Source organism: Leopardus geoffroyi, chromosome B3 (genome assembly GCF_018350155.1).
Source record: "Leopardus geoffroyi isolate Oge1 chromosome B3, O.geoffroyi_Oge1_pat1.0, whole genome shotgun sequence".
Lineage (NCBI taxonomy): Eukaryota > Metazoa > Chordata > Mammalia > Carnivora > Felidae > Leopardus > Leopardus geoffroyi.
This window is the reverse complement of record NC_059337.1, coordinates 33,720,133-33,835,993: the sequence shown is the minus strand read 5'-3', so window position 1 is coordinate 33,835,993 and position 115,861 is coordinate 33,720,133. Positions and strand designations below refer to the sequence as shown.

At 47.1% G+C, this 115,861-nt stretch overlaps 2 protein-coding genes and 4 long non-coding RNA genes across 35 annotated transcripts; 4 read left to right on the top strand and 2 right to left on the bottom strand.

Moving 5' to 3' along the window:
• Positions 1-11,505: 11,505 nt before the first annotated feature.
• Positions 11,506-45,168, bottom strand: GRAMD2A (GRAM domain containing 2A). 15 transcript variants are annotated; one of them, XM_045449198.1, is made up of 13 exons: positions 21,438-26,959; positions 20,602-20,743; positions 20,413-20,505; positions 19,100-19,157; positions 18,665-18,761; positions 17,897-18,000; positions 17,228-17,326; positions 17,031-17,102; positions 16,433-16,495; positions 15,295-15,439; positions 14,926-15,025; positions 13,994-14,098; positions 11,506-13,740 (listed from the first exon to the last, which is right to left on the bottom strand). In XM_045449198.1, the coding sequence occupies exons 3-13, from the start codon at positions 20,493-20,495 to the stop codon at positions 13,737-13,739; spliced, it is 930 nt and encodes a 309-aa protein (XP_045305154.1). In that variant the 5' UTR covers positions 20,496-20,505; positions 20,602-20,743; positions 21,438-26,959; the 3' UTR covers positions 11,506-13,736. The 15 variants fall into 15 exon arrangements, with proteins under 15 accessions (XP_045305154.1, XP_045305161.1, XP_045305160.1 ...); XM_045449205.1 differs by adding an exon at positions 19,575-19,687 and having other exon boundaries at positions 19,100-19,284; positions 20,413-20,743; positions 21,438-23,157; XM_045449204.1 differs by adding an exon at positions 19,575-19,687 and having other exon boundaries at positions 19,100-19,251; positions 20,413-20,743; positions 21,438-23,157.
• LOC123582760 lies at positions 14,058-14,895 on the top strand. Its single transcript, XR_006704537.1, has 3 exons — positions 14,058-14,489; positions 14,564-14,607; positions 14,789-14,895. It is a non-coding gene; the product is annotated as an uncharacterized LOC123582760 (long non-coding RNA).
• Positions 34,585-36,325, top strand: LOC123582757. Its single transcript, XR_006704534.1, has 2 exons — positions 34,585-35,114; positions 35,211-36,325. It is a non-coding gene; the product is annotated as an uncharacterized LOC123582757 (long non-coding RNA).
• Positions 45,169-46,301: 1,133 nt separating the features above from the next.
• On the bottom strand, positions 46,302-108,290 carry LOC123582754 (protein mono-ADP-ribosyltransferase PARP6). 16 transcript variants are annotated; one of them, XM_045449179.1, is made up of 34 exons: positions 108,087-108,290; positions 106,578-106,841; positions 104,278-104,475; positions 103,581-103,658; positions 102,728-102,822; positions 102,240-102,300; positions 101,909-101,999; positions 101,391-101,457; positions 98,682-98,831; positions 97,335-97,545; positions 96,762-96,815; positions 95,065-95,160; positions 94,091-94,183; positions 93,328-93,453; positions 91,989-92,054; positions 91,011-91,078; positions 89,468-89,516; positions 89,106-89,218; positions 88,279-88,351; positions 87,503-87,572; positions 82,268-82,347; positions 81,808-81,871; positions 81,560-81,644; positions 64,845-64,961; positions 62,142-62,323; positions 61,259-61,350; positions 56,824-56,955; positions 56,197-56,383; positions 55,134-55,404; positions 53,251-53,401; positions 52,899-53,051; positions 49,672-49,838; positions 47,725-47,906; positions 46,302-47,023 (listed from the first exon to the last, which is right to left on the bottom strand). In XM_045449179.1, exons 3-34 carry the CDS (start codon positions 104,278-104,280, stop codon positions 46,917-46,919), a joined length of 3,534 nt encoding a protein of 1,177 aa, XP_045305135.1. In that variant the 5' UTR covers positions 104,281-104,475; positions 106,578-106,841; positions 108,087-108,290; the 3' UTR covers positions 46,302-46,916. The 16 variants fall into 16 exon arrangements, with proteins under 16 accessions (XP_045305135.1, XP_045305134.1, XP_045305133.1 ...); XM_045449178.1 differs by having other exon boundaries at positions 106,578-106,844; positions 108,087-108,222; XM_045449177.1 differs by lacking the exons at positions 49,672-49,838; positions 108,087-108,290 and adding an exon at positions 50,216-50,382 and having other exon boundaries at positions 106,578-107,455.
• On the top strand, positions 71,681-101,144 carry LOC123582759. The gene is made up of 4 exons (XR_006704536.1): positions 71,681-71,775; positions 71,878-71,930; positions 97,961-98,023; positions 101,040-101,144. It is a non-coding gene; the product is annotated as an uncharacterized LOC123582759 (long non-coding RNA).
• LOC123582758 lies at positions 73,971-74,957 on the top strand. The gene is made up of 2 exons (XR_006704535.1): positions 73,971-74,478; positions 74,817-74,957. It is a non-coding gene; the product is annotated as an uncharacterized LOC123582758 (long non-coding RNA).
• Positions 108,291-115,861: the final 7,571 nt, after the last annotated feature.

Below are 115,861 nucleotides of genomic sequence, written 5' to 3'. Positions count from 1 at the left end.
ATCTCATAAAAAAGAGCTTAAAGGAATTTCATTTTATACAAGTAAAACTGAGCAAAGGGGCGCCTGGGTGGCTCAGTCGGTTAAGCATCCAACTTTGGCTCAGGTCATGATTTTGTGGTTTGTGAGTTTGAGCCCCGCGTGGGGCTCTGTGCTGACAGCTCAGAGCCTGGAGGCTGCTTCTGATTCTGTCTTCCTCTCTCTCTGCCTCTCCCCCTCTTGTTCTCGGTCTCTCAAAAATGAATAAATGTACACAAAATTTTTTTTAAAAACAAATAAAACTAAGCAAAGATGGAGCACTCTGTACGCAAGTGCGGAAAATGAGACAAAAGAAATTCCACTAAGGAAAAATCTGGTGCTAAATGCACGTAAATGAAGTTTTTTTATGTAGGGAAAAGCTAACATGTCAGAGTGTCAAAGGAAATGGAAGCCAACTTTAGTGTCAGCAGTAGGAAGAGTTATCAGGAAACTAGAAAAAAATAATTAGATCCTGTGGTTTGTGCTAAAAGACAAGAGAGAAGGATTACTTTGTGCCTCTTTTCCTTCTGGATACCCAAACGAAGAAACCTGTTTGGAACCCTCTCCCCATGACACAAGCTGGGTCAAAGTTTTCTGCACTGGGCTGTACTTCCCCAGCCAGCTCACACTCCGGCTCTCCACTGCTGCCACCTCAGTCTACATTCCACACACCTGCAAAGCCCTTACCTTCTCCTGCACTCTGCAACTTCAGAAAGAAAACAGGAACTACCATGTACCCCTTCAACGTTCCTGACTCCAAATCTATGAACCTACCTGTATCTATACCACTTTTGAGCATTCTTCACTCCTATTGCAGTGACTCTCATAAGGAAAAGGCTAATCCCTTAACCTGTACACAGGACCTTGTGCAAACGGCACACACACACACGTACACACACACACACCATCGTCATCATCTCCACTCTTCTCTGCTGGCTCCTTTCCAATAGCACCTGGATGTATAGATGTATTAAATCTCTCCATCTTTAAAAATAAATAAAAGCATAACCTCATGTCTCCCTCTAGATATTGACCTTTTGCTTTCCTCCTCTTTAACAGCCAAATCTAAAGTGTCACAATTTCTCACCTCCCTCCCACTTCTCAAACCACTTTAATCTAGATTCTGCTCCCACCACTGTACAAAAACTTCTCAATAAGATCACTTATGGTTCTTATTTGACTAGTCTTCCTAGCAACATTAAACCCTCCTTTTCAAACCACTCTTCCTTAATTGATGTGACACCTAGTTTTCCTAGTACTTCGCTGACCACTCTTTCTTGTTTGCCAGTTTCTTCTCAACTTGTTAGAGATTCTCAGGGTTTAGGCTCTCCCAGCCATTCACCAGGCTAATGATAGAGTTGGACACTTCTCTCCTGAACTCTTCCAAAATTCTACCTGTATATCCTTTTACTGGACATCTCCCTTGGATATTTCATAAGCAACTTGAACCCAGCCAATCCTAAAGCTCAACTCATCTTCCCCCATCATCAAACCTACTTTATCAGCATTCTCTACCTCAGAAAATGACACCACTACTCACCCAGTTCTAGCCAGAAATCTAGGAGTCATCCCTGACGTGTGTGTCTCTCTCAGATTCCACATCTATCAATCTCCAAGTGATGTTCATTCCATATCTTAAATATCTTTTAAATATGTGTATTTCTCTCTATTGCCAATGCCACCACTCTAGTCCAAACAACCGCCAGCTTTCATCTGGACTGCCACAATGGCTTCTAGGGTAGTCTCCAGTATTCATGCATACTTTCCATCCCTCAGTCCATTTTATATTCTGCCCATATATTAAAGCTCAGCATAATCTGGCCCCTTCCTGCTTTTTTTGCTCTTTATGAGCTAGACCACCCTTGCCCTACTTGACTGTACTCCAACTCTGCAGACCTTCTTATAGTTCCTCCAACACAACCCATTCTTTTCTCCCCTTAAAGCCTTCCTACCTGCTGTTCTCTCCCCCTTTAACTCCCCCATGTTCTTCCTCAGGGAAATTCCCATGTAATCTCTTCCTCAGGGAAATCTTCCCTGATGCACCAGACTAATTTGCTTTCAATGTGCCCAAATCACATATAATTTTTGGTGTTATATCTCTCTTCGCACTAAACTGCTGATGCCCTAGAGGCTAGGGACCGTATCTGATTTTTTCATCATTGAATCCCTGCTGCTTAATATAGTGCCTGGCACATAGACACTGGGTATTATTTGTAGAATGAAAGGATGCAAATATAGAAGCAATTTATCAGAAACAGCCCATCATTCTTCCATGGCATTGCAGCCGGAATCAAAATATCATGCTATCAGCATAATATCTCATGCTTGTATAAGAGCAAACTATTGTGGGGGTAGGGAGGTTGATGAACTTAAGCAACCTGACAGAAAATAAGAGAAACTCACTAAACATGTAACTCTAATATGCACATCTCTTCAATTTCTCTGCTGATTTGAAGTTTTCACATTTTACATAGTTGTAATCCCTGCATAAGCACTTTTTCCTTTTTTTTTTTTTTTTTAAGTAAGCTCTACATCCAACGTTGGGCTTGAACTCACAACCCCTAAAGAAGAGTTGCATGTTCTACCAGCTGAGCCAGCCAGACACCTCATGCGTAAGCACTTTTAATTCTGCTTTTTTACAAATGTCCACCCTAAATCATTGTCAACTTGTTATGTTTAAAGGTAACTTGGGATTACATCAAGTTAATAGGTCATGATTTTCTTAGCCCTTTCTCCACTGCTAGGCTTTTTGGTTAGTTGTGATATTGTTATGAATAGTAGTGCTACAAACTCTTCATAAGTAACTTTTTCACTTCAGATTATCTCCTTGAGATATGCTAAAGTGGAATTGGACCAGCAAAGCATATGAGCAATTTTTATCCCTTCATATAGATAGCCAGAGAATTCTCATAAGAATCAATGTTTAGTACCATTAAAAATATATAACATAAAAACTAATCCCATGTAGCCCTTCCAACATTGAGTTTTATCTTTGTTTAAATTTATTTCTTGAAGTTTAAAAGATAATAACTTTTATTGAGCTCTTTCTATACACTGGGGATTTCTAAGGATTTGGCATGAATTTTCCCATTCAATAATCACATAAACCTGTAATGTAGATACCATTACCATCTCCCTTTTAGAAAAGAGAAAACTAAGGCTTAGCACTGCCCAAGTTAAGTAAATTGATGAGGTTTAAATGTAGATGTACTGATTCCAGAACCTGAACTCTTAACCACCATAATGCTTGTTAGTGATAGTGGGTTTTTTTTTTTTCTGTTTTATTTTATCAAAAGGAATAACTTTTCTGATATCAGGAGTATGGCATAATGTATTGCTAGAGAGCTTGTTGTTTGTTGTTGTTGTTTGTTGAGCTAAATATCTAGATGGACCTTTTGGGGTTGAGAAAAGTCAACTCCCTGGGGTTAGCTTGAGTGGGCCAGGGGGACACAAAGAAAGATCAGTTACTCCAAATAATAAAATGAAAGAAATTTGAATTTTCATTGGATGCCCTAGAAAAAGAGAATGAGGCCTTGGTAAGAAAGAAGCGGAGGGGGGTTGATGAAAAGAACTGAGATGGGATGTTTGCCAGAAACATAGCAGGAGGCAGGGGCCTATTGGAGATGGCCAGTGAGAAGTTTCCAAAATAGTGGAGAATGGATTTCCATTTCTATGAGCTTTCCATTTCTATGTGTGCATTGAATTTGGATTTGTTTTCTGCTCTGTGCTGTAGCCTTCCATTAACTCTAAAACTTGTGTGCAATTTGGATACACCCAACCATCTTGGTGGTGGGCCATTTGGAGGAATGAAGGGAGAGGACTGGCACATTACGGGCAAGAGGGCAATAGCCAAAGGAACAGGAGACAAGAAGACTGCATCACAGTCTGACCCAGGAGATAGAGAATCAACTCGGAGAAACTGAAGTCTCAGGACTTCCCTAAGGGGTCGGATATGAGACAGGGGCCATTTTTGTATTGAAAGAATGACCTTTAAACATTAAATCATTTGGAGTTTCCAGATTGTAAACTTTTGGGCCACATTCAAGGGAAAAAGTACTTTTGTTGAGCCACAGTAAAAGAAAAATGATTTATTAGCATTTATCAGCCACCTCCTTGATATGTGCTTCCTTATCTCTTACAATGATGTGCTATAGGGCGCGGTCCTCCATCCTCTCCTCTGTGCACAGATACTCAGTCCCTGGTGATATTTCACCCGGTTCCGTGCTTCTAGATATCATCCCTTTGTCAACAGTTCCCAAATTTATATCTCCCAGACCTCTCTCCAGAGCTCCAAACCCATATATCCCACTTGACATTCCCCACGTGGATATCCAAAGCTCATCTCAAACTCAGCACACCCAGTATTACATTTCTGATATTCCTTCCTCAAACTGCAACACTCATAGCTTTCTCCATCTCAGTGGATGGCAACTCCATCCGTCCTTTCAAGCTAAAACACAGAGTCATCCTTTATAACTCTTTTTCTGTTATATTCCATCTCTAGTATAACAGGGAAGTCTGTTGTTTTTGCCCTCAGGATATATCCAGAATCTGCCCATTTCTACCACCTGTTTTTCTACCACTCTCATCAGAGCCACCATCATCTCTCACCTGGATTGCCATAATAGTCTCTAACAGACCTCCCTGCTTCCACCTTTACCCTGCTAGCAGCTAAGGGTGATCCTTTTAAAACCTGTATAGTAAAAACTTGTTATTCACTCCTCTACTTCCCATTTCATTCACAGTAAAAGCCAAAGTTCTTACAGCAGTCTTCTGTGATCTCCCTGTCCCCCGCCACCCTGCACTGCCCCACCGTTACCTCTTTGACCTCACTTCCTAGTCCTGTCCTCTTGTTGTCTCTCTTCAGCTACACCTGCATCCTTGCTGTTACTGAACAAAGTCAGGCACCTGAGAACTTTTTCATTGGCTATTGACTCTGCCTGGAATGTCCCACAAAGCATATTCTCTCACTTCTTTTACATCTTTGCTTAAACATCAGACCTTCCCCAACCATCATCCTCTTTTTTTAAATTTTAATTCCAGTATAGTTAACATACACTGTTATATTTGTTTCATGTGTACAATATAGTGATTCAACAAGTCTATACATTACTCCGTGTTCATTGTGGTAAGTATGCTCTTAATCCTCTAAATCCATTTAACCCATACCCACCTCCCCTTTGGTAACCACCAGTTTATTCTCCATTATTAAGAGTCTGTTTTTTGCTTTGTGTCTATTTTTCTTTGTTCGTTTACTTCTTAAATTCCACAGATGAGTGAAATCATTTGGTATTTGTCTTTCTCTGACTTATTTCACTTAGCACTATTCCCTCCAGATTCATCCACGTTGTTGCAAATGGTAAGATTTCATTCTTTTTTATGGCTAATATTCTGTTACACACACACACACACACACACACACACACACACACCATTTCTTCTTTATCCATTCATCTATCATTGGACACTTGGGCTGCTTCCACATTTTGACTATTGTAAATAATGCTTCTATAAACATAGGGATGCATATATCTTTATGAATTAGTGTTTTCATATTCTTTGGGTGAACACCCCATAGTGGAATTACTGGATCATATGGTAATTTTATTTTTTATTTTTTGAGGAAACCCCATACTGTTTTCCACAGTGGTTGTACCAGTCTGCATTCCCACCAACAGTGCATAACCATCATCCTCTTTTAATTGCAATATCTCATCAGTATTTCCAATCCCAGTTTTCTTGCCTTACATTTTTTCTTTTTCCCTTAGCACTTAATCACCTTCTTGCATACTATGTAATTTATTGTTATTGTCTTATCTCCCTCACTCACCACTGTAATATATAAGCTCAATGAAGGTAAAGATCTCTATGAACCTTGTCCACTAATATACCCCAAGCACTTAGCATTGTGCCTAAGTCACTCAATGCCTAACTCACTTAATGATAATTATTGGAATTAAAAAAATGGAAATCTGTCATCCCCAGCAACAGAATGAGAATCTAAGTCCACAATTTTGTACAACATAGGCATTTTCTTTTAGACCAGGGATCAACAAACTTTTTCTTAAATATTACTAAATATTATAGGCTTATAGGTCATATGGTCTCTGTGGTAACTACTCAAACTCTGCCTTTGGAGCTCCAGGGTAGCCAGAGACTGTGTATAAATAAATGGGCATGACTGTGTTCCAGTAAAACTATTTACAAAAATAAGCAGCCAACCAGTGGGCTGTACTTCACTGATTCTCCTTTAGACAAAGATATATCTTGGTAAATCATAGCTCTTCATTGGCAGGCTCAGCTGCATTCATCTACTTTATCAATTGCCAAAAACAAAACTTTGGAAAGGTGAATGCAAACCTAGCAGAATTACAGATCAGTAGCTTCTCTGTCTGCAGCAGATTGGGCATTCCTTACTCAAAGTGGCCGTTGAGCAATACGTGACTTGGAGGTGGGGGGTAGGGAGAAAAATCCTGACATCAGCCACTTTCTCACTAATGAGTGTAGAACACATTATCTGTAGCTTGGGAGTGTCCTCTAGAGATTTCTAATATGCAGAATGATCTACTTCTGAGACCTCTTTTCTCTAGGCCATTAAGTTCTTTGGCAAGCATTGATGATGAATTTCCTGTGGCAAAGAAACCATTTTTATTTTTGTCAGCTATTCTAAAAGTCAATAGGTTGACGCAGTTGGTTATAAAACTATCTGCCAATATTCTGAGGCCCAAACCCTAATCTCCTGCCATGTAGACAATCAGAATGCACAGTATAACCCCTGTAACAAAGAACTATGCAGCCCAAAATATCAGTAGTACTGAGGTTGGGAAACCATGATCTAGACTATTCTGCTATACTTTTTGTCTGCTTTACACTCCATTGCCAAACCAGGATTCCTAAACCACCGAATGTATCCTTCACTCCTAAGATCCAGTAGCTCCCCATTGCCTGAAAGACCAAGTCTTTCCTTCTCATCCTGGCATTTAAATCCTGAGGGATTTTGCCCACTTATGTACTCATTCCCCAACAGGAACTCAGCTTTTCCCAAGCTTCCATCTGCACCATCTTCCACACACATGCTTTTACCGATGTTACCCCCTAAACATGTACCTTGTGAGGATCCTCCCCACATCTCCCCTCTGATCCAAATCTTACTCATTCTTTGAAGCCCACACATGCTGCACACCCCTCTGCCAATGAGTTGGTCTCCTTTTGTACCACTACCTTTAGTACTTATTGTGGGCTCACTGTTATATGGCTCTCCCCTCTATCTTGTTTCCTCAATAACCTCCCTAAAGGGTTCCATATTATATTTCTGGTCTTTCCGTCTCAGTTTAAGGTGTGAAAACTGTATTGTTGTATTGAGAGTTTCTTGTAGTAAGAGTCAAATGAGATAAATATAAAAAGTACCTTGTACAGGGCCTTGCACCCAGTTAAGTGCTTGCTCAGAAAACTATAGCATCTATAGAAGCATACAATCGGGAACCCATAGAACATGCTTAATAAATCTTTTAGTAGTATTTATGTACTAGAGAGAGCATGCATACAGACTAGCCTGGTATTTGGAACCAACAGCAAAGAAAAACTTGCATCAGAAATTCTACACCAATTAACACGCCTTCATGCTAGAGTGAATCCAAGAGCAGTGGGTGTCACATTTTCTCAAAGTGGTGCCTAAGCCAACCTTTTGCATTTAACAAGTTAATGAATAGCTTATGAGTAACACTTTGCCCACTCTGGCCCTATTTAGAAGGCTGCCAATAGGATAGGATATCAGTATGCCACACTCTGCTTTGCTGGGGTCCCAGCTGTATCCTCCCTAAGTGATTCTGCTCTTAGCAGCTGGGGGGTCTGATATCCCTAGAGAAGTCGGCACCAGTGGGATGAGGCTGCAGAGAGGTCCTGGCCTTTCCCCAAATGGAAGAGAGCCTTGTCTCAGATCCTATGAGAGAAGAGAGTGGGGCATGGTATTCTGAGCAGCCCAGGTTTGGCTTTGGGCCAAGCACTGAGTGGCAAACAAGAAGGAACACATTCCGGGAAGGCAAGGAGCCCTGCCAACACAAAGGCGGCCCAGCAAGCTGGGCCTGCTGGGCGCCAGGTGCTCCTTGGCTCTGTGGAGGTCAGGCACGCAGGCAGATGCACTCGGGTTTCTCTGGATTATCATTTCAGAGGCTTAAACCCCTCCTTCCCTCTCACTTTAGATGGACAAAGCAGTGTTAAACCTCTGTTTCCCCTGGGGTCTAGCCCCTTCTCTCCAAATGAAGGTAGGAGGAGAAAGAGTGTTATGGCCTCCTGAAATCGTACATTGCTGGAGCCAGATTTCTATAATTCTGTGCCCTAAGAGGCTACCTACAACAAGGGCAGGTCAGGGGGAAAGCCTGGGATTTCTATGTCCTTGTTGGAAGAGAGGCAGAGCTGCCCTCTCTCCCTTTCCTGCACCCTCACTCCCCCCATCCCCCAAACAAGACATGCTTATTCTTCACACCTGCCAGTTCTGCCTCGATACTGGCCTTACCTTCTGAAGGTCTGGAGAGCCCTTGGGAATGCGGTCCACTCCACCCCACCCCCATCCTGCTATGAAAGGAGAAGAGAAAGGACCAAAGGGGACCATAGAGAAATGGCCACAGGAGCTTCCCTTTGCCACTGAATAGACAATGTGCACTGGACTTGGACAGTCCTGGCCCATTTTCACCCGCAAGGGAACAAAGGAAACTGAAGTTTATGCCTCTCCTCCTTGGCTCCAGTTCCTGCTGGACTTTGCTGCCACCTAGTGGTCCAGAAGGCATCTCTTCCCCTTCAAAGAGCCCAGCCTGGGGATCTGGCTTCTGTCCCCGCCTGAGGCAAACAGAAGAGCCTTCTCTGAGAAGCTTCTCTACCCTAGGACGCCCTGCTTCTGACGCCCAGCAGCCAGGAGAGAGGAGCTGCATAGGTTCATGACCTCACCCAGCTCGACAGGTGTCCTAATGCCAGGTAGGAAGGCCAAGGCTAGCTGGCTGGGTGCTGGGAGCAGGAGGGTGGGCAGTCTTACAGGAGGCCCTGTTGGGGTGCAGTTCTGCCAGAACTCCCCTCATTCCTGAATGCCCTTTTCACCAGAGCCCCTGCTCCTTTCATGACCTTCTCTCATTTGGCTACATGCATGTTGCAAAACCCTGCATTATATATTTCCCTCAATTTCTCCAAATTTAAGGCAGCTGTTTCTTCCTTATAGTTAGCTCATTTCAACTTTAAAAAATATAAAGATTATTTGACCTCTCTGTGATGCTGCTGCTATGAGCCAGCCTGAGAATAATGAATAGGGGGTATATTACCATGTAGATTATCAGCCATATTTTTCTGCATATTATATCCATGGGTTTATTTCCTCTAGCAAAAGAAAGCACTTGGTTTCAAGGACCACTGAGCCTATGAGCTCCAAACTTTCAGATCTCAGTTGGCAGTACTGAGGAATTGTATAAAATCCAAACTCCCTTCTCCTGCCTACCTCTCCAACCTCTGTGTGTGTGTGTGCGCACGTGCCCACACATGTAAAATACACATAAAATTTACCATCTTGATACTTTTTAAGTGTATATTCCCATTATTGTGCAACCATCATCACTGTCTCCAGAACTCCGTCCATCTTGTAAAACTGAAACTCTATGCCTATTAAACAATAGCTTTCACTTCCCTTCCCCACAGCCTCTGGCAACCACCATTCTACTTTCTGTCTCTATGACTGTGACTATTCTAGGAACCTCTCAGAAGTGGAATCATACAGTGTTTGTCTTTTTGTGACTGGCTTGTTTCATTTAGCAGAATGTCCTCAAAGTTCATCTACGTTGCAGCGTGTGTCAGAATTTTCTTCCTTTTTGAGTCTGAATAACATTCCATGGTATGTATATACCACATTTTGTTTATCCATTCATTGGCTAATAGACACCTGGGTTGCTTCCACCTTTCGGCTGTTATCAATAATGCTGCTCTGAACATGGGTGTACAGATAGATAACTCTTCAAGACCCTGCTTTTAGTTCTTTTGGGTATATAGCCAGAAGTGGTATTACTGGATCATAAGTAATTGCTTTTCATGCTTTGAAAACCTGTTTTGCACATTCTGTTTTGCACAGTGGCTGCAGCATGTTACATTCCTACTAACAGTGCATAAGGGCTCCAATTTCCCCACCTCCTCACCAACACTAGTATCCTGTTTGAGAGTAGTCATCCTAACGCGTATGAAGTGTATCTGATTGTTGTTCTGATTTGCATTTCCCTATTGACTAGTGATGTTTAGCATCTTTTCATGTGCCTGTTGGCCATCTGTGTCTCTTCTTTAGAGAAATGTCTATTCAAGTTGTTTGTTTACCTATTTTTACTTGGTTGTATGTCTTGTTGGCATTGACCTCTCCAACCTCTTTCACATCACTCTTCCACCTGCTTAGTACCCAGAGTCATGTGGACAGTCTCTCTGTGCAGAGACATATACATCTTTCCTACATTTTGCAGCTATTGATCCATTTTCTGGGAAATTCTCTTTTCTCCTCCCACAGCTGGCCCTTTCACCAGCCTAAATGGCACTTCCGAGAACCTTTCTTGACCAGCCATCCACAGCCAACTCCCTATTTAGTCTCATATCACTGTTTGTTTCCTTCATGGAACCTACTCACAATCTGTAGTTACTTTGTTTATTTACATATTTACCTGGAACTTATGTCCACATGGAACATAGGTGCCACAGGCACACAGGGACATTGCCTGACATGTTCACTGCTCTATCCCCAGTGCCTCGCATGGTACCTGGCTCATAGTCTGCACTTAATATTTACTGAATGAAGGGGCGCCTGGGTGGCTCAGTCGGTTGGGTGTCCGACTTCAGCTCAGGTCACGATCTCGCGGTCCGTGAGTTCGAGCCCCGCATCAGGCTCTGGGCTGATGGCTCAGAGCCTGGAGCCTGCTTCTGATTCTGTGTCTCCCTCTCTCTGCCCCTCCCCCATTCATGCTCTGTCTTTCTCTGTCTCAAAAATAAATAAACGTTAAAAAAATTTTTTTTTTAAATATTTACTGAATGAATGAATCACTACTAGAGGGGGCATCCTAGGGAAAAAGTGATGTGGCCCAAAATGAAGTTTAACCTCCCTAATCGAGGCTCAAAGTCACAGAAAAGGACACAGGAATTTTCTGGTTCTGAGTTCTGCACTTCAATTGCTGAGTCAGAAAAAAGCACAGGACTATTCGAACCAGGGACATTGCTTGGGATCTGCCCCAGAGAAGTGGGGAAGCATTCTCAGTGTCCACCCAACAGAGGCAGAAGGCTGTGGAGGCTTGCTGTGGCCACTCTTGCCCTTCCCATTATGCCTGAAGTATGAGGCAGCTCAGCTAAAGTCGTGTGAGATTTGCAGAGTACTGGGGATTCTGGGAATGACTTGGGCTCCATCAGTCTCTTGAGTGCTAAATGTGTCAGTAGGATACCCTTTGCGAGTAGTCAAAAGATAAAAAATGAACTTTCCATACCACAGGACACTAGAAAAATCAAATTTTTGTATTTTAAAATATTTTCAAAGGCTAATACTATGGTGGAACAACCCAAGGATAGTTGAACCAATCTCTCAGGGAATTAAAGGAGTATCAGCCAGTGCAAGCAGGTCTGTACAAATACACAGTTTACAAATGAGCACAACCAAAAGGGACATTGGCCCCAGAGGACCAGGCTGGGGAATCAAAGGGAGAAACAGAGGGCCCTCCAGAGCGACAGGCACACTCATACCACTGAAATCCCTGGACCCGAGAGGGCCTCCAGAGCCACCCCACCCTACAGCATGCCTCTTGCCCTTTCTGAGCCTGTGGCACAGGTGGAGACTAGATTCACCAGCACTTTGGCACTGTTACCCATGACTTGGCACCTCTGCTGGCCCCTGATGAGCCTCTGGCTCAACCTGGCAAGGCTCAGAGAATGGACCTACTCTCCCCGCCCTTCGGCAAGGACCAGGGCCGGGAGACACTGGGGCAAGTATTTCCCTGAAGACGTGATGGAAAGGAGTGATGAAGGGGGCTGGTTCCAAAAAAAGGATGGGGTTTTCCCCACTGTGGTGCTGTGGGGAGAATGGAATGAGTTTCACCTGATACATACAGATGAGGTGCAAGCAACCCCCCCAGGCTCTAAGCGTAATCCTATAACCCGCAATGGGGTGAGGATGAAGAGACTGCTAGTCTGAGCTTTGGGACTTGTCACCTGCAGTCAGTCCCTCCAATTCTTGTTTGGGTTTGTCCTAATAGGACAATCATGGCTCTGCAATAAATAATTTCTGCTTGGATTTCTCCCTGATTAACCTTTCAGGTGTCCGAAGGAGGAAAAACAGTGGCTATTTCTGAAACCACTCACCCCATCACCACTTTCCCTTGATACCTCTGACCTCTTCACTGAGGCCCCTCTAGAACCTCCAAAGGCACTGTCTTAGCAGATGGGAGTCCCAGGAAGAGCAGGCAGAGTTCTGAGGCATAGGCGAGCTGTTTAGAAAATAGGCGGCCCTGGCAGAAGCGGAGGAATCTCTAAAAGCTACCACTGTGTCTACTCTTCTCATCCCCTACTTCTCTTGTCCCCAGAGATATCAGACAGAACCCCTTGGCCTGGTCCCTGCACTGTACCAGGCCCACCTTGGACACCTCTACCTTATTCATAGAATGGAGAAGCCTCCCCCCATGGCCCGCAACATACTTATTTCTGGTGACATGAGTGAGCTTTGCCCTGCAGTGGCCCTATACCATTGTGCCCAACTGCCCAGCTGCCCAGCCTCACCTCCCGACAGGTTGCTATGGGTCACGGCCTCTCAGGCAGTCGGCCAGGGAGTACAAAGCAAAACTCAAATCAAAGCCACCAACCTTCCCACCCACCCCAGCCCCAGCCCCTACTTCCCGCCTGGGAGACCTTAGAACTGTTTGAGCACACGAGGGGAAGACAGTACCAGGTCTGTGACCACAGTGATCAAAGGCCCCGCTCCACCTGTCTCACCAGGAAGTGGCAGCTCAGGACACAGAATGCTGGACCTCTGCTCTCCTTCACAGCCCCTGCCACCATCCTCTGCTGCAAATACTGTCCTCCAGGTTCAGCCAGCCTCTTTGTGAGGGGCCAGGATAGAGCCTCAGCACAGGGCACGAACGTTCCTCTCTGGCTGGAATCCTAGCCACACGCCCTCCTCTCCTGCTTCATAGCTTCCCCCTCCCCTTCCTCTCCCCCAGTCTGCCCTTGGCCTGACAGGGGCCTGGCTCCCGGAACAGAGACTCTCAGGGGCGCAAGTGAGAGCACAGTATGTTGGGAGAGAGCAGAGCCCCACTGGTGGTTTGGGTTAGAGCCTCTGTCCCACTGAGGCAGCGAGCCGCGTGACAGTTGGAGAGGTACATTCCAGGAACCAAAGCATGGCCTTTGTCCCTCCGGTGGCTCCTAGTGTTCTGCACCTGTGCCAGGCTGTTTCCAAGGAACAAGTTAATTTTCTTTTTTCACTGAAGTGCTTGCTGAAGCTTAGTATACAGAATTTCTCAGCTGTTCCAAGAATCTGGCTCTTTGTCCGAGTCCCCAAATTGTAGGAGCTTTGTAAACAGGAGAGATAAGAGTTAGGGGGAGGAGGAAGGATCTGGACTATGTTCCTTCATACTCAGTCTCAGCGTAGCAGCAGCATAAACCACGGCGATCACTGGTGGAACCTTAGCACGCACAGCATTCTTCATGGAGAAGTGGGGACAAAGGCCAGGTGGCTGTTACCTGTACACAGGAGATGCCCACATCAGAGAAAGGGCCTAAAAGGCAGACAGATCAGAACCTTTCTTGCCCCACAAGAGTGAGTCAGGGTGGGATCTGTGCACCCTGCACACTCTGTCCAACCTTGCTTAGGGCCATCAAGCCAGCACAAGGGCAGGGCCAAGTCCAACCAGGATAACACGCAGCCCGGCCATAGCAATTGGCTCCTATCCTTTACCCTCAATCCCAGAGGCATTAGCAAGAGACAGGGCATCACCTGTGCCCAGGGATTGGGCCATCCCAATTCAGGGAGCATAATTGCTGTTCCAGCCGGGAGATGCGGAATGCCAGATACGATGAGGACATGACCAAGAAGCAGATCCTGGAGAAAGAGAGATAAGAAGGATATCTTATCTAGGAAAAGGGCATTTTTAGAGGCTCACCAGAAATAGGAGTGGGGACTAAGCTACTTCCAGCTGTACTTGGAATTAGAGAACTCTCGCCCTTTAGCTACATTCAGACCTGGACATGTTTGTTCTGAGAGGCCATGTGAGGGTCCTGAGACTCGTCCCCACGGAGGTGTCCTCAAAGCCTAGCAAGAATTCTAGGTCCTTAAACTGAGCCCACCCTCCCTCTGACTGGCCACCTTGATCCGGTGCTTCCTTTTCAAGACCACAGAGATCATCCCCTAAGGAGGCAGGTCCACATTCCCCCAGCAAGTGCTGAAGCTGACAGTCAGAACTCAGCCAGCAGAACCAGAGGAAGGTCATGAGGTAAGGTGAGGGGAAGCCAGGGGCTGGCTGTTCATGAAACACCCCACCATGCTCACCGCTCTCCTGGCCCTCAGGCCAAATTACAGACACGTCTGGGGTTCCAAAAACTGCTCTAAAGGTAGGTAGCAGGAAAGCTGTGGCTCTCCCCTAGTCTATCTGATGGCCCTCTCCAATTCGGTCAGCCCTCCCCCTCTCCAATCCTGTGCAACTTTTATTCAACAGTTTCGTATCCTGCCAGACTTAATCCTAAATTACAGGGTTGTATGAATAAAAACTGGAGATATTTTGTCTTGCTTCAGAAGGGCCTGCCATGTAGCCTCCAGACTCCGCCCAGGACTTTCAGTTGACCTGGGAACTCCCCACACACAGAGGCCCCTGCCAGACACCCAGGTGAGCTTGACACTCCCCCCCACCCCCGCCCAATATAGTCACCTACAGCACGAAGATGACCTTGAGGAGCTGGCAGTCCCAGAGCCTCAGCTCCCCGTCGCTCCTGGGCAACTCCTCCAGTTTCTCCTTCTCACAGACAGCATTCTCTGTGATAGGAGAGCAATTAGGCATCTTCTGGGGGCAGGAGGCAGGAGCCCAGCCCAGCAAGGAGCATGCCCACCTTCCCCCCGCCCCCCGCCCCCCCCCCCCCCCCCATTTTCTGAAGCTCCTTGGACGCTGCTTTCCCTTATAGATTTGAAGAAAGTAAGAAACAGCTTTAGGAAGAGCTGGTTGTGACTTTTCCTTTTTGCAGAAGTAGGGGGAAGAAAAGCCTGGTCTTTACAAACGTGATCGTGGACAAGCCCCCTGAGCTCACCAGAGCCTGGAGGCTTCCTGGAGGGAAAGAAGCTGTCGGTGGAGTCCATGGATGCCCGAGGGATACAAGGGATGTTGTCTGGAAGGGACAGGGACCTGGAGGCAGGGCACACCTTTCTCCACTTCATCTCAGGGATGAGGACTTCCTGCAGAGAAGGAGGGAGAAATCGTCTATGACCCTTGGGATCTTACTTGTCCTAAGGGCCCACACTAGGTTTATCACACCTTCTCCAGATATTACCAATATGGAATCCTAGTGAGCATGATGTCAGGTACCCACAAGGGGAGAAACCATTACCATAGCAACCACATGTCTCTCTTATCTGCTCCCTTGCTGTGACCAGCCATTCTTCCAGGGAACAATGTCTCCGAAGACTGCTAGTACAGAACCAGAATGGGATCTAAGACGCGAGCTAACCCAGGTATCTATTCAGATCTGCTGAGTCCAAGAAAGCTCAGCACAATATAATTTAGATGGGATAAGTCCTTCTAATCTGGACTCTAACCCTAAGGACATCACTGACCTTGGCAGGGGATACTTAGGATTCCCATCAACAAAAATGGGAACATCACCTTCTATCCCCTGCATAGAAGTGTGCATATCGTATGCTTGGCTAAACGCTTAATGATTAATGAAGGAGGCTTCAAACACCCTAGGGTCATTTGCATTCGCATCACTGTTCTAGAAACTCAGCTTTGCCTACCCACAACCCCAGCAGCAAAGGAGACTGCTGGGGCTGCAGCAAATCTCAAATGAGTCTGTCTGGGTTCTACAGCAATAGCCTTTGAAGTTCTTCCCTGAGGATATCTCTATCCCCTGGAAGGCCCTCTTGATCCTGCTAAAGGAAAGAGGGTGGGTCACTGGCTCTCTGTCTGTACAGAAGTGGGATCCAGCCTGGGTGGTGTTCTGGGGGCTGGACATCTGTTCTGCTCAGAAAGTCCACAGAGCTGCCCAGGACCTAGTGGCTCTACATGGTATGGAGCATGGTGGGTCTAGGGGACCCCTGGCAGAGCATGGCCACTGGCTCTTGAACCTGGAGCCCAAGTTCTGCATTGTAGACCCTCCTGGGAGGCCCTGAAGCCTCAGAGGCATAGGGTCCCTCATGCCAGCAACTGTTCCTGCCAGCCTCAGCTCTCACCAGAGACTCGCACTCAGGTTCCTCTGGAAATTCTCTTACACTCAGGCTCTTCTTACTGGAAGGCTAAAGAAGAAAGGGAACAGGGGTCACTTGTCCATTTGGAACACCCAAGGTCAGGGGTGAAGAGGTGTTAGTACTCTCCAAGAGAGCTTTACCTCCACATAAGCCACCTTGGGTCAGATGGAGCCTCACTCCCAGAGTTTGCAGGGGCTAATGCTGGAGCAGAGCACAAATCCAAGGCAAAATACTTCCCCTAGCTCCTGCCCCTCCCCCACTTCCTCACCGTGGGCCAGAGAGAGCTGTAGGCACACTGGGAAGCAGCCACAAGCTTCTGTCTGTACATCGAGGAAGCCCAATGAGGCCATATACAGGGGATACACAAGGGCCAATGGCCTCAAAGGGACATGCTCACAAGCACAGACACCCAGTCCAAGGACTAAGTTCAGATACGCTGGACCTGAGCCTATTACTCCCCTCTCCCTGCCCTTGGTCCCTGTGTTGGAGAGATGGGCCAACCACTCCCAACAGCCTTGTCCTAAGACCTCAGTCCAGACTTGAGCAGCCTCCCTGGGCCAGCTCCTGCCCCTGAGCTCCATACCTGTAGGTGTGTGCAGACCCTCCTCAGCATGTCATAGACACTGTCCCGGGAAAGCAGTGACACAAAGACATACTGGGACAGAGAAAGAAAACAGAAAAGGGTGGGGTAAGTACAGATTGGGGTGAGTGCCAGAGTCAGGATCCTGGGGCTGGGTTGGGGAAATTAACAAGGGATGGCTGGCCCAGAGACTCACTGACCTTTTGGCTGGTATTGGTGGTGATGGCCAGGCCATTGGGAAGGAGCCGGGCCATCTTGTGTTTTTTGATCATTTGCACAGACACCACAGGAATGACCACCTGAGTGGGAAGAGGAGTGCTTCTCTTAGGATCCACCCCAAAGGACATGGTCCCTTTACTTCCTGCATAGGGCCCCAGCCACAACTGGCAATCAGCCAAGCATAGACACCATGCAGAAGCCTGACCCTGTGCTGAAGAATATCTGAACCATCCACTTTCTCATGCAGGCTCCGCTTCCAGCTCTACCAACCTGCCCCAGCTCTGACAGCACACACCACTCTGGGCTCTCATCCTATTATCCAGGAGGCCAAGGACGGCTGCTCTGGTGAATCCCATACTCCAGTAATGGAGTCCCCTGAGCTACCACCTGGCCACAATTATGGCTCCCTCTAAATGTGGCATCCCGCTCTGATTCTGAAGGCATTTCAGAGGCACCCATAGGCAGAATAAATTTGCTATGAGCTGTTCAGGTCGGCTCAGGCCAGATGGGGAGTCTAGATTGGGGGCCCTCCCCAGATGCCAGGTAGGATGCCTTGTAGTGACAGGCCTGCGTGCCTGCACGGGAGGGGCCTATATCTTCCCTGGCTGGGACCTCATGGGCCCATTGCAGGCCTTACCACTTATTACTACCTTGATATCCTTGCCAAAGAGGCTAGCATGGAAACAGAGCCAGTTGGGGGAGATGTAGAGCCGGCCCTGGAGAAGAAGGTCTCTCTGGAGGGCACAGGAACACACTGGGAAGTCACAGGAAAGAAGATTGCCATGAGCAAGGCCAACCCTGAAGCTCCACGGCCTGGGTCCTACACTCAGGAGTCCAGAGCCCAGCCTCAGGGACTGCCTTCCTCAGAATCCCACTTCCTGACCCCAGGCCCCAAACCACCCATTCCACCAGCACCCAGAGTCCTTCCTGAGAGTCCTGACTGCCCCACCCTACCCCAGCAAACTGCTAGAGGTTCCCTCCTTCGCCACTCGTGTCTCACAGGGTTCCCCAAGCCTGGATTCTTGCTCCCTCAGGCAAAACTCCCTGCCCTACCCTGCCCTGCCCTGCCCTGCCCTGCCCTGCTCAGCCCTGCCCTGGAGAGAGAGCCTCAATTGTGCAAATGCTCCAACTTGCTCACTGAGAGGCCTCACTGAGAGCAGGGAGGAGCAGTCATTGATAAGAGCAGAACAAAAATAAGATTTGGAAGCCCTGATATTGCCTCAAGAAAACGTTCATAAATTCCATTTCATGTCCCAAATCTACCCAGTTTTCTCATACTTTTGAAGAAAACAGGCCCAACCACATCCAAAGGGCAGCCAGTTCCCGTATCGAAATTGTGCCTTGGAGGCTCTGGAGGAGAGGACCTGGGCCTCAGGCACTCTAGGCACCTGTCCAGCCACACCAGGGAGATAGCTCACCTTTGAGAACAACCTCCTCCAAAGGGATGTCCTTAAACAGCTTGTGGTATTGCTGGTTGTATTTACTCAGTAGTGTCTGCAAACACACGAGCTGGGGCTGAGAAGTCCTGGGGGATCAGACCACTAAAGGGGCCCTGCACCAGCCACCAGGAAATAATGCCACAGGGGCAGGGGCTCTGGTATGAAGCAGTCAGTAAGCAGCCAGTGGGGGTGAAAGGCTGAGTTCCAAGCACAGCATGTCTCTCGGTGACGGTAGATCCTAATGGGCAGCCTATGACTGGAGGGGGACACACCACCCCCACCCAGGAGGGGGACACTCACTTGGGTTTCCCCTGGTGACAAGCCTGGCGGCCAAGGAACCAACAGTCACTAAATTCAGGCAGCCCTGGGCCCCTCCCTTGGTGGGCAGTGAAAAGTCAGCCTCCACACACTTACCCCTTCTCGGCCACACTTCTTGATCTCTTCACTCTTCAAGCCTTCTGGCCAGTGCAGACTGCAAAGGAGACATTCCATTCCAGGGACAAGGAACCCTTGAGTTCTGCCCATACATCCTTAGGGCCAGGTCTGCCCTGGCTTCAAGCCAGAAGCTTAGAGCAGAGATTGGAGACTGAGGCCCTTCTCTAGAAGCCACAGCAAAGTGATAAGCAACAGCAAGTATGTAGCTTGACCCTGCAGGCTACAAGCCCTCCTCCCAGACAGCTGTGGGCAGTGGCTCCCCAGGAGGTTCGCTCAGCCTGAGCCTCCGCCTCCTGGAGATGCTTAGGAGCCTCCCATCCCCAAGTGTCAAAAACCCTCTCCCACTTCTCTGGCCAAAGGATAAGCAGAGGAGAAGACCCAGGGATAAATGAGTAGGAGACACAAGGATGGGAACCAGCTTGGGGAGTGGGTGAGGTGGAGATGTCAGACTCACAGCTCCGGGGCCTGGCTATGGGCCATGATCCCAGCAGGAATGCCCTTCTGGAAGCCTTCTCCCGGCAGCCTGGAGCTCAGCAGACTCACCTGACCTGATGGAGGCTACCAAGGCTGAGGGAGAGGGGTGGTGCTGGAACGCAAACCTTTGCCCTGGCCAGGTTGGCCTGAGGACAGGTGGGCAGGGAGGAGGCTGGTAACCTGAGAAGCCTAGACTCTGCTAGGTCCCTGTGTGCTGGGACAGTCCCGGGAATGGGAGGAAGGGGCCGGGAGCAGCCTGTGCCCAAACTAACACCTGACGCAAGGTCCCCTTTCTAACTTTTCTTTAACCCTTTTGCCCCTTTCTTTTTTATTTTTTTAAAGTTTTAAAATTTACATTCCCGTTAGTGAGCACAGTGTACTATTAGTTTCAGGTGTACAATACAGTGATTCAGCACTTCCATACATCCCCTGGTGCTCATCACAACTGCACTCCTTAATCCCCATCACCTATTTCTCCCATCCCCCCAGCCCCCTCTCCTCTGGTAACAAACTGATGTTTGTTCTCTGTAGTTAAGGGTTGGTGTCTTGGTTTGCCTCTCTCTTTCTCAGTCTCTCTCTTTTCTTTCCCCCCTTGTTCGTTTGTTTTGTTTCTTAAATTCCACATATGAGTGAAATCATATGGTATTTGTCTTTCTCTGACTGACTTATTTTGCTTAGCGTAATACACCCTAGCTCTGTCTATGTCATTGCAAATGGCAAGATTTCATTATTTTTTATTTGCTCTGGTCTCTGAGGTCCTCCTGAGGGCTTCCCACCCCTAATCGGTATGTATATCTGACCAGTGGAAAGGGCCTCACCTGGAGTTCAGGGGTGCCTGAACCCTGGCTAGTTTCTCTGTGCAGGACACAGGGCTCTTCAGAGAAGCTGTCTTTCCATGCATCTGCTGGTTGCTAAGCAGAAACAGGCCTGCATCAGGAAGGGTGGCTCTATGGGGACACCTTTCCCGACCAGCATCACCATCCCCAGGGCAGCTCCTCCACCCCCACCCAAGACCAGCCCTGCTGTTCAGGGTGAGGCTGAAGCTGTCAGAGTCCAGAGGCAGCAGCTCAGGCAGGAGTCCTGTGCTCCCTGATAGAAGGGACAATCTCACACGCCATCCTTCCTGGAAGCCTGCAGATCAGTTTATTCCTGGGTGGGAAGGAAAATCAGCCTGCCTTAGTGGAGCACCAGGAGGTTAAGCCCTAGGCCCCACCCCGGAGAAAGCACATCCGGATGGAGGATTCTAAGACTTGCTCATGGCTGAAACCATAGTGCCTGAGGTGCCCGGGCAGCATTACCATAAGCTCTCAGCGCAATCCTAGGATGCTAAGGAAAGGATGCTGAGCACAGGAGGCCTTAGCAGAGCTGAGGATCTGGGGCCACTAATGGTATGGGAGGGGCTCTAATCAACCCACAGGTGACCATGGGCTGGGAGGGGAGGAGCAGCCCCACAACGTGAAGTGGCTTTGGTGGCCTTCAGACAATCAGGGCACCTTGGCCCTGAGAGCCATACTGTCTCAAAAATGTGCCAGAGAGAGGGCCCTGGAGGGAGGAGACACCATCTCCCTGGGCAAGTGGGGCTCTCCAGTGGCTTTTGAATTCATGCCTCTACTAAACAGCTCCAAAGTATAGGGTTTCCCCCTTCCTGCCCCTCCAACACACAAGCTAGGAATCAATAAAGCCTGAGCATTCAAACTAGCCCCCAACTCAATGGGCCCAGAAGCTGACAGGAAGAGAAGGTGGCCAAGAAGCAGGGCCAAAGCAGGGCATCATGGTGGTCACAAACAGGAAACAAGGTTCTGGGCAGATAAGGAGCTGGAACCCGAGGCCTGCAAATACCAACCCTTGGTCCTTCTCAGCTTTGTCGTGGGCGCAAGTCAAAGTTCTCTTCTTCAAGAACAGAGTTGGCCGAGATCTGCCAAAGACCCTCAGAGTCATTTAGTCTGACCCCCTAATATACTGTGTAAAGAGTAGGAAACTGACCCCTGCCAAGGGACAGGCTGTACCTAGTATCACACAGTGAAGAGCCAGGTAACCTCACCCACAAAATCAGCCCATCCACAGCCATGTGGCCTGGTGATTTCTGCCTCTGCCCTTAGTCTTCTGGAGAATTTTGGTAAATACACATCAACATATGTTTCCTGAATCTTGCAAAGTGACAAGTTTTGCTAGTGATTTGACCCTGTTGACTCCCAAAGTTAATTTCTATATTTATTTGGTCCCCTCATTTCATATTTCAAGAGGGTTTCCCCCCCTTTTGACTTTTGTTACTCTCATTACAGAAAATGTGAGAAAAACAAAATATGATGATCAAAATCACCAAGAAGCAAATGCCCTTAAAACATCACCCAAAGAAAAGATCTATGCATAAATATAGAATTCATGTAAGTAGAAGTATACATTATAATATGTATGTTCTACTTTTGTTGCTTAACATGATTTCATGAGAAATTCCCCATGTCACTGTCCATGGCTGAGACAGAGTCTCAGAAGTGTGATTAGTGGGTGGAGAATGCTCATTTCCTGGGCTCTTTAGACTCACTCCCAAAGTGCTTCCATATGTTTTACTGGTGACCACAGCCATCAGCACTACATGAGGGTACCGGCTTACCTACATCTGGGCTACATCCACTGGCTATTATCTTTTTCTCACTTTTGCAAGTTTGATACATGGAAGTATGCTATTTCCATTTCTATTTCTGTTTCCTGATAGGTTCAACAATATTTCCCATATATACACATTAACCACCAGAATTTCATCTGTGAATTGTCTGTGAGGGTCTTTACGTTTTTCTTATTGATTTGTATTAAATTTTTTTGAGAATATTAATGCTTAATTTCTCATTTTTGCAAACATCTCCCCCAGTTTGTCATTTGCCTTTTAGTTTTGTCTGTGGTACTATTCAGTTTTTGTGTGGTAAATTCCATCTATGTCTTCTATCTCTTGATTCCTCACTTGATTTGAGTGCTTTGGTTGGAGAGGCCCCTGAGGTAGAGACTGTACAAGTCAAGCCACTGAGTCCTTGGGGAGCTTAGACCCTGCAGCTTGTGAGCATACTGGGCCACAAGGAAAGAGAAGGAAATGGGGCCCGCTCTAAGGAGCACACTCTAACCTGGAGGCCCAGGGGTAGAGTGAAACCCCAAGAAGGACTTTGGCCATGGTCACAGAGGCAGGGAGCCTGTCATTCGGGCACTGGGAAGGGTGATTCGAGCTATCAGGGCTGCAGGAGCCCAGAAGGCAGAGTGAGAGTCACAGAAAGGCTCCTAGAGAAAAGGAATCCCAACCCTACCACCTGGGTAAGACTGTCATCCTGCAAAAGTTCCATAATCTAACTTTGCGTTCATGATCATTCCTCTGCATGGCTTCTAAACTGAACTCATCCTTAGGTCCAGTGTGTCTTGCTCAGGGACGGGAGCCCGCCCTCGGCCCTCCCCCAACCTAGTGAGGAGACCCCGCTGCAGACACTCACAACACCCCAATCCTGGCCTCCCTCTTAGCACTTTTCACACTGGGTCAGTGCTGGAACTGCTCATCTCCGGGGGCTCCAAGATGGCAGGGACTCTGCCTCCTCCCTCCCTGAAGGTCACAAGCTGGGTGAAAGGCCAGCATGCAGCAGGCACACGCGATATGTTTGAAGAATGAAGTGTGGGGTCAGTAAGCACGGCTGGAGGAGAGATGGACCATGAGAAAAACAAAAGAAGGCGGTGCACTCGCTCTCCCTACAGCATCTCCAGGAAGAAAAGAACAGTGGTGAAACACAGTCACTGGGGGTGGGGGAAATGACTTTCAAGTATCTTTAAACTTAAAAGCAACTCCTTTATGCATGATGAACAAGATGGTTACAAGTCATTCCTACCTGTCCATCTGTTAAGGCCAGTCCCTCCTGGCTGTCCTCATAATGCTCTTGATACAGAGACTCTGCCTGTGGCCGAAATGCATGGTTTGCAAAACTATCAAGTCAGATTTTCTACTAATTAGTCTACAGTATTTAGGTGAGTAAAAATAAAGAAATGGGAGCAAAATCAGATACAAGGGTAGGTCTGGGGCAGAGTGGTCACCACAGAACCAATAAGTGGGGAGCACCCAAGGACCAACTGGGCCCTGCTGCACAAGGTCAGGAAGGAGGCTTCAAGAGCAGGAAGCTGGAGGATGGGGACCAGCCTGGGTGCCCCCACTCTCCTGGCAGCCTCTGTGCGTTCCCACACAGACCTCCTCAAGCCAGTTGCCCCTACTCTGTGGGTTGTGAACTAACCCCCTTGCCCATCAAGTCCCACTCCTACCCCCACCTGCAGACTGTGGGGTAGTATCAGGGGTCCTCAAAGCCATGTCTGTTTTTTCCATCAGAGCCACAAAAAAATATTCTTGTTATCAAGGGGATGCAGCAGGGGAGGCCCAATATTTTGGACATTAGAGGAGGTAGAAAAGGTTGGGGAACTCCTCAGAGGAGTCCCTTTCGCCCTGCTGAGCCCGATTCCGGGGCAGGATGCCTCTCCAGAGGACACAACAGCTGCTTGCCCTACCTGCAAGCCTTCCTTCATTCCCTCTCCAAATACTCACTGAGCTTATCACACCAGGAGTCCAGGGTGCAGCCTGCCACTCGGGGCTGCTGAAAGAGCAGGGGGCGGGGAGCTAGCACTGGGGATGTCAGCAGAGGAGCCAGGCCAGTCAAGAAAGGGGGGTGGGGACACAGAGAGGGCAGGAGAGGGAGAGAGAGACAATAAGGAGGGAACCCAGAGGTCCAAGAGTCGAGCTGCCTCCTGCAGAACTCATGGACCAGGCCTCACAGGACACCTGACATGTGTACACTCTGCTCTGGAAGCTTCCTCCAGGCTCAGAATACACCCACCAGGCAGATGCTCCCAAATCGAAATCTCTAAATCTCTAACCTTGACACCTCCTCTCCTCCTGAGCTTCAGCCATCTGGATGTATCCATCAAGGTGAGCTCAGTGTCATCCCCCCAAATCTGCTTCCTTCTGAGCACCCAATATCCCTGAAAGGCTCCTTCCTCCATGGTTACCCAAGGCAGAAGCCTCACCTCCTTCTCCTCCCCACCCCCCCACAGCACTCAATCCCCAAAGGCCCAAGAGCCTTCCCCAGCTGAACCTATGACACCAGGACACCACCTACTCCATTCCTGCTGCACCTGCCAGCCCTGATCACCATCATCCTTTCCCTGATGTTGGCAGAAGCCTCCTCACCATGCCTGGCCCTCCCCCACATCTGCACCACCAGCAGAGCCACCTGGGGCCCAGAACTGATCCTGCCACTCTGCTGCTGACCTTACCTCCCTCATGCCTCCTCAGCTGGCCTTCCTGAGCTTCCTGCTTCCCTTCCCAGCCTCACTCCTGAGGCTCACCTGAGCCCAGCTTCCTTGTTGCCGCAGCCCTCCGCACCTGCACATCCTCCCTACCTGCAATTCCTTCCCATGCTTGTCTACCTGGAGAATTCCACTTATCTTTCAAGTCCCAGTTCAAATGTCACCTCCTCTGTGAAGCCCTCCCTGGTCTCCCCCCTGCAGAGCTGGTCAGTCCTCCTCTGTGGTCCCCTGTCCCCTCTGTCCTGCTGTGCTGTCCCAGCACTTACCACACCAGACTGTGCTTGTCTGTTTACACATCCAGCTGCCCCCAGTGGCCTCTGAGCTCCACCAGGGGTGTGTCTTATACATCTCTGTATCCCCAGCACACAGCAGGCACCCAGTGTTTGCTACTGTGAGGGAAGCAGACAGAGAAAGAGAGATGGTGACACTCCAAGAGGGAAGAGGGGAGGGATAAATCAAGGCAGTAGAAGGGAAAGACACATAGAATGGAGCAATGGGGGTCACCTGCAGACCGGTCCCTTCCAGGAGCCTTGCCCGTGAAGCAGGCAGTCAGCACTGACCCAGCACCACCAGGCACTCAGTCCGTGCTGGCTGACTGATCAAAGGGGGAGCTCGGGTGGGAGGCAGAGACAAAAGAAAAAGGATAAAGTGGCTCAGAAGGGATGCAATGTGGTATTTGGGGGAAGCACAAGCCGGACCCCTCAGGCCTCCACTGCTGTGTTCACTGGACTGGCATGCTCCTGGACTGTCCTGTGCCCACACTCAAGCCTCCCTAGCCCCAGGGGAAACCTCCTTTCAGGCTCCTCCAAGCCTGGCAGGAGCAGCACCCAGGCCATGCTGAAGCAGAAAGCCAGGCTGGGTCTGCAAGGTCACAGGCGGGTCCCCTGGGACAACTTGGGGGAGTCTCCCACGTTGACTTCTCATGGACATTTGAGATACTAGAGCATCACGTGGGACCTGCCAGCCCTTCTCAAGGCCGGGCCCAGCAACAGCTCCACCCCTTCAGCAGCTGGCCAGGACGCTGGGCCCCGTAACCTCCAAGAAGAGAGTTCCTCCAAACAAAAAACACACCTTAGCAACACGTTCCTGAAAACACAAACCCACAGACCACAAAGATGGCCCATCTCTACCTTGACCTCTTGCTTAGCACACAGCTCACCGCCTTCGTCATGGAGAAGAGAGACCATCCGGTCAAGTCTAATGTGCAGCCTGTTGAGTACACATTAGCATCACATGTAGAGCTTTTTTTTTTTTTTTTTTTAATGTTTATTTATTTTTGAGACAGAGAGAGACAGAGCATGAATGGGGGAGGGTCAGAGAGAGAGGGAGACACAGAATCTGAAACAGGCTCCAGGCTCTGAGCTGTCAGCACAGAGCCCGACGCGGGGCTCGAACTCACGGACCGCGAGATCATGACCTGAGCTGAAGTTGGACGTTGAACCGACTGAGCCACCCAGGCGCCCCAACATGTAGAGCTTTTTAAGAAAACAAACAAAAAAATGATGCCTGAGCCCTGTCTCAGACCAATTAAATCAGAGTCTCTGGGGGTAGCATGTAGGTAGCTATATATTTTCAACTTCTTATTGAAGTATAGTTTACACATAGAAAAGCATATGTAGGAGAGATGCCTGGGTGGCTAAATGTCTGACTCTTGATTTCGGCTCAGGTCATGATCTCACAGTTTGTGAGATTGAGCCCCACATCAGGCTCTGGGCTGACAGCTCAGAGCCTGCTTGGGATTCTCTCTCTGTCCCTCCCCTGCTTGCACTCTCTCTCTCTCTCTCTCTCTCTCTCTCTCTCTCTCTCACACACACACACACACACACACACACACACACTAAATAAACTTTAAAAAAAAAAGAGTACATAAAATAAATGTACAATTCAATGCATTTTACAAATAGAACACACTTGGAAACCAGCCCCCAGAAGCCCCTCCTGCCTCTTTCAGTCTCACCACCACCCCCAACCTGCCACCCACAACCCACAACCCACAAGAATAACTATCACCCTGGTTTCCACAGCACAGGTTGCCTCTGCCTCTTTTTTGTGGACTTTCTATGAACGGAATCATACCATACATACCCTTTTATGTGGCTCCTTTTACTCAGCAATGCATCTGTGGGATTCGTTCACAGTGTTGTGTGTAGCTATTAATTGTGCATTTTCACCAATGTTTAGAATTCCATTACACGGACATACTACAACTTATTCATTTTACTATAGATGGGCATCTGGGAAATTTCCAGTTTTTGCCTGTTATGAAAGTGTGGCCAGGAACATTCCAGCACCTGTAGTGTGGACACAAGTATTCATTTCTATGGGCAAACACTTAGGATTTGAATTGCTGGGTCATAAGTTAGGCATATGTTCAGTTTCAAGCTTTGAAAGGATCTCAGGTGATTTTATTAAAAAAATTTTTTTTAATGTTTGTTTATTTTTGAGAGAGAGAGAGAGAGAGAGAGAGACAGCATGAGTGGGGAAGGGGCAGAGAGAGAGGGAGACACAGAATCTGAAGTAGGCTCCAGGCTCAGCACAGAGCCCGATGTGGGGCTTGAACCCACAAACTGTGAGATCATGAGCTAAGCTGAAGTTGGACACTTAACCGTATGAGCCACTCAGGCGCCCCTCAGGTGATTTTAAACATGCAGCCAGTGTTAAGAAACTGCTGTGCATGAATCCTGCCCCCACTTCTCTCCTTTTTTTGTGGCTCAGAGGGAGAAGCATGGCTCCTGGAATTCAGGGCCAATCCTCTTGCCTGGGCTCTGGATCTAGGGCCCTGACCCTCCTATGCCTTCACCCTGCCCCTCTAAAGTTCCAGGAACACCCTTGGCAAGACAGGAATCACATTGTTAATAGAGATTTCCTTCATCTGTTAAGGTCACAGAGCACATTTACTAGCTCGTGCCAAGGAAGCAAGAGCAGCTTTCCGTGCGGCAGAGGCTGGCTCTGTGTCCTTCCCGAAAGCCTCCCTACGTCCTCCCAGGGCCACAGTCCTGACACACAGCCCAGAAACCAGTTGACAAGAGCTCTGCCGAAAGGAAACTGGAATAATGTCAATAGAGTCAGGCTTATCATCAGTACTCCAAAACTTGAAGATGGGGCGTCTGGATGGCTCAGTCGGTTAAGCAGCCAACGACTCTTGATTTTGGTTCAGGTCATGATCTCACGGTGGGTTTGTGAGTTTGAGCCCCGAGTCAGGCTCTGCTCTCACAGTGCGGAGCCTGCTTCATATCCTCTGTCTCCCTCTCTCTGCCCCTCCCCCACTCACATTCTTTCTCTCTCTCTCTCTTTCTCTCTCTCAAAAATAAATAAATGTTGAAAAAATTATTTTTAAAAAATAAATAAAACTTGGGGCACATAGGTGGCTCAGTTGGTCAAGCATCCAACTCTTGATTTCGGCTCAGGTCACGATCTTGCGGTTCGTGAGTTTGAGCCCCGCATCGGACTCTACGCTGATGGTGAGGAGCCTGCTTGGGATTCTGTCTCTCCCTCTCTCTCTGCCGCTCCTGAGTTCATGCCCTCTCTCTCTCTCACTCGAAACAAATAAATAAATTTTAAAAATAAATAAAATGAAGATAAAAGGTAATCTTTTGCAAAAAATAATTCTGTTATTTTTACACAGAAGCTGCCTCTCACTTTATTTTCTAAGCAAATATTCCTTATGTAGGACCACTGCTTTGCTGTCTCTGCTGACAAGAAATGGGGAAAGAATCCTGAGTGTAAGGGGGTGGCGTTCAGTGAATGGGGGGCCACACACTGGGTCCCAATCCAGCTGTCCCACTCAGCAGCCCTGGACAAGGACTCAGGAGGGACGGGCACCCAGCGCAGGCACAAACCCTGCCTCCCACGGGCAGGTCTGAGAACACCTGGGTCAGCAATGTGCTTAGTTCCCTTTTACTCGCTGTGGCAACTTTGAAATGAAAGGGGATGTGGAGGGCCAGGCATCCTGCTTCCCAAGATGCCACAGTCTGTACCAAATGACCCTGGCTGCCACCAGCAGAACCATGGTGTGCTCTAGACCCACACAAAGCCATCTGTAAGCTGACCAGCAGCCTCTTTGGAGGAAAAGATGAACTTTGGCCCATACGATTCCATTTCTAATGGATCCCAATGGGGACATAAGAGATGGGAGGTGTGCAGCCAGAAGCAGTAAACAGGCAGGAGGGAGGTATACTGCAGGGACCCTGGAGCAGAACCTCCGGGTGCCCCTGGAGTTGGGTCTAGAACAAGGGAAGAGGGAGCAGAGAGCAGAGACCAGCAGGGGTGCATGGGCTGGGAGAGAGCAAAGAAGGTCTGCCCCCCTTTCAGCCCATTAATTTTCACTTCTGCAGCCGGTGCCCCAGCACTGCCTCTCCTGAAGCTTCTCCAGTAGACAGGGAAAAGGGGAGACTGAAGGGGGTCTCTTGGGCTGAGATGGCCATGCAGGGGCCCCTCTGAGAAGTAGGATTCCCTAGACCAGAACCCTTCCCACCCTCCCACCCCTCTCCAAGCCTTTATCTTCTCTGCTCAAAGAACCAAACAAACTGGGAGAGCTAGTTGTTCAGGAGGAGATATGAGCTAGCATAGCCCTCTGGGGGTGGCTGCATCCAGCCTGAACAAGGACCCCTTTGAGCTCTGGTGCCTACAAGAACTCCTACCTACAGAGATCTCAGAACCCTCTGGGCCCTCCACCCAGTGGGAGCTGGGAGGGCCGAGAGCAAGGCTGGCTCTATCTCCCACTCTTGGCAACCAAGATGCTGCCCACTGCCCAGGTCTCTCTGTGGAGCCCAGAGCTAGTTAGCCAAGCCCTAATTAGAGGTTAAATGGTTAAAGGGCTCCAATCCCACTCTTCCCTGCTCCTAGAACTCTCCCCCATGGCGTGGGCTCTCCCAGCACACTAGAAAGGCCCAGGTCCTTACAGGGATGGAATTCAGGATCAAAGTGCTCAGGCTGACTCCTCTTGGGCATTCAGGAGGAGTGCTAATGAGCTGCCCTCCCAGCTCTGCCTGGGTCCTGCTTAGCTAACCTGCTCCTGCCCAAGATGGAGACCCTCTCTCTCTCATCCCCCAACACTTCCCTGAAGCCCAGCCAGCTGGTAGGCTGGGAGAGCAGACCCCTCCCACCTTGTCTCCACTCACCGTCTGCTCAGATATCTTCACTGTTGTGTCGCCTGTTTATGTGGTTGTCTCCCCACTAGACTATCTTTTTTATTCATCTCTCACCCTGGGGCCACACACAGCTTCAGGCATACAGTAAGTGCTCAATAACTGTGTACTGAATAAACAAACACTCCCTGCTGAAAAGCTCCTTTGTGTAGTTTGTTCAGCCACACTGGGACCTTGGAACACAAACACAAGAGCTGGAGTGAGAGCAAGTCACTTGAGTTTGCTTCTGGCTGCCCTTAACCTCCTAGGTGGCCTCCAGTCCCCTTCCCCTGGGTCTGCTCCCCTATAAAATGGGGAAAATCCTCTTGCTGACCTGAAAATCTTCAGGGCTGCTGTGGGGATCTGAGAGGTCACGGCCTAGCCCCAAGGAGGGGACTGGTCCTCACAGCCTTGTCCACTGAGCCTCCAACCCCCTGCCAGCCCCACTAAGAGCTCTGCATCCCGTCATGTCCCTTGAAGGATGTCAAGAGGTGTAGCTGCAGAGACGGTGCACTGCCAGGCCCCAAACCGCACCCTGAAGCTCCACACACGTTCTGCATGACTGAATCTTTTCCTTGGGACTTCAGCCAGAGAGCCTCCAAGGGCAGGGCCCTCTTTGCACCTGGGCCACACCCAATAACTGCTCCCACCCGGGGGGGGGGGGGGGGCTGGGGAGAGGGGGTTGGGGGGCAGTGCTGGAGGCTCTCTCACAACTCAGGCCCAACCCTGTTCAGCATCCCTCCCCCACCCTCCTTCCACCAAGGGTTTGAGGCCAGGAGTTGCTGCCCCCTTCCTGGCCAGAGCTCAAAGGCCTACAGAGTAAGAACAGTCACCAGGGAGACATACGGGACAAACAGCTAAAACACGGAAGCTTTGCTCCTGGGGATGTCCAGGATTTCTCATGAAACCCAGGCCACCATGGAGCAAGCAGCTGGTTCTGCAGAGAGTAATCTGCCTGTAGCGGGCCTCATCCCATAGTGCCCACTGCTATAGCAGCATCTGTTTGAGCTGGCATCCCTGGACCTGGTCACAGACCACTTTTTCTGGGCCAGCCAGTTAGGGCCTGGCCATTTCCAGACAAGAAGCTGGTCATTCAGGTCTAAAAACAGACTTGCATTCATTAAGAAACAGAGCACCCCTGTGCTCCTGGTGGCCACCCTCCGCCGGGCTTGCTGTGGGAGGGCCCACAGGCAGCCTCAGCTGCTCAGACGCCCCCACTCAAGGCTGCCAGGGGGCGTGGCTACCCTTGGGACAAGTCTGCTCTGTCCATCCATGGATGCCATCCAACGCACCCCATTCCAACCATCCTCACAGCCACCTCAGAATCCCTCTGGCTTTGTGCATCCTCCAGGCTCTTCTCAGGACACAGGCAGGTTTGAAGGAGTCTTAGGGTCCTGAAAGAGCCTGGATTTGGGGGCAGAAAGACAGAGAGGCAGGCCTAGAAGTACCTCTCACTGTTGAGGGGCCTTGGAGAAGCCACACTCTATCTCTGGACCTAGTTACTGTCTACAAAGGGGCGATAAAGCCTCACCCCAGGAAGGCAAGCAAATGTTGTCTGAGGGAAAAACAAAGCACAGCCAGGAACTGGGTGAACTGCAAATGGCCACTGACCCTTCTGTGATCAGAAGAACCCCTATCCTAGGAGAGGCTGGCAGGATAACAGTCCTCAAAGGCCACCAGCCTCTCTGCCTCACTCCTACAAACATCAATTAAATGTCTGCTATTCGCTCAGTTCTGTGTAAGTGCTGTGTATACTAAGAGGGATAAGGCAAGCTACTATCGCCAAAATGCCTGGTGGGAGGGGCAGACATGAAGTAAATATTTACATAAATCAATACATAATTATAACTGTGTAATATATGCTATAAAAGGAGGGCACAGCGTCCTAAGAGGACCTCTATCAGGGAGTCCAGACTCAATTGTGGAAAACAGGGAAGATTTCCCTAAGCAGTAGCATTTTGAGCTGATAGCCAAAATGAGAGAGTGACAGAGGGGTCATTGTAGAGGGTTTATGATGGATGTGCAAAGGCCCTGAGGCCAGAGGTGTGTAACATGTATGAGGAACTTAAACCGAGCCTTTGTGTCTGGAGGGTGGAAGTACTGAAGTGATGAGCAATGAAGCTGGAGAGGGTGGCAGGGCTAGATCATGCAGGGTCCTGTGGACCCCAGTAAGGGTTTCTATTATTTTCTTAAAAGCAACAGGGAATCAATAAAGGGATTTAAATGGGGAAATACACAATCAACTTTGTATCTTAAACAATCACTCTGAGGGACACCTGGCTGGATAAGTCAGAAGAACATGTGACTCTTGATCTCAGGGTGGTGAGTCTGAGCCCCACGTAGGGTGCAGAGATTACTTAAATTAAAAAAAAAAAAAAAAAAGTCACTCTGACACACAGATTTGCTTCAAAGTAACCCAAAGGAGGTGGGAAAGGGGGAGTAGAGGTGAATATTGATGAAAGAGGGACAATCTTCTGTTGATGGGTATTGTAGCTGGGTGATGGATACATGGGTATCCACCCTGCAATCTCTCCTTTTTTGTATATGTTGAAAATTTTCCGTGGAGACAAATCAGCTAGCAGACTGTATTCCAGCAGAGAGATGATGTCTCAGACTTGGTGGCAGTGGTGATGGAGGGCCAGGGATGGAGTCAGGATATATATTTCCGAATAAAAATCAACCTGACTTGGTGATCCATTGGATATGGGGTATAAGGGAAAAAGTGCCAAATATTACTGTAGATTTCTGGCTTAAGCAAGTAGAATACTACTCTGCCTTGCTAAGATGAAACAGGGAAAAACATATTGTAAAAAGAGCATATTTGAAGGAAACAATCATGAGTTCAGTCTTGAAGATGTGTGAGAAACATTTAAGTGAAGATGTCAAGCTATACGTGAATAAGGAGCTCAGGAGAAAGGTCAAGACTAAAGGGATAAATTCCTGAGTTATAGGCCCATGAATGAATACAGGAGCTAGGAAGATCCCCCAGGGAAAGTGGATACACAAAGAAGAGAAGCTATCAACAAAGGTGCCAAAACCAAGTCAATAGGAGAAAAATTAGTCTCTTCAACAAACGGTGCTGGGACAACTGGATATTCACATGCAAAAGAATTAACATGGACATGGACCCCTATTGCACAGCATATATAAAAATAAGCTCAAAAATGTCAGAGCTAACATGAGACTTTTAAAAGAAAACAAGTGTTGGGGCACTGGGGTGGCTTAGTCAGTTAAGCGTCTTACTTCAGCTCAGGTCACAATCTCACGGTTCATGGGTTCAAGCCCATGGGGCTCTGTGCTGACAGCTTAGAGCCTGGAGCCTGCTTCAGATTCTGTGTCTCCCTCTCTCTCTGCCCCTCCCCCACTTGCACTCTGTCTTTCTCTTTCAAAAATAAATAAAAACATTTAAAAAAAAGAAAACAAGTGTAAATCTTTGTGTTCTTTGATTAGGCAACTTTTTCCTAAGATATGACACAGAAAGCACAAGACAGAAGAAAAGATAAATTGAGCCTCACCAAAACTGCAAAATTTTGTGCAGCTAATGATATCAAGAAAGTGAAGACAACCCACAGAATGGGAGAAAACATTTGCAAGTCATGTATCTGGTAAGTGACTAATATCCAGAAAATTAAATAACTCCTACAATCTTGAAAATATTATACTAAGTGACATAAGCCAGTTACCAAAGACAAAACTATATGATTCCACTTATATGAAGTATCTAGAGTATCGAATTCAAAGAAACAGGAAGTGGAATGGTGGTTGCCAGGGGCTGGAGAGAGGGGAAGATGGAGAGGTATTTAATGGGTATCTCAGTTTTGCAAGATGAAAAAGTTCTGGAGACTGGTTGCACAACAATATGAATATGCTTAACACCTACTGAACTGCACAAATGCATTTACAAATGGTTAAGATGGTAAATCTTATGTTATGTGCTTTTCTTGACCACAATTAAAATAAATTTTTTAAAAAAGAACTCTTAAAACTGAATAAAGACAAATAACCCAACTAAAAATGGGCAAATATTTGAATAAACATTTTTCCAAAGGTGATGTCAAATGACGAAAAAGTACATGAAAAGATGCTCAACATCCTTAGCCATCAGGGAAATGCAAAATCAAGACAATTAGGTACCACCTCACACACACTAGGAGATCATAGTCGATATTAGATGTTGGTGAGGATGTGGAGAAATCGGAACCCTCATATGTTGCTGGTGGGAATGTGAAATGGAACAGCGGCTTTGGAAAACAGTTTGGTGGTTCCTCAAATGGTTAACCACAGAGTTACTATAGCACTCCCAGGTATACACCCTGAGAGAACTGAAAACATGTCCACACAAAATCTCATACAAGAATGCTCATAGCATTATGATAACTAGCCAAAAGATAGAAACAACCCAAATACCCATCAACTGATGAACAGATAAACTGTGGCAGAGCCACACAATGGAATATTATGGAGCCATAAAAAGGAGTGAAGTATCGATACAAGCTGCAATCTGAATGAACCTTGAAAACATTCTGCTAAGTGAAAGAAGCCGGTTACAAAAGTCCACGTACTGTTATGAGTCCATGTACGGGAAATGTCGAGAACTGACAAATCCATAGAAACAGAAAGTAGATTAGTGGTTGCCAAGGTGCCGGGGGAAGGGGAAATGGGAAGTGACTAATGTGCACAGGGTTTCTTTTTGGGGTGATGAGACTGTTCTGGAATTAGACAGTGGTGATGGCTGCACAACTTGGTGAACACACGAAAAGCCACTGAATTGTACACTTTAAAAGCATGAATTTTATGGCATGGGAATTGCATCTCAAGGAGGGGGAGAGGGAGGAGATAAATCTGGGATCTGAAGAAGCACAATACTTAAAGACTGTGTGGAAGAGAGTATCCCCGGGAGGAGGAGACTAGGAGAGAGTGAGCCAAGAGGTAGAAAGAAAGCCAGGGATAGAGGCTGTCAGTGGAGGCCGAAGGAGTGTTGTTTCAAAAGGAGGAATGGGAATCTGTGAAGTTTGCCGAGAGGCAAGGAGGAGGAAGAGTGAAGGCAGTCACTTCAGCAGCCGAGGACAAGACAGGTAACTCCAGCCAGGGACAATCTTGGCGGGGTAGTGGGGGTATGAATCCAGACTCGGGTGCTAAAGGCCTGCTCCTCCTTCCTCCCTCCCTCCCAGGGTGGTGACTGCATCCTAGGGATGTAGCGTTGAGGACAGGCCTGTGACTACAAGTGAGGATGTTGTTCCGCACAGGTCAGATCCCGCCTTCCCACCAGTGAAAGACGGCAGAGACGCTGGAGGAGGGGAGGAGAAGGGATTGCACATCCCCCATCCTGGTGCCCTGGGGGGAGGGGGGCTGCCGTGGCCCGCAACCTTCCTCCCGGGTCCACCCCTCCCCAGCACCCTCACCTGCTGCTCCTCCACCCCAGGCGAGAACCACTGGTCCATTTCGGCGCCTGCCTCAGCAAGAGCTGAGAGGCCCAGGGTCACCCGGCGCCGCCGGAGGGCAGCCACACCCAGAATTCCAGCCCCGCACTTCGCGCCAGCTCCCCACGGCGGCGGCCTGGCGCCAGAGATCCCGCCTGCCGGCCAGACCCAACTTTTGAGGTTGCTGATGGGCCCTTGGGCGTAAGAGCAAACGCTTACACCGACCCGGGGGGCGCTGCCGGGAGTGCAGCCGCTGCGCCGGCACCTCCTGGCCTCCCTGTCAAAGGATCCAGCGCCCCACCCACCCGAGATCCCCCTCTTGGGTCGGTGACCGCGACGAAACTCGGCCGCTGGCCTGGATTTGGGACGCTCCGAAGCGGGGTCTGGCTGGTGCCCCGCTGAGGGCTCTGAACAACTCGGCTGTGCTGCCGCTAAGTGGGATTCCTGAGCGATGACCTAGTCTTAAGGAGCTTGCTGGGTCCTGGGACCTCTTCCTCTAGGGAGAACTTCAGATTGTCTAACTGGTGGAAACCCCCTAGGAATTCTGCTCTCGCCCCTATTATCCACCAGTGTTCTGGAGGTTCTAGCCATTGCACAAAGGCAAGAAAACATAAGAAAAGGTTTGGATACTAAAAAGAATTTAAATTTTTATTTAATTTTTTTTTTTTTTTTTTTTTTTTTAAATAAACTCTCCGCCCAACGTGGGGTTGAACTCACCATCTGGAAATCAAGACTTTCATGCTCCACCCACTTGGCCAGCCAGTCGCCCCCCCTCAAAAAGAGAGAATTTTTATTTGAAAGATGGTAAGATAAACTGTCTTGAGGACACGTAATCAACTGAAAAAAAAAAAACATAAGAAAGTGGCCCAAATATTCTTATACTTGGGGGCTGGACCAGGCAGAGCTGTGGTGGGAATAGACACATACTGAACTCTTATGGGGTTTATTATTCTATCCATTACAGGATGAACATAAAAGTCAATCATTTCTCTGTAGACCTACTATATATATATATATATATATATATATATATATATATATATGTATGTATATATATATTTATATATATATACATATATATATAAATATATATATATATATATAAATATATATATATATATAAAATAAAATACCCAAGAATAGGGGCACCTGGATGGCTCAGTCAGTTGAGCGTCTGACTTTGGCTCAGGTTATGATCTCATGGTTTGTGAGTTCGAGTCCCTCATCGGGCTCTGTGCTGACCGCTTGCTTAGAGCCTGGAGGCTGCTTCAGATTCTGTGTCTCCTTCTCTCTCTGCCCCTCCCCCACTCATGCTTTGTCTCACTGTTTCTCAAAAATAAATAAATGTAACAACAACAACAAAAAAACCCAAGGGGCGCCTGGGTGGCTCAGTCGGTTGAGCGTCTGACTTTGGCTCAGGTTATGATCTCATGGTTTGTGAGTTCGAGTCCCTCATCGGGCTCTGTGCTGACAGCTCCGAGCCTGGAGCCTGCTTCCGATTCTGGGTCTCCCACTCTCTCTCTGCCCTCTCCCGCTCATGCTGTCTCTCTCTGTCTCTCAAAAATAAACAGTAAAAAAAAAAAAAAAACAAGAATAAACTTTTATTTATTTTTTAATCTTTATTTGTTTTTGAGAGAGAGACAGAGCATGAACAGGGGAATGGCAGAGAGGAGAGAGGGGGACACAGAATCCAAAGCTCCAGGCTCTGAGCTGTCAGCACAGAGCCCGAAGTGGGGCTCGAACCCACTGACCACAAGATCATGACCTGAGCTGAAGTCTGATGCTTAACTGACTGAGCCACCCAGGTGCCCCCAAAATAACTTTTAAAATGTAGAAAGTCCAGGAGAAGAAAACAACAAACACTTTTTTTGAATGACATAAAAGAAGACTTGCACGAAGAAAAAAAAAAAGAAGACTCGAATAAATGGTCTTGAGTGGGAAGATTCAAACTTTTAAAGAAGCTAATTTATCTCAAATTTAATGCAAGGGCTTGCCTTACCAGATGTCAGAAGAAACTACAAAGCTAGAGCAATCAAAATACCATGCTTTTACTGGCTTAGGAAAGATTAACAGATCCCAACAGAGAGTCCTACCAGGGAGTCCAGAACATGATCTATGGGTATCTAAGAATTTAGTACATGATAAAGAAGGTATTTCAAGTAAGTAAGAGAAGAATGGATTGTCCAATAAATGGTATTGGGGCAATTGGCTATCTTACACAATTCACAAAAATAAATTCCAAGGAGATTAAACATCCAAATATTTTCTACACCAATAAAAGAAAAGATACATACATTTATAAGTATTTACCCGTCAGACCCATAAACTCCACCTCTAACAATTTACTCTTAGGAAATAACTGGACACAAATTTAAATGTATAAGAATGTTCAATGAAGTGTAGTTAGAGGAAAAAAACAATAGGGCATGAAGAAATTGTGGTTTATTCATGGAATGGAAGGCTATGTGACAATTAAAATGTTTTTTTTTTTAAGTTTATTTATTTATTTTGAGAGAGACAGTGAAAGCGCACCAGTGGAAGGAGGAGCAGAGAGAAAGAGGGAGAGAGAGAGAGTCCCAGGCAGGCTTGGTGCCGTCACCTTGGAGCCTGACTTGTTGCTTGAACCCACCAACCACGAGGGCATGACCTGAGCCAAAACCAAGAGTCAGACATTTAACAGACTGAGCTACCCAGGCACCCCTTAAAATGATATTTATCCAGTTATTTATTAAAACTTATTTATTGGGGTGCCTGGGAGGCTTATTTATTAAATGTCTGTCTCTTAATTTTGACTCAGGTCATGATCTCAGTTTGTGAGATTGAGCCCCTGTTGGGCTCTGCGCTGACAGCATGGAACCTGCTTGGGATTCTCTCTTTCCCTCTCTCTCTGCACCTCCCCCCTCCTCCTCTCTCTCAAAATAAATAAACTTTAAAAAACTTACTTATTAGGATCACCTGGGTGGCTCAGTTGGTTGAGTGTCCAACTTCAGCTCAGGTCACGATCTCACAGCTCATGGGTTCAAGTTCCATGTCAGGCCCTGTGCGGACAGCTCAGAGCCTGGAGCCTGCTTCAGATTCTGTGTCTCCCTCTCTCTCTGCCCCTCCCCCGCTCACACTATCTCGGTCTCTCTCAAAAATAAATGAATGTTAAAAATGAACTTTGCCAAATCCCCACATGTGATAAAACTGCACAAAACTAAATGCACACACACGCACGAGTGCATGTACAACTGGTGAAATCTGAATAAGGCCAATGGGTTCTGTCAATGTCAATTTTCTGGTTGTGTTATGGTGCTCTTGTTATGCAGGAAGTTACCACCGGAGGATATTGGTGAAAGGTACATGAGACCATGTGAATCTACAATTATCACCAAGTATAAAGTTCATTTCAGAAAAATAAAGTTTGCACCTTTAAAAGGAAAACAGAGGGGCGCCTGGGTGGCTCAGTCGGTTAAGCGTCCGACTTCGGCTCAGGTCATGATCTCGCGGTCTGTGGGTTCGAGCCCCGCATCGGGCTCTGTGCTGACAGCTCAGAGCCTGGAGCCTGTTTCAGATTCTGTGTCTCCCTCTTTCTCTGACCCTCCCCTGTTCATGCTCTCTCTCTCTCTGTCTCAAAAAAAAAAATAAATGTTTAAAAAAAAATTTTTTTAAAGGAAAACAGACCAAGATTTCTCAAAGCTGGGACTGGATCATCAGAGGTGTGGTCTCAGATTCTCAAAGCTGGAAGCATTGCAGAGAAACTAATTTTTGGTGAGAACCTACTGTGTCTCAGGCCATTACACAGCCTGAGAACCTTTGAAGTGGGCCAGATATGACTCTGTCTTATGGATGAAGACAGGGAGGCTCTGAACCAGTAGTAATTCAGCAGTGGAGAAAGGATTTGAATCCAGGTCTTTGGCTCAGCCCCTTCCTATTATTCTATCACAGTGACTACATATCTGGGAATGACTTAAAAGAAAAAAGAAAACTATTCAGTGTTACCCATATCAAGAAACTGGGTATAAGGAAATAAATAGTCCAGTGAGTTAAAAAAAAAAAGGTGGGGCGCCTGGGTGGCTCAGTCGGTTGAGCGTCCAACTTCAGCTCAGGTCGCGATCTCGCGGTCCATGGGTTCAAGCCCCGCGTCAGGCTCTGGGCTGATGGCTCAGAGACTGGAGCCTGCTTCCGATTCTGTGTCTCCCTCTCTCTCTGCCCCTCCCCCGTTCATGCTCTGTCTCTCTCTGTCTCAAAAATAAATAAATGTTAAAAAAAAATTAAAAAAAAAAAAAGGTAAAGTTGCAATCAGGCACAGGAATTTAAAAATGTGTACCTACATGTGAATATCATCCATCAGGCGTGTCATGCAGAAAGTTCTGCTGGAAAGTTCTTTTCAACACCCAAATGGTCCTCATTCTAACAAGTGATCCTTCACCAAGGAACAAACCTTTGTCATCCTAGTTTGGTAAAACTAGATCTCCACTGTAGGTGTGACCAGGGCAGAGACTAGACCATGACCACTCCTAACCTCTCTTCTCCTGGGTCTCATATTACAAGACCCATTAGCTGTCGCTACTTGCTACATTCATATGGGGCCAAATGGTTATTTCCAGTCCTCCTAAGTCTTCTTCCATCATTATGGGCCCCAGTGACAGTCTAATGGATCCTGGATTCCAGGCAAGGCTTGCAGGGAGGGTCTGTGAACTCCTGGGGTTTGGGACAAAATTGTTGTGTCTGAACAAAGGGACATGTTTCTGGAAAGACAGCATTTCACTTTTATCACATTTTTAATGTAGCCTGTGATTTTCAAAATGATAGGCAACGTAACTTTAGTTTGATCAGCACCAAAATGTGTTGAAAATATAGACTCTGGGGCATCTGGGTGGCTCAGTTGGTTGAGCGACCAACTCTTGATTTTGGCTCAGGTCATGATCCCAGGGTCATGGGATTGAGCCCCACATCAGGCTCCTCACTGAGCATGAAGTCTGCTTGGGATTCTCTCTCTCTCTCTCTCTCTCTCTCTCTCCCTCTGCCTCTCTCTCTCTCTCAAAAAAAAAATATTTATATTTTTATATAAAAATATATATATATTTTATATATATATATATATAACTCATATATATTAAGTTTATCTATTTCTTTTGAGACAGAGAGAGAAAATCCCAAGCAGGCCTCACACTACCAGCACAAAACCAGACACGGGGCTCAATCTCACAAATTGTGAGATCATGACCTGAGCCAAAATCAAGAGTCAGTCACTCAGTTCACTGAGCCACCCAGGTGCCCCTATAGTTATATTTTTTAAAGGCTTTATCTTTTATAGATACACACTGAAACAGTTGTAGATGAAATAATATCTTAGATTTGCTTCAAAATAATCTAGGAGTGAGAGAGGGGAAAGGTATATATGAAATAAGGTTGCCCCATAACCTGGTTAATTGTTGAAGCTGGGTGATGGGTGTGTCCCTAATATATATATATATATATATATATATATATATATATATATATATATAAAACTATTTTTAAATAGCATTTTGTGTGGCCTGGGTTGGTATGGGCAGGTTTTGAGTAATCCAATTAATGTTAACACATAGTAGAAATATTTAAACTTTTTTCTACAGAAGAGAGAAAAAAAATCTGTATAATTGGTTACAGTTATTTGCTCAGGCATACTACCCACACTGCTGCTCCGACCCTAAGTCAGAGACAAAAGGGATGCCAATGAAATGACATACAGTACGATTTTGACAATTATTTAATATACCATTGATGTGCCATGTCAACCCGTGAGGAGGAAAAGAAATTCATGTTTGATTTAAACTAATTCTTTTTTTTTTTTTTTAATTTTTTTTTTTTCAACCTTTATTTATTTTTGGGACAGAGAGAGACAGAGCATGAACAGGGGAGGGGCAGAGAGAGAGGGAGACACAGAACCGGAAACAGGCTCCAGGCTCTGAGCCATCAGCCCAGAGCCCGACGCGGGGCTCGAACTCACGGACCGCGAGATCGTGACCTGGCTGAAGTCGGACGCTTAACCGACTGCGCCACCCAGGCGCCCCTAAACTAATTCTTTACGTGCTTCTTAGTTCAGATTAAAAAAGAAATAGTGCCAACCAGAAATTGACATCTGTTAAAAACAATTCACTATGTGGCAAATCATAAGAGACTCTTAAATACAGAGAACAAACTGAGGGTTGATGGAGGGTGGAGGAGAGGGGAAAATGGGTGTTGGGCATTGAGGAGGGCACTTGTTGGGATGAGCACTGGGTATTATATATAAGCCGATTTGACAATAAATTATATCAAAAAACCCCACAAAATACCAAATATAAAATTAAATTAAATTAAAAATTCACTATGTGATTTTCCAGTGGATATTAGGGAACACTCTTTGTTTTGTTTTGTTTTCATTTTATTTCTTTGAGAGAGAGAGAGAGAGAGAGAGAGGGAGAGAGAGAGTGAGTGTGTGAGTGGGGAGGAGGAGCAGAAAGAGAGAATCCCAAGCAGGGTCCATGCTCAGCCAGGAGCTCGATGCGGGGCTGGATCCCACAACCCTTGGATCATGACCTGAGCCATGATCTGAGCGGAAATCAAGAGTTGAACGCTCAACTGACTGAGCCACCCAGGTAGCCCACAAGGAAACACTCTTTTAGGACTAGGACTTGAAGAGTATATTAATAACCTCCGTGGGTTATTAATAGGATTTTTTAGGGTTTATTTATTTATTTATTTTGAGAAAGAGCGAGCATGGGAGAGGCAGAGAGAGAAGGAAAGAGAGAATCCCAAGCAGGATCCTTGCTGTCAGCACAGAGCCCAATGCAGGGTTTCAATCCCACCAACTGTGAGATCATGACCTGAGCCCAAATCAAGAGTTGGCTGCTTAACCGACTGAACCACCCAGGTGCCCTAACCTCCATGGGTTATTAAAATTCCAGTCCTAATTTATGACCGAGCATTTCTAAACCAATAAAAATGTTTAGCTGTGGTAGGGAGAAGGGAGGAACCAGTGTACCCTGTAGAGGCTTATATTCTTAGGGAAAAAAGCCTTCCTTCTGGAATCTGTGCTGTAGCAGGTAGGTACTCCTTGGGGTGTGTGTGTGGGGGGGGGTATGCAGGGAAGGGGGTGTAGTTACTTCTTATCATATAGGAAGCTCCATTCCCAGGGGCTTCTGCCCTCCCCTCCTCCTTCCTTTCCCATATTAGTAAATACTTGGGGGATTAATCAAAGCTTCAAAGGTTGGTGATAACAGGTGGTGACAGCTTGATGCCCTGCAACCCAGGTGAATAGCAGCACAGTGGCCAAGCCTGACTTCATGCCAAACTTACACTTGGCACCAGAGACGGCTGCAGAATTGTAGGGCTTATTTTCACTTTTTAAGAAAAGAGAAAAGCAAGTTATTTTCTGGTGTCCAAACTCAGACACGGGACAACAAAGTAGAATGCTGTACCATTTTTTATTTCATGGGCTCTTGCGTGTGTGTGTGTATGTATGTGTGTGTGTGTGTGTGTGTGTGTGTGTGTGTATTTATTAAGTAAGTTCTAAGCCCAACATGGGGCTTAAACTCATGACTGAGATCAAGAGTCACATGCTCCATAGGTAGTCATAGCAAAGAAGAAATTATGTGAAGACATAAAATACCTCCGGAAATTGAGGGGAAATTGAGGTTAATTAGCAGAACCACTGAATGACAGCATAGAGAAGGCTCTCAGGGAGCCTACAGTCCAATCTCCTTACCTTATGATGATAGCAAAGCAGACCCAGAGAAGAGGTCTGACTTTTCCCCAAGTATTAGCAAAATAGGAACAGCGTGAGGCTTAGAACTCACTTCTGATTCCCAGAGCAAGAGTCTTCATGCTGGTCTGATAAATATGGTATGTGGCATTCAGGGGCCAAAGCTACAGCTTAACCAGGTTAAGGATGGGGTGGAGCCACCCAAGTAGGCACTGGGAAGAGCTTCAGGGAGGATGGCTGGCATAAACCCGTCTCAGGTACTGCTGACTTTCAACCTCAGGTTGGTTATCTTAGGTGGATGAATTGGCACACAGGTCTTTCTGGTCTGCATTAAACCTTTTGAGGACTTGCCCAAGTTCAGAAACTTGAAAGTAACCTGTAACATCAAGGCATGGATCGGGCCCAGGCTGTTGCCTCTAGGGTATTCAGAAATTTCTCCCTAAGGCAAGTCAGGAAGAACTTGGATTTGGTCCCAACAGAAACTCTCCTGAAGCTCAGTGGCAGCGTCTGTCAGCTTTGCTCCCAGACCTGCCCATTTGCCCCAGAGATGCTCACTGCTTATGTGGCCTTATTGAACTGTAACCTCAAACCTAAGAGTGTCTATCAGCATGGACTGGATTCTAGCCACCATAATCAGAGGACTGTGGAGGGAGGTATATTGGCCCCTCACTGCAGGGTGGGAGGGACACCCTCTACTCCACCTCTCCCTGCAACCCCGCAAATCTTTGAAAGAAGCTGGACTTCAGAATCAGCTAGAGGTGTACATGGGACAAAGACATCACAGATTGTCAGGGCTCTCTCTTATTCTCTAGGAACCTGATCCCTGCAAGGATGGGGCACCCTTAAACAATCATGAGGACAGGGGAGACAGCAAAGCAAATAAGGGCAAATTACAGCTGGGTAGAGACGCATCAACCTCTGAAAACAGGACAGAGGGAGCCCCAAAGCATTCAGCCAGTTCCAAAAATCTGTGTGGGGTGGGCACAGGATTCACACATTCACCCTACCTTCCCCATTGCTAGCTGGCCAGGGAAGTCAGACTGTCCTCCAGAGCTCAGATTGTGGGGCTTGGGACCTGGGCAAGGGCAGGAACTTACAGCTTCATCCACTGCCTCTGTCTTCCCTAAATAATCTCAGCCCGCAGCACCCCAAGACCTCCAGGGGCAGAGGCCACAATTCTTGCTGTCACCTGAAACGCCATCCCCAGACTGCCCAGCCTCCTTGCTCCTTCCCCAGCTGCAAGAACTTTCCTTCCTCCCAAAGCGACTTTGGATCAGATCTCCAGGCTAAGAGACCGGCCCCAGCGCGCCTGGCGCACGGGTGCGGCCGAGTCGTGCTGGGACAGCTCCACGCTGCCGCCTGGGCCGCCTCGGGCCATTGCAATTGCAGACCAGGCTGGGAAAGGAGAGAGGCTGACCCCTCCGAGGGCCAGCAGGAAAGCACCAGACTTTGGGTGAGGAGCAGTCAGGACTAGGGAATCGATCTGGCCGGGGAATGAATGAATGAGTAAATGAATGAACGAACACACGAATGAATGAATAGCTATGGTGTCGGAGACGCGGTAAGAGGCGTCCCAAGGAGGGTGCCTTCCACCATCCTGATGCCGCCGGGACTTCGCTCATCCCCCAGGTACGGAGCGCAGACAGCAGGGCCATCTGTCCCCTAGCCAACACCTCGCAGCCCCCCGGAGGCGCCCGGGCCCGCGCAGCGCAGCTCGGGAGCGGAGCCCAAATTCCGGTGGCCGGGAAGTGCCTGCCCCGCGGGAAGAAGGCACCCAGGCGCAGGGGCTCCCCACGGCCGCTTCGCCCCGCGGGGAAGCGTTCCCTCGCGGCGGTCCCCGGAGCCCCGAGCCCAGCCCGCTGGCCGCAGCCCCTTACCTGCCCGCCTCGGCGGCCTCACCCCGGCTCAGAGCGGTCATCGCGGCGCCTCCAGCCAGCGCCGGTGACCGCGCGGCCAGATCCGGCGCCTGCCTGCCCGCCTCCGCCCCGAGGGCCCGCCTCCGCCCGCCCATTGGCTGTTGGGCGGGACCGCCCCGCCCATTGGCCGTTACTCCCTCCTGAACGCCGCGAGCTTTGCGCAGATTCTAAGGCTCCCACTTCCCGACCTGCAAGTCTCGGTGGCCAGGCCTCGGTTTGCACCTTCTGCTCCCCAGAGCGCAGGCCTTGGGTCCCCTCCAGGGTCTTCCTCTTCAGCCCTACCCGTCTCGGAGCTCGGTGCCCTCTGCAGCAACCTCCTCCCGACCTCCTCCAAACCCTCCCTGACTCTGAGCTCCAGGGCAGGTTTCAGCGTCTCCCCACAGCAGCTAAGGGACAGGAGCAGGGAACGAGGTATTTTGAACTGTTTGAACCGCATAGTCGGGCAGTCAGGGAGCTTTCATGCTTTTCCCAGAGTTGGGTCCTACGGAGGGACTGAAGATGGCCAGAGATCAAGTGGGGAAGCAAGACAAGGCAGAGTGGGGCGATGTGACAGTTACCTGGGCCTTGGGAATGGGGCCAAAGCCCTATCCCATCTTACCTGGCCTGCAGCACCCTTCCCTCCTCCCACTAGGTAGGGCTTGGTTCTTAGAAGTGGTCTGGAGGGGTAAGATTCAGTTCCATTTCCAAACCCGTCTCCACCCCTCGGTGCTTTGTCAAGGGGGTAAGACATTGGCAAACAGAAGGGGACAAAGGGAACCCAGAGGTAAATATTCTGGAAACTGGGAGCCGTAGCTGGTGTGTTCCTACAGTACCCTTACATTAGAGGCCTCTGCTGCACAAGACATAAGGGGAGGTGCAGGGCAATGGCCACATCACTCAGTTTACCCACCAGAGCAGGAGGGAGGGGCCCTTGTTGCTGCCCTCTCCTCTTTGGTCCAAATAAACCAATAAAATGTCCCCAGCTGTTTTAAGAAACCCAGCTACCACCACTTCCTCAGGGTGCCTGAGGATAAGGGGTAACCTGTATCCTCGACAGCTACTGCCTTCCCAGCACCTCTGCATCCCGCAGAGAAGATGGCAGGTAACCTGGGTCATCACACAGGAGCAACCATCAGGGCGCAAGGCCCTTACCATTTTCACCCTCAGAGGACAGGGTTCACCACCACACACACACCCTCCCCCCCCCACCCCCCATCAGAAAAGAGAGGAAACCGGTACTTCAGCTGTTGTTTATTGACACAGGTAGGCTCTATAGCAATAGGCTGGGAGGTGGCTGCAGTAGTGGGGAAAATGGAGGGTGGGGGGCGTGTTTGCCTGCAACAGCTGAGTGGAGTGTAGGAACACAAGTGCACAATGCACGACAAGGGGAGCCTGAGGGGGATGGGGGAGCAAGGAAGGGCCCGGGCCAGTCTCCTTAAACTGGAACCACTGCCCTATGCCACAACTCTTGCTGGCGGTCTCTCGATGCCAGGCCAGGGGTGGGAGTTGTCTGGGTATCCATTTTCTATAGGAACTGAATGGAATACACAAAAAGGAGATGCAGCAGCGGTTGCCCTCTGTTAAGCTCTGGGGCTTCCAGTCCTGCAAACTCCCTTCATCCCTGGCTTGGGTGGGGTCACATGATGTGCAACCCAGCTCTGAGTTACCTCACCCAAACAGGGTCTTAAAAAAAGAGTCAGGTTTCAGAGGCATTAATCTTCTTCCCTAGCATCCCAGCCCACCAGTGCCACACTACAACCCCCAAGTGAGCACTACAAGCATTGCTGGCCTAATGGATGGGTTGGGGGAAGGGGATGGGACGGGGCTGGAGAAGGGGGCTCTTGGGGCCTGTCATGGCACAGGCACTACACGCATGGTATTGGTGAAGCCGGAACCAGGGCGCCACCCGGTCAGCACAATGACCACATCTCCCTTCTTGAAGAAGCCTCGGGCCTTGCCTAAAGGAAGAGAAGAAAGGTTGGTGAGTAAAAGCCAAGCCAGGCAGATGTGCACCTGGCTGACGGCCCCGCAGCCAGAGGGAGCAAGCAGGGCTGGCTCATCATTACTTCCTTACACCACAAGGTGGCGCAAGCATCACAGCCCAGGCAAAGGGGATGCATGAGGGAGGCCCAGATATTTCCTTAACAATCAAAGAGAGTTGGCAGGGACCTTTGGACATCACTCATTTTATACTCTAGAGGGTGTAGAGCCTTCCCCAAAGTCAGAGCTAGTTGCTTCCGCTCATCCATTGACATCTTACTTTTATCAGGGACAAAGGTCATGAGTACATAATCCGTGTGTATGACACCCAGCAGTGTTTGAGCTCTAATTTTTTTTTAGCCCTCAGTAATAAGCAGATGCCAAAGAGCAGATAACCCTGACTATCCAGGATCCTTTGCTTTGGGCCCCACGCTGGAAGACAGTGAGAGGCAGTGGGCAACTGAGCCCCAAAACTCCAAAGGCTCCTCTTCCCTCCTGGGCTCAGCCCAGAACTTGAGGGAATGGGATGGAGGTTCAGAGAACATTCCCAAGAAGACAGCCAGGGCTCTTGCACACCCTAAGGTCAGCATGTTCCCCTTTCTGTAGGATCCCAGGGACACCAGCGCTCAAGCATCCTCCCCACCCCTCCAAGCTCTAGCCCTTGCTCCCAGCCACGCACCAACATTCATGGCCAAGTTCACCCGAAGGTCCACATCCTCAGCCCAGGCCTCCTGCACTGGGTCCTTACACACCACAGGGAAGATGCCGCGGTACAGGTGGGCCTGGCGGGCAGTCTGGTGATTCCGAGTCACAGCAATGATGGGGGCGCGGGGGCGGTATCTGGCCACCTGGTGAGCAGACCTGAGACAGGATGATGGACGGGCAAGAGAGACCATTAAACAGTGTTCCGGGAGCCTCCCAGGAAGCCCTGGAGAGCCTTCAGCAACAGCTCACCCTCTAATCCAACTCACTATTGCCAGCCTATGACCCTTCCATTTTAGCATCTGCTCCCAAAGCCGGGGCAGACCCTCATCCTGTATCTTCCACAGCACGTACTACACTTCTTCTACTACAACATCTCTAGCTTTGCTACCCACTTGCCTTCCTCGGGCCCCAGGGTCATACCAGCCCAGCATGGTCAGTCTCACCCTATCACCCGACATGCCCCATAGCTGGCAGAACCCCCTCCTCTGAACTTTTCCATTCTGGCACAGATACAGCCCTGCCCAACCTCACCAGCACCCATCTGTCTCGCTGCCAACAACAGCTATAAGCCAAGCAGCATGTGAATAGCACCTGACTCTTGACATCTGCAAAGAACAGGAGCAGAGCCCACCATCCCCCCTGGGACTCTGCAACATAAGCCTTCCCTACTGCTGTGCCCTTTCCCCAGCCCACATGGCCCCCAAGTCCCTGAAACAGTCCCAGCAACTGGGCTCTAGAGCCAACCCTGAGTATGTAAGCAAGGCTTAGAAATCTGGGTGTTACCCAGGAGGCAAGACCAGGAGATGGGAAGGTTAGTGCCAGTGGGTCTGCCCGTGAAGGCTATGGAGGGTTGGGGGGCCCCCTGAGCCCTGAGGCCAGGTGCTTCCTGGATCATGGACACTGCACACTTGGGTTGCAGATGTCTCTCAGGAGTTGAGGTGGGCCTGCTTGCAGGAGGCACTGGGCCTCAGAGGACAAACTGTAAGGACACTCAACAGGTGTCCAGGAAACTTAAGCCATGTCACAGCAGAGAATGCCCTGCTAAAGACCTGGCCCCCATACAAGGCTTTCAGAGGAGCAAGTGCTGAAGTCGGGACTAGTAAGGGTGAAATCCCAGAAGACTGGAGCTAAAAATAGCCAAATAGCAAAGGATGGACCTTTTCACAAAGGTCAACCCTAATGGTTGGTGCTGTTTATCCCAAGCCCTCTGCCGAGGGAGTCTGCACAGATCTCATGTCCTGCTTCTACAGAAAGCCCCACCTGCCACTCCTCAGTGCATGGGGACCGCCTGATCTGCTCCCCCCCCCGCCCCCTCCAAAAAACCCTCGTGGCCCTAGGGTCAGGGATGGGGAGCACACTCCCAGACTGGGGCAGTGACACAGGCTAATTCAATCTCCCGGACTAGGAAAAGATCTCAAGGCCAAGGCCAAACACAGGCCTCTGCATGGCACCAGAGAGCCAGCAAGACATCACGGTGACCTTTCCTGGTGCTGAACCCACTTGCCTTTGGGGCTCAAAGACCGACAGGGACAGGTGCACCAACCAAACAGCATGTCAGCGAACAGCACTAATTTCCCAAACTGACCTTTTAAAGAGTACACAGTAATTGGAATGAACAAAATGGCCATCTACTTTTTAAAAAGATTAGCTTTTAGATATGAAAGAACCACTTGTAGTCAGTCTATCTGTAGTTCTATGATTAAGTCTCTGGTTTCTCTGGAGGAGGTAAACTTGCTTTGGAGCCAAATGATCCAGCGCCACTTAGGAGGGCTGCCTGGAATCCTCTGGGCCCTGGTGGCAGGCAGAGGGGTCTTACCTTGGCTCAGTGCCATCTGAGCCCTGTTCAATGCGCTGCTCTCAGGACACCCGAGAGAGGTGTCCCCGAGCAGGGCATCCCCAGGGCACCGCCACCACCTCCTACCTGCCAGACTTGGTGAGGACGATTATGGCCCCACTGCAGCACTTGAACGAGGCCTCCACGGCGCCCACGGCGGCGGCTTCGGTGGGGTCGCTGGTAATGGGCGCCAGGCGGCGGAGTTCCTCAAATAATTGCAAGTGGTAGATGGCAGCCTCTGCCTCACGGGCAATCTAGGGGAGCAACATCCGTCCAGAGGGACGAGAGGGGGACAGAGCTTTGTCAGAGCTGTGTCACAACGGGAGAGGGTGAGGAAGAGTCGCACAGACAGCTGGTGAGGAACGTGTCCCTGGACGCGTGGCCAAGAGGAGCCCAACTACTAGAGATGCTGAGCCGAGCGACATCAAGACTCACAGGAACTAGTCCTTCGCCAGGTGCCTGTGACATCCACTGTGCCTACTGAGCCAAAGGACCCTTTGATCCTGCCCTGCCCTGACCTCCCTGGCTGGCTTCCTGTAGACGAGAAGAGGGCTGGGCCCTAGCAGTCTTCCAGATCGGCTGGAGCGAGAGGCTGGTTATCCTACAGAGTTACCTGCCCTTGGGGCCCTACCTGCCAGACTCCGTCAGAACTATCAAAGCTGCTGCTAAACACTTATAAGAAGCCTCCACGCTGCCCATGGCCATGGCTTCCATGAGGTCTGTGGAGTGGCTTGAGCCTCGCACAAGTTCTTCAAACAGCTTGCGGTGGAACATGGCTGCCTCAGCCTCACGAGCTATCTGTAAGGTTTGGAGGGGGAGGAGAGGCAAGGAAGAGGGAAGGAGGAGGGAAAAAAACGAGAGACAACACATGGAAAGACAGAATGGGGAATTAATCAGAGGAAGGTAACCTTAGGTTAATTGGCTAAATCTGTCCTTCAGGCAGACGCAAAGAGGCAGCATGATGAAAGCCCAACTGCTCAGGGATGGGTGGAGAATTTCTAGCACCAATTGCTGCTGCTTCCCCTCCAAGAGAGGAAAAATCGGTTCTTCCATTCTGGAAGGATTTGTTCAGTGGGGGTGGGGGTAGAGAGAGACAACACGGCAGCAGGCTCTAGCACCTCGGCACAGAAACATGCCCAGGCTGGGCCCACGCCACTCCCTGGCAGGACTTGACCATGCTGCCTCATGACACAGCTTATGGGAAGAAACAGGCCCTCCCTCCTCACATGGCTGTCTGGTTACCACAAGGCTCCTCCATGGGCTTCCATGCACACACAGAGCATTTGCTTGGCTTCAGGCACAGGGCTGCTGCTACGAGCCTTTCCAAACGCCCTGCACGCTGAACACCGTGGGAAAGCTGGGGTCAGACAGAGCCAACGCCACACAGCTTCACCGTGTTCCAAGCACGAAGGTGGAGAAATGGCAGATTTGTGAGGGTCACACTGAACAGCCATGTGAAGAGACAGATGGCCTGTGGAAGCACACAGGTAAGTTTAAGATGACATTTGATTATTAACATGTAAGGATTACCACAGTCATGAGAAAGCCATTCAGTTATTCACAGACCACCTGCTCAGATAACATCAAAAATTAGAAAATTTAAGCTTCAGAAGATTATAAATGCAACCAGCAGCATCTTAGAGAATGATGCGGGAGGGGAGAATCAGTAATAACATCTCATTAATTGGACAGTATGTATAAGCAGGCATGTGGCAGGATTTACTAGGTTACAGGTTTTATTTCTCTGAGAATTGGGTGCATGCAGCCCAAAGATGAGGAGACATGAACAGGAAACAGAACCATACCTGGTACTGCCTAGCCCTTAGTCATGGGTCATTCATTGCCTCAGACACAAGAGAAAGCAGTGAGCAGCTGCAAGAAGCTATTAGCCAGTGTTAACTGAGGACATGGAAAGGAGAAGCCTGCACCACCTAGCCCAGACCCCATAACTCATCTTCTGAGCAGTGCCATCCAAGCCCTGCAGTTCCCTCTAAGGTGTCTGTCTGTTCACAGGGAAGACTGGGGGTATGGAAAAGCAGAACTGGAATTCAGAGGCCAGAGCCTGATTCTTAGCCTCTGCCCCCAATACAGGCCCCTAATGGAGACATGGCTTTATCTCCTGCTAGATAAAGCACTGCAATGCAGGAGAACACTGGCTCTGGAGACAGCAGATCTGGATACAAACTGAGGCTTTATCATCATGTAATCGTCATCTATCAGCTGGGCTGACATCTATCACACAGAGGATATGAAGACTCCATCAATCTGTACTACCTAATAACTAGACACACAGGAAAGGAGGAAAGGAAGGTTTTTTGGAGGGGGTGTTGCTTAAATTTGGTGCAGGGGAGGGTGTGTCACACAAAGGGCATGAGGATCCTTTGCTGACAGGAAGGTTAAAAAAAAAACCCACTTCAGAATTAGAGGCAAGTTCGCTGAGCTCCACATACATCATGAGCACTGACGTGGGGCTGTTGTTGAGAAAGTGAACCTACAGCACTCAGTTCTCCCTGGCCTGAGAAGCCCTGGTAACTGAAGCCTGGGCGGACTCTTGAGCAAGTCTAGAGCTGGACCAGACAAGGCAGAGGAACGGAGAAGCAGCCCAGCAGCGGGTCACGGCTGAGCCAAAGAGCCTTGAAGAGCCAGCTCAAAGAAGAGCCGCGTCCAGGACTCCTCCGGATGCTCGATGCAGGCCCAGCAGGCCCAGCCCTCCTCCTGCCTCTATTTGTGGACCTGCTGCCAGTCACTAAACCCCACATTTTAGCCTGAGGCATGTGCAGCAGCTCAGCAAAGCAGGCCCGGCTGCAGGCGCCATGCAAGGAGAGCTCGGTCACCACCCCCAAGCACACCCGGGGCCCCGGGGGTGGGGAGGGGGTGGCACCTGATGTGGAACAGGTGGGGAATCAAATGGACCCCAAACAGATCGGCTGAGAACAGGAGCCTATGGCTTTTTCCAGAATGGGACAGAGATACTCAGGGGTCCTTCGGGCTGTCCAGAGGAAAACTACAAGTAATCTTAGTACCTGAACCAAGGGATGGACTCACAGCCTTGAAGCCAGAAGTGAAGTGCGCTCTAATGGAGGACGCCTCCAGAGCAGAGGAAAGAGGAGGGAGTGTGGGCAGGGAAGGCAGAGGAGGAAAAAACCCAACGTACCCCTCTCCCCAGCACACACCTCTTCACTCTTATTGTGACTTATAGAGGATCATCAAAGACTGAGGGCCCAGACGCCTAAAAGGTGTCACTCTGTACCAGAGCTTGCCTCCACCCTGGGCCCGGCCTGAGCCCGCGGAGAGGGGGAGACTCGAAAACTCACCAGGTGCTGCATGCGAACAGCCTCCAGGGGGTAGTCCCCTTTGGCGGTCTCTCCAGAAAGCATGATACAGTCGGCTCCATCCAAGACCGCATTGGCCACATCACTGCCCTCAGCCCTGGTGGGACGGGGCTTCTTGATCATGCTCTCCAGCATCTGGGAGGGGGACAGGGCATGAGTGAGATGCAGCCTCGGCAGCCTTCAGAGATGAAGGTCTACCAGCTAACCCCCTGGATACGTGTCTGCACATGAGGGGAAGGAAGGGTGTGTGTGTGTTTGAGAGACATGGGGCAGGCCCTGGGGAGAGCCCAGGTGGCCTCCCTGTAAGCGTAGGAGAGCAGGGAGAGGCACATGCCTGCGTCGCACAGATGACAGGCTTCCCAGCTCGGTTGCACCTCCCAATCATCATCTTCTGAGCAAGGAAGACCTTCTCTGCAGGAATCTCAATGCCTAGATCACCACGAGCCACCATGATCCCATCGCTGGCTTCCAGGATTTCATCAAACCTGACAGAGAGGTTAGGAAGAGAGAGAGGTTACATGGAACAAGGCCACAACTGCATTAATTACTGCACACAGGAAGTTCTCCTGGGTTCTATGACCTCATCACGTGTACAAAGAGGCGACGGGGTGTTCCAGGTACCTTAGCCGCTCCCCAAAGTAGGCTAACACTTGCCCTGGCTTCTTCAGCACTAGCATGAGAACTTCACTGAAGGGGCAGGGAGGAGAGCAAGGTTTCCTCCAAAGCCCTGTAGGCTCATTTCCTCTCCACCTGCACCTCAAGGCCCCCTCTTAAGGCATCTCTCTACCGTCTCCACTCTAGCTAGCACTTCCAAGGCAGAAAGAGAACCCGAGGCCAAGTGACTGCTCACGACATAAAGGTCCTTGGCCAGAAGGGCTGCTCCTTGGGGCGCCTGGGTGGCGCAGTCGGTTAAGCGTCCGACTTCAGCCAGGTCACGATCTCGCGGTCCGTGAGTTCGAGCCCCGCGTCGGGCTCTGGGCTGATGGCTCAGAGCCTGGAGCCTGTTTCCAATTCTGTGTCTCCCTCTCTCTCTGCCCCTCCCCCGTTCATGCTCTGTCTCTCTCTGTCCCAAAAATAAATAAACGTTGAAAAAAAATTAAAAAAAAAAAAAAAAACAAAAAAAAAAAGAAGGGCTGCTCCTTGAGGTGGCCCCCTCCCAACGTGCTGAAGGCAAGAATAGCTGTGGCTCTGCCTGGTCTGTGGCCAGGGTCAGCGAGCATCCATGGCTCATCAGGATGGCAGGATCCCAGTACAAAGGACGTCTATGCAAAGTTAAGGATGGCAAGGTCAAACAGTGGGCGGGGCCACTCCACCCACCCTCCCCAAGTACATGCCTAATCCACACAAGTAGGTCTAGGGTTTTAGCTGTGCCGGCTTATGTTCCTAGCAGGGAGCTGGAGAGGAACAGAGGTCACGGAGCTGGTCATACCCACTCGGCTCAACCTGGGGAATACGAGGGAGGTGGTGAAACGGAGCTGGGACCATCTAATACACCTGGAGAGGCACATGCTTTCCTCCAGGAAGCTGGTAACATTCCAGAGCCCAAACATCAGGCCAGCTGCTTTCTAAGCGAAGATAAGGACACCACGAGCTTCCACATGCCTCCCAAGTGAGGGGCTAAAAAGGGCCCCTTCCTCAGGGCCTGCTATCTTCCTTCTGTTGTGAAAAAATGGTGGTGTAGGTGGGGGGGTGGAGGGGCAATGTCCCCTTATTCCGGCAAACATAGGTAGTGCTCCTTATTAGGAGGACAGCATAATGGCCCTTGACCTGTGAGCAGTGACCCTGTCCACTCCCAACGCTGGTCCCTGGGCCTGTGGAACAGTATCAATCACCACTGGGAAGCACCAGCATGCCCATCACCTGGGAAGATATATACGTATTTTTTTTTAAATACCAATGCCTTGGGGCACCTTCGGACTCAGTCCGAAGAGCCGTGCGACTCTTGGTCTCAGGGTTGTGGGTTTGAGCCCCAAGCTGGGTGTAGAGACTGTATACATACATGCATGAATAAAAATAACCAATGCCTTTCATTCTCCCCGCTTAAGAAGGACTCCATGGGTCTGGCCTAAGCTAGGGAGTCTGCATTCTGATAGGCTGGTCACCAGGTTTGGGAACTGGATATTTCACAGGATATAGCCTTTTCGGAAAGTGCGGGGTGGGGGAGGGGTTGGGGCTGAAGGAGGCAGGAGACAGAACGGGGGGGGGGGGGGCACTTACCTCCGAACCCCCTCATGATTCTCGATTTTGCTGATTATCTTGATGTTCTTTCCTTTTTCTCCCAGGACCTTTCTAACTTCATGGACATCAGATGCCTTGCGGATGAAAGATGCAAACACCATATCTACATCCTGCTCTACCCCAAATTTCAGATCCTGGATGTCCTTTTCTGACACAGCAGGCAAGTCCACAGCAGCCCCAGGAAGGTTCACACCCTTCTTGCTCCCCAGGGAGCCACCATTCTCCACCTCTGTCACCAGGAAGTCAGCACCTGTGTAAAACAGAGTGGGGGGGGGGGGAGGGGCAGAGCAATGAGGGCACAATATCTTCAACAGGAAGCAGGCTCTCTCCAGTATAGTGAACTGAAAGCAGTACATTGTGGGCACTGGAGCCATATGTCCAGAAGTCAAATACCACCTCACTAATTGTATAATCTTGGGCAAGGCAACTAACCTCTCTGTGCCTCAGTTTCCTCACCTGTTATATAGGGATAACAGTATCTGATACTCATAAGACTGTTTTAAAATTTACACAGATTATCGTGTAAAATGCTTAGGACCAGTGCCGGACACTTAAATATCAGCTATCATCCCCAAGTATACTAGAGTCCTGCACATATCATATTGACGGAAGACAGAAAGCAGAAAGGCTTTCTAACAGTGAGGATGGATTAAAAAAAAATTCTCGTATCTCCTAAAAGCACGATTAAGTTGAAGTCTGTTTTAAAAAACAACATAAGGAATTATAGAGGAACCTGGGTGGCTCAGCCGATTAAGCGTCCAACTTTGGCTCAGGTGGTGATGATCTCATGGTTTGTGAGTTCAAGCCCTGCATCGGGCTCTGACGGCGTGGAGCCTGCTTGGGATTCTGTCTGTCTGTCTGTCTGCCCCTCCCCCACTTGCTCTCTCTCACAAAATAAATAACTTAGGAAAAAAAAAAAGAGGAATTCCTGAGAATAGACTTAATCTTGCTGTCAGCCAAACAAACTTCCCGTGTTCCTTGTGTTAAAGGAAATGTAAAGAATGGGAGATGGTTTTAGACAATGAGATGCTGACTCCAGTACCTTTCTCCTTCACCAACAGAGAGATAAGCCCATCGTCCACGTAGACCTTGCTGCCCACTTCCACCACCTTGCAAATGTTCTTGTAGTCCAGCCACAGGACGTTCTCATCACATTTTTCCATGTAGGCATTGTCCAAGGTGATCTTGAGAGTGGCTCCTTTCTTCAGCTCCACCTCTGCGGTGCCACTCTACAGACAAAACAGTTTACTGCCATGAGTCCAGCCCTCATGGCAGGAAAAGAAAAGTTCTTTCCTCTTGGGAAAAACGCTCAAATCTCAGCCAGAAGTACAATAAAGCGTCTGGCTTTGGGAATAAATGATCTTCTTCTCAGACTTATCTCAAAGAAGTCATCCAGGAAAAACCTACAACGTTTTAGTCACACTATTTAATGACAGGGGAAAAGGGATGAAGAGAGGCTTGGAACTAGGTTTTTAAGAGTAAAAAAGCTTCCTCTCTGGTATCATTTCTTAGCAAAGTACATCAAATCAACATCGTTTACAGCGATGAATAGAACTCTCCTTTCTAGATCTAAACTAAGGAACATGGCCTCCGAGCAGGGCACAGACATGGCCCTCCAGAGCCCACCGCCCCCTGTACCTTCCCTGTCCCCACTCCCGGTGATACTTACACCCTTGATGAGCCCAGTTCGGATCTCAGGTCCTTTGGTGTCCAGGGCCACAGCAACTGGCCGGTAACGAATGGGGTCAGAAGCAAAGCTTTCCGTGGCTGCACGCACATTCTTGATGGTCTCAGCATGGTACTGGGGGTAAGGAAGGAGAATGATGGGTGTCCTCCCACATGAGGAGCTAGCCCCAGAACTGAAGTTGATCCCTCAAGGAAAAGCCTTGGATGTTCCAGACCCCTGCCTTCTTTGGCTAGCCTCAGTGTCACCCATTCACTGAGCACCCTCAACCTTACCTCAATCCCCTTGGTTTCTGCCCACTTCTTCCACAGCACTAACTCGCTCATGGGCAAATCTTAGTTTAGAACACTGCCACCAAAACCCACTATAGGTATGGTGTAAGCACATCTCAACATAAAAGAAGCGTGTCTTATTTTCTCTAGGACCTAGGAATTACTCTCCCTTGGCAAATAAAACAGGCAACTGGAATAAAAGACCTTGCACTTATGTGTGCACAGTGCTGGTCCGGCAATCAGTGTCAGATTCTGATAGATTTGGCAATTCTGAGCTTTTTCCTCTACTGATTCCAAGTACAATTCAAACTCCAGAGTTATTTACTTAAGCTTACAATGGCCAAGCTACACAACTCATTGCTAAGGTCCGGCAGACCTGGTTTTTACAATCACTTTCCGGAGCAGTCTAGGGAAAGGTGGGAATATGCCTCTCTCTGAACTAAATGCCCTGGCTTCCATCTTTTTCCTAAGCCCTTTCTTTTTTCCAATTGTTGCTGCCATCTGACTAAAAGGAGACTCAAAGCCAAGATGTCAAAAGTGCTTAGTATAATCAACAGGACACTGCTGATAATAGAAGCACCCAATTCAGCACTTTGCAGGCCTTGTCCTTCAGCCACCCGGTCCAGGAGAGTAGCACCCACAAGGAGGCTGGAGGGGAGCCGGAACAAGGACAGTGCTGCCAGAAGCTTGTGTCTGAAAATCTTCAGCTTCTAATTATGCTATCTAATGAGGACCAATGGCTGTTTTCTGGGGGCAGAGGCCCTTATTCTAAGTTATAAAAATTTCTTTCTATTGCTGACTCACAATAAAAACAATAGAGAATAGAATATAGAGATAGAATAGAATATAGAGATAATGGGTGTTTCATATGGTCAAATCCCTTTTCCTCGGAGCTGATGTGTGGCGTAAAAGAATCCATTAAGTATTTAGAACAGAGATGAACAACAGTAATTACTTAATAATTGTTACCTAGCATTACCATCATCTTCTATTGACCATTCTATTTCATCCAATATGCACTTTGTGTTTGGTCATGAGGCAGGGCATTCTTTTAGTAGACAACTGGATTTGGCTGTGAAGTTTTATTTGTGCTTTCTGCCTCTAAGGGAACAAGCCTCGTGTGCTAACCTGTCTGGTTCGGGTACTGTCCTTGGCTCATCTTACTGTCAGGGTGTGCTGATTTCAAAGAACATACTGGGAAGACTTCTGTACTTCTCTAGGCTCTGGGACAGTGTGACAGAGGATCTAACTGCTCCTTCAAGGCAGTCAGAAGGAAGTCATCGAAGTCATTTAGGCCTGGTGTTCTGAACCAGAGCTAATGGCCACATTTTCAATTTCTTCAGGCTGTTCATCTATTTATGTTTTCTACATCTTGGATATTACCTTTTCTTGGAAAAGAGTCAAGTTCATCTCAATGTATAGAAATTAAAGTAGAAGTCTTTTTATGACTTTCAAACTCTCTTCTAATACACAGGAAATATTCCCTTCTCCTACTCTTTTTTTTTTTTTTGTGCATCCTGATTCTTGACCAGGTTTTCCAGAAGTTTCTGTGCTACAGAGGTGTTTTGGTTTGTCCAATTTAGTTTTTATTTCATGAAGTTATGCTTTTAAATCAATGCTTTCCCTTCACCATTTTTAGATTATTTGGTTACTAGTATTTTAACTATTTCATTTACTTTCATTAGGACTTTTGTTTTCTGGTAAGTACATTTAAGTCTGTGTTAAGACTTAAAGTTTCCACAAAAAAATATGCCAGAGGATATGGCCTATATAATTTCCATTTTATGGAACTTGAGGGGTGGGTTTTGGTGGCCTAATAAATTTTAAAATCCTAAGCATTTTAAATAAATATGTGTTTTGGTCTTGAGTGGACATAAAGTCATCTATTTATATACATACCAATAAGATTATTAGATCTTATATTATTAGGTCTTATATATCTAGTTATCTTTTGGTACACTGCTGGAAGGTGTACTGAAGTCTTCCGCTAGGGCTGTGGTTTTGCTGGATGTTAACAAGTGGTAAAGAAGTCCATCAGTTAATACTGTCCTTGTGGAAGATTCTAAATTTAGGTTGTTTAAAAGTCAGTATCACTGGGACCACATGTTCAGTAAGAACACATCTTGCCCAGGTGAACTGCTACAAGTGGGGTTAGGGAGACTGGCAAAAAGATAAGATGCAGATAGTAGATGGCCCTCTGTTAGAGGGAGAGAAAACAATTTCAATGTTCTGTTTTAAAAGAGTACTTAAAAACTGTCAAGAGCTGGGAAAGCATGCCATAGCATCTAGTCAAACTTGCATGTGAAGTAAGAGCTCTGACATGCAGTCAAAACTAAAACTGTTTACGTTACATTATGTAATATTAAATTATATAACTATATATAATATTAGAACAATTTCAGATGAGCCAAAACCCTGATCCCAGAGACAACCTTATCCTGGTCAAAAACCGCAGAATGAACCCACTAGAGAGACTTGGGGGGTGTTTTGTTGTTGCTGGGTTTTTTTTAAGTCCCAATTCTAACTTAGGAATAAGAGTCAAAGCAGAGGTTATCTCCAAATGCGTCTTGTGGTTTAAAAAGACCAAAATCCCTGAGCCAGCCCATGTCCAGCAGGTGCAGTAGAGAGCACGCAGCCTTGCCATTTCAGAGCTGCAGTGGTGTTATTTTACTGGACGGAAGAGGCCACAAGCCTAGTTAAAGGTCAACTTCTTAAAATCTATTTCTGCTTCTTCTGCTACACAGAGGAGACCCTGGCACGGTCCAGGAGCAGGGATCAATAGTGAACCAATCCCCACTGGTATCTTTAGCTCTGTCTTTGGGCTAAGCTAACACTTGCAGGAATTCCTAGGGACTTCCGCCAAGGACCCCGACATCGGAAAATTACAGAATGTCACCACAGACCTGTCTTAACCTGCCTAAAGTGCCGGCTGAGCACAGTTCCTCTGAACTTGGTCAGGCCTCCATGACATTTGGAAGCTGGCCGCCTGCCAGGCCATAGGCTGTTTATGGAACACGGGCTACGGAACTCACGATGGAGAGTCTCACGTTTCCAGAAAGGAGAAATTCGCCTCTTGGACTGTACTTCCTGAGGCTTTATTTTTAGTCTAAACTTAACACCAGCTTCCAAATGCCAGAGGGCAACCCCTTACCACTTGCCCTTACAGGGTAGCATTTTCCTTTTTCTAAACAGAAGAGTGAGGGGAGTTTGGCCCATCCATTACTTTCGTACCAATGCCAGTATGAAATCTCATGGCTTATGAGTAAGGCTGATGGTTTTTAAAAGGAACTGTATGTCAGGGAACCTCAATTCCTCCCTCAAAATGAGTTTGGGAACAGAAGCAGGCAGGAATGGAGCACTTCCCAGAAGCTAGGTAAAGCCTCTGTCCACAGGTCAAGTCAACTCATAAACAGCCTCAGCACAAATACATTCTTACCACGCTGCTGGAGAAGTGTGCAGACTTTATTTTAATGTACCAGAGCCCCTGGGAAGACACAGGCCAGGAACACAATGTTGATGAAAGGGGGTATTATATGCCAAGAAGTATTAGTGCATTAGACTCAGTCCTTAACTTACAATAAGGACTTCTCCTGTACCTGCTCAGTTATCTTGGTCTAACCTAGGCCAGAATTCAATCTGCAGGGTGACCTTTTGGCTCATCACCTCAATATGAACTGTTACAGAAACCCAAGGGTACGGAGGTGTCAAGCACTGTGGCCACGATACCTAATGGCTTACAAGGTTTTCCAGTAGAACCCTTCCACACTTTTTTTTTAAGTTTATTTTTCCCAGCAATCTTTATACCCAACTTGGGGCCCAAACCCACAACCCCAAGATCAAGAGTCGCATGTTCCTCTGACTGAGCCAGTCAGGCACCCCAAACCTTCCACACTCTTGTGAACACAGGTGTGTGGGATAACCACGGCCAATAACAAAACAAATCTTCTTTGTGGAAGGAGACTTGGCCAGTTGAGATAGCAGGAGATGGGGAAAGGAAGAGTAGGGATAGGCTAGTGAAGACGATCTCCCCATTGGCTGTAAACCCCAGATTCTTTCTTGCCTGATCCACTGTGGTTAAATGAACACCGCACCCCCACCCAATTTCCTACATGCTCTCCCAGTGGCCAAACTGTCCAGCTGAGGCTCACCTCATGAGTTCCATGAGAGAAGTTCAGACGAGCCACATTCATTCCAGATTTAATCATCTCTTTCAATATCTCCACAGATCGGGAAGCCGGACCTAGTGAAAAAAATTTTAAAGCCTAAGTGTTATTCAAAGTAGGAATAACAGAGTTTGAAGAACTCTGGATATTCTTTGTCCCTAAATTTCCCTCCTGCAAAAAGCTCAAAATTCTTTCAAAAGCATATACATAGCTGTTACTGTGTTTGCCCACTTTCTTGATTTAAGGGGTCACTTTTCCTATTTCCTTCAAATTCTACAGGCTCCTATCTAACTAGGAGAGCCTAAGTAAGACTTGGCCAGCCCTCTCTGCTCTCCCTTGAAGGCTAGCCAGATGTCCAACCACAGAACTGTGGTTGCACAGAGCCATGTCAAAAAGGTCTTCCCAAAAGGGGCACCTGGGTGGCTCAATCGGTTAAGCATCCGACTTCGGCTCAGATCATGATTTCATGGTTCATGAGTTTGAGCCCCGCATCGGGCTCTCTGCTGTCAGTGCAGAGCCCGCTTTGGATCCTTGGTCTTCTTCTTTCTCTCTCTGCTCCTCCACTGCTCTCTCCCTCTCTCTCAAAACTAAAACATTTTTTAAAATCTTAAAAAAAAAAAAGATCTTCCTAAGATTTCTGAGATGCTCCTAAAAGAGGTGCTGAGGAAGACATCGTCTAAATTTCGCCTTTAGTAGCAAAAACAGAGCATACTAATTCCTTACTGCAACTTCCTATGACCTGAGTTCCCACAAGAATCTGTGTAGCCTCTCACTCGGCAACCAGGTTTGCTACATTTATTTTGTCTTTTCAGGAGAGAAAAGATCACTGTCATAGGAGGCCCTCGTTTTGAGGGGCACACCCACTCACCGATGGTACAGATGATGCCCGTGTTACGGGCCGTGATGGGTGGCGAGTCAATGTCCAGGCGGCACATGTGCTCCAAGAACGTGTCAGCCATGGCTGCATGCAGCTGCTGGGTCTGAATGAAGGCAGTCCCGACATCACTATGGGGCTTTGACATGGCTGCTGAGGTCCTGGGTCCAGGAGAACTGAAGAGAGAGTATCAGTCTGAGAAGCCCAGGTAGTTAATATACCACTTGGCACATGAGGCTGTTTCCTGCTTACACATTAACTCAATAAGCACACTTTGCACACAAGCCACAGGGAGCCCTGCCACGCTCTGGCCATGTGGGTGCTCAAGTCAGGCATAGGGTTCACACGGCCGTGAGCAAGTGGGAAGGACCTCAAAGCACAGTTTAAAACCTCGTGCCCAATGTGTGTACTTCCCAAGTACCTGCTGTAAGCAGACCCCCCTTACAACAGCTCATATCTACCTTGACAGCTTTCTTGTCCATCCTACAAACAACATGTCACAGGCATGGAAAGACCTTCCCCAAAAGAAAATTGTAACTGATCTTCCAGTGAGGTAAAGAATGGAATCCTAGTTTAGTACCTTGGCGAATCTAGATCTTTGTATGAAAAGCTATCTCAAAGCTATAAATGTCTGCTACAGGGCAGGGCATCCACATTGGCTTTTAACAATCCCCACCCAAACGCAAAGTGAGTTTCCTGGTTGTAAAGACAGCCACCAACCAGGCAGTCCGTTGAGCTCTGGGATACTAGATTTTCATTAACATGGGGCACACATCAAGTTCATTCCTCGACTCACTCTAGCAGGAGAGTTCACAGACAGATAGTAGAAACCAGTCCCTAGATAGGAAGCAAAGTTGATCCAAAACGCTGAATGCAGAATCTTTTGTCCTAGGAGTCTACCTAAAAACTACATCTACTTTTGGTCAGCAGCACTTTAGGACACACAAAGTAATTTGCATAAATTCAAGGATAACCCCAAAGGGCACTGGTCTCATTCTAAAATTAGTACAGCAACTTTAACAGGACAGTCACAACATGAGGAAATTAAGATTGCTTGCCAAATCCTTTTCCCAACTGATTTTCTGATGCACCATCCCAGTTCAACTTTCTGACAAGTACACCACCCTAAGTAACAGAGACCATCTGTGTTTCAGGTAATTAACCAGGCCAGGTCACAATCCTGACAACTGTCCCGACCTTTGCTTTCTTCATTACTGACTTACAACTAAACTCACTCAGCCGGTTAGTTAGCTGATTACAAAGACTTGAGAAGTTTCCAGGCAGTGTCTTAAGAACCATCAGGTAAGGATGTGAGCCAGAGCTGGACACTCCATCAGAAGGCTGTCCCTCTCAAGTTCTCAGACCAAGGGCTACTCCTTCTAAAACCCTTGAGCCTAGAGGCTTCAGGCCAGGCTCTGGAACAAGCCCCTCTTCAGCCCTGTCCCTCCTCTTCCTATAAATCTAAGGCACCCTGATATATCACTCTTACAATCTTTCTCCTCCTCCATCCTTGACTTGGTGGCCTCTCTGGGTAGTTCGAGTAGACCATGCATCTAAACCTACCTCTGCTACCTTCGAGAATTGTGATAAAAGCCCAAGAAGCTTTGTGACCAGGTATGAGCAACCCTGTCAGCTACTGAAAATGGATGGTTACCACATTTTAAAAAAAAGGGGGAGGGAGGGGCGCCTGGGTGGCTCAGCGGGTTAAGCATCTGACTTCGGCTCTGGTCATGATCTCACAGTTTGTGAGTTCCAGCCCCGCAGCGGGCTCTGTGCTGACAGCTGGGAGCCTGGAGGCTGCTTCGGATTCTGTGCCTCCCTCTCTCTCTGCCCCTCCCCCATTCACACTCTGTGTGTGTCTCTCTCTCAAAAATAAATAAACCTTTGAAGAAAGAAAGAAAGAAAGAAAGAAAGAAAGAAAGAAAGAAAGAAAGAAAGAAAGGAAACAAATGGCTACCACCAGTCCTCAACTACAGAAGCCAAAACTTTAAAACTGGGGAAGTAAGATATTGGCTAACTATTCCACATGACAAATGCACTGTTCCCCTCAGTGTGTATTTCCTAACTCTCTAATACAACATACCAGGCAGCAAAATGAAAACATCAACCCTCTCCTCCATGACCTATTTGGTTTTATATCTGTTAACACCTAATACTAGGAGGTATTCCAGTGTCTGTTGAATGACCTTTCAGTGTATCTTAACACCTCTTTGCCGAAGTCAAAGTTCTACCCCCCTTCCCCTCCTTCCCTGAATCTGAAGCACTGAGGAATTACTGAAGGTACTGCCTGGGCAGGCAGGGTTCCTTTACCTGCACTGATGGGGAGTCAGGGTTGCTGCCTGCAGAGCACACAGCGGGTGGGGCTTAGGCAAGTCTGGCTGTGAAGGGAACACTACTGAAGAGATGGCACCAGGGGGCACACGAACCCAGTTGGAACACAAAGGCCTTGCTGTGGCCTCCAAGTGGAGTCACCATCCAGTTTGAGGACTGTATCATGAACCAAGTAAGATCTGAATGAATGGGTTGGAGTAACTAACCCCAATCTTCTTAAAAACCATCAGCTGTCAAAAACAAAAACCAACCCCCCACCCCCCAAAAATCAAAAAATCATCAGCATCAGCTGCCTCTTCTCTAGACCCGAGACATCAGGGTTTCCTTGCAAGGACCTGGCTGGGGCCACTGGTTATTGGGTCATACCTTGTGTTCTCTGGGCTTGGGCTTCCGATGACATAATGCTCTTTTTTTGGCTCAGGGTGGCTCCTTGGCCCCACTTGCAAAGATCGCTCGGAGCTGAGTAAAGTTTGCTCTGCAGAGCTGTACAAGGATCAAGGCAGAAGCTGAGTGTAACTAAAGTTCTTTGGGGCAATGGAAAAAATTACCTTAGTAACCAGGTAGCCAGGTAGTAGCTGCTCCCAGAGGTTCAGCTATGTTACAGAGAAAATACCAAGAAACTGGTAACAGAAACTTTGCAGGTAAAAGTAAGTTCTTACTGGCTCCTCTACGATGCTTTATCTCCTAGTGGAGACCAGATTACCTTCCCTCTAAATTTTCTTTAAGCCTGGGGGTTTACTAACATTTCTCTATTCTATATAAGAACCTGGTTGGTTTTGGCTCAGGTCTTGATCTCATGGTTCGTGAGACTGAGCCCCACACTGTGCTCTGCACTGCCAGCACGGGTGCTGCTTGGGATTCTTTCTCTTCCTCTCCCTCTGCCCCTCCCCCACTCGCACTGGTGCGCTCTCTCAAAATAAATAAACTTTAAAATAAACATACATTTGGGGCGCCTGGGCAGCTCAGTCGGTTAAGCGTCCGACTTCGGCTCAGGTCATGATCTCGCGGTTCGTGAGTTCAAGCCCCGTGTCAGGCTCTGTGCTGATGGCTCAGAGCCTGGAGCCTGTTTCGGATTCTGTGTCTCCCTCTCTCTCTGACCCTCCCCCATTCATGCTCTGTCTCTCTCTGTCTCAAAAATAAATAAATGTTAAAAAAAAAATTTAAAAATAAAATAAACATACATTTAGCTGGAAAAATATCTACCAAAATATTAACAGCACATCAGCTGGTGATAGGATTACAGCAAATTTTTTTCTTCCTTTTACTAATTTACCCGTAATGAAATGTTTCCATATTAAGAAAAATGGCAACTGTACCTCTCCTGAAAATGATAACATTTATAAGTTTCCTGGTAAAAGTGTTGGAATTAAAAGGGTTAGAAGCTTCTGGTTTTATTAATCAACCACTGCTCTATGCATTTCAGGAATACTCTGCTTAAATGGGGCAGAGGTGAGATAACACAGCTTAGGCCCTAAGTTAATAAAGTCCGCAGGACAATTCTATGCAAAAAAACCTATTAGTCACGCACCCAATTCCAGCAAACTTTTTTTCCTGTTTAGTCTGTCCTCAATCTTTATGGCAAAATCTTTGTGACAGGGATGTTCTGGTACAGAAGGGCTGTCTCCAAGGCCAGGAGCAGATACAATTATATTGGGCTCAAACAATAATCCTATGTCACCATGTCAAGTTAAATCTGAGCTTTTGCAAGTTCTGATCTTTTGCTCACCCAGGCTACTAAACACACCAAAAATAACAAATGAAAATCTGTTTGGCATTTGAGCGCATTTACATGCCAGCAATAAAAAAAAAAAAAAAAAAAAAAAAAAAGCCTGCTTGTCCAGACTCCTGTGCGGTATCTCAACATGTCCTTAAAGACCCCTACCAAACCAGGGAACTCAGGTCTCATCCCCAGGTCACCGGCGGGTCTCCTGCCTCAGGCTCTGCCCCAGAGCCTCCTTTGCCGGAGGGTCAGGGCTCTGCTGCCAAGGTCCTCCATGAGCCTCTCTTGAGCGCAAGCTGCCCACCCTGCCAACCACCTAACTTGAGTTCTTCCTAAACACCCTTCGACTGTCCCCTAGCCCCAGGATGGCAGTCCCAGCCCGGTTTCTTGGGGCGGGCCTCTGGGAAGAGCTCCCCGCCCCTCAGGCTGGACAGTGCCCGCCAGGACATGCAGCCATGCCAGTGCCCGTCTGACTCACTACTGCATCCTCCTCCTTGGGAGGCAGACACATGCACAGCCAACCTCCAGCCAGCAGTGGAAGCCCGGCGTACCCACTGATGGTGGCAAATGCTGTGCTCGGGTGCAGGAACCTTACTCGTGAGCATGAGCCCCTGCAGTAGGATCTTCCTCACAGCCATTTCTCCTCTGTGAGAAAGGAGACAGCGTCAGAGCCTCAGTGCAGGCTGAGGGGCTGGAGTAGCTACGCTCACAGCTCAGCTCCATGCACCCCTCCTCCCACCTCTCCTTCTCGTCTCCAGCAGCTCCTGGTTCTCTAGCTTCATTCGTGCCAGAAACGATTCTTTGGCCGCTATCCAGAAACCAGAGCAGGAAGGAGCATCCAAAAAATACGACATGCCTCTTCTTAGAGCCAGTACTGTTGGCGAGTTGTGCCGGGAAGGCTTCACGCTTCGCCAATTCTTTCACAAAGGCCCAAATCATTCTGCCCTAGTAAACCAGCCTGGCCCATGGGCCTGTATGTGCATAACCCAATTTTTAACCAGCCAGGGCACTCTGCACCAAGTGTGTCCTGATGCCAAACCTCACCACACAGAGTAACCCAATTATGATGGCACCTGGTGCCCCCGATTGTGTTCCCTGCTCTGACATCAATTTGCTATCTGCACCTCCAGGTCAGCATGACAAAGGCCTTTCAATTCCCCAATCTTCAGACAAGGTGTCCGGGCCAGCCTGCTCTCTAGGAGCTCTCTTCCTAGATGCCAGAGCAATAGAAATCCCAAGACTGGCCCTAATCTGACTATGACAACACCGACATCAAAATAGGTGCCGGGCCACCTACAGAACCTAGTAAGGTCTAGACTGAATGGCTGTTTGTCCTTATATTCACTTACAGTAATGATATCATGTATTTACATATGGAGTAGGGTATGGAGGAAAAGGCATTTCTAGCTAAGAGATGTGAATCTCAAGTCCAATCTACCCTCAGCAGGCCCAGTAATAGAAAGCCAAGTCTAGTTTACCTGGTTACTTACATAAAACAAAAATGAGCCCCCTTGCAGGTTCAAGTAAAATTCCCTTGCTTTTATTTATTCAGGGCTACAACTAAGGGACTTATACTTTACAAGCAGGGGCCTAAGGTTCTATTTCAAACTTGAGTGTAAAGAGGGCACTAAGGCAGACACAAAATGGGCCCACCCCCCAAAGGACCACTCAACTCCAGGGCAACTAAGTCCCAAGTCAGAGAAACAGCCCACGTCCTCGTTTGACCACAGATGCTCAGAGCAGAGAACTGGTTTCAGCCTGAAGGAGGAAGTCCGGAGGAAGCTTTTGTTGTCCTGTGTTATGATGTCTCCTTACTAGGCTTAAAATAATGAGGCAGTGTTTTAGGGCATGATATTCATACTCTGGAAGCAGCAAGGGACCTGGAACCCTGTAGTTTAGGGCCCAAGTCAGGGACAACCAGGACGGGTGACGGCCTCCAGAGTGAGGCATTAGCTCAGCATTTAAAGGAAGAGCTGCTCTGCATCACAGTTGGAGGGAGGAGAAGGGGGAAAAGGGGAGATGGGAGGAGGAATGGCAGGACCAGCTCTCTAAGATCACTGAGCTAGTTTGTATGACTGGTCTTCCTACAGTGACCTTCACAGATTTGCTTCTATTTTATTTTGAACTAAGGAAAAAAAAATAATTAACAGCTGTATTTCTACCACCCAGAACTGACTACTAACAGCCAGAATTTTAGGCTTAAAAAAAAAAAAAAATGCATTTTGTAGAGTTCATTTTCCCTCTATCCCCACACCCCAACCCTTCCACAGCCTGTCACGAACTCTGACACCCAACTACTGTCAGGAATTTTCTATCCTTCTAATTCATTTAAGTGTGACTATATCTATACCAACCCCCATGATATTGTTTTCTAAAATGTTCTAAGTAGTATACTGTTACAAACAAACAACTTGCATTTTTCAGCACATTTAAGACCTATCTGGTGGGTACATAAGATCTGGTGAATTCATATGAACTGCTGTCCTAGTCCACTACATGACTAGATCATTTACTTATGTATTATGTATTCTCTTACTGGTTGGCCATCTTCCTCCTCCCACTGAATCAATTTTTCCACCATTAATCAGTATAAAGACAACTCTATCCTAGTACATGGTTCCTTGTGCAAATGTGAACTCCTCTCTCTATATTTCCACAAATGGAATTTATGAGTCATGGGGTATGTTTATTTTCTCATTTACTAAATATCATTGAACTGCTCTCCATTTACAACCAACCAGTAATGTGAGCGCTTTAAAATGTCCATCCAGGGGCGCCTGGGTGGCGCAGTCGGTTAAGCGTCCGACTTCAGCCAGGTCATGATCTCGCGGTCCGTGAGTTCGAGCCCCGCGTCGGGCTCTGGGCTGATGGCTCAGAGCCTGGAGCCCGTTTCCGATTCTGTGTCTCCCTCTCTCTCTGCCCCTCCCCCGTTCATGCTCTGTCTCTCTCTGTCCCAAAAATAAATAAACGTTGAAAAAATAAATAAATAAATAAATAAATAAATAAATAAATAAATAAATAAAATGTCCATCCATGTGATAGGTTTATTAACCTGCTTTCTAATGTAGTAACAAAAGAGGGATACCAGATATCCAAAGTCTCTACTTCCCTACCTCTAACTAGATCAAAGCTCCCAGGGCTCTTCCAAAAGTGTCCATGATTTTGTCTCCTATACCATGACTGACTCACTTACTGGGTAATTCTCTTGCACTCATCACTGGAAACCAGGAAGACACCAACTGTCTAAAATTAAATAAATACTATCTGTAGGTTGATTTCAAAGGCTCGGAAGGAATGGGGGCCTTTTCACAGAACTTTCTGGACTGCATCAGCTAAGCTGGTGCTATCACAGCTGGTCTTGGCATCTCCACCCCAGAGCCCCTGCCTAACATCCAAAACAAGGCTTGCTGGCGTCAGGAGAGAGAGGCTTAGTTAGAGCTCCCCAAAAGCTTCTCCTATGGACAGAAGTGGGGGAGGTAAGTCTCAGAGGCCACCGGAGGTACTGCAGCCTGGCTTGCCCTCCTACGTGCAGACCAGCACAAACCACTGCAGGGGCGGGGCCACGCCGCTTGGTGGCCCTGCCAACCTTCTGAACTGAGCAGTCAGACTGGGAGGCAAAAAGGCCCAACAGAGGTTGCATGGCACCATCCACTACGCACCCCGGCTCACTGTCCCCAAAACAGCTTCTCTAACAAAGCCCCAAATAATCAGACTATTCATTTATCTAGCCTAAGACTGGCTTTTGGTGAAAAATCCAAGTTCCCAGAAAGTATGCTAGTATTTTTTTTTTTTTAACCTTTATTTATTTTTGAGACAGGGAGACAGAGCATGAACGGGGGAGGGTCAGAGAGAGGGAGACACGGAATCCGAAACAGGCTCCAGGCTCTGAGCTGTCAGCACAGAGCCCGACGCGGGGCTCGAACTCACGGACCGTGAGATCATGACCTGAGCCGAAGTCGGATGCTTAACCGACTGAGCCACCCAGGCGCCCCGAAAGTATGCTAGTATTAAGAACAGTCTTCCCTTACTTCTGTTCCTATCTGTACCAGAATTAAGGTTTAAAATGATGACTCAGGGTCCTGTAAGGCCAAAATATATACATGTGTGTATATACATATATACACACACATATATACATATATACGTATATACATAGACACACACACACACACACAAACACACACACACATATATATATATATATATATATATATATTTTTTTTTTTTTTTTTTTTTTTTTAAGTAATCTCTATGCCCAACATGGGGCTCAAACTCACGACCCCAAGATCAAGAGTCGCATGCTGACTAAGCCAGCCAGGCACCCCTCCTGTAAGACATTTTACCAAATCACTTAAACATCTCACAAGACCCTCGACAAGGTTGCAAGAAAACTCTGCTCACACTGGCAACTCATTCTTGTGGTGTACCAACCAACTGAGATTTGACTGTGGACGTTTGGAATGATTCAGAAATTAAATGTCAAATGAGTCATTTTCCCCTACCTAGAGCGGTCTTAGCTCTTGGCTAAAATAACACATCCTGACATGTCTTCACACAAGCTGAAGCAAAATAAATTAGAACCAGTTTAGTGTGAGTTGATAATGCACGGGTTGCGTTTTTTATACTTTCTAGCTCATAGTCATTTCCTCATTTCTTCCATTGCCTCAACATTAAGAAACGGCTTTAAGAAATAAAATGACTTTTCCTGTGACCTCCCCCCACCCCCACCCCCATTAATGTCACAACATTCAAGGCACAGAAGCAACTCCCTACAAGGTGCTAGCTGTATGGAGTCCCAGCTACCAAATTTGCCAAGTCACTGGCAATTTATTGGGTCTTAGAGACCCAATAATGCTTTTTGCTAAACTATGAATTCAACACTAAAATTATTTGCTTCTAATGCAGTACTTAGAAATGTACTTCACTCAGAAGTGAGTTCAAGGACATTCAGTCATCATTATTCATGACCATTACAGCCCTCCTCCCACAAAGGGAGCCATGGCCCCGGAGTAGTCTCAGGAATGCAGGGACACAGGCCACATTACTTGTGCCCGGGGTTCTGCCATGCTGCTCCCTAAGGTCTTAGGGCAGTACAGAGAGCCAGGGAACCTGGACAACTATTTTTCACGTAGTCGAAACCATTTTTAACTTGGGGGAAACACATGCTTCACTGTTTGACTCACTGAATAGGGAGAAGGGACTTTTTAAACCTGTGAAGACCACAGTGCAGTTTCCCACTCACCCAATGAAGAGAATTCTCTCAAAAGCAGGTAAGTTGAAAGGTTGAGTCATCTTCCCCACAGAGGACCCCCCTCCACCACAGACCTGGTGCTGGGTTACATACCCTTCCCCTCAGAACAGCCCCACTGCATTTCCCAACAGCATCCTCAGGCAACAGGAGAGTGAACTATTTGCTAATAATGCTGCAGAGCAGAAGTCCTGACCTAGGCTAGCCTCTGTACCCCAGGGAGTGACCACACCCTCAGTACTGCCAACAGGAGGCTGCAGTCCCTGCCTGGGATCCTAACCTCCACTCACCAGCTGGTAAAGCAAACCCTAGAACTCCACCTGGCTTAGGTGGGGACAACAGTGAAGATTTCAGTTTGTAAATTTGTTTCTACTCTCCTAGCCAAACATCAATTGCTGAAATTCTGCCTCCTTGCCTTCCTTCCTCTGCAGGTCCCTATTCTCAGGAGATCAAAGAGCCACTGCAGCAAGTAGAGAGCTGCAAGGTAACATTATTAGTTACTTTGTAAACACTGTACCAAGATGCCTTAAGGGATTGGTTTCCAGGAGATGTCTGCATTTTAATCATGGCTCCAAAGATTAACTAAGAATACATGTTTGGGTATGGCATGGAGAAGATGAGCCCTCATGCTCAATTACGGTTTAAGTAATTGTGCTCAGCGAACAAAGAATACATTGGAAGGCATTTCTCCTGGACATCTCACTAGAGCTCAGACACTGAGCGGAGTATTCACCATATATTCATGTAACTGGGTATACAGTGACCAATCATTTCAACCATTAGGAGGAAAATGTTACTCCCAGTTTATACATGGGACACTGAGTTCCTGGGGCTGAATTCTCTCTCTCATTCCAGATGTTAATGAGTCGAACCCGATTCTAAAAGCCCATTAACTTCCCAATGCCTCTGTCCATCATGCCTGGACTTTACCCATCAGGCTCACGTGGACAGGAGAGGATCAATGTCCTAGGTTTGAAGAATACAGATAAAAACCTTAAATAACCTTACTACGGGAAGGTACTTTTCTGCTTCAAACCCAGTGTGTGATGCCACCTCGTGTGGCCTTTCTCCATCCCTCACCCAACAGGAAGCGATCCCTTCCTCGCAGCAGTTACCACTGTTGGTTCCCTAATCACATTATGAGCTTTGTGGGCTATGACCTTTCTGGTCATAGAAAAACAGCTTAGCACACAGAGATTTTATTGAGTGAACGCGGTACGTGGCGTCAAGCTCCGGACATATTTCTATTCTGCCCATAACCTGCTCCCACCCACCCCGAGATCTCCGTGTTCTGAAACCGGGGAGTATGTGTTCAGCGAAGTGAGGCAGAGGCGAGGCTGCACCGGTCCTGCGGAGGGGCGGGGCGGGTCCCGGTCCGCTACATGCAGCCCCGCCGCGGCAGGAGGGAGCCCCGGGACCCTCCTCGGAGCCAGCGCGGCGAATCTGGGCGGCCCCAAACAAGAATGCGCCACAGGGGCAACCACCCTTTCCTCCCCATGCAGCGGGAAGGCCGAGGGTTACATAACCTTCCAAATGGGCCGCGGGCCGCCGCTGCATCCCCTGGCGGCACGGGAGCCGGCCCAGCCCATCCGCAGACCACTGCGATTAGGCACGTGAGCTGGGGATACGGGCCCGGGGCTCCAGGACCCAGGCGAGAAAGCGGGATGGCAAGGCGGGGGGGGGGGGGGGGGGGTGCAGGCGGACGTGACCAGAACAGAGGGGAGGGGCGAGGACCCGGGCTGAGCGAATCAGAGAGCGGAGGAGAGGGATGCGGAGGAGCGGACGTGACCAGAATGGAGGGGGAGGGGCGGGACCAGGGCATGAATGGGGGAAGGGGCAGGCACGAAGGGGGGCAAGGACGCGGGAAGAGCACGCGAAGCTGAATGGAGACGGCACGGGGGGAGGGAGCTGGGGAACGGGTTTCGAGGAGAGATTACAAGGAAAGCATCCGAATGAGGGGGGCAGGGCCGGGCTGAGGGCCCAGGGAGGGGGAATGGTACAGTATTAAGGGGCCAGGGGAGGAGGCGAGCAGATGAGCAGGGGGTGAGGGAGGAAAGGAAGGAATCCGAGGAGGGAATACTGGAAGGAAGGCGAGGATGGAAGCAGATCGAGAAGAGAGAGGCGAGGATGGGACCAGAATGGGGGTGGGCACTGGGGCAGGGGAGGGCCGGCTGTGGAACAAACAAGAGCTGGGGGGGTCTGGGGGCTCTGACGAGCAGACCCTAAGCGCGAGCTGGCTCTCTCTCCCGACTTCAACCGGGTGCAAGATGCCCAGGACCCTGCGCCGGCCCCAGTGTAAGTGCCCTGAGTGCGCAGACGGCCGGGAGTCCGCACTAGCCGTGTGCACGGAACCCTGGTGGGGACGGATGGCCCAGCCTCTGCCCCGCTCACCTCCGGCGCGGTCCCGCTCGAGCTGCAGTGCGGCTGCAGAGAGATCTGGACGCTCGCGACGCGACGCTGCTGTGCGGGAGTCGGCCGCTTGAGCCCCAAGGTTAGCCAGGCTGCAGCCGCCGCAATCCCTCCGCCGCCCCGCCCCGCACCCAATCCTGGCTCCCGGCTCGCCGGGCCCCGCCCCTCCGCTTCCTCGCGGGGCGCAGTCACCTTCAGGAGGAAGTGCCGCGGCACCCAACGCGCTGCCAGGTTGCCCTTCAGGGGAGGACTACATTCCGTGGCGGAAGGACACGTTACATAAAAGTCTCGGCATGAACGCTCTGCGCAGGCCAATGAGGAAGTGGCGAGGCAGCGGGGCCCGCCCCGGGAGCTCCGGGGACCTCCCTCCCAGAGCCCCGGGCGCTGGGGCCACCACCTGTTGCTGCCAGCTTGGAGTGCTGGACGAGGGCTCTTCTCTTGACCCTCGGCCCAGGCTGCCCCAGCTGTCCTGGCCTAACCGGGCAGTGCGAGATTTATGGATCCTCGGCAGCATTCCCCCAGCCCTGTCCTGCGACTCCCCATCCCTCCGGGTGCCCGCCCCAGCACACACCTCGGAAACCGTGCCGCACAGGCAGTTAGGGAGCCCGAGATGGGATCAGGAGGTGCCTTCGGAAGGGCTCCCGCAATGGAGCGGGGTTAGGGACGACTGGGGAGGGCGGAGTGTGCGTGGAGCGGGAGCGCGAGGCCTTTTTGTTCTTAGGGCTACAAGAAAGGACTATTTGGGGCCAGGTGAATACTTTAGTTGGGGCTAGGATCCTGCAGAGCGAAGGCCTGAGAGTAGAAAGCGAATAGAAGGCATTAATATTAGTGTAGAAGTGACCATCAGGAAATATCAAGTCAGAATGTTAGAGTTGATAAACTGCAGGAATCAGCACTTTTGTTTTCAACCTCATGTATTTAAATCAATATTGTTAGAGCTTTTCTTACATTTTTCTCCAAGGTATTTTCCGACTTTCCGAGGGTTAGTCAACAACCAATGATTAAGGCAGTTTATCAATGAAACAGCTGTTAATTCTTGCCTTCATGAAGCCAAGTTTTGAGAACAGATACAACGCTGCCTCATTAAAAAAGGTTAAGACCATATTCTCTTAGGGTCTTTCCTTTTCCTGGAAAACTAGACAATGGATGTGACTTGACTGGCAGACACCTGCCTTGCCCTGAATCAAAGGCCTTCCATTCCGCTTTCCTGTTAGATAAGCTGGGACCAGAAAGTGACAGCCTAAAAGTACGTTTTTGTTTGCCACAGAATCCTTTAATTTCTTCTGTAAGCCTTTGCTGGTCCCCTTGGTTGTAGATGGGAAGTTGGTTGGCCCTGAGCTAAGGACGAACTAAAAACAGTGGTGAACAACAGTGGGGGGTGGAGGTGTCAGTGATCTGGCCAGTGCTAGACTATGTTGCATTTTAACATTTATTTTATTTTGAGACAGAGAGAGACAGAGCATGAACGGGGGAGGGGCAGAGAGAGAGGGAGACACAGAATCGGAAGCAGGCTCCAGGCTCTGAGCCATCAGCCCAGAGCCTGACGCGGGCTCGAACTCACGGACCGCGAGATCGTGACCTGGCTGAAGTCGGACGCTCAACCGACTGAGCCACCCAGGCGCCCCAATGTTGCATTTTAAAGTCCTAAATCTAGATACATTCCCAAGATTGAAATGCACAGGTACTAAACTGGAGAGTTATAAAAATGCTGTCCATGAAACTCTGGCAGAGATGAATCCAGCATATCCTTGCTCGGGTTTAGATGCATAGTGAAAATCTGTTACATGGAGTTTAAGGTGATTGTCATTGTTTTGCCAAAAAGCAGCATAGTATATAAGAAAGTTTGGATTCCATCTTCTCTTCTTTCCAGTTCCACTTACTAGCCCTATGACCATATCCTATAATTCAATATGTAAGGGCCCAGTTCCTTAAAAGTAAATTGAAGGGGTGCCTAGATGACTCAGTCATTAAGCATCTGACCTTGGCTTAGATCATGATCTCACGGTTCATGAGTTCAAGTCCCACATCAGGTGAGCTTGAGCCCTGCTTTGGGTGAGCACAAGCCCCACCTAAGGTGGTAAGTAAAAAAAAAAAAATGAGCCCCACTTTCTCTCTCTCTCCCTGCCTCTCGCTCACTTGTGCCCTCTCTCTCTCAAACAACAACAACAAAGTAAATTGAAGACAATGCCTGCTTCATAAGATGGGGTTTGATCAGATGATATATGTGAGTGAGTACAGCATGGTGCCCAACAGGCATCCCCTTTTTGGGGAATTGACCTTGTGGAGGATTATCCTTACGATTAGTGCCAGAACATCGTTCAGAATGCAAGAAACTCTGTTTGCCTTCTCTTGGTCATCTTGAATCCCCATTCCTTTCACCCAGCAACAAGTATCCCCAGGGCTACATGAACCTGGGGGAAGCTGAGAGCCAGTCCTTCCATTAAGCTCTCTGAACTGGAAGGATGGGAGGGGGTGCTGTAGGTTCAATGGACTGGGGTGAGTGTGAGGGTATAGACTGCTTTGTTACCTGTTGAATTCATGGCCACAGAACCACAGAATCTGGGATTAAATCTGGTCTCTTGAAGGTCATTTGGAGTCCCTCATGGGGTATGTCTGCAAATGGTACTGGACCCAACTCCTGTGGCCCTGGTGAGGGAGGGTGATATTTACAGGCTTTACCATTACACGACCTCATGAGGTAAAATGGTAGTGTTCTCTCTCAGGCCAATACAGATTTCCAGGGCAGCCCATTGACCCCGAAAGTCAGGTTAAAGCAGAAGTGCTTATCACTTTGGATTTTATATGCCCTTTCCAGAGCCAGACCAAGTAGACTTAATTTATTCTATGCCTTCCTTCAGATTCCCAAGAGCTCTTCAGGCTCATCAGGGTGACACAAAATCTTAATTCCAGAGTTCCTCCACAGAAAAACCCTGGAAGGAAGAGAAAGTTGGCCTTTTGAAATCAAGAGTAAAGAGAGAACAGGTTTTCTGTGTCGGAAGGGGAAGGCTTCACATAGGAAAACACATGGAGGTTGGTTAGGACAGATATGGGTATGGGAAGGCATTCCAGGGGATAGCAACAGTAAAGAATATTTTCTGAATGCAACTGTGTATCTAGGTCCCCCCGCTCCTCAGGATATGCCTCATCAGCAGTTAAAAGCAGAAGGGAGGAAGCTTGAGGAGTCCTTGTTCATTCCAGTGGAAGTACTGCCTCAGCCAAGGTGACCGGTCGGCCTGTGTGACTCACTGCAAGTCTTTCTCTAGCCCAAAACTGTTAGGACTCACAGGACAAAGCCTCCCTGGGATACTTTAACCCTATCCACCAAGCCAGTCCCATGGAGGCTCTGTCTCCTTCTTTTTCCCTGCAAGTGTAGCCACAGCTAGGCTGCCTAAGATGCAAGTGGGATTGTAAGCAGACCCCTTCCCCCAAAGTAACCAAGACTTGGAAGACGAAGAAAAGCATCAGTGAACAATGGATCATGTGCTCCCTTCCTCAGGAATTCCTCCTGTTGCAGTTCATTCACACTCTGCTTTTCACTTGGCACCTTACCTTTAGTCTTCATCTCCATGCTTACTGGCTACCAGACAACCTGACCCACTTAGCCCAGAAAGGACGGCTAGGACTAAGGAGACCTCAGTCTCTCTCCTAGACAAAATAATTTTTGTACGTAATGCTTTAACTTAAAGGATGGCATCTTTGGCCCCATTGCAGGGGGTGTCTGAAATATCTGTGGAAAGTCCCACACTCCAGAGAGAATGAAGCCCCTTCAGATGAACCGGAGCCTACTTTTATTCCCACTGCTCCTGGGGGAATTGTGTGACCTGCGAAGCTTCCTCCCCACCACTCTCAAACTTGTCCCAGAAGCTGAGACATCTCCCAAACCTCCACCTCCCAATCCATCCTGAGAAGCTGTTAGGTAACCCAGTTATGACTCAGCACCAGACTCTTTCCTCTCTCTCCCTACTGGCCAGAGTGAAAGGCAGAACCAAGCACAAGGCTCCTCCCCTATGGATGGCCACATCCTCACCACAAACTGAGTCAGGACCACACCCTGCCTGGATGGAAAATTACCATGAGAAGGAAGAAGGTTAAATTCCAGGAGTTTCCAAGTTCTCAATACAGAAATCATAGCCATCTACTCTCCACCTGGGACTAATTGAGGAAAATAGTTCTTTTCCTGGCCCTTGCCCTAAGTATGTCCAGGTAGAGACGAAGTAAGGCTGCTTGCGCCCAGGACCATGTGAAGTAGGAGGCCACAGTCAACCTACGTGTGCAGTATCTAATAACCTTGGCCTCTGTGAAGGAGGATCTCTGGTTCAGACCTGGCTTTCACAAGCCCCACCTCCGCGGTAGGCAGCCCTGAGTGGGAGAATGAGGCAATCCTTCTTCAACTCCTCCTCCAGCCTGTGGGAAGATTCCTCTCCAGAAACTCAGGGCCCCACCCTGCAAGATTCCCTGCAATGAAGGCATTGTTGGAGAAGTGCCATAGGTTTTTAATTAGATTTGTTTTATACCAGATAGGTTTTACAATTTTTCAGATATGTTTGGCTTTCAAACTTCTTAGATTCAGAGTCCTGTTGCTTTTATGTGGAACACTATAAAATTATGTATTTAATGTCATTACAATTTTATTGGCATAAAAAAGACATAATGTGTATGCTACGAAAAAAACAGTGACACCTATGAGACCAGCGCAGGTGTTTGAGTTTTTTCCTGGTAATATACACTATCTGTTCATTACTTCTCATTCTATTATTTGCTAATACTTGCTATAGCAGGTGTCACTGACAAAGGGAAATTATAAGAAATGCTTACAACTGAGAAAAATCCATTCACAATTTCTGAAAATTGAGCAAAAATGTTGTTACACCACTGGAGCAGCCAAGCACCTAGACTGAGTTGTTGGAACACCTGTGGGAGTAGTCTGAGAACCTCGGCGGGAATTGAAACAATGCTTAAGAGCTCAGATTCTGAAGTTGGGCAGTCCTGGTAAAAACCCAGCACTACCACTGACTTGCTATGAGACCCTAGACACATAATTTAAGATCTCTAAAGAAAACCTATCTTCCATCTTTATTGGTCAGCATTAAAATGAAAAAATACTTGTAAAGTTTGAAAGGCTATCTAGTCTAGAATTGGAACAAACAGTTCGGGAATCAGGTTATCTGTCAGTCATGAGCTGTGGAATATGAGCAAATCACTTATCCTGTTTTCTCACCTACAAAATGGGAATAACAGCTCCTAATTCATAGGCTTGTGAGAATTACATTAGTCAAATACAGAGTGCTTACAACAATGCCAAGCATATAGTAATCCAAAGTGTTAGCAAATTATTAAAGTGCTCATTAGCATAAAACCTGGATCTACCTAGTATGAAGTAAAAAATGTTAGCTCTCCCTAATACTGTTTAGATGAGCTGCAAGGGTACTCCTAGGAGGCAGGAATTTCAGTGAATGTGGGCTTCCTGGTGGGGCCATTTATTTAGTGGAAAGGAATTTCTTCTAGACCACAAAGCAGAATGGGACAGAGAGCCTTAGAAAACTTGTAGAGTCAAGAGTGTAACAGTCTTGATTAAGAACAGGTAAGGAAGTTTAAGAAAAGCTCCTACTGGGTGTTATATGGAAGGGATGAATCACTAAATTCTATTCCTGAAATCATTATTACACTATATGTTAACTAACTTGGATTTAAATTTAAAAAAAGAAGGAAAAGAAAGGAAAGGAAAGAAAGAAAAAGAAAAACGCCCAGGGGATGGGCCTTAAGAGTGGTACTTCATGTTGAGGCAAGTCAGGAACTACAATGCAGGCAAGGTACTCGGGCAAAGAAGGTATCTCCAAAGCACAGGGTGAAAGTAATGAGACAATAGGTGGTCTAGGGAAGACTCTGTAAATCAAGAATCTGTAACAGAATAAAAAACCTATACTTGAAAAGCCAGGCTTGTTTAATGTGTTTTGTATTCTCTGTGCTTATATTCCTGTTTTTCTTCATTAATAGTTCAAAATATTTGATGTCCAACCCATCTCTGAGCTAACTTAGGGTTACAGGCACATGAAGCACAGCCTGAAAGGCCAGCAGAAGGTTGGCAGTGGGAATTTCAACAGGGAGATGGATTTCACTGAAATAATTAGGTCTCCTAGAAACAGCTCTCCTTCTTCACCTTGTTAACCTTGGAGAATTTGGATTTTGTTATATTGAGGGAGGCTGCATTTCTCTAGATGTCAAATGAGAGACCAAGCCAACTTCCTGCATCTGTCAGCTATTTCCCCCCACCACCCTTACCCTAGAGAAATAGCTGGGAGGAGGAAGAGAATAGGGGCCCAACCCCTGAGACAGAGAGCAAGGGGCAGTGGCTAAGTTGTGTGCAAAAAGCAGAGGTCCTGGGGCTCCTGGGTGGCTCAGTTGGTTAAGTGTCTGACTTTGGCTCAGGTCACGGTCTCGCAGTTTGTGAGTTCGAGCCCCACGTCCAGCTCTGTGCTGATAGCTCAGAGCCTGGAGCCTGCTTCAGATTCTGTGTCCCTCTCTCTCTGCCCCTCCCCCGCTCATGCTCTCTCTCTCTCTCTCTGCCCCTCCCCCGCTCACGCTCTCTCTCTCTCTCTCTGCCCCTCCCCCGCTCATGCTCTCTCTCTCTCTCTCTCTCAAATAAATAAACGTTAAAAAAAAAAAAAAAAAAGCAGAGGTCCTAAGGGTAGGAAATCTGAGCTGCTTTGGCCTCAGCGTTACTTTTAAATCTTGAGGAACAGGCATCAGTGGTATTCTATATCCTTCTGAGTTTGCATCATCTGCGTAACTGATAACTGCCTAACTTCTTTATCCAGTTCATTGACAAAAATGATGCCAGATCCGTGGTACATACACTACACTAGATGACTCAGCTTTTACTCCACCCAACATAATTAGTTCCAACCCTCAGGATATTCCACTCTCCCCACCTGACACCCCACTTGAGGGCTTGGGGCAGGTGCTGGGCCAAGGCTAGTCAGACCACAGTGATCATATCCAGTCCACAGCACCTTCCATTTTATTGTTTTATTTACAAACAGGGTGAAGTCAACTGGGAAAATCAGGAGTAAGGAGTCAGTCTGGGCCATCCAAATGTGGAGTGGTTCCTGGGTCAGTCTCCACCATGAAGGCCGCCTCTTCTATGCTTTTCCTGCCCCTTGGTAATGGCCCCTTGATTCCTCAGGGCAGCCTCACATGCTGCTCCTGAGCCCTTGTATGAGGGCAGATGGATCCTGGGGGAACAGGGGTGGTACGAGGGCTGGGGCCCCCTCAGTTTGTGTAAACCTGAGTTCCGATCACACGCATGATTTCCTTCTGTATCTTGGGGTCCTGAGTATTAATGTTGGCATCGCCCACCTGACCATCCTCATATCTGCCAAAGATAGGGCAAGTGTGAGCATAAGAGGGAGAAGAATACCAGAATAACGTCAACCAGTGAACTATATGTGAGGTGTGGCCATTCCAACCCAAAAGTCAAAACCCTTTCTTGCTACTCTTTAGGGTAGAAGAGATTCAGCTTATCTCATTTCCTCTAAACAGATCTATACCCATCCCCATCCTCCACAGGGAAAGTTCCAGTGCCAGCTCCACTCAGGTAGCCAGGGATAAGTCTCAGATGACAGGAACAGACTTTCCCAGTAATCATACCATTACACCCCCACCCTTATTCCTCAGAGTAATCCCCAAGGTCCCTCCTAGACTTACACAAAGAAGAACCGTGTGCAGACATGGTCAGACACAGGGCACACCCAGATGTTCCCATGCTTCTGGAGGTCCTTAGATGTAATCACTGGGAAGAAGGGGGCCAGAAATTATAATGCTTAAGTCACACAGTCCAGGCAGGGGAGGGAAGACAATGTGTCAACAACACCCTCAGCTGGATCACGTGCCAGAGGTGTACCAGAAATAAAGGTTGGGGACACAGAAATACAGGGACTGGGTGAGCCACCTACCTTCACAAAGTGCTATACAGTTTAGATTCCGACTCTGCAGGAACCTTGACTGAATGGATCGGGTCTGGAAGAGAAGGATAGCAGAGCCAGGTGGACTGTTATAGCTTCCCTAGGCAGGAGGTTAGCTGCTGGTGGCTAGGGGTATGGATTAGGATATCTGGGTCTCCCAGCCACCACCACCCCCAAATTTTGCTTTTGCATAATTAGTCTGGCTGAGTCCATAGCTTCGATCTTTACATTTTCACATCACTGCATTTAAACTCAGTCTCTGCTTTCACACTTATGACTGAGGCCACATAGGACTCTGGAAGCATGTTCATCTTCAAACATATCGGATTCCTTCAAATGATCTTCAAACTACTCACCTCCCCCACCATTTGTTCCCCATCCATCTCTGTAGCCTAAACTTATCCTAGGGGAAGGATTCTGCCTGCCTCACTGGAGTGCCAACTAATAATACCTGGGGGATGGTATTCATCCTGTTATATCTCTGGACCAGCTCATCCTTGGAGGGCATCCTGTGCTGTCCTTTTCCCATTCCTGTTATAGAACAACAAATCCAGTTCAGTCACCCACTCCTCAATCACATAGTTACTAAAATGTCTACTATGTGCCAGGCACTGAGCTAGACATGTAGTAAATAAATAAACAAGGTATCTGCCCTGACACAATTTAGTCTGGTGGATACTACAGGCAAAGAACAAGTAATTACAACACAGTATGGCAAGAAGTGTGATGGGGAGAATCTAGAACAATGTGTGAGCTAGAGGAGGGGAACTAGCCTGCCCTAGGGTTTTGAAGAAGGCTTCCCAGCGACAGCCGGGAAAAATTACTTAAATGAAGAGGGGGAAAGTGTTCTGGCAGAGGTAAAAGGACATAGAAGGTCTGGAGGAAAGAAAGCAATGTGCCTTTGTTTGTATGGAGCATAGTCAATGGAAGGAGAGCGGCAACAGATGATGTGGAAGCAGTGAGTCAGGATCAGATCAAGCAGGCCTTATAGGCCATGTTAAGACAACTGAAGTTTATCCTGAGAATATCAAAGAATCACTAGAAGGTTCTAAGACAGGGGAGGAACACATGAAATGAGACAGGAATGAGGGGCTCACGAGAGTGGTGATATCAACCCCTTGGATCAAATGCCAGATTGAGCAAAATGAGTGAAGAGGAAGCAAGCAGAGCAAGTCAGATCTGTTCCAGTCTCAAAGTTACATAGAAAACTATGAGCAGAGTCACTCAAAAGAAAAGACAGAAAGCACAGAAGGTAAGTGATGAATAATTTTCCACAAGTAACCACAATGGCAACAACCTTGAAGAATTCTGCTTCCTTTAGAAAGTCTTCCCAGACTTGAGGAAGTGGTGCCAATTCCCTCCAGGGTCCCCCTGTCTAAATCCATAAATCCTCTGCCATCCTTATCCCCCAGTGAATAGCCCTATTTATAACATTTATAGACCCATTCTGGATTTTTCTTATTTAGACATGGAACAGTGCTTATGTGCCCCTACTCCCAACTGTTTTTGGCCTGTGACTAGACTTTAGTCTTGACTCAGCTTTCTCACAGGCCTACCCTTATCACAGTCATGTGTGTGTGTCTATGTGTCCATCCCTGTCTGTCTGAGAGGACATGGATGAAGATGGGAAATGATGCTATCCTTACAGGCCATAAGCAGGGCCCCTATCTCACCACTCTACCTTGGACCATTCTATTACAAATCCCACTCTCCTTCAGTTCTTGGTTTTGTGATAGCCATGGTGCAGGAGTGGGGATGCCTGGACTGACATTCCTCACTGCTCAGGCTGTCAATTCATCATGCACTCACACTAAAGTCCCACGACAGATACATGGCCTGAACAAAACTCAAGGCAAGACTTAAACTCTTAATTTCTTCCTCCTACAGGTGTGACACTTACCACCCCTTGATTTCTACTTTCCCCATTAGCCTTAAGTAAGTTTAGCTCTGAATCCAAACATGACGTTCTCATCCTGGGTATTTCAGTGCAAGATTCGGAGTGATCCCAAAGGATAAGAAAGAACAAGTTCTATCCCAAAGGATAAGAAAGAACAATCTGATTTCTATGGCTGGTTTTTCAAATGGCCCTTATGATGCAATCCAAATCTTGTCCCATCTCAATCCTGTTGCACACTGTCCTGTTCATATTGACCCAATGATCTTCTACAGTTTACCAAGACCAGAAACTGAGAAAGTGGTGGCTACAGTAATCCCTGGATGCTTTGTATCCAGAGTATACACCTATCAGAAGTCTCTACACAGAACTAAACACACGGATGGAGTTTACTAACTCCTTTCTCCCTGGCCCTTGTTTTAACCCGCACACGATGGCCAAGTCATTGGAGTGGAGGCTCCATTAGCCAAATGGATGCTCTCTATTTATACCAGCTCCCAGATAGTTTTTGCAGTGCCACAAAACTAAGGATACCCTGAGGGAGAACAGAGAAAACTAGAGCAGAATAGGGTATGTGGAAACATATAAGAAGATGGAATTGGTTAAATACTAGAGTAATTACAATAAACTGGACATCTGTACACATCTCACATTATAGAGACTCTCACATATCTGTGGGCCCTCAGAGACTCAGTCATTCAAGCAAAGCCTACCCTGTCAGTCCAATATAGTAATAAGAACACTGGCCCAGAAGTTAGGAGGCCTAGATTCCAATCTTAGGTCTGCTACTCACAGCTGTGTGTAACTTCTCTGTGTATGAGCTTTCCTAACTATAAAGTAAGAAAGGATTGGATGAGATGATCTGTAACTCTAAAAGTAAAATCCTATGCCATTTTATAATCAGTGGACCTTTGCAAGAGGAAAAGGATGGTATCCTATGATGTTTTTCTGTGACTGAAGTGATGAAGAAATATAAAGAGTCAATAGAGATTCCTGGCTCCATAGGTATTCAGGCACTCAGTAGTAAACAAAAGCCAGTGACAGAGAAGAGAGGGAGAGAACAGGATGAGAACAGACAGGAAGGAAGAATTTTGTGGGCACCAAGAACACCAAGGCACCAGGAGAATCTCACTACTTGGAAAATAACGAGAGCTTAATGAGGGGAAGCTCAGGCAGGAACAAAGATAAAAACTGAGGAACCCAGGCAAAAAAGCCAAAAAGACTACCCTAACTCCAACCCCACTTTGCACCCCAGGCACACAGAATAAGATTCATTCACACATTGAATCGGTATTTATTGGGCACTTACCCTGGGTGGATTACTCATTAGGTTTGGTTCATGACACACTATTATTTATTTATTTATCTATCTATCTATCTATCTATCTATCTATTTATTTATTTATTTATTTATTTATTATCTACTATACCTATAGACCCAACCTACAGACTAAATCCAAGAACCAAAACATTACTAGTGATTTATATCAATGTGCTCCTACCCTATCCCAACTATCTATCTGCTTATCCTCAGGAGGTAACCACTATCCTGAAATTTCTTTAGTTTTATCATACATACATAACACACATGCACCAAAAGGTTTATATTTGTTTGCTTTTAAACAATATAAAAAAGACATTATACACTAGTCTTCTGGGCTTGCCTTTTTTTTTCTTTAGCTCAGCTCATTACCAAGGTTTTTCCATGTAGTTAAGTACTACTGTTTATCCATTTTCATTGCTAAATAATAATCCACTCTGAGAATATATGAAAATGTATTTATCCATCCTCCTGGTAGTGAGCGTTTGGGTTGTTTCCAAGATTTGCTACTGCAAACACTGCTGCTTTGAACATTCAAGTACACCTCTGGGCATGCAGGAATGAAAATGCTGGGTCACTGGGATAAATTTTCTCAGCTTTATGAAATTAAACACCAAATTGTTCTCCAAAGTGGTTGTACCAATTTATATTCCAATAAACAATAAAAGAGATCCTGCTAATCAACTTCTAGGACCATCAGAGGTATTACCAGATTTCTTAATTTTTGCCAGTCCACATAGGTGGCAAACAGTAGTCATTTTGGTTTTCATTTTACTTCCTTGATTAATAGCAGTTCAGCAACTTGTCATATTTTTTGGTTTCTTCAGTGAAATGTCTGTTCATGTCATTTGCCTATTTTTCTACTGGGTTGTCTTTTTCTTACTGATTTTTAAGCATTTTAAAATGCATTTTTGGGTTACCTGGGTGGCTCAGTTAAGCGTTCAACTCCTGGTTTCTGCTCAGGTCATGATCTCACTGTTGGTGAGGTCGAGCCCCATGTTGGGCTCTGTGCTGGCAGTGTGGAGCCTGCCTGAGATTCTCTCTCTCCCTCTCTCTCTCTGCCCCCTCTCCTGTTTGCTTTCTCTCTCAAAATAAATAAATAAACTTAAAAAAATATCGTTATTACTAATCCTTTGTGGCTAAATATGTTACAAATGTCTTCTGGTTTGTAGCTTTTCACTTTCTTAAGGTGTCTTCTGGTAAACACAAGTTTTTAGTTTTAATAAAGTTAAATTTACTTACCTTTTATGATTTATAATTCTACATTTTTTTCATTCTATGGAAAGTTTTATATAAAACTAATAATTTGTTTGGTTTGGTTAAAGCCTGGTTTAAGATTCACTTATAAAACTATCTGGGTTTGGTGAGTTTTTTGATTTAGTTGCTGCTGTTAGAGTAGTTTAAAATTTAAAGACTTTTCTAGTTCTATGATTCTGGATCTAAGTTTTCTTATCTTTATAATAATTATAATTACCAGATAATACTAAGTAATAATCTATAAAGAATATAGCACTGTAGGGGCGTCTGGGTGGCTCAGTCGGCTGAGCATCTGACTTCGGCTCAGGTCATGATCCCATCGCTTGTGAGTTCGAGCCCTGTGTTGGGCTCTGTGCTGACAGCTCAGAGCCTGGAACCTGCTTCAGATTCTGTGTCTCCCTCTCTCTCTGCCCCTTCCCCATTCGCACTCTGTCTCTGTCCCTCAAAAATGAATAAACGTTAAAAAAAATTTTAAAGAATATAGCACTGTCTCCTTCATATGGTAGACATGCAATATATGGTGGTTATCTTTTATATAGAGACTGTGTAGAACAAGAACAAACGAAAACTAAAAAGGAACTAAGACATGAACCTGTAACACTGACAGAGCTCCAAGGCAGATTCATTTTCTGAATAGAACAAACCTGGACTCATCTCCTGACTAGAAAATGGACCTTACCCATGCCTTATCTTTGGAATAAAATGCTTTCTCTTCCATTCTTATAATAGTATGTGATTATAGACAGTTTAAATTTTAAAAGGTAGTTGACAGGGAGAACAATGTCTCCAGAAATGTAAACCGATGGAAGATACTCAAGCATTCAAGTGTATTCACATATAAACTCACATGCACACGTGTACATATACCATCTATAAACAGGCTATTGCCCACACCAAAAATGTGGTCTATGAAAAGCCTCGTTTCAATCTCCCAGTTATTTCCTAACTTATTCTCAGAGCCAAGCCTCTACAATGAATAAAACCATCCCTATGGAGAAGAGGACTTCCTAACAGAAAGGGAGATAATTGGCCTCACGGTGTAAAGAATCTACATCACTAACGAGAGGAGGTAAAGAAACCATGTATCTATGACTGGGAGAGAGCTGACACAGACCAAGTACCCATGATGGAGCAGGAGGAGACAGCATAGATTACGTATTCACAAAATGGATGCGATGTAAATAGAGCCGAGGTGGCCAGACAGTATTTCTTACCTGAGTATCCAAAGGAAATACTGGAGATGGGGCTCAGGTAGATGCCTTTGCCATAGGCTGCTCCATGCAGCTTGCAGGGAAACACCAGGATGAGCAATATGAGCCTGGGCCCTCCCATGGCTGTATGTTAGGCAGCCACAAGGCTTATCCAGCCCTCTGTCCCTCCAATTACCTTCTCACTGGTTCAGATTACTCTAGGAATTTACTCTTGAAAATCTGATTGGCTGAAAAGTGGATGCAGGTTAACCTCTTTGCCCTACTAGATACTGATGTCTTGGAACGTAAGGAGTGGCAAAGCCACTAGTCAGTCCCTCAGAATCCATACTCCATTCCCCAGGCTTTGGTACATATGCAGATTCCAAAAATGAACTATAGAACAGGTACCCAAGAGGAGAAACAATAATCACTCCTTGGATTCCCATAGGGAGAAGAAATAAGTCTTTTATATCACTTTTCTGAATGAACAGTCACATAAATTAAAAACCTTTGTCTAACAGGTTAATGCATCACAGTGGCTGTAGTCAGCATTTCATATTCCTGCCTATTGATATAATCCTATTCCCAAAACTACCAAAAACACAGCCTGGGGTCAAATTTATATCAGCCATATTCATTCTATACAAACAATTCCAACCTCTTTCCTTGGAAAGCCACACGGCAGGCTAGATTTGAGGATGCTGAGGCAAAAATCAGTTCAGTACTCTAGAGCAGGCTTCCCCAAAACTGAGTGGGGCAGGGAGGGGAGTGGAGAGAAAGGGAAAGGCACACAGACTCACCTGCAGTTTGGTGTAGGATGCATTGACCAGCCCATTGCGCAGGATCGAATGCCAGTTTTCAATGTGGGACCCACTGTAAGGCAGGGTAGAAAACATGTCTCTTCATTGTATGAGGTTCCCAGAAGCACTTTCAAGACCGCCACGCCCACCCACTCTCACCCACACAGGACATGATAATGGACAGGGATACAGCTAGCAACAGACACACACATGGATACAGTCACAGGCATGCAATATACGTGTGTATGGCTAACTCTCCATTGTAACTTCCAGTCTCATTCTTTTTCCTGTGCTTCAGCTGGTCCCATCCTAAATCCTCAACTGCTGGTTCAGTATTTTCATTTGCCTATTCTCCTGATATTTCAAGTTAAGCAGATTCACTTCAAACTCAACCAACAGAGCACTGATCCCAATATGGTTGCCAGTTCTAACTTCACATCTATTTTAAGAAAAAGGTACCACCACTCCCTTCTTAATATCTCTCTCACTTTCTCTCTCTCTTCTTCCTCAATTAAGCATAAATTGCTGATTTCCTTCAAAATAGCTTTCAAATCTATCTCCTCCAATCTGTTCCCTCAACCACATCTTTTTATGTGTAAATGTCATTTCTCCTCAACTACAACATAAGTAGCTTGAGAGTAAAGACCATATCCTATGTATCTTTTTACACTCTACAGCGCCCACCACAACAGCATTAAGAAATATCTGACTGGTTGGACATATGTCACATACACTCATATACCTCAAGTGAAGTTGCCCTCCCACCCCCCTACATTATTTGTTGTCATTCCCCCACGCCCCACCCACTCCCAACCCCCCCTCCTCACTGGAAGGCAAAGGTGCTGCCGTAGAGCTTCTTGGCGGTCCGGAACCGAGCCTCCTTGGCAGGAGGGCTGCTCAGCAGGAGGAACTGGTGTGAGGTGTGCATGAACTTCAGCTGCTGCCCAGGTTGGGGGTCGGGTCAGGAAAACAGAGAAGAAATGGAGATCAGGGAGGGAAGGGGTGGGGATGGGGAGCAAATCAGGCTTGCACTGACCCCAAATAAGGAGAATATGCTTAGGTCCAAAGACAACTGTTGATGGATAGAGCCAATAAGGCAAGTCTAGGATCAATGTGGTTAGCTGGTCTGGAGCCCCTCCCTGTCCCTCACCAGAAATTTAAAGAATTTAGAAGAAGAATGGTCACTTACCCTGCTGAGAGGTAGTTTGACAATGTGTGACCTGTTGCTAGAGATGATCCTAGCATAAAACAGAGAAGAAAGGAATGGACAGAATGAGTGTGTCATTAGACCATCCAGAACAAAGAAGCAGTCTTACTGTACCCCTGGGAGAACAAGCAAGGATTCCAGGGCTGTTGGAATTGAGTCAAATGTCCAGATCACTATCTAGATATTCCTGTTGGTGGTAACGCTTGTGTATAAAAATGTAAAAGGGAAACTACTGACCAGAGTTACTGGGTAAACAATAAATAAAAGAAAAGAGACGGGTGAAAGGGAGACTGCTATGTCTAGGAACAGAAAAGGATAAAACAAAAGTGGGTGCCTAGGTGGCTCAGTCAGTTGAGCGTCTGACTTCAGCTCAGGCCATGATCTCATGGTCTGTGGATTTGAGTCCCACATCAGGCCCGCTACTATCAGTGCAGAGCCCACTTTGGATCTTCTGTCCCCCCTCCTCTCTCTGCCCCTCCCCTGTTCATGCTCTCACTCTCAAAAATAAATAAACATTAAGAAAAAAAAGGAAGAGCACGTAAGATCAGCTACAATAAATAAATAAGTAAGTAAATTAAGAAAGCAGGGATCTGTATTAGCATGGTGACAACTTATACTTGGGATTTAGAAACACACAACTGGGACTCAGAGGAATCTTTCGGGGCTCTCAAGGATGGGGAGGGATGGAGAGAAAGTTACTGTTTGGGCTGGAGAAAGAAACAGATGAAACTACAACAACCTTCCCTAGGATTCAAGGATAGACTGGGCTGTGTTTTGGCTGAACTCAGAGGATAGGAGAGAACAAAGGCGTAAAGCATTGAGAGCTCAACATGGGAGCATTATCTCATATAGTGGATACAGTTTTGTTTTGTTGTTGTTGTTGTTTTTTGTGCTTCACCCATTTACTTGTGATGCCATCCTGGATACTCTATGCCTGGCCATTCCTGATGCTAAGAGGGAGCATGCTGTATTGAAAAAGTACTGATGTCAATGGCTGACTAGGAAAAGAAGGGAAAGCTATGTCAGGAAAACAACAGCAATCAAGATCGGGGAAGGAGGGCAGAGGGTGGAGGGCAGTAGAGAATGTTCAGAATCTTTGTTCGAAGGGAATAATAATAGTGCCTCAAGGCTCTGGACAGTGTACATCAACAGGGTAGGCCTTGAGACAGGGATAGGGAGCAGAAGGGGGAGACAAACCTCTCTGTATGCACAGAAAACTTAGTTGAAACAGTATTAACTCCTACATGCAAAGGGTACTTAAAGACCTATTGGGAAACAAGAAACACCTATAGAGAATCTGAGACATTGTGTCTGAATTTGTGAGCTCCCGCTAAGCTCTGAGTTCTTATCAAGGCAAAGTATATCAATAAAACCCCAAGAAAAAACAGCCAGAATCTCTATAACCTCAGGAAGGATGCTGGAACCGACTCTAAAAGAAGTTGTAGGTTCCATGACTAATTCCATATCCCCCAGCACCCCCACCCCCAATCCCTGAAGGACAAACCATTCTATTCACATCACTTACCACTGCAAGAGAGGATGGGCCAAGGGATCCAGCTTGTCCATCTGCTTCTTGATTTCTAGATATGAGCCCTGTTAAGACAAAGGTCATAAAGTTACCTCCCAGGAGAGGTGAGAGCCCTCCCACTTTTGACAGACTAATCAGGGCCCAGGGCAAGGCAGGCACTGAAGGCCACACAAAGGCAAGAGGAGATAGGGTTCCCACCCTTAAGGAGCCCAGTCAGATTGGGAAGACTCATAAATAAATATGAAAATGACTGAAAATGCTTACAAAACAACATGCAGGTGGGTCTCCCTCATTTTACGCAATTCCTACAACTCTAAAAAGTTGACTTTAAATAAAAAATAAATAAAATCAATGTCCCAGAAAGATTAGGCTAAGGAACCCTGTGGTAAAACTTTACATAAAGCAAAGAGTCCTTCTGACAGTAAATCATCCCTCCTAGGTATATCTTATGTGTTAATCTGAACTGTGATATATAGGATTTGCTGAGAAGAGGCCCACCTGTAAATGTGAGTACAAATGAATGTCTATTCATGCAGAGATTGCAGACGAGGGGTGGGGAAGTCTGGTGAGGGGCAGCCTTGAGTCAAAGGATGGTCACTGCTCCATGTTGCTGCCCCACCCCTAGAAGGACAGAAGATGTAGGCCCCTGGGGCTAGTTCCTTACATCCAAGCCCCCTCCTCGCCCTCCCAACCCTGGGCAGAAGTCTTTCCCTCACTTCTCTAATTCCCTAAGAATTATGGGAAAAACATTAAATATGAACAACTTGTGAAGGAATTGGCAGCAAAGGTAAAAGTTGAGAGAGACATCCGGAGTGAAAAAGAGAGTAACAGAGAACAAGGATTGGGAAGGCTGAAGAGGGAAGACTAAAGAAAACTCAGTGAGGAATCTGAATAGCATTTCTAAATCTCCATTCCACTCCCATGGATTCCAAGCACAACAGGGCACTTAAGCAGGACAGGCAGAGGGCAGAATACCTGGGTCATCTCCCGGATGGACATCACACTATCCAGAGCTTTTTGAAGTCGCTCATAATTCTTCTTCTGTGGGGAATCAATGGGAAGAGAAGACCCAGATGAAGAAAAGTGGAGGAGAGTAAGATGTGATGAAAAGGAGGGCCAGATGTACAAAAGAGGTCTAGGCCCCAGGGAAACAGTATGGCATGTCATGGAAAGAACACAGATTTAATGTCAGACAGTTCTGGAATCACATGCTAGTTCTCTTTTACAGCTAGAAGTAATAAGGTAAGTTACTTAACCTCTTAGAACCTCAGTACCCTGTGTGTAAATGAAGATTAAAATTCCCACTACACTCAGAGATCGTTCTGAGGACTAAATAACATACGTAAAGAACTAATATAGTGCCTGATACATAGCAATAAGAGTCATAGTGAGGCACTCTGCTAGGTACTTGTGATGGTTAATTTTGTCAATGGTTAATTGAGTTGATCTGATGGGTCATGGAGTGCCTGAACATTTTGTCAAATATTACTCTTGGTGTGTCTGTGAGGGTGTTTCTACATGAGATTGACTTTTCTATCAGAATGAGTAAAGCAGATTGTGCTCCCCTCATTTGGGTGGGCCTCACTCAATCAACTGAAGGTCTGAAGAGAACGAAAAGGCCAGGTAAGAGGGAACTCCCCCTGCCTGACTGCTGGAGCTAGGGCACTGGTCTTTTCCGAACACTGGACGGGAACTGAGAAACCGGCTTTTGGGGGATCTCAAGACTGTCAGCTTTTGGATTGGAATTTATACCACTGGCTCTCCTGGGCCTCCAGTTTGCTAAATGCAGATCCTTGGGCTTCTCAGCCTTCATAACTACATGAACCACTTCTGTATGATAAATCTCTTTCCATAGATATCTCCTACTGGTTCTGTTTCTCCGGAGAACCCTAGTACAATACTTTACATATGTTATTTCTCATTTTTATAACAATCTGCAAGGTAGATATTATCCCCTTTTAACAGATAAGGAAATTGTGGTACCAAAAGGTTAAGTGACTTTTCTTACACCATTCAGCTAGGGAACAGAACCTCAAATGGAATCCAGGTCTGTCAGGCTCCAAAATCTATATTCTTCCCTAGTATAACATAATAATTCTTCTCCCCTCCTTCTAACAAACTCAGTTACTTGTTCACTAAAACAGCCACAGCTTAGGGTTTAAGAGTTCCCAAGAACCAAGTGTTCCATCCCTTCTGTCCCTCCTTCCAAGCTGTTATATACATGAGAATGACAGCCCATAGTCTCCCACTCTCTTTTATTGTTTCTATTCCTTTTCTATTTCTATTCTATTACTTTCTTCTCAAGCAACAATACCTTGGGGTTAAAGGCCAGAGTCTTGGGATCAGTGGGGTCCACCACAGAGGGATAAGGCTCAAAGATGATGCTCTTTCTAGGGGACTCCAAAGCTGCCCTACACATGGCCACCAGCAGATCCACCACCTTAGGCGAAAGGAGAGAAAGGAGGCAGAAGCTAAAGGGTTTCCCAGTGCTGGGAGTCACATAGTATCCAGCATAGGTCTGTCCACCTGTTGGAGGCTCTCAGCATTCTCTCTGCTGTTCTTTTTAATAGCAAACACGTTTATGTTTTTTTCATTTGAAAATACAGGCTGTTCATAAAAATTCAAGTAACGATTTAAAAAATGACTAAGAAAATGATAAAAATCATCCCATTGCCCCCAAACAAATCTCATTCCTCACAGGTACTACTGCTAAGTCTGAGGTCTACCCTTGCAGATAATTTTTCCTATGGAAATAGTTATCTTATTAAATAGGCAATTAAAAAAAAGAACTATACTGCACATACTGTTGTCTTTTCTTTTTTATATATGTTATAATTTTCTACCCATAAATAATAGCTGTATGGTATTTCCACTGTAAGGACATACCATGATTTCTTTAACTGAATCCCCATAGATGGAATCATATCGATTCTTTTTTCGCTATTACAAACAACAGTATTGTGCATACCCTTACATATGAAAGCATTTCTGGAGGTTAAACTGCCAAGGAGTGACACTGCTAGGTCCCCTCGCCTTTCTTGATGCCAGCTCCCCAGCAGCTTTTCCCTCTCCCATACCTCTGCTCCAGTAGCAACCTCCTCTGCAGCTCCGGACATGACTCCCAATGTGTAGAAGGAGAAAACACACAGCTCACGAGTACAGACGGCTGGCTGAACAGACATATTAAACAGAGAACAGTGGCACAGGGTGTGCAATAAGAAGGTGTCATAGGGAGACAAGGACAAATCTGACCTTAGACAACTCTAGAACCAGGTAGGAATTTGGGGCCCTCTATGTCATGAAAAAACTATAAATTAGTCTTAATTAAAAAGCCTTACTTGTAAGATTCACAGTTAATGCTGTCTCCTCTCTGAAGCCTTCCATGACTTCCCTAGGTAGTTAGATGCTCTCTCTTGTGAGTTTCCACAGCACTGCTCATATCTCTTCTACACACTGACAGTGCAGTGTCTGTCCACCCACCTAGACTTGGGAGTCCTTGAGGACAGCTTCATATGCAATCATCTTGACCAATATCTCAATATCTGATCCCTATTTTTAAATGTTGGGTGGGGATTATATCTGCAATAATATTCATACATCCTTGGGGTTCCTGAGTGGCTCAGTTGGTTGAGCGTCTTACTCATCATTGATTTCAGCTCAGGTCACGATCTTGCGGTTCACAGGATTGAACCCCACATCGGTCTTGCACTGATAGCACAGAGCCTTCTTGGGATTCTCCCTCCCTCTCTCTCTCTGCACCTCCCCTGCTCTCTTTTTCTCTCAAAATAAATAAATAAATAAATATTTTTTAAAAAGGACCACTGGGGAAATGATAATAAATATTAAAAAAAAATTTATATAGCCTCATATTTCAAAACAGGACTGCAGAGATTTGTTTTCTGAGGCAAAATAATTACTTCTAGAGTCTCAAGAATTACGGACAAAATTCTACCTTTACCATAGACCCAGGAAGAAAGGAATAAAAGAAAGATGAGGATTGAAAGCCTTGACTAAGGGTCTAAGGAAGAGGGTCACAGATTAGGACACATACCTTGAGCATGGACCCATTCTGGAAGACATGCTGCTCATCACACACCACGCAGTACTCATTCAATGTTGGAATCCTCTGCTCTGCATACTTCATGATCTGGGAAGAGAAGACATTGTTACTAAGTCTTTTTGGAAGTGCAGACACAGATATGGGAAGCAATTTGAGCTTCTTTTCCAACTACTCTCTCCTCTCCCAGCCCTGTGCGTAAGGCAGACCTATTCTTGGGCCCTGCACTTAGTTTAACTGAGGGCCCAACTCTAGAGCTACAGCTATATATTATAGTAAAAATAAGACCAACCATGGTAGAAGACCTGAGTTAAGATCCTGTCCCCCCCTCGACCCCCGCCACACTACTTAATAGCATATATAACTTTGGGCAAATTGGTTAACCTGAGCCTTGGTTTCTTCATTTATAAAGTGATATTATTCACCTCATAGAGGAACTGAGATTACTGAGAAAATTTTCATGAAAGTGTTTTATAAATATTAACATGTACTAACCGAACTATTAACCTTAGTTGTAGTAATTAAGATTGTCCCATGATCACATGGCAGGGGGCCTAAGAAGCCATTTCAACTACCCAGAACAATCAGCTTATCCACTGGTCAAAGCCACAGATACAACTCTTGTGCTGGGAAGAAAGCAAAAATCTAGAGCTCATATGGCAATACGCTAAATAATTTTTTAAAACACTCTGTCTAGGGGCACCTGGCTGACTCCGTTAGACACATGACTCTTGATCTTGGGGTCATAAGTTCAAGCCCCACGTTGGGTACAGAGCCTAGTTTAAAAAAAAAAAAAGAAAAGCAAACTAAAAACAATAACAACAAAACCACGCTCTGCCTTAACATGACTTTTCAACCAGGTACGCTTTTGTATAAATCAAGTTCTTCCCATTTCACATACTTTTGGGCTGGTAAAGGAACATGTAAGGGCTTTTATTCACTCAGGTGTACTGAATGCCTACTATGTACCCAGTTTGGTGAACGGTCTCCTTGATTATGAGGTAACATAAAAAGATTGTCTTGTCAGACCCTAAACGTCAACAAGGGAGATGTGGCATGTATACAAATTAATTACAATTCAAGGCAGCATATGGTACACTGCACATAGATGTCATATAAAACAAAAAGCATCTTAAGAGTTCAGTGAGAGGAAATATCACTTCCAGCTAATATGGTTGGAGAAGAATCTTATGGCTAAGGTACCAATGAGCCTTCACTGCACCAGGCAGATATGGGGAGGAAGGCCCGTGGGGGAATGCTATGAACAAAGACAATTAGATGCAAAAATGAAAGAAAGCAGGTCCAGGGAATACAGAGGTTTTAAAAGGAAATCACCTAATAGTAGCTGAGCAGTGGAAGAGGTCTAGGGAAAACTGAAGACCACTTGAGCAAGGATGTTGGGGATCATAAGGAAATCAGTGCCAATCCTTCTCCTACCTTGACATCTATGCACTTAAAATCATTTGATCGACATGGTCTGTCAGTGTTGTCTTCCCAATAATGCTGTAAGCTTCTTGAGGATGGGAACTATGCCTTCTTTTCTCCTATCTACACAATACATAGTACAGTTCTGGGAGCAGAGCAACTCAGGAAATATTTGTTAGCTGACTGAGGAGCTGGGAGATGTTAGGGGATCGGATGGGTCAGACAACAAGGGAATGGCTTAGGAATGAAGCTTTGAACTCAATTACCTGGACAAGAAATCCATATTCCAGAGTAGGGATATTCTTGCAGTGACCACTGACCTGATGAGTGAAAAGACAGAATTTATGAGCCTCCTATGAAGCAGGTACCTAGACAGACTTCACACTCATCACCTGAGATTCTCCTAAAGTAGCTACACCCTAGCTCTGATTAGCCTCAATAATCCCAAAATTGAAGAGAAGACCTTTAAAAATTTTTGCCAAAGGTTCTTGAAAAGGGCTCACCTGTCCTTAACCTTTTTCAAAGTAGGTGGACAGGCTAATACAGCAGCTGATGACCAAGTCCTAACCACAACCTAATAAAATCACACATGACATCTTAAGATGCCCAAGCCCAGACTCCCTGCTTCATGGCTTACAATCAAAGAAGCTTGACAGACAGTTTAGATGTTTTCAGCTTTTAAAAAATGCTCTCCATTCCACCCATTCATGGTAGAGTGACCAAGTTTGATTTAGGATGCCTGAAAAACCATAGTCTCACCTCACCTTGAGAAGCTATACTCCCACGTTTCCATTCCCACCCTCCTAACACCCAAGTCAAACCCTCCCCAGCCCATGTACCAAAGGAGAGGTCCGTGCTGGGGGAGGGAGGCCCACGTGCTGGGGGCACAGGAGACCTGCCTGGGGGCTGGGAGGGTAGCCAAACACCTCCACTTTGGGGTTCTTCATGGTGCAGGAGATAGAACGGTTCATGAGGCGCCCAACTCGAAGCTCGGGTACACCCAGTTTGCCTTTCAGCATGGAGTCCTGTATGATCGGGAAACTGGGAGACCTGGACAGAGAGCAAAGGGAAGTGATAAAACTGGGATTCAGTATGAGCCCTAGAAGAACACTGGAGATAAGTGCGTCCTAAGCCAGAATGGGTGAAGGGACCTACCTAAGCCAAAGAAGAACTCTTATCTGAGGGAAGCTACACAGGATCTTAAACACTTTCTTTTTTAAATGTTTATTTATTTTTAAGATTTTAAGAGAGACAGAGTGTGAGCGGAGGAGGGGCAGAGAGAAAAAGGGAGACACAAAACCTGAAGCAGGCTCCAGGCACCCACGAACTGTGAAGTCATGACCCGTGCCAAAGTCAGATGCTTAACTGACTGAGCCACCCAGGTACCCCAGATCTTAAACACTTTTAAAACAAGTAAATCACAAACCTGAATTGATTTTTATGTCATTATTTGTGTGTTCTTCAGATTGGAACATGGGAGGACAGGCAGAGGCAAAGTCTCGGTCAATCTCTACAGCAGCTAGGCCAGGTAGGGAATGTTGCCCTGGACAGGATGCCTGTTTAATTTACTCAGTGTGTGTATGTGCGTGGCGTGTGCGTGTTTATATACACATGAAAAGTGCTGAATACTGTACTAAGCAATAAGTAGTTGCAACCCAAAAAAGCCTGATGTCTGTCTGTCAACAATAGTGCCTGGGAAATTATAAATCTGGGTTTGTATTTGCCTTTGGGAAGATCAGAAGGCACCAGGGTGGACAATGTAGGCCTGGAGACAGAGAATGGACAGTATTTATTTCCAAAAGTTAGATAATCAATCAGTGTACCCTTTCATGAGAGAAAGGAGTTGGTACCTATTCTCAGACTCTGCCTTCTTAGTAGAGGGCATAATGATGAGATTCAAAGAAAGAAAAGACAAAAAATTAGCATACATTTCTGCAAAAACATACCATGAGCTAGGTACTGTGTTTTACATGAAGGACAAGGTATGAATACTGGTGTCAGAAGTACAAAGATAAAGACACCTAGAGGACAAGACTATGTAGGTCGGTGTTAATAGTTAAAGGTGCAGAATTCAGAGGACCTTGGGAGAGGGCAAATAGATTAGTGTAAGTAATCAAGAAGGTGGGGTGGGAGCTCAGACAAGACTAAGGTCATTAGAGATTATCTGCTCCTCGGGGAGCACTTACTTGGGGATGGGTGAGAAGATGCTGAGGCCGGCTCGGAACTTCTTGATGGTACCACTTGCCTTGAACCAACTGTGCCTCTTTTCTTGCTGGGTCTTCAAGAAATCGTTGCTGAGATGTTTCCATTGTTGGGATGTGAACATACCCAGGATCCTAAGGAATCAAAGACAATAGGCTTTACAAAACTCAGGCAGGGGAGTAGGTCAAGAAATAGAACTATGAAAAGCAACTAATCTAAAATTCAGACCCAGGGATGGTAAAACTAGCTGTGGTGGGGGAATGTGTGTCTGAAGACCTCGAGATAATGACCTTAGCCCATGGAAATGTACCGTCCTAAAGAACCTCTTTACCTGAGGGGGTAAATACCTACTTCCATTACTTAATCTAATAAACCAGAACAATTCTGAGATGATTAGCCTTTAGTGGAAGGCTTGAAAGCTGAGCCTTCAACGGCCATGAATCTGGGAATTTATTGCCAAGAATGACTATACTGAGAGTGGAAAGGGGTAGTGGGATGCAATTGGATACCACCCTCTCTACCTTGTGAATAGTGAAGAAAAGGAGTAGGGACATGAAGGGTACTGACATTGTTAGCAAAAAAATTACATCCCCAAACTTATGGCTTCCAATTTGAGATGGGCCCTCCACTAGCCTTGTCAACCCTTTCATGTGTCTTTGATGAGTTCTCTCTGGCATTACTCTTAAGCTATTATTCCAAATCCTTACTGCCTTCATCAACCTCCTAACTTCACCTATGGCTGAGAATCTCTTCCTTCTTAACAGAGAAAACTGAAGCCATCAGTTACCAGCTCCCTTAATTTTCCAACCCTACTACAAAATCTATTTCTATTTCTACTCTTACCTCAATCCCTCCATTCTCTGAAAACAAGATGACCCTTCTATTAATATCTCTATTTGTGTTCTAGACCTCAGTCCCTTCTTGCCTCTTTAGGGATCTTGATCCATTAATCATATCCCTCTCCTATCAGTTCCTTTCCTAAAGTCTACAGAAGTTTCAACTTCCTATACCTTGATCTAGCTGCATTTCCTTCCCCTCCAATCCTCACTTAAATATCTCAGTCCACACTTACTATATCTACTTCATTACCAACCACTCACTTCTCAAGTCACTGTATTCTTGTTTCTACCTTCACTTCTTCACGATGATTGCTCTTGCCTCCATGCTAAATCTAACAAAAACTCTAAGTTCTCTTACTTATCCTCTCCGGCATCTGGCCCTCCTTGTCTCCTCCTTGCCTTCTGAGACACCATTCTCTTCCTATTCTTCTCCAACTTTTCTGACCTACCTTCAATGTTTCTTCTTTCTCTGACCACCCTGCTGGTTTCTTGGGTATTTTGTCTGGATGCTAAAGGGTGTTTTGCCTTTGACCTTATTTTCTTTTCCATGTTCTCCCTCAGCAATTTCGTACTCGAAACTGGTTGTAATTTCCATCCATACACTAAATATATTTTCAACCCTAACCTCTGTTACGTATCTATGTACTGAGTACCTCCACTTGAATATCCCAAGGCTACCTTTAAACATGCTTAAAATGAAACTAATTACCTATCCTTATCGCATAAACCTGTTCCTCCCCTATTTAAATTAGTGGTGTTACAATTTACCCAGACATCTAGGCTGGAAACCTAAGAGTAATTTTCTACTATTCTTTGGCTCTTATGACCACACACGACATATCTGAATCAATCTTCAAGTCTTATTGATTTTATACCCCACAAATCTCTATAGTCCACCTTTCATCTCTATTCTCACCTATAATCACACTTTGGCTCAGGCCCTCATCATCTCATGTCTGGATGTCTACAAAAACTTCCTAGACTTTTGGTCTCTTGTCTCACCCCCTCCTACCTATTTTACACAGTGCTACTGGAATCATTTCTCTAAAACTCAGTCTGACCATGGCCTCTCTCTGCCTAAAACCCTTCAATGCTCCCACTGCCTAGAAAATAAAAGCCCAAGATCCTCTCTGATTTGGACCCCTTCCTACTTCTCTGACTTCAATTCCTACACTCTCCCCTTGTATTTTCCTAGCAATATTTAACTACTTGAAGCTTCCTACACACAGGCTGCTTCACCTGACTGTGCCCTTGCAAATGTTATTCATGCTCAGAATCTGTCTGCATGGGCAACTCTTACCCATCCTTGAAAACATGAATCATCTTCCTTTCATTCATTCACTCATAGCCCTCCACCCGCCACCAGACTGAGTCATTCCTTCCTCTACATTCTTTCTAAACCTTATATATTCACTTGTATTAGAACATGTATCCAATGGACTCTATTTGGAACTTCACTGAGGGTAGAATCTGTAATTCATTTATTTCTCTTTGTATACCAAGGCACTCAACATATTTCATAAACTATCTGAGCTCTTAGAGCCCCACGCTGAGAAAACCACAAGAGAAAATGTGAAGATCAAGACCTTAACTCCAGAGTTGTACTTTTCCTTAAATGGTAAGTACTGATGAGCCCCCTCTCACCTCCAGAAGCCTCAAGGCCAGACACCCCAGAACCAGAGGCTCTTCCACCTAACCATAAATTTGGCTTTCCAAATTTATTTTAGTCTTTCTTAGGCCCATCTCAGAAAGATATTTTGGGGAGGAAACACTGCATCCAAGGGTCTGCCTGTCCATCCGTATGTCCGTCTCTTTCCCTCATATGTCCATAACCAGAAAGATCAAAGTTCTTACTTTTTCAGCTGAAGACCCAGCCCAAACCCTTCCTTATTCGATGGCTGGAAAACCTCAATTGACGGTTCTGCAAAGAGAAGAAAAAGCTCCTAGTATGTACATATCTCTATTTTCCTGGGAGTCCAAAGCCCCAATTCAGTGGATGAGCTTCCTCAGATTCTAAGGGTACTCTAAACAATAGTGATGGAGAAAGAAAACATCTGAAGCAGAGGGTAGATTCTGGGAGCTGTCTGACCCATTTCAAATCACTTCAACTTCTATGAGGACGTTGAAGGGAAGGGAAGGAATAAATAATATCTGGGACCAGAGAAAACAATTTCATTAACCAAGAAGGCCTTTAGGGGATGGCTATCAGGTGACAGGGAATGCATGAATGACAGCAAACTGAAAAGCCCCCACCAATGGCCTGCAGTATATACCCAAGAGCCTTATTCTAGCTTTTCTCTGGCTCAGTTAACTTAGGACTTTGGATTAGACCACACTTAGAGCACCTACTTGCCCAAAGTCACTGCCTTTACCTGGTCCATCAAGGTACTGGGAAAGAGAAAATCGCAGCCTCAACACAATAGGTTCTGTTCGGAGGACTTTCCAGGCTGTAGAGACTTCCTCCTAAAAGAGTAAGGGAGAGTTTCCAGTTTAGCAACAGAGAGGAATGGACTTGGAAGTTTTCCCTATATGACACACACATGCACATGACAGTACACACCACTGTCTGCTGATGGTCTAGGAAAGACAGGGATGAAGAATATGTGCTCCAAATGCAGCACTCAGGAACAAGACTCCTGGCCTACATGACAAAATCCACAAGTCCAGCTAGACATGTTGTTGGCAGGTACTAGCACCACTTACATCGAGGAAGCTGATGTTGATGTGGAGGTCAATGTCCACGTCATCGATAGTTCCATATTCTCTACAGAGATACAGGTGAGACTCATTAAGGGAGAAAGAAGGGAAAAGAGACTGAGGTGGAGGGAGAACTGAGCCTGGGGCCAGGGGAGAGGGAAGAGTGGGAAGTAGCTCTGTATCTAGACTTAGCTGCAGCCTCAAGCCACTTACATGATCAGGGCTTTCTCCAGGCCAGAAGCCTTTCTTACCTCAAAGATGAAACTATCAGCCTAGAGGGATCTAGGATAGAGGAAACTGCTGAAAAAAGTGGCTATACTTCCCCACTCACCACTGTCAGCTAAGCTTAAGTATTCTGAGAAATTCCCACTACCTATCACTAAGCTCATAGTTTATCCATGTCCACAGACCTCCTATTATACCCTAAAAAGAAAAAACCTTTAGCCTCTTAACAGCTCAGAAAGAAGTGGCTTGCTCCTGAAGTGGGGTCCCACCTGATGGATACAGAGTTCTCACTGTAGATCTCCTTCACGGCTTCAATGTCTGCATCAAGCTGTGGGTGTCGATATAGGTCAGCCGCACAGCTCCCCTGAGTCAGCAGCAAAAATGGTGGGGAGGTTTAGGAGGAGGGAAAATAGAGGGGGAAAGAGAGACATGAAAAATAGAAAGAACATGAACACCAGGAACAGGAAAATCAAATGGCAGCAGTACATATAAGCAAAAGGCTGCTCTTATGAAGGAGCTCTTGATGGTGGCCCTAGCCACCAATCTTTGGCCACAAGTATCCCTCCATCTCCACTCTAGTAAGCTTCTATGAACCAATTGCAGGCTTTGCTCAATGAGTACACAGCCTTAAGTTTCCAGCTTTTCCTCTCAGACCCTGACCAGGGATACTTAGGTATCCCTTCTAGGAGAACTCAGAACAGGCTGAAGAGTACAGAATTTAACTCAGATGGTTCTGTGCAAAGAATCCAACATTCCTGCTCAGGACTGTGCCCTGGGGAGTGATGGCATGAAGCAATCACTGGCAGGATATCTTTTAAAAATTTGACCTTGATGAATGAAATGACAGCTACTGGCTGGTGAAGAGTCAAAAAAATCACTATTTCTAACCAAGAACACATGGGGTAGCCTCCACATACAGAGAATGTAGTTTACTCTGGGAAAGGAATGAGCTCCAGATAAGAGCAAGAATATGAAATCAGCTCTGGCAAGACAATGCTCAGACTGCACCAACATCATATCCTCATCTTATGTCTGCTCCAGAATAATCTTTCACTACTTGGTAAATTCAGAGAAGCACACATTTAGACTATCCAACATGGGTCTTAGGGGCTGTAATCTCACCTGAACTCCATAGAGAAATTCCTCTGATTCATTATCTCCCTCCGAATCATCATCATTCCAGAACTGGCCTTTGATGTCCTAGCGATGAAAAACAAGGATACAACCCTTTGCTGGATCCCTATTATCCCATGGAGCAGGAGGGCGATAGGATACAAAATAGATTCCCACAAATAATGGGAGGTCCTTTGGGATAGAACTACTGAGACCTTATTCCCTATACTCCCTTCACCTCACTCTTCTGGAGCATTTCAGTCTCTTCCTGAATCTGGTCATATCCATGGCCTACCTCTGACCTTGGGAGGGATGGAGGAAAACAGGGCACTGGAATTTTGGCCCTCTTGATTGAGGCTCTGGTAGCCAGGGGTGTAGGGATGCAGACTTCAACATCAATGTTGGTTCCTGGGCATATCTAGGTCCTAGCACAAGCTGGCCTCTTCTAGATCATTACCCCAAAGCAGCTCCCATGCATACCTAAGCTCTTTTATTACTCCCTTCCTCTTATTTAACTCCCCTTCCTTCCCAAGAAGAAAATCCACCTGTACACACACCAAGTAATACTGTCTCCATGCTCCTTCTCCTTCTTTCAACTTCAGATAACCACTCTACCTTTCAAAAGGGTGGGAGGGAGAATAACAGGAAAAGGTGTCCCATCTAGCCTCTGGATGACCAGTCAGAGAGGTGGGAAGTCAGTTCTCACCATTGGGTCAGTGGGTCACACACAATCCCAGGTCAGTGCTAGGCAGCACCCCTCCATACCACCAGCTGAACCCAGGCCAATGGGATGGGCATTTAGGAGGCCACAGAGGGAGACAAGGGAGGGGGTGATGTCAGGGGCTGACTGTAGATCTGCTGGGGATGGCAGGCTCTGCTGTTGTGGTGATAACAAGTCACTGTCCTGTGGAAAGTAGACAACAGTTGGTTTCATCACCACTTAATAGCTAGATGGTATTTACACAGGCACACATGTTTATGGATACACTTTTATTAGACAAATATACAGACACTTGCACATAGAAACATACTTGCATGCATGTACACATACTTATACACATAGTTTTTTAAAGATAATGAACCATGAAAGCACTATACAAACATGAGACACTACTGTTCCATTTAAGCTTGAGAGTTGGGATTGGAGCAAGTCCCTGCTCTAGATCATAATGCGTATCAACCCCTGAAGCCAAAAGTGATGGTGACAGGAAAAGACGTTACCTACTTTGTCTAGTTAGTTCATTTTGGAACATTCTTCATAGTACCAATCCCCATTAGAATCAAGATTCTTTTAGAAATCTTTACCCCTATTTATTCAAACTGAATCATCATCTCTTATTAAATATCAACATCCCTAGACACCTTTACATGACAATAAAAGCTAACTTAAAAAGCCCTCAACAACACTGAATATCCCCTGGTAGACATGGTCTGAGTGGTCTCATCTTGGAACCTATTCCCCAAATAAAAATGCAACAATGATCTGAATAAACAGTCAGAAACACACTAACCCCTAGGCTTTCGCAAAATTATGAACCACTGTCTAGGCCTTCCTGGCACTGCACGTATCTGTCTCACCTACTCCAACTTTACGCAGAGGTGTTCTTGGTCTCTAATACGGTTCTACTGAACCTTAGGTTTGAAGATCACAGTGGGCTTAGGGATCTGTAACATCAGTATCACCTGGGAACTTGTTTAAAATGTAAATTCTCAGACCCTAAGACCTACTGAATTAGAAACTCCAGAGATGGGGTCCAATAATCTGTGTTTTAACAAGCCCTTTGTTATGCTGATACATGATAAAATTTGAGAACCACTGCTCTAAATCCTTGTGTACTCTAGGGGCCTGTGGTCTGTTCCTCAAATACCAACTTAAGCCTGGTAACTGATCCAGGATGGGGACATATGGCACAATGCCAGTACACCCACCATAGCTGTCCTCTCATTGACAGCACTGCCTCACTCATTAAAAATATGCAAAAGAGGGGCGCCTGGGTGGCGCAGTCGGTTAAGCGTCCGACATCAGCCAGGTCACGATCTCGCGGTCCGTGAGTTCGAGCCCCGCGTCAGGCTCTGGGCTGATGGCTCAGAGCCTGGAGCCTGTTTCCGATTCTGTGTCTCCCTCTCTCTCTGCCCCTCCCCTGTTCATGCTCTGTTTCTCTCTGTCCCAAAAATAAATAAACGTTGGAAAAAAAAAATTAAAAAAAAAATATGCAAAAGAAAATTACAATTAAAGTTCTTAGAGATAAAATGGCCTGATACCTGAGATTTACTTTAAAATACTACTCCAGCCCCAAAAGGGGGGTATAGATGTGGGGGGGGGGATGAAATAAATATGGCAAAACATTAATTACTAATGAATCTGAGTGATGGGTACATGAGGGTTTCTTATGCTCTACCTTTGCATATAGTTGGAAATCTTCATAACAAGTTAAAAAAAAATCACAGGCTACTCTTATACTTTTTCAGGGGCTCTCATTAAAAAATCAACTCTAAATGTGAACAGGAAAATGATCCCTGAAACTCCACCACTGCCTCCTTGCTGTTCTTCAAACATAACAAGTATATTCCCACCACAGGGCCTTTGTCCCTGCTGTTGCCTCTTCTTGGAATGGTTTTCAGATATCCATATGGCTTGCTGCTTCACTCCTTCAGCTCTCTGCTCAAAGGTCATCTTGACCATCCTATATAAAACAGCAAAACCTCAACACACACACACTAGCACTCTCTATCCATCCCCCTTACCTGCTTTATATTTTTCCACAGCACAATGCCCTGACATACAAAATGTTTGTTTGTTGTATTTATCTCCCACCAAAGTATAAGCTCTGTGGTGGCAGAGGCTTTGGCTCTTTACTATGTTGTCAGTCCCTCAACTCGTACTTACTGATGAATAAATGAATGAACTGTCTGCTGGATACCCAAACCAAAGGGGAGATACATACAAGAACCTAAACATGTCTACACATAGACAAAAATGACTTTAAAAAACAAGATTCTATTCACCTTCAAGAGCAGCTGAGAACCAAAATTACGAAGATCTGAGGACTGAACTGGGTTTGTGAGATTTGAAAATAAACAGTCAGGTGCTGATCTGGATGATCACAGAGGAATAAAGAGGGAGGCACTAATGTCCAGCGTGGGCTGTCTTGGGCTGGGTGGTAGGATGTTGGCAGCGTAGGCCAGAAGTACCAACTTTCTCAAGGTCTCTGTCACCGTAGAAGTCAAGAAAAACTTAGTCTCTCTCCAAGGGCTGTTGCTGCTCGGTTTCTGCTGTTATCACAAGGAGAAAAAGGTAGTTCAGAGGGAATTTTTCTTGTCCAGGGAAGAAAACAAGTCAGGAACTACCATCGTTTCCCAACCAGGGTGTTTTAGGGAAAGAGACTCCCATCTTCTACTCTCAATGCCCATTCCTCTGGAGGTAAAGAATGGGTTTGAAAAGTAAAAGAGTGGGGAAGGGGGGGAGGTCATGAAATTCACAGAATCACAGACATCTGAAAGAGGAGGAAGCCTAAAAGATGATCTATTTCACAGCTTTCATGTTATACATAGAATACTCAAGTGCAGGAAGACCAAGGAAGCTGCTTAGCATCAGTATAGCGGAACCCGGACTTAAGCACATTTGACAGGTCCTAATTACATCCAATTTTCCTGTAATGTGGTTATGAGTGATTAAGGTAGTTGTTTAATGCATTAAGCAAAAAACATCTATCTGATTTATCTAAATGAGGTGAAGGAGGGAACATTTCAAGAGAAGCTGGGCCAAGTACAGACTGTGTGAAGAGTGCCCAAGGAAGGGTATTGTTCAGCTCAATGTTTACTCTGGATGAGGGCAGCTAACACAAAGCGCTTTACAGTTTGCATGGAAACAGGCCAAACGTAAATAAGCCTCAAGTCTGGATCACAAAGGTCTTTCCCTAGGTCCACAGGCGGTTCTCGGTGTGACAACTATCCACCTAGTCAAAAAAGCCTCCGAACCCAACGTTTAAACTCTGGGCTTTAACTCCCAGCTTTGTAGTCCTGGGAAAGTGGGTTACTCCTCTCTATACCAAGTGCTCCTTTCTCAGAAAGCCTAGGCCACTGAACAAAGAGTGCGGGGGAGAACCCACGGAGGGGCGATTCTCGAAGGCAAGCGCTATCTCCGGTATACCCCGTGGAGAGCAAGGACGAGGTTAGCCCCCAAACACTGGCAGCCATCCTCGTTTCCAGGGCAGGCCCTGAGGCCTCCCTGAGGGGAGCAGTCACAGCTCTTCTCTGGTTTCCTACAGAGACGCCAAAGACACCCAACACCTGCCTCCCGGGGAAGAAGCTCTGCGCCCGATTTGTGTCGACAGCCGCCCGGCCTTGAGCGCAGCCTGTCAAGCCTAGGAGGGCCCCTCAGAGCCACCCGGTCCAAGACCCTCACTTCATCCACCCCGGCCGAGGCGGGGCGGGCCCCGCACCCTTCCCGCGGCCCGGCCGCCCCGCCCCGTCCCCGTGGCGGCCGCCCCACAGGCCAGCCTCGCGAGTACTCACGGCGACCCCGGGCCGCGTGCGGCCGCCGCTGAGGGGACGAGCGGCCCGGGACGCCCCGCGGGGGCGGAGCGGCAGGCCAAGGGGAGGGGGCCGGGCCGGGCGGGCGAGGTCGCGCACCCCCACGCCTCGTCGTTCCGTCACGGGCGCGCAGACCCACTCTGCGCACGCTCGTGCGGGGACACCGGAATCACGTGACCCGCACCTGACCAATCGCCGTGCGGCCTGCCTCTGGGCGCGCCACAGCCTCGGACGCCAAGCTTCCGTCGTTTGCGCCGTGCTCGCTAGTTGGGAGGGGTGAGAAGCTGAGGGGTGGCGCCTGCGCCTTGGGTTGGGGCGGGTGCGTGGAAAAACAAGAGGGGCTGTGGGGGTACGGGAGAGCTTTCTGAAAGAGAATGTTGGCACTTGGCGCCCCGTGTGGTTGGGAGGAATGAGCAGGGAAGGCCGTCCCCTCTGCCTCTCCTCGTTAGTGGCCGGAGGCAGGTAGAGATTGAGAAGGGCTTCCTGAGACCAGAGGGGCTTTAAGAATCTCAGGTTTGCAAAGGCGGACCTCAGGGTCTTTTGTTAAGGTTAACTCATTTGCACCCCTGGTAGCTGCGGTGTGCCGGAAAACACTTTGGCCTTCTATTCAAACAATCTGGGTTCAATGCTTGATTTCAGCACTGACTGTTGGAAGCCTCAAAGCACGACTTTCACTCTCTGAGCCTTAGTTTTCTCATCTGTGAACTGGGGACAATAATACCTTTTAATGGGGTTGTTGTGGTGAGCATGAAATAACAGCTTGAACCTTATACCTGCAATTTCATACGTTTCAATATAATACATATAAGAACCTGACACTAGGAAGTAGTCTATAAATGGAAGCTGTATTTGTGGTTGTTGTGGTTATTGACCTAAGACATGGCCAGATCTCCCTTCATCTTTATCAGAATTGGTGTCTTAGGGTTCCCATATGCCCCTCTTTTCCATCAGCACTAATGAGGAAAGGCTTATGTTGGCTGTACTCTCCTTCCTCACTCCCTGTTTTTAGCTGGATACAGCACACACAAGGAAAGCTTCGCCCTGAGTAATATAAGCACATGTCATATCTATCCCTCTTGAGCCGGCCTCGGTTCGAAGATCCCTGGTGATGTTTTTTACATTTGGATATCTTCAGCATCTGTTTTCTGATTCCCTCTCCTTTTTGATGCCCACTCCCCAGTCTTCTCATCTTGCTCTCAGACTGGGCCACAACACCGTCTTAGTATTAGTTTGTTACATCCATAATAACTGAAAAAAAGTGAGGGCTATAAAATAACAGGACTTCTAGCCTTAGTCTCAGAGTGCTTGGGGAAGGAGTTGGCTCCGCTCCCTAAAACAACTCCCCAGCAAGGGCCCCATAATAGCTTTTAAAAGCCGTGCATGCACGGGAGTGTTTGAACATAAGTACATTGGGTAAGCAGAGGGGGTCTGTCCCCATGAGTAAAATGTCAAAATCCAATATTTCATAACTTTCCAGGATTTCCCCTCTTCACCCCCCTCCCATCTCCCCTCTATGAATTCCAGCTGTTTACCTCCTCTACCCACCCCTCCTAGACTAAGATAAAGGAAATCGCCCAATCCTGCAAAGCTGAGCTTGTGAGTGGGCACTGTTTTGAGTCAGTCCAGCCTGTAAACCCTGTTCTTTGGGCATTATATTTTCCACACTCGCGCTCCAGATCTGTGGGCCCCAGGGCTGTGTTTGTTTTATGTGACCCCTGGCATCATGGCTGCAATTTATTGAACTGTGAGTGGATTCCTAATCCAAGCTGTACTAAGCAAATGTTCTCTCCTGGGAACCTTGGATTAGGGACGAGAGATTATGATTCTAACTGGACTGGTTTTTTGAACAGAAGAGATAAAAATTCAGGAGCTATAGTGCACCTACCTCCCAGCACCTACCATGAGAAATGAGAAATGAAAAATGAAGAAAGACTATCTGCAGAAAGAGAATGAACCATCTAGAGGCAGTGACCAGAAACAGTGAGGTTGGTTTCTGGTTCCTAAAAGCTTCCCAGGCCCCTCTGACCTTGTGTCTCTGAGTCACATTTATCTAGATTAAATCATTTAGGCTAACATAACCTGTACCCAATGCAGAATCTACTACAAATCCAGTCTCCTCAGTTGGCCCACAATGTACCCAGCAATCTCTCTACAGGCCAGCTTCTGCCATCATCCCCCATTCTGCTTCAGGGGGAAAATAAAGACATGGAGGAGGAAACTGTCTTAGTTTTCAATCCCCTCCAAGCATCTGAATCTCTCCTACTCTTTCTTTCACAGAGAAGAGAGGTCTCTCTCCAAATCCTGCCACTGTGATGTGTATTTCATTCCCTTTTGTCTCTTCAGGAACTTTGCTCCTTCACTTCAGCCTCGCCTTCATGGATATTCAACTTTTTCCTCTCCCCTACTCTTTGATCTCAGCACATAAAGTTGATGAACTGGCCCAACCTTTAAAAAAAGTCCCATTTTAATCCCACACACTACTAACTGTCACACATTTGTTTCTTGCCTTCCACAAGCTCCTAGGGAGTCGTGTGACTCTTCATCTCCACTTCCTCACCTTCCATGTATTCCTGAAATCTAGTGCCTTAGACCTAGTGACCTCTTCCTAAAATCTCTACTGAAAATACTTTTGCTGAAGTTGCAAATGACTTCTGAGCTGAAAAACCCATTGGAAATATTTAGGCTTAATTTATTTGACTACTTGATGTCATTTGGTTTTGTTGATCACCTTGACCTGCACCCTTTTCCTCTGTTGGCTCCTATGGGCTATGCTTTTCCCATTTTTTCCTACACCCACATGGGCCCTTCCCGGCATCCTTAGTGCACTCCTTTTCTTGCACTCACCATTGAAATAAGAAAACAGGGCACCTGGCTGGCTGAAGTGTAGAGCACGTAACTCTTGATCTCGGGGTTATGAGCTTGAGCCACACATTGGGTGTAGAGATTACTTTAAAACAAAAGTAAATAAATAAGAAAACAGTTTAGTCCACACCAATTTCTCATCTCCTCACTCTTACCAGCAACCTCAATAGCACCCACCTGAAGCAGACCTTGGTAATTTGGGGTTTCTTAGAATCTGATTCCCCTTCCTTCTTACAAGTAGATAAGCCGAGCCATGACAGACATTGAAAAGGTTGGGCCTTTTTTTTTTTTTTTTTTTTTTTTTTCCACACCAGCTAAGACAGAGGCATGTGACATAGGCCTGGCCAAGTAGTCCTCAGAAATGCAGATTCTGAAGTAAATGATTCAGAGAAATAGAACCGTGGAGAATTCGTCCTAGCAATAGAAACAGCAGGTTTTCACTGATGGTGAAAGTAGCAGTATTCTCACTGTCTGGTTTAGACATCTCACTTTGGCTTTTGTTCTGGTGGACTGGCCTCCCATTGTTCCCACTCACTTCCCAAGCTTGCATGTCCTGCTTGGCAATACTTTAACTCCCCCTCCCACCCAGTGCCCTTTCAACAAATGGCTTTTCTGTTTTTGTTTTTTTTTTTTTAATTTTTTTTCCTAATGTTTATTTACTTTTGACAGAGGAGAGAGAAAGACAGAGCATGAGTGGGAAAGGGGCAGAGAGAGAGGGAGACACAGAATCTGAAGCAGGCTCCAAGCTCTGAGCTGTCAGCACAGAGCCCAACACGGGGCTCGAACTCATAGACCACGAGATCATAACCTGAGCTGAAGTCGGACACTCAACCGACTGAGCCACCCAGGTACCCCTGGCTTTTCTGTTTAAGTCATCCTGTGTGGCATGCTGACTGCACGTGACTAGGACTCCCAAATTTGCATCTCCAGCCTTTCACTTGTCTTTTGGATAAGTTGCGTTGTAGACAAGTCTACTTGTATGTCTCACAGGCAAAGTCATCTTTTTGTCAGTCTGCATCTCTTCTGTGTTCCCAGCTTTGTGAATAGTATCTGTGACTTGTTCAGCCTGAACCCTGAGAGAAAAGGGTAGACACCTCGTAAACATCTTACGTTTTAGCTCTTAATACAACTTGAATCAATCCCTCCTTTGTATTCCTAGTCTTCCTCACCAGAACCACTGCACTGTCCTCCTAACTAGACCCTCTATCCCCGTATCTACTCCTCTGATCTATTCTCCACTTAAGCTGTCCCTCGGGATCTTTTTAAAACCCAAATCTGATCATGTCACTCCTCTATTAAAGCCCATCAATGGCTCCCTCCTGCTCCCGTGATAAAACTGATGCCCGTTCTATGGATCTGGCTTCCACTTGACTCTCGCTACTCCTTCGCCTGCATTCTGTACTCCAGCCAGGTCAAATCACACATTCTTACCAACCCTGCAGGACAATTTTTTTACCCTCCGTAAGTGCTTGATGGGGCTAACAGTCACAATGCCACCTCTGCCCCCTCCCCCACCCCCACCCCACAAAAATGGATACATGACCCATTGGGCCAGGTAGGGGACTCCATCACTCTGACCAACATGATTAGTTCAGTTATGGGTTTGAGACCTAAGTGGAGCCAATCAATTTTCCCTTCAAAGCTCTCTGGCTTTTGAGGCCATGGCACTAGGAAGGTATGACGTTGAAGCTTCTGGCACTCACTTCTCCCTGCCACATGGAGAAAGTGTGTCTGTGGCAGGGAAGGTAACGGGACTAAGACACAAAGAGAAGCGGAGCCCCGAGAGATGGAGTGAGAGTTAGCTGATGACATTTATTTGATCCCTTGAACTCAGCCCTGCCTAAAGTTAGTAAAACCACTGCACCTCTCAGTTCCTTCTTGCTTAAGCTGGTTTGTGTTGGTTTCTATCACCTGTTGTTCAACCAGTTCAAATACAAAAATGGAATGCAGTGTGCAGATACTAGGTTGGCGGGGGGGGGGGGGGGGGGGGGGGGGGGGGGGGGGGGGGGGGGGGGGGGGGGGGGGGGGGGGGGGGGGGGGGGGGTGAAATTGACATGAAATGGAGGCAGTGGGTGTTTGATACTCCCTGGCAGGAAGGTTGGAAATCCCTGAGATTTGAGTCACGTATCTATCCTAAATGGAGATCTCAGGGACACACTGGAGAAATATCTGGATGTTGAAGTGTGCTGGCCTCTTAAGAGTTTCATCAAGGTCCTGAATTTCTGCTTGTCTCCGTGCTAGCATGACTAGAACCATGCCCAGCTTTGTTTAGAGTTGCTTTTTCTGCCTATGGGCAGCAAGTTAGATGGCCAAGGGGCAAACAATCATGCGTCTTATAGACTGTAAAAGCCAGACCCTCTTCCGCAAGCTAGAGTGAGTGAAAACAAAGGCATAGATGTAGGACATCCAACAGGAGATACCGGAGCTTAACGACTGAGAAGCTCTGGAGAAAAAGTGTGACCTTCCACACCACACCTGAATGCGGCTTTTATTCTCCCAAAAAGATTTTTTTGAGAGAGAGAGAGGGTATGGGGGAGAAGGAGAGAGGGGAAGAGAGAGAGAGAGAGAGAGAGAGAGAGAGAATCCTGAGCAGACTCCATGATGCCAATGCAGAGCCGGACGCAGGGCTCGATCCCAAAGACCGTGAAATCATGACCTTAGCTGAAATCAAGAGTCCAACGCCCAACTGACTGAGCCACCCAGGCGCCCCTATTCTCCCACATTAAAAAAATACACATATACAGGGGCACCTGGGTGATTCAGTCGGTTGAGCGTCCAGCTTCAACTCGGGTCATGATCTTGCAGTTCATGAGTCCGAGCCCCATGTTGAGGTCTGTGCTGACAGCGCAGAGCCTGGAGCCTGCTTTGGATTCTGTGTCTCCCTCTCTCTTTTTCTCTCCCCCACTCGTACTATGTCTCTCTCTCTCTCTCTCTCTCTCTCAAAAATAAATAAAAAAACATTAATATGTGTGTGTGTGTATACACACACACACACACACATATATATATATATATATATATATATATATATATATATATATATACATACACACATATATATACATTTTACTTAGAATTCAGACAGTACTGGGGATTCTGGTGCCTGGGGATTCCCACTGTGAATCCTGTGGGAAAATGTAGGATATATTGGTCACAAACCTCATGTGCCTTCTTGAACTTAAATCCCCACCTGTGCCAAACAGCCCCTCCTCTTCCACGTCTGTGGTAGAGATGCCACATGGCAGGCCATGGGATCTGACTTCCCAAGCACCCACTTAGGGGGCAACTGATGCAACTCAGAAGTATGGTGGAGGTAGCTCTCTGTGGGATGCACATTGGCCAACAGGAAACAGGAAATGAAAGGGGCACAGATGGATAAACTCCCTCTCAATTCTCCTCTTGGTGAGCTGCTCCAAGGTGCAGTTTCTCTTTGCAAACACCATGTGCTTAGCAAACAACACTGCCAAGTGACCTGTTCTTTCCTCACGGCTCATGCGAAGATGTGACCAACACAGTAATGTGTTGTCTTGCATTGCTTCACATCTTTCCCAACCCATGTCTTTCCTCCCCTCTCATCATCCTAGGCTTTCATCTCCTCAAACAGTGTCAGCACAACAACCCGTACCTCAGAGTCTGTTTTCTAGAGTACTTGGATTAAGACACGGAGCCACAATCAAAACCCCCGTCCCAACATTCGGTCCCAACAGTGAGATAGCAAGAAGGTCCTGTGGATACAGCAGATTTCCTGCTCAAATGCAGAGAATCTAGCCCGGACTGCTAGCTTTCTGTCAGGGGCCCAAGGCTAAGGTTGGGGTGGGGGTTCAGGCCATTTCTAGCCTACTCCATAGGAGAAGCTGAGGCTCATTTCACAGGCTGTCTTTTTGCCTCCCTGCATTTTCTCCTGGAGACTCAATACTTCTCTTGGGAAAAGTCAGACCCAGGCTTGCAGCCTGTTCTGACTTCTGGGTCTCTGCTCTTAGGCAACTAGAAGGCCAGAGCCTGGAAGTTCAAAATCTCCTCTACAGATGTCCCGCCAGTCAAAGGTTCTGATCCCTCAGGCTGCTGGAGGGTGGAGAACACTGTGACATTGGTGTATAAAGCCGGGGCTGGGGAGAAAAAGAGTGGCCCTCTGCCCTTTCTGAGTTTGCACTTGGCACAGATTTGGTCACCTCTTTGTGGACCCCACATGGCTCAGCCTGGAAGGTCAGCTACCTTGGTCTGACCAAGGTCAGACTACCTTGGTTCTGAACTCCCTGGGCCTATGAGGTTTCTTCATTCATTGGTTATCCCCAAAACATAAGGCTGTGTGACATACTTGTATACAGGTACCGGCCATAAAGGAGGCTGAGAGGTCAAAAACAGCCTCTGAGGGCGCCTGGGTGGCGCAGTCGGTTAGGGGTCCGACTTCGGCCAGGTCACGATCTTGCGGTCCGTGAGTTCGAGCCCCGCGTCAGGCTCTGGGCTGATGGCTCAGAGCCTGGAGCCTGTTTCCAATTCTGTGTCTCCCTCTCTCTCTGCCCCTCCCCCGTTCATGCTCTGTCTCTCTCTGTCCCCAAAATAAATAAAAACGTTGGAAAAAAAAATTAAAAAAAAAAAAATCAGCCTCTGAGTCCCTGATGGATTTGGCTCTGTCATGATGCAGGCAGGTGCCATCCGAACAGTGGATGCCCAAAGATTACAACTGAAGCTGGAAATAATCAAGAGAGATCCTGTGATCTCCATGTCCTTAGCATCTTCTTTGGGAGGGTATTCCATGCATGTTATGTTCCACTGAAGCAGAGGTGAAACTCCAGGTCTGGTCAGAGCACACAGCAGATCCAGATCTGCTTCACTCTCAGAGGTCATTCACCCCATCTCAGACTAAAGGTCTTTTCTTCCGACATCGAAGGCATCCA

Bases quoted from the DNA above. Each gene is read 5' to 3' on its own strand.
- GRAMD2A (XM_045449193.1), bottom strand. From the start codon at position 45,088: ATGACCGCTCTGAGCCGGGGTGAGGCCGCCGAGGCGGGCAG. The intron at 20,506-45,047 runs GTAAGGGGCTGC...GTTTCTGCTTAG, and splicing joins GAGGCCGCCGAGGCGGGCAG to CAACCAGCAGATGCATGGAA. The intron at 14,099-14,925 runs GTAGGTGACTAT...CTCTTTCTCCAG, and splicing joins CTCAAGGTCATCTTCGTGCT to GATCTGCTTCTTGGTCATGT.
- LOC123582754 (XM_045449179.1), bottom strand. The intron at 93,454-94,090 runs GTATGGGAGAGG...CTTTCGCCTAAG, and splicing joins AGGTTGCTACTGGAGCAGAG to GTGGTGGATCTGCTGGTGGC. The intron at 55,405-56,196 runs GTACTGGAGTCA...TGTTTTACACAG, and splicing joins TCTGTTGGTGAAGGAGAAAG to GTGCTGACTTCCTGGTGACA.